Source organism: Anser anser (assembly GCF_964211835.1).
Source record: "Anser anser genome assembly, chromosome: 19".
Taxonomy (NCBI): Eukaryota; Metazoa; Chordata; class Aves; order Anseriformes; family Anatidae; genus Anser; species Anser anser.
This window is the reverse complement of record NC_139740.1, coordinates 13,004,692-13,148,870: the sequence shown is the minus strand read 5'-3', so window position 1 is coordinate 13,148,870 and position 144,179 is coordinate 13,004,692. Positions and strand designations below refer to the sequence as shown.

The window sequence follows — 144,179 nt, the reverse complement described above, 5'->3', positions numbered from 1 at the left end:
TTCCCAGGTCATTGTTAGTTCGGTTCAGCTAAGGAAAACTTCCATCTCAGAGGTCTGTCTGATAACTGCTTTATTACATCTCTGTAAAACAATAAAAAAAACAGAGCATATTCCCCAGTCTCAGGTGAAAGTGGGCAGAGCTGAAGAAAGCCACAGGTCTTAATGTCCCTATCTCCATTAAATTCTCAATGTCCTCCCAGGTGGAGGAGTGTGAAGTGCCCTCGGTTCCTGACAGCCGCAGCTCTACGTGCTCGAACACTCAGGCACTTTCTAATAAAGGGCTTTGGGAAACTGGATGCGGACTTGGCCTACCTATACCCACTCTTTTTTTTTTTTTTTTTTTTTTAATGTTCCATTTACTGCGAAGGAAGGAAGTGGTGAGAAAGTCGAGTTACGTGCCCAGCCACAGAGTCCCAGAAGTTTACAGTATTCCCATATTCCCAAGGACGCTCATATTCTTGGCAGGCTGACGTTAGTGGCAGGCTCACCTAAATGTGCTTATGGCTGCTGTCAAAGCCTTCATAACATGGCAGAGTACATCTTGTTTGTGGATATCCTAGCCTTTTCTTATTCAATTTCCGACTGCTAAATTACCCTGTGCACTCTTGTAACTATATAATCACAGTCAATTCCTGCATTGTTTGGGGTGATTGAATCCAAAGCTTTTGGGCTTTTTCGGGTCATGTGTGCCAGACCTCAAAGTGACCTTAACTAACAATCCCTTGTTTCTCTTCCTCTTTCATGTACTTACTTTCCAGGATCAATCTCTTTCCAAAAATAATATTAATTTTGGCCTCGTACCCTACTCCATTTCTCTCCGGTATATGTCTGAAGCAGTAAGGATAAGAACAAAGCTCTCTGTCTTTAAAACACTTCTCTTTCAGCCACAGATGGGTCCTTTATATCCACTGTACTTCTAGGGGGGAAGATGGAGTTTTTTGCAGTAACAGAACTCCTTGCCCAGTGCTAGAGACTCATGCAGCATTCGTCAGGACTGTCTGCTGGACGTGTTCCCATCACATTTTAATACCCTTCAGGCATGAAGGGCAATTCACAACCAGCCAAAGCAATCGAGGGTCACTAACGCACAATCGCTTTCTTCCAACTTAGAACATTTGTCCAACACATTCTGCATTAAAAAAGTCACAGAACAAGTGAAGTGCAGAATAATGTACATTTATTGCAGTGTAAAGGGACAAAAAGGGCAGGAGAGGCTGAACCTGGAATACCAGGCTCCGCTCCGATGGCTGCAGCGAGAACCAGTAGCTGGTTGCCACTGATTGTAAGATTACAAGAGTTAGATCAATGTGTTTAACAGAAGAGCACTATAATCCTTGGAAAGAAATTCCTGCCAGAGTCAGTGGATCTTTATCTCTTCAGAGCAAGGCTGGATGCCTTTCTGGAAGATACACCAGGCGAAAAGCCCAGACTCCAGTGGGCTGTGAACTGGGGGAAGGAGACTAAGGCAGAGACAAAGTGAGACTTCACCCCGTGTCTTCAACTTTCATGAAGCTGTGAAAAACAGACTTACTCCTTTTGAATGCACAAGCTTTTGGCCATGACAATATTTCATAGGCCACGTACCCATGAAGACTGCAGAGCAGGCGTGTTGAGGTCACGGTATTTGCTCCTGGTGAATGGATGCAAGAGCTCCCTTGGGAAAACAGCCCTGTAATATTCCTGCAAAGCACAAGGTGCTGCTTTGTACTTCATTTAGCAGCTATTAGAAAACCATGTCTTCTTCCCTGTGCAAATTAATTAGGAAGGAGGTGGACTACAAACCCACTGGTTACTGCAGTCAGCCCCTTTCCCCTCACTTTCAGAGCTCACAGAGCTCTGGGCAGGGTCCCTGCTCCCCGGGGAGGGCAGGTCACTGTCACAACAGCAGCAGTCCGGGATGGAGAAAGCTGCTGTCATTTGTCAACATCCCCATTTTTGTTGATTTAATAACAGGAACAGATGCATGCACTGTGCTGTGATCCCAGCAGATAAATGTGGGATAGGATGGGCAGCTGAGCAAGAGCAAAAGGATGCAGAGGCTTCTGTTCCATTTGCAAATTGCAGGGCAGGGCAGGAAGGGTGAAATGGAGAAGTGCTAATGCTCCATTAGCTTATCTGATGGGTGCAATCAGGACTGTTGGGTTTGAGGGTTGTTTATGTGTGTGTGTGGTTATTTTTTCATGTTTCCTATTGACAAACACTGCTTCTCTTGCTCTTCCTCTCATGGGGCAGAGTTAATTACATTCCCTCCTTCCTTTCCCTCTCCACCCAAGCAGGGCTCTGGCTGCTGATGCTTTGCAGGGCTTGGTGTGGGCACCTGCCCCAGTGCTTCCCACATCATCACACATCATCTTTGCTTTGCATCCCAAGCTTTGGGGAGAAATCAGACTGTTTTCCCATCTCTCCCGATTACCTCAGCAGGCCTGACCTATTTTCACTGCCTGTGGTTCTCTTCTTTCTGGGAGCAATGACACTGGTATACAGTAAAGAAAGGGCCCTATCTGAGCCAAGTACTATTTATTTAGAAGAAAGATTTTTATTTAGAAGAAAGACTGTTAAGAGAAAACAGATTTTAAGGACAGTAAATCACTCCGTATCTCTCTACCTAGAGTTTACTTATCCCCCAATGTAAGATCAACGCTTTTGAGTTTTTTTAGACTTTTGTAGAGATTGTCCTTCTTGGACAGCCCTTGACTGCTGACTGCCCCTGCGATCCAAGGAGGACCCGTCCTGTGATTCCTCACACCCAGCTGTAGCTCAGCAGCTGTTTCAGTGTGGCTGGGACCTTGAAATTAAGCCATACTCTTGTAATTGAGTCCTCAGCATTTGTTGAGAGATGGTTTATTGTGTTGTCCTGCCCATTGCCTTCCCATTCAGACAGGAAAGTCTTATACAATAACTTCACCTCGTGGAAAAGGTCATGCTCAGAGTTCACAAAACACTGTCTCTGTAGTCCTTTGTTTATTGCTTAGTATCCCTATGCCCATCCCATAAGCCACAAAACAGGGGAAGATATTTAAAAATAATCTCCATTTTGGCACATTCCCCATAATTTGGCAGTATTTGGGTTGAGGCTTTTGGTTTACATTTATCCGAGTGTCAGAAAAATCAGGACAAAGCTCAGCTGGAGTTTCACAGTTTTGCTGAGCTCCACAGCGAACCCCCATGCAGAATTGCCGCAGGTTTTATAGGTCTCCATCCAGCCCATAAATCAGTTGAGGTCGACTTGAAACTCAGCCCATGTATGCCATGACACCCCAGCAGCCCCGGGACTGATCCAGACAGCTGCACAAAGGCTTGCACAGCCCTCGCCTGCGCTCGGTTCCTGCTCTGCCACTGGCTTTCTGCGTGTCCCATCGCTTGGCCTCAAATAATCCATTGCCACCAGGCTTGCCCAGCATGCCATCAGGCAGCCCACGTGCGTTTACACCAGCATCCTCACGTCAGCGGCGTCCCGTGGTAGCACCAGGCAGAGCTGTTATCACTCACTGCAAACCATTCTTTCCTCTCCGCATATATATATATATATATTTTTGAGCGTCAGATGTGGAAAACCGGACAGGATGATCGCTCAGCATGTACCTTGTCTCTGCTGCCTGCTGGAAAGTCATGGCAAAAAAATGAAAAATGAGCGAGGGAAGAATTTAGAAAGCACTGAAAGGCAGTGGGGCAAATTAAATCCAACTCCACTGTGGTTTTGCTGGTCTTGATAGAGTTGCACCAAGAGACGACTACTCAGATGTTCCACTGATTTGTCAGCAGGCAATTGGTAATAATCTTTTAGCACTTTTACTTAACGAGTGATCATTTTTTCTTACCACAGAACTCCTGTGGGTAGGATGAGGCATTCCCCAAAGAGCACGAATGATCTCATCCTAGCTGACCCTACGCAGAAACCTTCAGCCCAAGCATGAGCACTGATCACTTACACAGCACAATTACTAACTGATGCTATTTCGTCTTGTATCAGTTTACCCACAAGAGTTTCCACGGAAATTAATATACAGTATCATACCTGCTATATCATGCCCCGATATTCTGGTTTTCCATGGGGTGTACCACATGCCAGCCTGATAAAACCTTAAAAAGCCGTGGATCAATGGGGTAGTAATTACCCGGTGTCTGTGGAGTAAATCCAGAACATCTCCAGCCCTGTGGAGCCGTAATTACGCTACAGACAGCACAACCAGCTGACTGCAACCGGACATCTTCCCTGTCCCAAGGTATAACCACCCTTGCACCCTTGCACCACCCAGGAGAAAACAGAGATGTGAAAGACAGAGAGAAAGTGTAATGTTAAAGGGAAAATCCTGGGTTCAGTTTGGAATATTTATGGTCCAGCTGTGGGATAAATGGGAGTAACCACACAGTCGCATCCAATGCCTTAGTTTAATTTTCACCGTGTCTCATTAAAACAGCCTCTGGTTTCAGCCACCACCCCTCAGAAATTCTATTGAATTACCTACAGAGGAAAACTCAGTTGTGCTGAGAGCAGGCTATTTTCAGTAGCAGAAGCTCTTTCCTGCGAAATGAAGTCCTCCGAGAACTGCTTTGGACAGCAAGCCTGGTCACATTCAGAGCAAGACTCACAATGTATTCGTCTGTCCACCCCTATCAGTCAGATCTGCAGGTCCTGCCATTATGCCAATTAATTATGTCTTCCAGTGTTTACCCACATTGATGCCGCAGGGACTTGAAGGTTATTCAATGCATGCTTGGGGCAATATAATTTCATATCCTTCTGAAACCTCAGAAGGTACAGCGAGATCCCTGGAGCACAGAGAGCTCTGTGAAGTCCTTGTAAGAATACTGATAATTCATTTGCTTTGCCCAGAAGTTTTAGTTTTTATTCCAGGCACGATTTCATGTGAGACTCTGGAATTTCTTGTAACTTTGGTACAATCATTTCTGAGAGTTACTGAGACATTTTACACATGTTTACAGCTGGGGTGTGTAGCAAAAAAAAAAAAAAGGGGTCGAAGGTAGATATAATTGAAATAAAGTTTGCCAACTACCACTAATTCCTCAAAGGATAATTGTGCTGGTTAAAACTTCACCTGTTTGAAGTGTCTGTACCACACATGTAGGCAGTGAGTGCTGAGCTGACAGCTCTTAAAAAAATCTGCAGTCGCAGCTGTGATTTTTTGAAGGGACCTCAAGCAGTCAGAGGGAGTCACGGGCATCTGGACTGCCCCCAGCAGTAACGATCATTAGCAGGGGTCATCACCCAGACAGAGCCCCGTGACCACAGCAGGCACGAGGGAGGGGAACAGCCTGTTCTCCACAGGGATCTCACCAGTGCCATATAGCAAGGCACCTGCACAAAGTGCTGCTCTCTGACCGACTCAACTGCATTTACCATGGACAGGAGCTTTGTTGGATGCATCGCCAAGACAAGGGAAGCAACACCAGCAAGACGATCAAACTGCATAGAATATTTGCCTTTTTCCTGTGATCCCCTCCTGAAAAATGTCTGTGTTCTCACCCTCTTGCTCTCGATGTGGTGGACGCAGAAACAACCCAATTCTGCAAGTGCTCCAAAAGGTTTTGCGTGTCACTTTGTGGAAGGCTGTGTCCACATTAAGACTACGTATTTGAAACAGCTACTCTTCCTATTCTGTTCTTCAGCTTCTGAGTGGTGAACTGGAACAAATTTTACCGAAAACCCATTTCCATCCTTTAATTTATAAGGACAGCTATTGGAGCTTCCAGGACTTTAATGGCAAGTAAAGTTGTTTTCTCCTTAAGAGACTGATGAAGTGAAACTTATATCTTGCAGCTGCCTTAGTCATTCTCTTGAAAGCATGCTCACCTCGCTCCTCTGGGCAGCAGGAGAGAACCAGTGCTCCCCTCCTGGCAATGCCCGCTCCTGCGCTTGGATGGGGCTCATCAGGAACGGGAGCGAACGGGGCTTCTGCTAGAAAGGGGGTGGATGCCTTAGCTGCAAAGAAAATAAACTGAATCACAATAGAGGTTGCTGGAGAGAGGACTTTTTAAAACATTTTCTGTTTCTAATTTTGGTAAGGAAATAGGCAATTACTGTCTTAAAAAATTAAATGTCATGAAATTTCAAACTCCATTTGTTTCTGATAAATATCTTGCAACTTGTGACAGAGCTTGCTGGAAATCTCCCCTAATAGCAGTGCCATGTTGGCCAAGAAACGTTTGATCTGTGCTCTAGCCTTTTCTTCATGTGGGCTGGACTGGCCTATAGTCAGATAAAACATCATCTGGTTAGTTAAGGTTTTAAAAATAAATGTGAGCCAGTCAGTTTTCACTTTATAGTAGCAATGCCCAACCTATCTGGAAGAAACTAGAAATGGGCCAGTATTAAAACAGCATTTGCCAACTTACATGAACTTCATAGAGGGAGTCTGAAATCTTGATCTATGCATCTTCAAGCCTTGGCCGAGGTCCAGCTCTACCTACTACCCAAGAAGGCTTGGTTGGACAGCGTGTACCCTGCTGCAGAGTGCGCGAGGCAGACCAGCAGTGTTTGTACACGCTGGCATCTGAGTTACCTCCACACTTCACGAGGTCATAATTTCCAGTATAAAACATGTGCAGTAGGTGAGGTCTACATGGACACAAAGATATGTGGGCGTCAGCCTGTCTTTAGACTTTGTCTTAGAAGGTTTATTTGACACTAATCTAGTTTTATATGAACGTAATGCCAAATAATGTGGTCTGCACATACAATATTCATTTGAGTTAGGGTAATACCCTCATGCTTGTTGAACTGATGAGGGCGCATCAAAGCCCACAGGCCAGTTTTTTAGCTGCAGAACCTAACAATGCACCAGTCACCTCATGGAATTTTCAAAAGGACTTTTACATCTCAATCCCATTCATTTAAATGAACTCAGTGGCTTTAAAGCAAGCAGTTACTTTCAGAAATTCCACCACATCTAACAGCACAGTTGGCCCAAAGCTTGTAAACAATCTCTTCTTTAGATGTTGAAGTCTCATCAGATGAACTCTTTCGTGCTTGCCCTGAAAGTTGTGAACTAGTCTTCACACTTTAGTGTTCAACTTCAGAGAGTGACACGAGATGCTTTTTTCCTAGAAATGTGTAAGGCTTGAAGACCGGGCAAGGAAAGGTAAATAGGTCTCTTCTGACGTGCCATGCTACTATGAACTGGAATTTCATTAGGTTTTAATACTCTTTGTTGAAAGTCTCACTGTGTGTTGCTTTTACATTGCCCTGGTTGGATCAGAAGCAGCAGAAGCAGAGGCAAAGCCACTGTACGTGGTGGGTAAAACGCCAAGTCTAACGCGGCAGCTTGGGCTTTGGCTTACGTTTGTGATGGAGCACGGCTCATCTGTCACCGCTACTACAGCCCGCCTGAGGCACTGGGAATTAATTACAGAGCCTGAGAAGAAAATTCAATAACAGAATTGAAATATTCCCATCACTTTCCCTTGAATTAGATCACCCAGATAATGTCTGCAGATCATAAAATACGATGCAAGATGAGACAATACTGCTAATTAGAGGGACACTGCACCCAGTCTTCAGTCAACTCTTGTGAAGCTCCATGAAGTCATGCATGAACAGGCTCCAAGGAAGAAGGCAAAGTATCGATAAGGATGACTTTCTTTCATAGATTCACCTGTGATAAGCACATTCCAGTGAGTCAGTGCAGGATGAGTTGGTGCGAGAATTCACATCCATGTAGATATAATGTAGTATAGAGAGATTCAGTAAAGGCCTTTATTTATTTATTTATTAACATTCTATTTAAAAGTAGAGATAAGCAATAGTAAAAAAAAAAAAAAACAAAACAACAACAAAAAAAAAAAAACCAAAAAAAAAAACATATTCAGTGTCTGCAGATCTTTACTGTCATCCCAGGATGCTGTGCTCATGAGGTAGTACTTTGGAGTACAGTGGAAAAAAAAAATGCACAAAATTACTTCCAGTTGGTTCTGAGGTAGGCCCTGGGTGACCAAAATCCCTGTCCCCTGAAACAAATCCAGGTCATATTAGCTGTGCCGGCTGGGTTCTGATTCAGCATGGAATTTGTTTTTCCCATCATGTGAGAGAGAAAACTTCCAGTCCAAAGAGGGAGATGTCAGCTCGTACGCAAATTCGTTCATCAGAGAGAAACGACGCCACAAACACGCAAAGCAGAGAAATGGGCTCAGCAACATGATAACTTGCTGTATTGCCTTGTGGACAGAACTGTCTTTGAAGGATTAGTAACGAACTGAAAGCTCACTGGAAATATCTCGCTTGTTTGTTTTGGCTTCCAGAGCATTTCTAAGAGTAATTACTAGCAGTTGAGAAATGGAGAGGACGAAAAATGTGGTTAGTGCACAGGGCGGTGGCTCAGGAGACCTAGGTTGATTTCTAACCCCTGCCATGGGCCAGTGTGACATGGAAAGGAGCCTTTCATCCGTCTGCAGCTCAGATCCCCCCCTCTCCGTGGTGGGGCTGAAGCTGCCCCTTGCTAACGCGGTGCCCAGGCAGCAGCCTCTTGCAGGATTCAGCCCTTCCCAGCCTGCAGATGCGAGCATAGCTCAGCCACAACCACGTCGCTGCCATAAGGGCCAGCGCTCGTACGTAAGCCTCTCTTCACGGCGAAGCACTGCTTCAGAGGGGGGGAAATCCCAAGTCCCCCTGCACAGATGCACATCCGTTTAAGCCAGTGGATATGAATGGATTTGTGCTCCGCGGGAATGAATGTGTTTATTAAGATACATGTTTGCTGGGCAGTGACAAATCTATCCTCCCGAACCCAGTGATTAAGGTTTAAGTTTATTCCGGATTACAGCCAGCTCCTTTTGCTAACCAGCCCTCATCCAAGTTTGCGCACATATTGCCTGGAAATGAACGTTACTCCCCAACTGCTTAAGCAGCTTTGGATAAGAAATGATGGTTTCAGGGAGATTAGGAGCATAAGAAAGATCTCCAGGCTCAGAAGTTAAGGGAAAGTGTCATCGCGAGTTCAGGAAGAAATTCTGCCACCTGTGAGGGTTTGAATCCTCCAGATCTCTTGGGAGAGTCCAAGGAAGCTGATGGAAGACTGATGGATTAGTGAAGGTGATGAGCTTGCAGGTGGTGAGCATGAAGCCAGCCTATATATACATATACATATATATACACATATATATCTAAACTGTCAGAAGGAAAATGTATAGGCTTCAGAAACATCCTCTAGAAACAGCCTCTGGGCTGAAGAGAGCTGGGGTGCAAAGGTTTGTCTCCTTCTCCAGCACCCTGCTCCTGCAGAGCACATCTCCGCTGCTGTTTTCTTCATAGGCACATGCATATCCTGCCAGATAAAGGTCTTTAAATAACTCTTATTTCTTGTTCTCAAACATATGTTATGCTTCTAATGAAAAGCTCCATCAAGAAAGAAGCTATGCGTTGCATGGCTGCAGGAAGGGAATAGACACAGCCTGGGCAAAATTGCCTCCTGTGCCTGTGCTTCTCCTTGCGGCTTCACCTTCCCTCCTTTCAGTGTTTTCTGGGCAGAAAGCAGAGCTCCAGCAAGTCCCTGTGATGAATTTGATGGTAGGAGGAGGCCAGTAAGCAGAGCCGGTGAATATTTCACCCTCGCTGTAGCAACAGCTTTGATTTGTGAAACAGCTTGGAATAAAATTCTGGTAGTTTTTCATGGGAAAAAAGTGGACGTAATTTCTGTGTTTCGCAAAAGGAACGGCAGCAAATTCAAATTCCTGGGCCTGTCATTATCTGCGTGCCAAAGTTCTGGGTGGACATAAAAGTTAACCCAGAGAAATAACATCGCAATCTTCCCTAATTAAGTAGATTCTGCTTGTTTATTGTTTTCAAGTATCTGCAGCTCTGCTCATCAATTTTTCACAATATTCCTTGGCTGTTTTCTCATGTTCAGTGTCTGCCAGTTTGATGTTTTGTTCTCTGGAGATTTCTTTCATAAATTTTTACTATTTCCTTGGAGACTTTTTATTATGATTTTTTTTTTTTCAAATGACTGTATTCACTGCAGTACCGTGCAGTGAGAGGAGAAAGCCAGGCAGTGGAAACTCCTTTAACTGAATGACATGGAAAATCCCCTCTGGCTCCCAGGCAGCTAAAGAAGGTCAAACGCAGTCAGAGCTGTAACTCTGTCAATGGATCCCAAATCCAGTATTTAACATTGATCGCCAGCTTCATAAATACCGTATTGACACCAGTGACATCAGTCCTGACATCAGCATGATGAAATACAACCAGGACATATAAAAAGGACTTCATGCTGCCAGATTTGCTCATAGCAACCACCGGAACAAAAAGGAAAAGGAGCTTTTGTAAGTTTAATTAACGACTGGTAATACTGCTTCGGTAGAGGAGCTGTGCAGGCCGGGTGAATATTGCCTGCTTGCTTGGCCAAGGGACCAAAAGTGAGCTTCATCTCAGAAGGAGATTTCTGGAGATCCGTCTCTCTGTGCCGTTATAGCCCAAAATGAAGCACAGGGCAATCCAAAGGCTCCCACGCAGGGGTGTTTGTAAGGCGGTGCTGCACACACCTGGAAAGTCAGATGTAAACCTGACTGTCCCCTGGTCAGCCTGGGGACATCCTTTCTGAATTCAGAAGCATCTAGAAGCAGCTCCATTACATCATGCAAAGACCACTGGAACATTTTGCAAAAGAATGAGTGCAAAGTGACCAAGGTGGTATTTAGGGAAATGGTTATGAGTTGACAAAAATTCAGATGGTAACTCTTTTTTAATAAAATGAAAGGGGAAGGAAGAGAACGATTCAGATTTTCCCTTGAAAATTTTACAAAATTACTTTTCACATACCTCAATTATCTCCACCTTCATTTTATGTATGAGAATCTGTGCCTACAGAATGAGTCAATAAAAGCCAATAAAATGAGAACAGTATGAGACAGATCTTTGGATTGTATAAATAAAGCATGAGTTAGGTGACATCATTGGGGCAACAGTGATTTATACCAGCTGAGGATCTGGCCCATAAACCAGGAACAACTCTTTCTGTGCGGTGATTTATGTTCTCCAGTTATTGACTGCTTAGGAATAAGCCCTCTGTTATAAACAATCTGGGAAGCGAAGAAGGCAATTGTATCTTAATGAGACCGTGGTTCAAAGCACTGCCCTGTTACACTGACCCTTCTATAGATCAGAAAGTCTCCTTGATTTAATTACAGATCCCAGACTAGACAGCTCCAAAATTCATTTATGCCCTGATTATTTTTTTTCTTTTTTCTTTTTTTTTTTTGGGTGCACTTTATGGTGATTTACAATTCAGCCAAGAGACACTTCAGGGAACCGATGAGAATTGTTTAGAGGGGGGTTACAGTTTGTATGCAATTATATTTTCTTTAAGAAAAAAAAAACAAAAAAACTCAATTTTGAGACTATAAAGGTCTTGACTCCTTTCCCAAGCGAAAAAGAATAAGCAGTTCTGCCTTTTAAAACTGAAGGAGCAAAAACTTCAAGGATGGATTTATGGGAATTTAAATTAGAGTCAACACACTGCACACGTGTGAAAGGTTCCCATTTGAAAGTTCACCATCCAGTCTCTCACACAGTTTTTAGCAGATATTACAGAATTGTTCCTCTAGGATTATTTCAGCTTCAAGGAGATCTATTTATTTATTTATTTTGGCTAATCTGTGGTATAAAGAAGTGGAAATAATACAGCATTCCCTGTCGCATGCCCTCTGTGCCCAGAGATGGCTGATGGCCACTGGACCAGCATGGAAGCTGTCTGTGTGCCATCAAAAGTCTTGATAAATATTCAATAAACAGCTACCTCCCCACCAAGCCTTTGAAAAAATCTCCTCCTTAAGCTTTTCCCTCATCTCTGTGGATTCGAAGACTTTCATGTTAGAGTTGCCAAAGGTCCCTGCATGATTTAGAAGCTGAAATCCCACTGCCTTTTCATGAGTTACACTCGGTTTCCAGAGGCTTTGACTGAGAGGCACAATTCCCACTCACCTGGCCGCACAACTCCCTTCTGCACCTCGTCTTCCCTGATCGAGGATCTGCTTTTTCCCTTTTTACTGAATCTTTCTCTCCCGGTCCCTACCCCTGGCATTTTCTGTGTCTTTCCTTTCTCTGACCAGTCCTTAATGTCACGGCCCGGCCTTGGCACACCTGCTGGTGCCTGTCTCAGCTTCAAGGGTCTCAAAAATAAGCTCCTGATGCAGAAGCAGGTCAGGGACATGAGTACAGGACCTGTGCTCAGCAAGGCACCGTGCCAGGTGTCGTATTTATATGCTGCCATTAATTAGCTCATGCCATTAATTATCATGAACAAAATTTTGGACAGAAAGAGCACTGTATATTGGCATTTTTATAAACTGTGATTATATTGTTCCTTTATCTTCAAGTCCCTTAAGCAGAAACTTATATTCCCTCAGGAATGAAGTCTCTTGAGCAAAGCTATAGTGTATATTAAGAGGGGAACTTTAACCCGTGCTGTTAACCACATATTAATATTTAATAAACCCTGCCTTCTTTCAACACAAATAAAATATTACAGCTCTCTGAGCTGAAATGTTTTTAAATGGAACAATGATTTATATTTTTCCAAAATAAACAGTCTTCAAGTGAAGTTCTGAAATTATTTTAGAAACATTTTTGTGAATGAAATGTGTGCCTAAGAATAATTTTGTAGATTTTAAGATCTGACAATACCAATAATTACACTGCTGTAATTCAGCTTAAGTGCCCTACCTTCCTCTCAGTATCAGGACTCGCTTTTTCTCCTTAAAATCTAGGGCACTTTAATGTATTCTAGTCGAACATTTAAATCTACAATCATAAGCTTCTCTGGAAAATAGTCTTGTATTTTTAGGACTGGAAAAGGACATGGGGAACTTGTTTCTCCCTATTAAAATAATAATCAGTGTCTCTACTAATAGGAGAGGGGAAAAAAAGAAACAGAATAATGTGACGATTGTAATGATCCCACTCTGTCATAAAACAAGTATGTTAATGGTGAAATGCAGCCGTCGGGCTGCGGAGCCGCGCCGACATCTGGACGGCATTACAGCGCTGCAGAGATGCGCCTGGGGACGGGGATGGGGACGGGGCTGACCGCTGCCATCATCCTCCAGGTCCACAGGACCGGTGCCACGTGTGGGGTACAGACCTTTACCCGTGGGGGTACTGCTGGAGGGGCACCCACAGCCCGGCCCGCAGCTAGCGGTGATGCTCTCCACGGTGAAACAGCCCTGGTGGAAGCGGGGATGTCTTTTAGGCTGCTGTAGTGTGCTGCCTGGGTTTCTGCGGGGCCCTTTGGGTTTGTCAGGAGCCACATCCCAGAAGGGTTTCCTGGCCTCGTGTGCTGCTTTGTCCCACCAGACCCGCGTCTGACCTCCAGCCCTGGAAGGGGGGACCTGTGGGGGGCTGAGGAACCAAACACCTGCAGGGTACCAGCCTCACCCAGCTCCTGCTCTTCTGTGGCACCACCGGGCAACGTGGCGCTTGCACACACCAAATTAACCTGCGCTGAAACTAATCGTGCAAATGAACGCCAGCAAAATCCCCTTTTTTGGTTATTCTGGTGCAAATGCTAATACTGTTCAGCAAACGGTGTACAAAGTATGGAAGGATAAGAAGAAGGACCCTTTTCTATCGGTACATGGGCTCTAACAAAAGGAGTTTTTGCTCCATAATTGAAGTTCTTTTTCTGTGTAGTAATAGTAGGAGGACCCAAACAAACAAGTACTACTGCCATGCTGTTCCAATTCCCTCCATCTGTACTGTTTGGGAAAATGTAAAGGCAGCAGGCTAATGATAGGACTCCACAAGACACAATTTCCAGTGCAAAACACTGCTTCTGGAAAAAAAAGAATTAACCCAAAATAAATAAGTGAACTATGGGGAACTATACTTTTAATGGACAAAACAGATAACCCTATGTAAGGATCATGTCAATTTTACAGTGTGGTTAGCGAGCTGAACAAAATGAATATATCTTAGTCATTTCAAACTAAAGGTAAAGATGAAGATTTGCACAGGAAAATCATTTGTCTATAAAAGAATTGCCAATAAAAGAGTAGAATGAGTAGTTCTTGGTGCGCTTATGCAGAAATCCGTGACATAGGGCAGCTAATTATCTTAATAAAAGGACCGAGATCCTTAGAAGGTGGTGACATTCAATCCAACACAAGGCAGCTGTGCTGCCTAACCCAGCAGAGGTCTGGCACCCAGAGAACCATTAGCAGCACAGCTCCTGGAGGATGAAATACAAAAGGTAAACAGCTCGATGTGAAAAGAAAAATGACACCAATAACAACACAATGAAGCCCTCCCACGTATCAAATGGCTGAAATGGCTGCAAGCAAATCCTCTGTATTATGTGGGAAAATATGATTAAAATTATGCCCGTAAGCTCCTTTAGGGGACAGATATGAAAGCTATATCTACTTCAGGGCTTCCCTGTCTCTTTGCAGTCAGATTTGCAATTTTCTGTCACAAGGCGGGGGGGGGGTCTGCGTATCAGACCTGTCTGGCTGCCTGCAGGCAGGGTGAGCAGCCCCCTGGTCCCACGCCAGCGGGGAGCTGTGCTGCTGCATTGGCACAGCTGGACAAGCCGATCCAGGCTGCTTTTTTGTGCCAAAAAGGGACAAGAATAGCGCTGATGCACGCTATTGACAACGCGTCCAGGCTTTTGACTAATTGTAAATCAACATCGCACAATGGGGTTTCAGACAGTAAGATTGGTTTCGGTGTTATTTCAGTAATCTGGAGTTTCTTTAAATATTAACCAAGACCTGCTCTGTAAAGCCAGAGGAAGTAAAGGGAGAAGGCAATTCTTGCAGGACATCCCTTCCCCTTGATTTTGTGCTCAATATTATTAAGTGCTTTCCTTAGCCTGGTTTTCAGTGCTCCCAAGTGATGGGGACTCCTATCCAGGCAGCAGCTGAGCGGCCCTGTTTATTTATAAAAATCAACCAGAGCCACACAAAAGGTTATGGCCACAGGCCAAATGTCTTTGACATCATAGCCTGTCATTAATGGCATAAATCCTCCGTGATTTCATTTCCCAGTCAGCTAACCAGCATCTATCACAGATTATTTTAAAGGAAAAAATGTCTAAACATTTACCTTCAAACCCCAAACAGATCATATCATTCTATTTTGCCTTCCCGATATTAAATATATTCTCTTGGATATGGCATTTTTATTACAGGTTGCGACCAGTCATGGAGCATGTCTCAGAAAGAGATATGTATAAAGAGAAGTTTTCTTATTGTTCCCTAAGGGGAAAAAACAAAAATGGCATTTCATTTAACAAAACCTTTGCTAACCACAGTACTTTGCTGTTTTAATGTATTTTTGTTCTCCTGCTTGTGCACCAGATCTCTATCTGCTTATTCATTTTAAGGGAGAGAAAAATTAAAAAGGTTGCTCTCTGCACTCCAGCTTCCTAAAGCTGAGAACAGTTCATGTGGACAGGCCAGAACAGTTTTACTTCAGACTGTGCCTGTCCCTTCTTTTGCATAAAATCATTGTGGTTACGTGCAAACTTTGGCAAACGGCTCAGAGCATAAAAGGACCTACTACACATGTAACGCCTTAGTATTTTAATTTAAAACACCTTGGTACTTTAAGTCTTACTGACTTGGTATACTTGCTGATGGAAAATACGCTACTTAATAACAAGCCTTGATATTTGACCGTCCTGTGCTGGTTACATGAGATTGGGCCCCAAAAGTACAAGTCTTCCAAACCAGGGCTGGTGCTAGACCGCCAGGGGTGACCAGGGAATTCTGCTAAGCTTATACACAAACCTAGAGTTTAAGTCTCACTTTTTTGCATATAAACCTGGAAACGCTGAAATTCACCCAGATTGTACCATTTTAGAGCAAAAGAGCCCGTCAGGGCTGCCTCCAGGGGAAAACGTCTGCAACAAGAGCAATGTGCAGCACTCGCTTATCAGCTCCCATCTCCAGAGCGCCCTGCAAGGAGAGGTTAATTATAGGCAATTACAGATGAAGTCTGAGATCCAAATGAATTCAAAGGAGGAAGACTCAGGCTCAGACCGAGTGCAGCCCAGCGGTGCTGCACAAAGGGCAAGTTACGCTGGGCAGGTCGTGGGTTCCCCCACACCAGTGCACGCTCCTGGGGCTGCGCTTTTCAGCCCCTTGTGCCTGCAGGTTGCAGGGAAGGAGCCTCACGAGGAGGGCCAGGCAGTGCCAAAGGGCCAGGGCACGCAGCAGGGCAGCTGCCGCAGCCTGGAAGGTACATGTGGACTCTCCCAGCACGTTACAATGCAGAAAATAACAGACAAGGGCACGCAAGCAAGGCCGTCCAAGCAAATGCAGTCTCCCCACTCCCTCTGGCCACCCTGCAGTGTTCAGAAGAGAAAGGACAGATCTGGAGCTGGACATCACAGCGCGAACACCACGTTCCCATTTGAGCCATCCCTCTTGCCTTCGTGCCACGTTAACCCTGCACCCAAAGCCCTCACCACCGGCAAAGAGGAACAAAAGGACCTCACGCATACCTTAGCAAATATAAATTAGATGTTTCCTTTTTTTGAGCTGACTGGAATCTCAGGAGACACCCGCAAGCAAACGCTACCCAGACGTGCAGACAGCACGGATGTGTCAGAGCACTCATGTGAGAGCCAAAGCTAAAATACGCCTGCAAAGCACCAGTAGCTCCATTCTTATGAGTAACGCATCCCAAAGGTGCCATAACATGCACTGATGCAATGAATTCTGGGGCGCTGGAAGGAGTACAGTGAGAGGAGGAGCTGGAGTTTCTTAGGAAAGCCAGCAAGTTATTTTTCCACAATTTATCATGCTACTTTTACACTGCAAGTTAGCCTTTTCCTCCAACTGCAGAGATGAAAAGTCACATAATTCCAGCGTGGATTAAGCCAGCCAAGAAAAAGAAAAGCAGCTTTCTCTGCTCCCCAGGGCATATATTATGCCTATTTGTTAACATTTTTGATATGTGGAGGAGACGAACTTCAAGGAAGGAATGTGGACATCTCCTATCTGAAACCAAATCTACCATGTTGGAACGGGCTGAGCGTGTTTCGTTAGGAAGATGTGTTAGGGGCAGCAATATATCTGAGTGGTAACGCTTACATGTTTCAGCCCAAATAATACGGTGTGGTAAATAACCATCACACGAGGGACTCTCGCAGCCCTGCCGGGAATAGCAAACGGCACATCTGCCCGCTGGCAGCACAACACAACGTGTGCCCGAGCAGGGCACGAGGGAGGTCGGCAGTGCTGGATCGAAGGCAGACCCCAGCCACCAGTGGCTGCAGAAGCTCCCAAGGTTTACTTGCTCCCGTGGATGGAAAGCCGAGCCCCTGTGAAACTTCATGAGCCTTTAGAGCACATAAAGGTACCTGAAAGCAGGTTGAGAAGCTCCCTCTGGACAGTCATCAGCACCAGCCATCTTCTGAATCTTTCCAGGGATGTGGAAATATCCATGGAAGGAGACCTGCAAGATGGGAAGTGTGTGGCATGAGGCTTTCAAGCAATACATAACTAATGATATCTCAAATGCATGCAAATAATTTACACATGGAACAAAATCTCCAAGTCTGAAAACCCGGAACGTGAAAGACTGCGACTGTTTAATCATTTACTGTAATAGCAGTATTGTCACTAAAAAGGCGCCACAATGCGGCTCTTGCAGCAGATGAAAAGGAGGGACAATGCATGCAAATGCTACTCACATTTTCTTCTCCTGCTCTCCCAGTGGTTTAATTTATATCTGATGAGACTACAGTTTTAAGAAGGAGAATGGCACATTAGTCTCACTGGTAATACCGCTTAGGATGAAAGCACTCTCATTATTTGCACTGAAAGATCCAGATTTGCTTAAACAAGAACTGTCACAACATGCTGAGGTCCAGGGATTCCTAGGGGAGTGAGTCTGACATATCTGAAGCCGATTTGCATTAATGTATGAATATTACATAGTCTGTTTGTCCAACAGTTCTGAAGATGTTTAGTCAATGCATACCTTGAGTTAATTCAATAGAAAAACTGTCAGATAATACACCGAGGGACGGGCACAGCGATTCTGGCAACCCCTCCTCGTTAGGCACCACGCATAAAGAACTGCAGAAGGCTCTCATTGTAGGAGTTAATGAGCTATAAATATGGAAAATACTGAGACGTGCCAGCTACATGAAAATGTTGCAACTCTAAAGGTAAACGCACAACCCATGAGGGTCCTTGAGATGAAAGCCTGTCGAGGGGTGTCGCTGGGAGACACTTCTCCCAGGGTGAAAGGAGGGAGAAAAAGAAGGGGGAAAGAAAGCAAAGGGTGGAAATAAACTCCCGGGCCTGCTGGGAGAGGGCTTTGGAAAACTTGAGATAACGACTCTAATGCAGTTCCAGTGTTGGCTCTAATTAGGCTAAGTCAGGGCTTTTCATTGCTTTTAAAATGCAGCCCTGCTCCGGAGCATGTGGAGGTGAGCGCGGAGGGTCGGACGCCTGCAGCCTCCACTCCTGCTGCTGCTCATGGGACAATGGTACCCACGGGATCGGGTCCGTGGGCTGCCCAGGTACCAAGGGGAGGAGGGAGGCCAAGGATGCTGTGATCTGCAAGAGCACCCGTCTCCACCAGCATGGCCTCTGCGACGAAAGATGCAGCCGACTCAGTGCCATTTAACGAATGGCTTGCCTTTCTCCAGAGGTTTCTGTTACCATCACCCCAAAAACCTGCAGATAGGCGTCCTTTGGGTGGAGCTGCCGAGCTTACGAGAACGAACAGACAACATTTTTGCACTCGCTCTCTCACTTATACTCAATTACCTTTGAAATGCAGTGTGAGCATTTGAGCTGCTCCATAGCTTTGCTGGCTTTATTTTCCTTAAAAGCTTCCCTTTCTTCAGTTAGCTCCTGGGCTTCTTATTAGAGGGTGGACACCTCTTGCAAAACGCCCTTGCAGAAGGAAGAAAGGAATTCCCTCCTTTTCCATCTGCAGATCACAGAGCTATCCCGAGTCGACTGCAGACAGCCCAAGCTCTCTTGCCTAGGGTGTAAACAGAGAAAATACCGACTTTTGATCTACTGCTACCTTTCCAGCAACATGGAGTCACTGCAAGTATCAACATGGGAAAAAGGGGAAAAAAAAAAAAGAGATTTGCTGGTCTGTCTTGAATTCTCTGTGTGTGTGAATGGGTTTTCATGCAAAAGGCTCACACAAATACAGAGATAGAGATGGAAATGTTCTGGCTAAAGGCAGAAGTTCATCCTTCCTGGGAGCTAACAGCCACTGCACCATTCAAGAACCTCAAAAGACTTCAAACATAGAGCTAAAGCAGTATTATTTCCCTGGGTAATCTCTCTGCCCCAGGGTAAGATTCATCCCTGTTCATAAAGATCCCATGCTATTTAACTATAGAAATGCACCCTTTCCTGTTTTCAGCCTATTATATATCAATTAAACTAAGCTCTGATAACGATTTGGGTGGCAGCAGTATCTTGGAGATTATTTGTCTCAAGCACCACCAGCAATCAGATTTTTTTTTTTTTTTGAAAGCCAAGGAATTTCTCAGGCAGCAAACTCAAAGCACCCTGCTTTAGTTTGTACTTTATTTTCCACTACGGTCAAGGTTTGCAGGCTGGGGCCAGCAGCAGCCATGTCCCTGCTCCCACGGACTCCAACCCAGGTTTAAATACGGGCAGAGCCATGAGGCACCTTGTGTGCCACGCAATGCAATAATTAATGAGTTAATTTGCATATCAAATACAAGTTACGCACAGCAAGACATTCTGCCTTGCCTCCTCAAGGAGACGACGTGCTTCATGTGTAGGAGGGAGCAGGGCTTTCCTGGGGCTCCTCAACCCAACTGCCTGGTGGTGAGGATCAATCACAGCAAGGCCAAGCCCAGGTGAACGAGACCTCATACCTGCTTTTGGCCTCGGTTCCCAATTTACCCTGAAATCTGCAGCATCTGGGAGGTGCAAACAGGTGGGAATCCAACCAGGACAGGAGACCTGTTCCATAGCCCATGATTCCCTTTTGCACAGCTTCCCAACCCAGGTGATTCGGCAGCTATTGCACATTTTAATGTATGTCATTTGTAGGAGGCTCAATGTGGATGCTTTTTAAAAAAAAATCTGTTTCCGTAGTGTATAGGTTGAAATCCAAGTCAGAAAGGAAGGAAGAGGCAAGAGCAGTAATTTTTAAAAGGAATAATATAAAATGTAAATATTGCTGAAATAGGTGTTTCTGGCCCCTTCCTGTCCTGACCACACAAACCTATAAAAGGCATCAGCTTACATATAACAACTTGCACGTGCACCCTCTATAATGCTCTAAGTGGTGGTACTGGATTAAAGACTGCTTCGGAGAAGACTTCAGAAGGAGGAGGAGAAGAAGAAGAACAATATGTGCAAGACCAATCTTTCTTTTTTATGTTCTTGAACTTTCCATAATTTTCACAGCTTGCACTTGTCCGTCCTGTCCCTAGACACCGGCAAACCAGCGGAAACATTGCAGCATTCCCAGGAGAGGACAAAGCGAAGGCGGTGCGTTAGGGTAAGGTGAAATAGAGGGAACGATGTTCCCAGCTTCAGGTAGCCGTGAAGGTTACAAAATGCTGTAAACCCTTTACAAAACGAGCTCTACCCAACGCGCAGGATAAATGGAAGGATTTAGCCGTGGATTTCAGCTCCATCTGGAGAACTGCCAAGAGCACAGAGCAAAATGCTGCGGGTCTTCGTGCGGCGTGGCAGCCCGTGTTAATGTGTCTGCTCATGCTGGATGCGATATGAATAGGTCGTGCAATGCCACTGGTGTTCCCCTGGCAGCGTGTGCGCCTGGTACGGCATTCCTTCCCTTTCCCCTAATAGAAAAACTACAGAACTGCTGTCAGCGGTGGCATCCTGCCGTCGCTCCCCACCTCTCGGTGGCTGTCGTTCCCGTGTGGGTGCTCAGCTGAACAAAAAAGCACCAGGGAGGAGTTCACCGAAACCTGCTCCTGCTCCCTCACCCTCAACCTGGGGATTTAAATCTCAGACTCCTCAAAGTGACCCCACAACCATTCGGTTGGTTTTGCTCATCCTCTAATTTCAGCGGAATGCCACTGCCGTGACGCTGGGGGGTGATCGGAGCCTGGCTGTGCAGCTGCGGATGTTTGGAGGATTACAGAGTGCTGGAGGGCTCCTGCTAGGGTTTGGCTTCCCCGCAAGGATGCGTGGCTTCTGTGTTTGCGGCATTAACAGTCTTTTTCTGATTTCCACCCTGACATCTGAGCTGCAAACAGGTCTAAAGATCACCAACTGGCTGAATTTAGACTGAAGTTTGCAGGTGCAGAACCTCCGTATCTGGAAGCCAGTGGGAGCCGCGCTGTCCGAGGACGGGGGAAACGGCCAAATCTTGCACACAAAGGAGCAGATGGAGAGAGAAGCAAAAATCAGTCTGAAAAAAAAATATGCTGATTTGTAAAATTTTCTCCCTTTTTCTATCTTATACAGATTTACAATCACAGATCGTGGGTCAGCACTGCAAGAGGGTGAGGAAGGATCGCGCTGGTGTAGCTAAAGAAACGAAAACTCTTAATGTGAATGCACTTCATGCAAAGGGCCTGGACTTACACGTTGCATGCTGAGCACGGCTCCCTGAGCAGTGCAGGAAGCCTTGGAGACCCTGTACGGGTGCTGAGACCCTGCAGCACTGACAGCCCCTTCCCAAAAAGCTGGTGCATGCGTTAAACCGGGACAAAGGAGCTAATCCAGACCAGGTGTGTGTTGAACCCTAGCGAGCACATCTTGTCCAAAACCTTCCTGGAACAGCAAACTCCACCTGCCTGGAGTCCAAACCCATGCAACAGGCTCTCCTGAAATCATGAATTTTCCTTAAACATTTTTGAAAGAATGGACATTTCTTTAAGCATTTTTGCCCACCTTTTATAGATAGGAAACCTGCAGCCTACAGCATGAGCTTGGCACGTCAAAGGAATCAGCAAGCACTACTTGTTTGACAAGAAGGTTGGGAAAAGAAGGAGCAAGTGGTTCATGCATCTGCCTCTAATGCACCTTTCTGTGCTGCATCTAGCTGGTATGGGAGGGGGGAGAGTTCAGCTCTTACCCTGCTAGCTACCAAAACACGCAGTCTGTGTTTTGCTGCTATATTTATGCTCACTCCACCTGACCACCCGAGCAGCCAGCAATAGGAGAGGGTGCTAATGGTGTAGGCAGCGGGAAAGGCAGACCCAGCAGCGCCCCGAGCAGCGAGGGCTCAGAGCAGCCAGCGGCTCCCGTGGGGGTGGATTTCTGCAGGGACAGTGAGCAGATCCAGGCTGTGACGGCCAGGCACTGTCCCTACATCCAGCCCTGCAATTATCATTATAAGCTTTTCAAGAGACCATTAGTTTTTGAAATGGGAATTTGAATTTCTAAATGGAGTCCTTCTTGATAAGGTCAGGGCTCCATCAGCTTTCATTTCAGAGCTGTACGTGAAGGGCTTTACAGACTGACGAAAAGTCGGACAGTTCAGCAGAAGGGTCAAAACCGTGCTGCGATGTTGCACGGCCGTCCTCAGCCTTTGTAGTGCATTTTATTCCAGTTAGATCAGCGTTTTCTAGCTGAGTCACAGTCGCGCAGCTTCAATGTCTGCCCCGGAGGCCACACACAGCAGCGGGAAAGGAGCTGCCCAGCCTGACAAATATGGGCACCGAGTCCCCGTTCGGATACTCCCGGCCCCTTTCCAGCTACATTTCCCCATCAAATTACACAAGAATCCAGCCCCAAAGGCTTAGGGCTCCAGATAAAGGAGGCATGTGTTAAGATTACAGCAAATGTGTTTGGACTTCAGGTCAGATGAAGAGCATCGTTTCCAAATGGGGATGATCCAGGGAGATATGAAACATGGGGATTCATGGGGATTTGAGGATGTTTCCTGCCTGATTTTTTAATCCCTTCCCAAATCTTTCAGTGTGCTTGCTTATGCTCTGCATTTTCATTTCCCCTCACTCCCTGCCTTGTGGTTTACATAGACTTTGAGCTTGCTTTCTATTTATTTCAGACAACTTGTAGCTAATGATCTGGAGCTCTGCAGCTTCAGGTATGACCTTAAGAAAGTCAATCGGTCTCTCTGGGATAGATTTTCCTTTGGTGCAAGTTGCCTTACACCGCAGACTCCGATGAGAATCATGTTTGTGTTCCCATCTGGCAAATAATGATAGTATCACCTTTCCTCCTGCCTTTTGTCGAGGGAGGGAACGATCTGTCTCTTCCTAAAGTGCTTCAGACAATGGCTGTGCTCAGAGACAGGCATAAACACAGCTCTGTAATAACGCCCTGACCCCTCTCCCCACTTCTTTCACATACATGCTGCATACGCCAGTTCATTCTCAATTTTTTTTATTTATTTAGAAATAATAAAATAAGACATAATATATAAAAATCTGTACAATCCACAATTTGTGCAGTACATTAGGAAGACTTTGATACAAAAAGGCTGCAAACAGGAAAATAGTAATGGACAACTGTCAGATGCCTAGATTGTTCACCTTACAATAGCTGCAGGCCAAAAGTCATTACAAAATCAGTTTCTCGTTGGCTGTGGGATGGCAACTACGCAGCACCCTTCTACTTTACAATGGTCGTGAGCAGCCATAATTTAAAGACATTACAGTACTTCTCAGTTTTACCTTGTAATCCATTATGAAAAAAGAAGACCTAAGGAGAACAAATCAAACATCTGGACCCTTTGTCTTTCCCAAGAAGAGCGAGTGCTAAACTAACAACACAGAAGTTTGTCGTGTCTGGGAGAGGGTATCGTTAAACACAGCCAATAATTAAGGAGTTCTACCCTTGCTACCTAAGAACAGACAGCTCGCACAGAAGAGACAGAGGAAAGAAGAGATCCCAACCTGCCTCGGAAATGTTCTTCGTCACTGTACGCAGTATGTTTCAGACAACAAGTGTCTCATTCAAGTATTTTCAGGGAAGGGCAGAAATAACATATTCCCCCCAGACCCTAGGCAAAATACAGTATAAACGTTCTGTGTGAGCCAGGTGAGCCGACTTTATCCTTGATAAAGAGGCCAACCCAAAGCCTGCAGGAGCCTGTGGGTAGAGCTCAGTCAGTTTAAAGGGCTCCTAATTAAACATCAGTGTGGCCCAGGATCATCAAGAACAGACCAAACGCTGTCAGTCACTCTGTACTCCTTAAAAATAACATTTGAAAAATGACCAACTCAATTTGCTGCTGGACAAGTGTGCTAAACTGCCTGTCCTATACTGGGCTTACCAAGGCATGTTTGGAAATACAGAAATGATGGATGAGGGGAAGGGTACCATGGCGTGCACATTGCAGGTCTCTTTCTAGCAGCTTCCCAGAGCCAGAGGCTGAGTGCAATTCTGCAATGTCAGAGTCCATCGGCAAAGACAAAGGGTTATTTAAAAAAAAAAAAAAAGAAAAGAAAAGAATGCGGCAGAGAGTGTAATGGATTACCTTGATGCGCACCCTCGACAAGACTAGCACTCGGAAAGCTGGTAAGTTTTGAAAATGCTAGTAACTAGAACATGTTTTCAAATTAAAAGTCCATGCGTAAAAATAAATAAAGAGAAGTTCATAGCATTAGGAATCCTATAAGGCTTGCAAGTATTTGCTAAAAATCATGCTAACCGGTAGCATCTAGGTACTAGCTAGCCGAGACTGCTGAGCAGATTTTATACTTTTTGTGGCCTTTTCTGTTTTTCTTCTCCTTGTCCTCCTTTACAGACTTCTATTTACATTTGGCTTTAAATATGAAAATACTTGATAAACTTTATAAAATGTACATTTTAAAAATATTTCTGAAAAACTGACTTGAAAAACAAAACAAAACAAAAACAACAGCAAAAAAAAACAAAACCCCAAACCTCTGCACCAGAAACATTAAGGGAAGGGGATCTTTCTTTCTTTTTTTTTTTTTTTTTAATTTTCTCTGAATTCCTTTTACTTTAAAGAAACAAGCTGAAGTCCTGCATTCCCCTTTCCCCCCATCTCTTATCCCTCCCTCGAACATCTCAAGTATCATCACCTAGTGGGAGCTCTGTGCACCTGGGGCACACCGACCCGGAGAAGGGGTCCCCTTTCTCCCAGCCGGCATCCCATTTCCCTTCCTCTTTGCATTTTCATGCGCTCTCTGTTTCACTGAATACTCTTTGGTTTAGGTATTTTCCTTGTACAAGTATATCACAATAGCAGCACTAGCAGCACTCAGTTGTCTTCACTACTGTTGACCCAGAAACTGCAATCGAGTTGCTTTGCGCGTTCAGCTTTCCTCTCATTTACTTCCCCCCACCCCAGTAATAGCCTTGTACTTGCACTTAATCATCTGCCCTCTCTAGTAGCCAAATCTACATTTACAATGTCAAATTTCCACAGTTTCGAACCCACCCACTGCAGATACCATCTTATCAGACACCATTTCATTGCAGGCATTTCTTTCAGGCAGGGCTGGAAGGGGCCAGCGGCCTTCACAGATATCTGTTTGCAGAAGACGTTAGACCTAGAACAAGCTGTTTTTTAATGGCATACAGTGATCCAATACTGTAAGAGTGGACTAGGGTTGCTGTCCCCACCGCCTCCCCTCTCCACCTGCTCCGCGGGGGAGCCACCAGCGAGCAGGCATGACGTGCAGTTTGGTTGCATCCTTGATCTTAGAGGCACAGAGAATTTAAAGCCTTCTGGGCGAAGGAGCCAGGGCCAGAGCATCGCAGGAGGTCACAAAACCTGCTCAGAGCTCGGCCACGTCTCTCATCCACCGATCGCTGATGTTGATGTTTGCGGGGACAAGGAGGCAGGAGATGGAGCTTGCCTTACAGCCTCATCCTCCCAAATAAACCCTCTCCAAATGAGCTGGAAAATACACTTTTTCTGACACCCTTGCCCTGCTGAAGAGCAGCATTTTTGCAAAAACGCTACCATCCCTGTGCCCTTCCCAAGAGCTGTGTTACAAAAGCCTTTTTTCCTCTCCGTTACCCTCTCCCAAACCTCTTCCTGGGGATTTATACATGGCTCAGCTCATCTGTGCCCAAACGCCCGCGCCAGCAGCGCTTTGCCCTGGCACAGCTCAGCAGCTTCCCTGTCCCTGGCAGAGCCTGCCTGGTAACTTGGGGGGTCCCACGCCTGCAGCACGGCGGATGGCTCAGTTTTCAGGGCGCTGAGGTCTAGCGCCGGTTTGGGAATGTGTGCACTAACACTCGACCTTCTGCTGCAGCCCGGCTCGGCGAGCGACCTGGAAGGACAGATGTTTGCTCGTTTGCCTTCCCCCAGCTGTGCTTCTCCTTACCAGCAAGGAAGGGAATTTATTTCCCCATAGAAGGGAAGAGGGGGGGCAGGGAAGATCCCTACCTCACTTTAGATCCGAGTCTTAAGCTTTTAGAATAAGGTGCAAAAAAAAAGAAAAACAAAAATCAAAAGAAAAAAAAAAGTGTCTGAGGTTTGAATTTTTTGTTTGTTTAAAGCAGCCTGTTTCTTTTTTTTTTTCCTTTTTTTTTTTTTCTTAAATAAACTCCACTGTGCAAAACTGTGCATTTTCTTTGGTATCCACTTAGGTAGTTTTAACTTAGTACTTTTTCTATGTATATATATATTTCATTTTTCCTTTAGACAGAGAATTAAATTCTCCCCCCAAAAATCTTAATTTTGCTGGAGGCTACTGATTGGCCTGATATTACATAATGCCCCTTATGTAATTGGAAAGAGAGAAATTGATTCTAGCTATCAAACTACTGGCCTCAAAAGGAGTTTAGACTTTCTGGCAACGTTGGCCTCTCTGTAGTGATCACAAGCTTTTCAACCCCAAAAGTTCAACACTGACTTTTTTTTTTTTAAATTACACAAGAGAAAATAAAAACTACACTGCAACAAAAATAACCATTTGTGTTCATGTAGTTAGCAGCAGCTTTTTTAAAAAATAATTATAATAATAATAATAAGGCAGATTCTTGCCTTTGTTATGCCATTAAAAACATTCTTGTTCCCTAGAGAGAAGCATTCTGGAAAAAGTTGAAAAAAAATAATAATAACCCAACCAAAGCTTGCCTGCAAGTTCAAGTTTTGTAAAAAAATATATACATAATTTATTCTACAACATATGTGCCTTCTGTTCATACTTAGACATGTTTAGTGCTTTGTGTTTAGAGTTCATTTTCTGTTGTCCCTCCTACGAGGACAGCCCTAAAACCAGCCGGGGTTTCTCAGGTCTGCTTGCCTTCACACCACTCTTCAACAGTACCGTTGTCTGAAGACTGTTCTGGGCCAACTTCTCAGGTCAACGTGCCTTTGACCGATAGATTTTTTTTATTTTTCCTTTCAACCAAAAGAGAGAGGAAGAGTTTGTCAGTCATATTTCCGACTCCCGCCGTAGCGGCCGTGGCTCTAGAGGCACCCCTGCTTGGTTGTGGTGGTCCATGTCGGGGTGGGTGTCTGTGCTCATGCTCTCAGGCACCCCAGTGTCAATCTCCTCCTCCTCTTTGCTGGTGAGGGCCACTTCGTTCTCGTAGCAAAAGGAGTTTGCGTTCGAGAGAATGTATTTCTTTTCTGCTAAGTCTCTGGCACTGCAGATGGGTGTGTTGGGCACTTCGTATGTTTTGTGGAACCTTGAGTAATCCACTTTGTAGTAGTTTTTCTCTTCAAAGAGTACGGGCTCATAGCGGTGGCCCCAGAGGATTTCGTTTGCCAGATATGAGCTACGGCACTGGGTCGTCATGGCAGTAGCTTCCACCATGCCCTCTAAAATTACTACAATTTCAAAGTCAGCATTGTCCATGTCTTGTTTGCTCAAGTCATACAAAGGACTGTCTTCATCTATTTCGTGTACTATTGTAATTGGGGAGACCAGGAATATGCGGTCTATCCCACTGTCAAACCCTACGTTGATGTCTATTTGATCCAAAGGGATGTACTCCCCTTCCGACGTGATCCTGGATTTGAGGAGCTGCGCTCTCACATGTGCCTCCACCAAGTGGCTTTTCCTCAGGTTCCCGACGCGCCACATCAGGCACAGTTTCCCGTCTCTCATGGCCACCACGGCATTGTGGCTGAAGACTAGAGTTTCGTTTCTCTTTTTTGGCTTAGCCATCTTTGCCATGACAGCACCAATGATGAAGGCGTCAATGATGCAGCCTACTATAGACTGGAAAACCACCATGAAAACTGCAATGGGGCACTCATCTGTGACGCACCTGAAGCCATAGCCGATCGTGGTCTGGGTCTCAATGGAAAACAGAAAGGCTGCAGTGAAGCTGCTCACTTGAGAGACACAAGGTTTGTTATTTTCTTGATTCTCCAGATCCCCATGCAACAGCGCGATCAACCAAAACACACAGCCAAAAAAAAGCCAGGAGAGGATGAAAGTCAGGCAGAAGATAACTAGCATCCACCTCCAGCGGATGTCCACGCAGGTGGTGAAGATGTCTGCCAGGTATCGCTGTCCCTTCTCGCCCACGTTAATAAACTGGACGTTGCAGTGGCCGTCTTTTTTGACAAAGCGGCTCCTGCATTGCTGTCTGGTGTGTACCTTACTTTTTCCATTCCCAAAGCCGTTGGCAACGGCCATGGTTGCCAGCTTCATGCCGTCCTCCTCCGAAGACACGATGCTGTAGCGGTTGGTTCGCACGCTGCCCATCACTACTGCTGTGGACTGAGGTGCTTCCGCTTTAGAAAACAGTCTAAGTTTCTGCAAAACCCTTTGGAGAAACAGTTTTGAAAGTTCTAGAGGAACACACACACACAGAAAAACTGGGGAGAGGCCGGAGTCCCCAAAAGCCCTTGGATCAACCAAGGACAGTCTTCTGGCATGCAGGGTTAGCTTAACAAGTAACCGTCATAGAGAGGGCATGGTCTGCAAGAGAAAGAGAAATGTCGTATTAGATCTTGGAGGAAAAGGACAACGAATCAAGCCTGCAAGAATCAAGTAAAACGACTCCTCTGGATCTGCAGGAAGTTTCCTTATTCTTAACGACAGCATTTTCTGGAATGCACGGTTCTCCGAGTGCAGTTATATATTGACAGATGACATCGTTACTACAGAGAAGCCACCGCTCTTCTCAGCGAAAACCCTGTGATCATGTCGCACAAGTCTCTAAGCAATATTCACTTTAAAGTCGGGCATGCAAAGAATCTATCTGCTGCTTACAACCGTGCTTTCTGTTTATTTGAAACAAAGACTTAGCTTTAGCCTCCATCTGTTCAAATAAAAATACTGAAGCAGCTTTTAACGATGTACAAGGTCTGTCTCCTGGACTGTTTTACCTATGGCAAACAAGGGAGTGTGCTAAAGGGAGGACAACATGTGCTGAGAAAATAATAGAGTTGGAAAAGGCAAGCAGAAGTATCGGTGATTTCCATTAAATTAGCATGGAACGGTTTGTGGAAGGGACCATTAAAGCTCATCCAGTGCCACCCCCTGCCATGGGCAGGGACCCCCCCACCAGCCCAGGCTGCCCAAAGCCCCCTCCAGCCTGGCCCTGGGCACCTCCAGGGATGGGGCACCCACAGCTTCTGCCTGGGCCTGGGCCTCACCACCCTCAGTGGGAAAAACAACTTCCCTATATCCAGTCTAAATCTACACTCTTGTAGTTTAAAACTATTGCCCCTTGTCCTGCCACTACAGACCCTCTCTTTCTTATAAGCCCCCTTTATGCGTTGAAGTTACATTGCATAGAACTTACGGGGTTTTCTTTTTTTAACTCCCACTTAATAAAAAGGCATTGCGAGCTCTCTGCAAATGGGAGAAATAAAGGCTGCATTAGTACCTGTAACGCCATCAACTCGTTGGGTTCTGGATGGCTTTTACATTTATATTAGGCTTAAGCCATACGAAGCAAACTAAACCTGGTAACAGCCAACATCTGCCCCTGTGAATGCAACCAGCAGAAGGCTACGGTGGAGTAGGGCTGGCCGAGAGCCTTCGTAACACCTTTGGTGACAAGTACCAGCACCTTCCCCTCGAGAGCAGGAGGCAACCACTTCCAGCTCCAAAGGGTAGCGGTTCTGAGTGTCCTCTGGGTCTTAGATGCCAGCAATTAAGACTCAGCAGAGAGGCTACAAAACCTTCTTCCGGAGGGTAGAAGCTACCAGACTTGTTTCAGGGAGGTCTGGCTTAGACCCAGGCTTAGCTTTTAACAAGTGCGTCATCCATTAAGTCATGTACTGTACATCAGGAAATGTAATTGAAATGCTGCAGAGGAGAAGAGATGCATTATTGCAACTGCTCCATCCATGCATGCACCCCACGGAGGAAATAAAACCAAAACCAAGCGACGAGGAGCGTCTGCTATCCATTGTCATGGGAGAGGAGACTTAAGTACTGTTTATGTTAGTGGGGGATTAAATCACGATACTCTCCACAAGGGTCTACCTCCTTTCCCAACAGCAGCGCCCAAAGCCCGGCCGAGGTGTTCCAACAACTTGAGGGATTTCAAACAGTTTCTGGGCCCTCCCACATCCTTCCACTACATCACGAGGGCTTTAGGTCAGCAAACACTTGTTGGGAAAAAGGAGCAGGTGACAAACAGAGAACAACAGCACGCTTGCAGTTGCGTGCAGGATGTTTTTCCCTGGAGGACGTCTTCAGGGTTTTCTTTTACCTTCTCTTTTTTCTCACTTCTGTTTGTTGTGCAAGAATGGGTCCTACCGCCTACTTGCCGACATTAGTCATCTGTGACTTCAGCAGCGAACAAGACATTTTGGCAACTTTTGATGGGTTCATTATTGTCCCGTTTGAGCGAAATGTAGATTTATGGGATGGTTTAACTGCCCTTATACTTATCTGACTATCTGGCCTATACTATGTTGGGAGTCACTTTTTCCCTTGCACCTTTTTAATCATGGGGTTTCTCAAAAACCACAAAGGAATTCTTTAAATGTTCACTTAAAAAAAAAATAAGTAAAAGCTTAAAAATACTTTTAGAAACCTGAGTAGGGGGGGAAAGTGAAATTGTTTATGCATTCCACACACAAAACTCCCTGAAAAAGCATTGCATTGGTTCACAGATTGATCACTTTTCTAAACCACATCCTATAATCATAGTTGTGTTCAACTTCCACACTCAGAGTCTGCTTTGTTGCAAGCTGATGGAAATACACAACCTAGGGAACAGATTATTTTGAAGTCTTATTTTTTTCCCCCCATCTCTGTATAATCTCTTGGATTTTAGAGGAAAACTTGCGGTGGAGGGAAAGATAAGCTGCAAAGTCTCAAGTGCCAGAATATGCAGCTCCCCCCACAGAAGGCTTGACCCCAGGACATTTGTTTGAATTCCACAAATCACTGAAATCCTAACGGCAACTTCCTGCGGTGAGCTGACTGAATTTAGAAGTTTGGGACCCGAATGAGGTATCGCACACCGCCATATCCCCGCTCGGACCGGCTGAGCACGTTCTACCTCCTGTACATCTGCACAGCATTTCTGCGTCCATCAGAAAAGCCGTAGCTTTATGGCTGTATGCTGTCGGTGCTCTGCCCCAGGGAGCAAACCTGCACCTCCTGGGCTCCGAGGATCCTAAAACTCCGAGGTGCGCCCGGGGGCACGCTTTGCTAAGTTTACAGGCTGCTCCTTGAAGTTTATACAACAAAGCTCTGGCATGCTCTGCCGCTGCTTGCGGGGTGGCTGTCTTCTTTCTCCTACGCAAATTGCCTCTCTTCCTCGTGAGTGCTCGGCGTGGGGAGGATACGGGGAAGGGAACGCGGCCAGCACCATGCTCGGGCCCCACCAGGTCCGTGTTCACCCTGACCTGCACAGCGAGTTTCACCCAAAAGAAATCCCACAAACCATCAAGCGAGCATGAAAATTTAATGGTACTTCTTATTTTGCTAATCCACCTGCTGCTGAAAGGCAAAACGAGCCTGCTCCCCCCACACACCCCAGCGGCGATGCGTTGGAGGCTGGAGGTGCTCAGCTAGCACGGGACCAGCCCCACAAACCTCACCAGACAAAAGAAGCCAACCCAGAACCCGCAAACCAACCCAACCCTGTGCGTAACTGGGCTCAACACACTGCAACCAGGCTCACACACACGGAGCTGTAAAGTCAATCATCGCTAGGTGTGTTATTATTATTATTAATTGACGCTACCACTCCTGCTGGAAGAGAACAGGAGACCAGAGCGACGCAGCTTGTAATTACCAGCACTGGCACCGACGCAGCGTTACCAGGATGGGATGGGATGGGATGGGATGGGAGAGCCACAGACTTGCTCTGCTTCAAGGGGATGCTTGGAAGAGCAGAGGGAAGCAGGGCTGCGTTGCTTCTGCAGCATTTCTGAGCCAACATCGGTGCGAATCCCACAGCCAGAAACCCAAACCCCCACTTTCCCCTTAGCAAGCATCCCCCTCAAGATTTCCCCAGAGGAGAGACATTTACATCAAATGTCTAAGCACCACGACCAACACGTCAAAGGGAATTTGTGCAGAAGGCTTAATACCCAGCAAAAACTGTGAAGTGCAAAAAGAGCGGGGGAGAGAGAGGAGCACTAATGAGCGCTCGGAGCAGTTATTCCCAGGCTGACGCCACGCAGCCCCGCAGTGTGAGCCGGGCACATGTTGCTAAGAGAGCACCGGCGCTACCTTAGCGAAGCGCCTTCCCCTGCTGTCCTCAGTAAACAGAACAAAGGAGCTGCTCGCATGAGCGAAGCCCGTTCCCACAGTCCCTGCTCGCTCGCTTCTGTGCGCAGCCACCCCGAGCACCTTCCCCCCAGAGCCCTGTGGCACTTGGACATCGCTGCCCAGCACCACGCCGCTTGGCAGGGCTCACGTTACACGGGGTTTGAAGCAGTGAGGTGCCTTCAGAAGGAGGATCTGTCCTTAGCCATCAGGCAGCGGGGGAAAAAAATAAAATAAAATAAAATGAACAGATGATGCAAGGAAACGGGTATGAAGAAACAGGAGAAAGGAAAGCACAAGTGGCGTTTGCATCTGCTATCCCGCAAAGGAGCCGGGTTCAGGATATTTCTAGCTGATGACAAAATAGCTACAAGTGAAATAGTCATCACCAGGGGGTGTACTTGATGCACCGGCTGTGAGGATGGAAAAGCAAACAAGTGTAAAGGTAAGGCTGAAGCACCGAACAAGTGCCACTGCCTGCGGGCCGGACGGGGCTGCGTGGCCCCAGCACCGGACACCGGAGCCAGCGAGCACCTGCGGCAGCCCCAGCCCGGGAAGATGACAAAGCAGTCGCTCAAGCCCGTAAATAAATCTGCCATTTCTTATCAGTATTTTTTCCTCTAGCTGTCATGAACTATGTTGAAACAATGCAGCCTCTTCACTGGCTCCCCAGCTGCAATGCTTTTTTTTTTTTTTTTTCCTTTCTTCCTATTTCTGGCAGGATGATTGAAAATACAGAAAATCCCCCGTTTCCATACGGGCAATGAATGAAGTTATGGGTCGGTTTCACACCCCTCTGAAACATTTCGGACACTCCTTTCAAAACCACGCATCTGATCGCTAAGGCTTGATACTTTTGACCTTTCTCTCGTACAGGAAACAACAGGCGAGAAGAATGGGAAGGGATGGAGCGGTGGTGCTCCTTCAAGACGGAGTTGTCATGCAAACTTCCAGCCCTTCCCCCGAATAAAATATCTCGGGGGGAGCAGCTGGTGCATGGAAAGTTATGAACATAAACAGATGCTGCAAGCAGATGCTCGAGTGTTCCCAGCATACCTATCTAATTATTTTAGGCACTGAGAATAGCTCGGGTCTGGTACATGACAAACGCAGGAGTTCCCCCTCCAAGGGGTTATGCCGATCCGTGCAACAAACTCCCCAGCAAGGAAAGCTTCGGCTCGGGAATTTCGGGGCACCCTGCATGCCCCGGGCCAGCTCCCGGCGCCTCGCCCCTGCTCCCGGAAAGCAGGCTGGCACCTCGGGGTTGGGGACCCGTTTGCAAGAGATGCAATAAGAAGGCTCTCCTTACCTGCCGGTGGCCTTAACGGAGGTGCTTAGAGAGTTAAAAGGGCGTAAGATCCAGCAGCTGGGGGGGACGCAGCAAGCCAATCCCAAGGTGCCCGCCGGCCGCCGCCGCACCGCTTTGCAACTGAGCCACTCAATGAGCCGCTGCCCCTTTTTGCGGGCTGCCATGGGATGTTTAATAGCGGCCCGGCCGTCCCCGCCCTCGGCGCTATCCCGGACCAATGGGAGGCGGGAGGCCGGGCCGTGCCGAGCCGAGCCGAGCCGCGCGGGGCTGCGGGGAGAGCGGCGGAGCGGCCCCGGCCGGGGGGGAGCCGCGGGGCTGGGAGCGGGGCCGGGCGCGGGGCTGCCCCGCCGGGGGGCGCCGCGGGGCACGGAGAGCGCGGGGGCGGCTCGGAGGGGAGGAGGAGGTGGGAGAGCAAAAGCTCCGGAGCGCCCATCCCCGGGGCGCCCATCCCCGGGGCGCCCAGCCTCGGAGCGTCCATCCCCGGAGCGTCCATCCCCGGAGCGCCCAGCCCCGGAGCGCCCAGCCCCGGGGCGCCCAGCCCCGGAGCTCCCAAGCCCCGGGGCACCCAAACCCCGGAACGCCCCGGAGCGCCCATCCCCGGAGCAGCCATCCCCAGAGCGCCCAAGCCCCGGAGCACCCCGAAGCACCCAAGCCCCAGAGCACCCATCCCCGAAGCGCCCATCCCCAGGGCACCCATCCCCGGGACACCCAAGCCCCGGAGCGCCCAGCCCAGCCTTCCCCAAGCCCCAGGGCACCCACTCTGCCCCACATCCACCGGTTGAGCCCGCGGGCACCGAGCACCTGCCCACGGGTGTTTTCCCCACCCCGTGTTGGGAAGGGTTTTATGGGGAGCTTGTGAAGGTGCCGGGGGATCTGCGTGCCTGCTCGCTCCGGTTTTCTCATCTCAGGCTCGTGTCGGAGGGCCAGTGTAGGAAGAAACAATAGCGGGGAGAAAACAGTTTTGTTCCTTTCTGTAGTCACATTCCATCTTTATTTCAGGGAAGAGAAATGCAGGGTATCTAATCACAAACATCCAATCCTCTTGTGCACTAGACACAAGTCAGGCGTACCACACTACCACTATTTTAAATTAACATCCTTCTCTTTGAAATCAAACGTCCCTTCCAAAACAAGAGCTTTGATCCCTGAACTAAGGTATTTTATAGCAAAGCTGGAAGCAAGAAAGTGCCTGCAGTACGTGGGACCCGTCTCTTCGCTTCAGAGATCACCTGTGGCAGTGCGATCAGCAGGCTGTCCGGCCACTGTTGAAATTTGCAGAAATCAAAAAGATATTTAATAGCTTGTCCTCCCCACAGTGGACGTGGCCTAAGACATCTGACAAAGAAAACAAAGATGAAATGTCTGGCCGGGAGCCTTGCAGGAACAAAAACAGCCTTGTAAGCATGCTCTGAAGTTTGCCAAACTCCAGCTCTGATGGACAGTGCAGGGGTGTTAGTTTCCGAGGCAGGTGTCCTCTGCTGCAGCGCTCTCCTGCTGCACGCGGAAAGCCGAGTTCCTGAACGCTAACAGCTGAACTGCATCAGAGAGCCCTGTGTGCTGTGCTGGAAAAATAAGAGCGAAGGTGCCTGCTGGACGCAAGGCTCGCAGACCACACAAGGCGTTAGAAGTTGGCGCGAGCACCTTGAACTGCAACGATAGCTGCTGCAACGCCCGGCAAGCGGGCGCTGGGTGGCTTTGGGGACAAGGTGGCATGAAGCAGCAGTCAGCCCTTCTGCCCAGGGGACAGCCCGGTCCCCTCTGCCAGGGAGCTTCTTGCTGTGCCCACAACAGGCTCTAAGGATGATGCCCTGCTTCCCACAGCAATGCCAGTGCCTGCGGTCACCAGCAGGCCGCTTAAGCTCTTCTCCTCCTCACCGGTTTTGGGAGATTATAACTGACATTAGCAGTCTCTAAATACTCAGTAAAAATGCTGTGCCCAAATGCTTTCTCATGGAGTAAAGGCTTGAAGAAAAAACGCTCTCAGGTTGTTGCTGAACAATTGTTGCTATCACTGCTGTCATTTACAGTATTTGTCGAGTTCCCTATATTCTGAATGAGGAAGCTCAGCGCTGGTGCAGCAACAAACACAATGACCAAATGCAGCTGCTCTTATAAGTCCCCAGTGTTGTGTGTGCAGGATATGCAAACTTTGCACGATGGCAAGAGGGGAAGAAAAGACATTTCTTTTGTATATTGAGCAATCTGCCATGTTGGGCAATCATATTGTTTATGAATTATTCGTGGGTGGTTCTGTTCATTTTTAATTGAAAAAAAAAAAATTAAAAGTCCTATAGCTCAGGTAAGTTTCTCCTGATTGATGAAACTGGAGAAAAAATCCGCAAGAGGAAAAGACAATTATTTTTTATGTTCAGTAAGACCAAGGTCACCCATCCACAGGATTTGAAAGTCATAGGGACAAATACTACACAGTCCATGTAACTATACCGGAGGAAAAAAAATCCCTAATTTCTCTCAGCATATGTGTGTATCCTCTGAACAGCTAAAATAGCAACGACTTGACCCACCTTGAGGTGTGTGCTCATCTGAGTGTAGCTGAAATCAAGGTGCTGTGATACACTATAGCTAAGAAATGCTCTGCTGAAAATACATGCAACGTGCTGGAGGGTGGGCTCAACAAATCTCTGCACAATACCCGTAAGATGTTGCCAATTAAAGCCTGACCTTACAGACTCTTACTCAGCCTTTACTCACGCAAACTGACTGATAAAGGCTACTGACCTACGAGACCCAGAGAGCCCGGATCTGCCGATATGAGTAAGTCTTATTCACGGCAGTATGGACTTGCAGGCCAAACCATTTAGCATTTCACGGTGAGGAAGGCTAGAACATAAACATCACGGCTATTTTATAGCTTTCTTAAAGTCGAAGCAACTCTGCCCAGAAAAGCTCTTCTTAGAATGAAATATCGATTCTAATCTATTACACAGATTATAAGAACTGTAACAAAGCTGTCTCTTGTCTGCGTGAGCTTCAGCAAGAGAAGTACTCCCAAACTCCCCAAACAGGGAAGTTGAAGTTACAAGAAAGGTTTCTAAAAAACCCTTTCCTGTTGCAACAAGCCAGGACAAAGAGGGTGAGAGACAGCTGAAAACTTAACCCTCAAGAGTGAGTGAGGGTTTGTTTTTCTTCTCTCAATGTTTTCCCATTTGATGTAGTCTAGCTAGGGAAGTACCTTTCTGCCACCACATAGAACCTCCTTACTGGAATATTAGAAGAGCTACAGGAGATAGTCATGGTCTGTGGAGTTTTTCAAGGCAAGATCCACTACCTGCAGAAGAAACGGCATCAAGGGATTAAAAAGGACTCTGGCAAAGCAGAATATTTGTGTTTCATACTAGTGTAGGAAGTGTAAGAAAAGGAGCCAGCAACATAGTAGGATGCTTTTTCTTATACGTCTTTCAGCCTGGCCACATCAGTGAAAGGAAGGGCTTTTCTCTTCACATTTTCTGTTTTCCAGCATCATTCTCACTTTTGCCCATCACAGCCACCCTCTCCCTCAGTCTTGCAGAGATCTGCAGATGACCTGCAGAAGCAAATTGGAGAGTGGTATTGCAGGCACAGATCTTGCCAGCTGGGACCCAGAGGCTCTCGGCCCTGTCCTACTGCATGTTATTAAATTGGTTTTTCTGTCTTGGCGGTGAAATGACCTAATTATCAGATTGCATTAGTCTCCATCTCTTAAAGTGGCCAAATCTGCTTTGGTTCTCAAGGATTTTATTGCCAGCTGAAAATAGCTTGATTGTATTGTACTTGCAAGGAAAACACGGTCTGGTAGAATCAAAGCAGTCGGTTTCCACAAGATGAGAAGAAATGCTGTAAATAACGTGTTGTGCTTTTTGTTGGTCTCACCATTTCCATGCATGTAAACTGGCATAAGTTAGCCTTTCTTCCCTAACCATTAAGTCAACTGGAAAAAATTCACCAGGAAAAGGTGGTTTCCCCATTCATATCAACCCCCTGGGGTTTAGAGATTAACTGGATCTTTATAGATCTAATGCTGGGATCTCCAAGGAAAAATGAAGCCACATTTGCAATAGAAGGAATGGGCAAATCCAATGAAAATTCCAGAGGGAGGCGGTTACATGTTCGATAAGACTTGAGAGAGCAAATAAATATATTTTGTACTTTGCAAGCAAATAGGATATACAGATGTGCAGCCAGTGACACGGTTATACTGGATAATACTGTGCTTGTTCATAGAAGGAGTGAAATATGGCATAGGAAATTGAATTGTTTTATATCACCGAGAATAGCGGAATTCACACACCATTCACTTTTTTTTCTCTCTTTCTTTCCCAGATACTGCGTGTCCAAAATCTTTGCTGAAGATTTTGGTCTGTCTTATTCAGTCTGACTGTAAAGTCAAACCACCAGCTGGTGGCTATATTTTGAAATATTAAAGTAAATGCTTTCAGTCATTGCTACTGCAGATGGTGGATGTGGGAAGCAAGGTGAAGAAATCTCAAAATAATGAATTACAAACAGTAATCCATAGCTAACAGTAACTGTATATAACCAGAAATCCAAAAGCAACCCAAGAAGTTCTGCCAAAGAAAACTTATTTCCAGCACCATATTCCATGTGGTTTGATTTGCACTGAATTAAGATGTTTAATTTAAAGGATCTTTAATTTCCAGCTAAACTTTCAGACACAATAAGATACGGTTAAAAAAAGGGGGGGGGGGGGGGGGGGATGGACAACACGAGGTGGGGGGGAGATCTCCCAGCTTTCAAAAGACGCTTACCACTACAGAGTCAAAAAATACCCTAAAAATGATTAGGAAATGTAAATCTGCTATTTAATGTATACCTTGCACGTTCTTCACTTTCTGGAAGACTTGCTTTAGAAAGACATTTGTATAACCATTTAGTTATCTATTTTCACAGTTTAGGATTATGGATAATTTTTTTGGAAATGCAGTAAACTTGAGGGACATCTAGAATCATTCGTGACATGGCAACGTTGTTTATTATAACTCCTCCAGTCCTCAGTCGGCTGTGGCAATTTGTCCTCAAAGGCAATGAAGAACATATGTTCAGATTAATGAGAATGACCTTAGAATAAGTGGTAAAACTGCCCAAGGATTTGCATATTAATACAGCTAATATTTTCCTATTAATCTCTGTAATCATTTTCCATAGTTCCCATTCTTTGGATATCTCAAGGGAAAGGGAGTTAATGGTTAATAAAACTAGCCAGAGTGGTGAGAACATGCCCATGGAGCTGACATAGGGAACCTGACAATTCCTGGAAGGAAAAGGGTTAAGAGCCAGCAACTTACACATACAACACTGTGTGACTACACTTTCATTCTCTTCCTTACAGCTTCAGTTGTTTAGTGTTACTGGCCTGCCAGATTTTCTAAAATCAGGATAGGCTCACGCTCAGCTGAACAGAACAGGGTAAGAATATCTTTGTTTTTCTCTGGCTTGCAAATTTTTAGTTATGTGAATATTGTATGGAAGCAGGTGGGCTATCAAGGGAGCAGGTATTCACAGGGTTTTCAACGCATACCCTGCTGTGGGCTGGCACCAGTCAAGCCACCTACTCGCTTGGGAGCCCACATTGTGCTCAGCCACCTTCGAAACGTTCACCTGTGGAGCCCTCTGAGCTCAGAGACGCAGCCGGGTCCCTTCCCTGAGGGCAGAAACAAAACATAAATCTCTCTCCCTGGAGGCTCTGAGTCTGATGAGCTGATCCTTGCAAATGGTTGTTAGCCAAGGTGTGAGGGTGGGGAGAGAGCTGCAGGTGAAGATGTGTTTCTGGTCCGCTTCTCCACCCCTGCAGCGTCTTGCCCACCGACCCTTCTGGCACAGCAGCGGAGCACTTTGCAAGCACAGAGGGAGCTTACTTTTAGGTGTTCTGTGCAAGACGAGCAAGGGGCAACGCTACTGGCCCGTGTTTTTCCTAATTCCAGCACTGCTGTAAGAGAAGGGATGAAGTGGAGATCTGCTTTGGCCTTTGTCACTGCATGTGTGCCACCGTAGGTGGAAATGGGGAAAATTTCCAATGGGATAGGGAGTGGTAAGAAAGAATAAAAAGTAAAATGTAATGGAAAGAGATGGAAATTTTTCATCTTTTCTAAGCAAAATTAACACAAAGTATTTCTGTAACTGTCCTGCCAATCTATTTATATTACACAACTCGGTTCACCTAAGTGATTCAACCTTCACTTTCTCAGGTGATGCCTGGCAGTTCCTGCGGGAAAGATGATGTGAAGTAGCAGGATTCTAGATCCAGAAGTGACTGAGATTACCTCTGTTAAAATCCTACATGGCTTCCCTGCATTGCAACATGCATATTGTGTTTCTGTTGATGGTCATTTTTATTATGTATCACTGTATTTTACTGCCAATCAGTGTAGCCACCATAGTTAAAATTGTGCATTCATAAAATCAGAAGCACCTGGTTTGTGTTAACATTGCCCTGTGCATATATTACTGCTCTCCTTACTTTCTTAGATTTTTTAGTCTATTATATTAGCTTAGATGCAAAAGTCCTCAGTGTTTTCTACCAGTTTGTACCAGAACCTCAGAACTGGCCTGGAGTGCGTGGCCACACGGTAAATGACAACATCAGAGTTTATTTTCTCTCCCGGAAAGCAAATAAACTTTGCTGAAAACAGAGAGTTAGATCATTGGCCATTGTGGAAGGAAAAATACAGAATATAGTAGAAAACAAGCTTGAATTTCCTGAGGAGCCAGTACTGTGCCTATTTACATCACATGCGGAACTCCATCTTGATGGCCGTGGTGCAGACCACTCCCTGATAGGAGACTGGGCGACTGGGCCAGCTGTTCCACAGCATGTCACCTCCAACTGGGCACAGCAATTCCCTCTTCGACTCCACAGCGGCACCCACGAGGGCCCCAGAACCTCTCACAGCCATGGTCTCGGCGTCTTTTCTCCCTGCTGGGGAGCCTGGCCGGGAGCTGCGCAGCCAGGGCAATCAGGGGAGTGGATCGCTGGCACAAAATGGCTGCCCAGCCCCGCTCGTAACTCCCGCATGGCTGGGAAGGAGGTAGACGAATTAAATTAGCTGGCACCTTCCTAAATTTCCCTCAAAACTAAAATTGAACAGATGAGTAAAGCCATACCAAGCTCAGATTGTTGGTTGAGCTTCCTGATATTGTTTTTGACTGATTATTTGGACCGGGCCTTCAAGGCCCACCCACTAAAACACCTCTGTCATTTGAAAAATCTGTCGTCAGAGAGGAAATAATCTTCGGCAAGAAAATGCCACAGCTTCCTTTCTTTTCCTATCGTAATCTTGCGCTGCTTATTTGCTTTTCTGATGTCATTTTGTGCCTCCAGGCTAAATTTTGCCTTTTGCTTGTGCAGACGCAGAGGGGAGGGAGGATTCCCCACCCACTCCTGGGCATCCTGCATTAAATTTTGGGCCGAACTGCATGTCCTGTGCTGTTTTGGCCTTCGGAATGGATGGCCCCAGAAGGAGGCTCCCCCCAGTTTTGTGCTAGTAGATGTTGTGCCTCAGAAGGAATGAGCCATGCACTTCTTTGTAATCTCTCTAATACTTCAAAAGTTGGCTTTGATCCTCTAATATTATTTGAGCTAATGCCCAAACCTTATTAAGCAACCTTGTGACAGAGACTGGAGGGAAAAGGATTGTGCCATTTCTCATCAAGTATTAAAAAATCAGTACAAAAATTCATGAAACGTCGAAGTTGGTGCAGCCCACGGTGACGATGAGACCCGGTGACACCATGGCCTGCCGCTGGCGTTGCAGGCCCTGGGACTCCAGAGGTTTCCTGTGCCTGTGCTTGCTCTTCCCGTGGGAATGGGTGCTGCAGAGAGTAAGGGGTATAGGGGGGCCAGGCTGGCACAAGTCAGCTTGTTGGTGGCATAAAGCAATCCACAGAAACACCCTGTTGTCAGACCTCGGCTCACAAAAAGATGGTCTGATTACAAGAAGGCCACGTTCCTTTGCTGAGTCCTGAGACAGAAGCCCGCCTTTATTCACAGCAGCACTTAGATCCGTGTTTCGCTTTGACCTAATCACATGCTTAACTTCAGAGCCGGCTGCCTACCGAGGCCACCGGTAAGGGCTCGGGCAGAGGGAACGCTCCGCACTCGGGTTCTGACTATCTTGGTTTGACAAAGGCCAGAGATCACATGTAGAGGCAATCAGTGGCAAAGAGTAAAGAGTGAGAGAGGCAGCCAGAGAGACAAAGAGATAAAGAGAATGAACAGAGGCTCGTCACATCGCTTGTTACAGTACTGGAAGGTGCTTGTGCTCTCTGACAGAAAAGGTGACATAAAAACCTTTGCAAAATAGAGCAGAGCTGGGCACAACGGGATGGCTTTGTTCATCCTTGCTAATGGGATGGCTCCGGTGCTTAGGATCGAGTGCCAACAGCGCCAATCATTCCTGTGTGTTTTGTTTAAAAAAAAAAAAAAAATCCTCCAAATTTTCAGAAGTTAGAAATCACCCACCAGGTCAGCTTTCTTTATTCACCATCCCTGGTTCTGGCCACTAGCACCGCCAGGTAAAGCCAGGGTGGGTGCACAATAAAGGTGAGCAGGTCTGGAAACATAAGTGAACACCGCAGAGAGCTGTTTGCTTTGCATTATTCACACTCTTCAAGCTCTGGCAAATTGCTTTTCCTCTGACCGTACTCCACTGTAATTTTTTCAAGCTGAACTGGTTTGGATAGAGTAAATATCTGTTCTGAATCCTCATTAGAAATTTCAATTGACTTTGAATCTTTTTGGAAGGTCCAGAGAGAAATAGAAGACTTTCAAGCATCTTTGTGCTTTTGGTGTCTGGAAGTGGCTTCTCTCACAGGAGAGAAAAGAAAAGAAGCAGATCTATTTGAGTAATTTAATCTGTATAAGGTAATTTACTACAAGGCAACACTTCAGTGCTCAGTGCTTTTTATTTCCAGCACACAAGTATCCCTGACCTTGCTCTTTTCTAACCTCAGTTGGGTTTCGGCTAGCTCTGTAAGAAGAAGCCTCCCTAAGGAACAAATCTACAAGTCAAAGTCATGACTTCCTTTGCTCAAAAAAGGATCCAGAAGACTGGATCAGCTGTATGTATCTCCTCCCTTTATATGGTTAGGCTGTTCCAGCGCTTTCATCATCTCTGGTAAAATTAGCACTATAGTAATTACCCTGGGCCAAATACACAGCTGGTGAAAGTGCACATATTTCAGAGGGACGAAACTTGAGATGGAATTGGCAGGCACATTCCCACTTATTAAGGCAAATGTAAGGAAAGTGATGGGAGTTGTTTCAGTCCCACATCCACATGTGTAGACATATGCACTCAACATGCAATTCTGCTTTTACCTGCTAGAGCTTTGCACCCAATTTCCTGGAGACTGTACCAAGGGAAGTCTGTGGGGTTTGGTCTTCTGCACCATCAGCCATAGGTTTGCTGGAGGGTGCTGGGAGACAGCTTGTGGTGTGTAAAGGTGTGCAGGGCTTACGCCTCATGGGGGATTCAGCTAAAACGGGATGGTGAAGGACTACATTTGATGGTTTTACCTGGTTCTTCTCCAAAAAGAAGGATAAAATGGGAGGAAAGGGAAACAGGACCCAGTGAGGCATGGGTATTGGGCCCTCCAAAAGGAGTGGCTGCCAGTTCAGGAATGACGCTGTGCCATACCCTCTTAAATGAAAGAAATGACAAGGGAAAGGTGAATTTTTTGCCTATGGAAAAATGAGATCACTGAATAGAAGAGGTTTTAATCAGTATATGCAATGAGTAATGCAACAACTGCAATAAGGTTACCAGATTTTTTTTTCCCTACTCACATCCCACCACGGGTCCCTCTGGAAACTGTGGAAACTGTGCTGTTGAAATTGGTGGGGTCAGCTTTACTTAACATGAGTAAGGCCCTTGAAGTGCATGGGCAGGAAGCTTCCCCCTAGAGTACACTCACCAGGGTCTTTTCTGATTTTATTATTTGAAGAACTGAAATGGGACCTACCCATTTATCTGTAAGCCTTATTTTTCACACCCCACTTAGGGCATGCCTATCACAATGAAACACGTATCGGTCAAAATTTGGAAAATTAACAACACGCCCAAAAGGCAACTCCACCTACACAGTGTGCTGGACACCCAGTACGGACATTGCCCTGAGGCACAGCACGCAGCGGCGGTACTGGGGAGGCTTCGGGACTGTCTCCTCTCTACTGCTGTTTCGTGTGATGGTCACATATAGGCTGTCAGCTCATTTTGGCACCTGGGCTAAGCAGGAATCGTGCCGAATGAACGTCAGACCAAAAATAGTTCCTGTCCTGTCAGGCGAGCCTGAGAGACACCCTGTGATCAAAGATGGGGAAACACAAGGAACAAATACAATGCCCAGTAGTCGCAGCGGACCAGCTGCCTGACAGTTGTGGAGCTTCCTACACACGCTGCTGCGAAGGAGGGTTTGAAGAAAGGATGTGAAGGAGAATGATGATATAGATGGTTCAGCAGATGTTTAATTGGAGCTACTCCCATGCGTGAGAGAACGCACGAAGCTGTTCAATGGAAAATGTGCGTTCAGAAGTGGACATGGCACTGAATATGAGATAATTATTAAGGCATTTCTATTTTGGAGTCCTTCTGTGTGTAGCTTTGCATAATAAACGTAGCGTTGCCTTTCTACACGCACACACGTTCCCTGGTCCAAACAAACAAGCAGCTCTTTGCTTCTTGTCACTGATACCTCCTGAAGTAAGTATCTTTGGCCACAAATAGATCATTGCCCTATTTGAAAAGTTCCTAGTGGAGCGTGGCCAGTTTTGACTGGCTATATATACCTAAGCTGGCAAATCAAACAACCTCTCAGCTTTTGCTTCTATATATAAAGAGGAATGATATAGAATAAATCAGCCGGACGGAGCACATGTCGTATCAGTTTTTGTACCAAAACCATTTACTTTCTGAGTTGGATTTACTCTACTGAGCCTCAGAGGGCAGCTTCGGGAAGCCCGAAAGTCTGGTCCCAGGTTTCCCTAGGATGGTCGGGCAATATCAGGGGCTGGCTGACAACAGGGTAACGCCACCTTTCCTCGCACCCTTTAGGAACAGCCGGGACCCCACTGGGGACAGCACACCCGAACCGTTTCCACTCCGGCTGCCGAGACAGCACCGAAAAGCGGCCCCCTGAGACGGATCCCCAGGGCCAGGCCGCGGCTGAGCACCCGGACCCCGCCGAGTTTCTGCCCCCCGGCCCCAGGCGCTGAGGCGAGGCCCCGGCGGGGGCCGGGCCGGGACCGGGGGGGCCCTGGCGGCCGCTCCGCGGGCCCCCAGCAGGTGGCGCCTGAGGGCCCCGGCCGGAGCCGCGGAGGGAGCGGGGCCGGGCGGCGCCGGGCGCAGGTGGGCGCCGGGCCCTGGGCCCTGGGTGCTGGGCCGGGGGCAGCGAGCCCGGAGCCGGCCGAGAGGGGCGCAGAACCCCCAGAACCTCGGCCCAGCACCTGGGCCCTGCAGCTCCTGGGCCCTTCTGGAACCCCGTTTGTGTACCGAGGGAAGCAGAGCGTGAAGCTTGTGCTGGCTGATGGGAGGCGATATGACAGCTGCCAACAAAGCCTAGCTTTCTAGGGAGCAACAGGAGGTCAAAAAGGAGTTATCCAACTTGCTACAGTTTTCGTTTCTCCCCCATGATGTCTGTCTGGTTCCCCCTTAGTCATCTCCTCAGGCCTTTGGACTGACCCCAAGAAACAGTTTAAATTCCCAAAGTTGCCCCGGTGTTGTGGTTTTAGGCCCCACGAAAACGTGGACACACATTTTTCAGCCCAGCCTAACCCCCCGAATGCTCCTTGTTTCATTTGTGTTCGCTTCTGCCGTGCTCCCTCTCGCCCGCCTGGAAGCGAAGGTGCTGTCAGTCGCCTCCCCGTACAGGCCTCTGAGGCCAGCCGCAGACACCAACTCTTCCTGTTTGCAGGTTTCCAGCTCAAAACCAGCAAAGATTTAAGAGCTAAAAAAAGCTTACAAACAAATTTTTCTTCCCACACAGGCACTGGTACCTGTTATTTCCTGAGCTACGAGTAACCGTGTAAATGTGACACTTCTTTTTAGATGGGCAGCTGGAGTCAGACCTCCTGCACAGTGTTTGAGAAACAAGGGATAAACAAAGGGATATGTATTATGTCCCACATCTGAAAATCGGCCTCACATAAAATATGCACTAAATGATACATGATAATGATACATGATAATGGGGAAGGAAATGCCAGCTGCCTTAATGAATGGTGGTAGGCAAATCTGGAAAAATAAATTATATAATAATCTCTTATTATATTCCCTTTGACATAAACTAATCTTGACCCAGAACAATACTGTTACTCTCCAAGAGAAAATAACTGAGATGCAGCTATAATCACGATACAGGAGTCCAATGCAAACTGGTTTGCGTTTTCTCTTTGTTGTTACAATTTTGCTTCATCTGGTAAATTTTGTGGAGAAAACAAGAACAGAGTGAACTACTTCCAGCTACGGAAAGAAAAGCCAATTGCTGCCCTGGGTGGCTGGGAAGCAGTCGCTGAGCTTCCACCCAACGCGTTGCCTTGCTGCTGAAGACATCGAGTGCACGTGCAGAGCTCTGGGCACGCAGGAGGGTGCTCATGCCTCACCTCAGCACCCAGCTCACCCAGCACGCTGCTTTGGGGTGGGTCGGCAGTTTCACCCCTTGCAATGGGAATGGGTCAGGGGTAAGGTTGTTTCTCTGCCGTGATGACGCATGTGTTACTGCTTTCGATGGGTTTCCGAGAGGCTTGCGTGCCTTTTTTTTTTTTTTAACCTTTTTACCATGCTCAGCTCTGCAACGGGAATGAATAAAAGAAAGCCAAACAAAAATCCTTGGAAAACATCCTCATCTAGAAATAGCAGATGGATGAGGAAGATTCTCCCTCCTGCTTGCTCAAAACTGCTGTTCACCGGCATACACTAAGTGTATGGCTTGTGCCTTCATCAGAGCTCATGTTAAGAAGCTGCAACAGAACGTACTTATAACTTTGTGAGTTTGCTCATGATTTGGCATCTTTTAAAGTCAAAAGACTACTCTGTGACTTATAAATTTTTCCATGACCTCTTAGTGCATAAGATACGGAAACTTAAAACAGTGACTGAATGGAAGATAAGTAAAATGTGCTCTCACAAGGTGTGTGGTAGAGGCATGTTCTTTATTTCTGTGTCTTTATTCATAAAAATGCAATGAATGCTTTACTATATATTATAACACATAGTTTTTATACTCTGATAAATGAAATTAAAATATCAAACAGAGAAACCCAGAAAAAGCCAGACGGGTTGAGACCAGTGGTTCAAATAGTATCCTGTCTCCAGCACGGGCTGGTATCAGATGCTGCAGATAAAAGTAGAAGAAACTGTATCGTAGCCTGTTATGAATTAACATGCCCAGGAGAAAAGTTTCTTCCTGACCCTCATCAGTTAGTGGTTGACTTATATGCCAAAGCATACATTACTATACATACTCACGTATTTCTATCTATCTATACCAAGAAGCATGTGACCAAATGCTAAATCAGACTCCTGGTACTTTCACTTACAGGAAAGTCATTCCAAGGAAAGAATTTTCTTCCCCGCAAGAGGCTCACACGGTACATAACTGGGAGAGGGAAAGGCAGCTGAAATTCACAGCTTAATAAGGGAAACTACCTTTACGAGCAGCACCTGAAATGTGTACCTTTTGAAGATACTTTGGGAATTCTGATTACATATCTCAGTAATATCTCAGATCTCTGAGTAGCTTTACCTATGTAATTAAGCAAATACTCACACATGTGTAAGTACTTGTAAAGTGACCTAGTTATGCAGACTTCATATGAAACATTCCCTTTTTCTGAAAATCATAGGATCATACAAAAATGGGGTTTGAAAGTTCAAGGCAAACCTGACCATTCTGTATCACTCCTGACAGCCTTCTAACAAACTCCTGAGAGGTACCAGCACCAAGATTATACACCCCACAGATCCGTCCTCTACTTCGCCTTCTTTAAGATAGTTCTGCTAATGTCTAACTTCAACCTCTTTGGCTTCAGTTTAAGCCCATGTCCTCCTGTCCTACCCACCAGCTACAGAGAACAGATCATCCCTCTCTTGATTTGCAATGTTTGAAAAGTCTTTCTCTTTTTCCTAACTCACTTCTGTCTTCTTTGGACTGAAAGCCCTTCAGTTTTTTCCCTACTTCCTTACTTACATGTTTTCAGTATCCCTGGATTCAGTTCTTCCATGTCTTTCCCAAAGTGCGGTGCCCAACATTGAATCAAGTAACCCAGCCAAGAGCTTTCAAAGACAAGAGTGTGGAAGGATGACTTCCAACATCTCAATGGCTATATTCTATTTTATACAACCTGGATGGTATTTTTGCAATACCGTATAAATACTGAGAGCCTTACACATTTTCCCACTAAATTTCTTCCCATTGTTTAGACTATTCCCCAATGCTTGCCAGTGCTCAAATCTAGGATACAATGAGATGTTTTCTACTGCAGTTATAGACTGATGGTGATGATGATTCAGCATATAAAATAGGCTAATTAATGATCTTAGGAATAACTACCTCCCCTCAGGCTTGTTAATATATTTGGTTTTATCTAAAGGGATCACATAGGATCCAGAACACAAGTGCTAGCAAAAAAAGAAATGCAAGATACATTAAAATAATGCAGTGCTACTACTATATGCAGTAAGTTTCACAAAAGAAAAATAAAACAATCAGCATGCTGGCTTTCTTTTCATTAAATGTGATTAGCTCATAAAAAACTTTGAATTAGTCAGCATGATGTGAATGACTCGTCAGACCTAATTTTAGCAGCTTAATGTTAGCCAGCATTTCAGAAACAGTCATCTCATCCCCTTCAACAATAAGCAGAGAGGGATGAGCAGTTCCAGGATAAGACCATCCTATTGCCTTCAGCTCCCTAAACACCCAGATTAGGGTGGGATGAACTCCCCTGTGAAAACAGAGAAAAAGTTGCAACTACAGAGAGCCTTGACCAGCCTTGACACTTCTTGCTGGCTGAGGTCAGGTGAGATAAAATCCATTTAAGGCAACGACAAATTCAGAGATAATTATTTTTAGGTTAGCATGATAATTAAACATGATGCAAATTAACCGTAATCATCAAGGGGGGAAAAAAAGCGTGATGAGATAATGACAGCGATGTGCAGAGCATGGAACTTCCATGATGCAGGCAACTTCAAAACATTGACATTTTCCCTGTTTTTCCAAATTGAGCTGACAGCTGAGTATGTTGAATTTCTCTGTAAAGGATCGTTTTTACAGTCATTTCAGATGAATAAAAATATTTCATTTTGACAAAATTATGCTGTTTGGACTACAGATTGATCCTTTTTTTTTAAAAGAAGCATAATATACTAAAAAGAAAAGCAAAGCTGACATTCTGAAATGAAAAGACTTTTTGATTAAAAAAAAAAATGCTAAGCTCACTCTAAAAACAGGGTGATCTTTTCTCCAAGGCTTAATATGATTTTGGTAATTTTGGTTTCAAACTTGAGGTCCCATTTTGGTTTCTGAATGGTGTAGATGAGCCAGTTTGGCCAACCCTCCTAGCCATCAGAGCCACATAACAAAATCTCCACGCAGCACCAAGCCAGCTGACGCACTGCATACCTCAAACTGCTGAGGGAGTGGCATTTCTGGGAATGGCTCATGACAAGGAAATGAGAAAAGCTCGCCGGGATCCCACTCACAGCCCTGGGCAGGGTGTCTGCAGCTTTCCAAAACTACCCAGTAGCTCTGGGTTCAGTTATTCTTGCCAGTTTGCTCCCTCCCACAAAGAACAGCCCCGCAGACTCACCAGTGTAACCTCAAGACGGGGGCTTCATTTGAACTGCTAGAGAGGTGCAGCTGGCACACCAGAGCAATCATTTGCTGTGATGGTGGGGGCATTTCAGAGCCTTCTGGAGGGATTGGGAACTGGGCTTCCGAATAAATCAGGCAGAATTGAAAAACACGACCTAGAGAGCATGCTTCCTTGTTCTTGTTCTCTGCCTAGATCATTTTCTACCTCTGGGTATCTCCAGCATTGGTCCCTGCAGGGTAATAAAGTTTAGAATAAGTTTACTCAAGTACAGTAGCTGTCTAGTCAACCCAAATATAAGCTGCTTCCTTGTGCCAGTACTAATCTGTTACTGATACCCACACTAACCATTGTGAAGCCCAGCACTGTGTTGTAATGTAGGCATGCTGTCAGTACGAGGTTTATAATGTAAATAGTTGTGCATATGAGTTCATTGTTTATATTCTAAAAGCTGTGCTGGTAGAAGTTGTTGGAAGTGTTTTTAATTGCAGGGAAAATCTAGATTTGTGATTCCAGTGACAGTCTACTTAAGGTCACAGCTGCTTTCTGATAAGAAACTTCTCCAGAAGGCTGACAGAGAGTTGTCACTGGGTCTTCTGGATCTTCACAGCTAGTGATGAGGGCAACTGCACTAAATGACTTCTGGTTTGTACTAAGTGACTTGATCTCCAGTGCTGACGTCTCTGCTTCTTTTTCCAATGTCTTCTCTGTTCGGTTCCATTCTTGCTCTTTCCGATCCAGTTGCATGGCACTGCAGTGAGGAGCGTAAACTTCTGTGGTTTCTTCAAACTGTAGGCAATCCACTTTATAGTATTTTTTCTTTACATGTAAGACATCATTAAACCTATAGCCCCAAAGAATCTCTCTGGGCACATATGAGCTTCTGGACTGATGGGAAGTTCCTGTTGAATCACCCGTGTAGACAAATGTGACCAAGATTTCAAAGTTGTCCTTGGCCAAAGCTTTCCGGTCCAGACCATACAGGGGGCTCTCACTATCGATTTCATGTACTACCGTCACTGGTGTAACAAGTATGATCTGGTCATTCAACAGCTTCAAGTCCTTGTACTCCATCGTCATTCTCCCTTCCTTATCTTCCTTGTAGCGCAGCAGCTGAGCTCGTACCGAGCCCTCGACCATGTGGTTTGGCCGGAAATCACCAATGCGCCACATCAGGCAAAATTTGTCATCCCGTAAGCCTACGACAGCGTAGTAGCTGAAACGAATGGTTTGAGCTCTTTTTCGAGCTGTGGCCATTTTAGCCAAAGCTGCTCCAATTATGAAGGTGTCGATAATGCAGCTCAGTACTGACTGCAGGATAACCATAAGGATCGCCACAGAGCACTCTTCTGTAACACAGCGGTAACCATACCCAATGGTCGTCTGGGTTTCCAGGGAGAACAGGAATGCTCCTGTGAAGCTACGGACATTTGCAACACAGGGCGTTATTTCTTCGTCACTGAATAAATCTCCGTGTTGGATTGCTATCAGCCAGAAGGCCAGTCCAAAGAACAGCCATGAAAGAACATAGGACAGCGAGAATATCACAAACATATGGCGCCACTTGATGTCCACCAGTGTAGTAAATATGTCCACTACGTAGCTCTCCCATTCCCCAAAGATGTGTTTGAAGTACACATTGCAGCTGCCGTCTTTGTGAAGAAATCGCTTCTGCAGTCTTTTCGTCCCCGTTTCAGGGCTGTCTTTACAAGAGCCTTTGTAACTGATCTTATTTCCCTGTATGCTTACAGGCCTATAGCAACCACTCTGTTCAGTCATCTTTCTCATGTCTGCCTCGTGGCATCAGTTTACAGAACACACTTGTGGTCCCAGGGGCTATTTGTTTTCTTTGTTCATTGGAAATCTATGGAATAAAAGAAAAAGTTTATTTTTGTTTTTAATTTCGTATGCCAGAACTCTGTAAAACCAAAACTAAATATACACACTCTGTGGCCATCATGAGCAATTTTCTGAGAGTACAGACCCTGACATTCATTACACAACATAGCTCAAAAACTTAGAAATTCAGCTAGAAAATCAACAAGCTAGAAACGTCCATATCAATCCTAAAATTTGTTACCCAGATGAAAACAGAAACCAAAACCCTTTTGGGGGACCCCACTGTGAGTATCTCTTCTAATGTTCTAGTGAAGTAGGGTTCAAATCAGGATGGGCTTTCATGAACGCTCACAAGAATGGCATGAACCCTCTTAAAGTTAGCCAAATATTTGAGGTAGTCAATTGTTCCTGTCTGTTGCATATTTGTTTGTTTTTCTCCATTTGAAGAAGTGCCTAGGAAAACACCCTCATTTATCCATGAGACTTCAGTGGCATGGACAGACGAGTTCAGTGCTAATGTGTTTTCACCAGAAAATGTATCGATCACGCACTCATTCATCATTATTTGCATTTGAGTATTGCCCAGAAAAACCTGGTCATGGAATTGAATTTTACTGAGCTAGTGCTTCACAGACATATTTGTTCAATTTGTAGAAAAGTATTTACATTTCAAATGAAAAAGAAACCTCTCTGAGGTCCTGGAAACCCTCACAAATAATTCCTTAAAACAAAACAAAACAAAAAAATCAATCTGGCAGAAAGTATTTACATTTTTATTAATTAATTTTAAATAAACATGCAGTATGCTAATAAAATTTGTGGATAACACAAATTTAGGAAGCAATGTGAATTAGGAGATTCCTCTGTCAGATCAGAGAAAATAATGGGTGTATTTGCAGATTGCAACCATATGAACTTCAGCAGTATGAAGTGCTAAGCTATACGTTTAGTGACTAATAACAAGAACTTATGTTAGAAACTGAGACCTCATCAATTGAAATCCAATACAAAAGCAAAGACTTAGCTGAAGTAACCAGATACAGGATGCTTACGAATTATTCGTAGGATACAGCACAGAGAAAAGTAAATGCCTTTTCCTACAGGTCTCCAACTCAGTCTACTGTATCCCAACCCCTAACACACAAAACACTGAAAAATCAGAAGTGATATAGCTAGAGCAATTCAAAATTTTTGCCAAAGGTCTTGCTTTTAACTAATCTTTTTGAAGAAAAAAAAAAAAAGCATTTTTTTGAGGAAAAGCTGTCATTATTCTCCAAAATTGTAAGCTTTCAATGGAAAAATGACAAGTAGTTTTCCCATTTTTAAGCTGGTTTCATCTGACAGAAGTTCAGATGTAGGTTTACAGTGAAGCCAACATATTCATGGAAAATGAATTTACAAAAATGTTTCCCAGTGGTAGTCTTTTTTCTCAGCTCTTCATTCACTTTGCCTCAGTATAAATGAGTGCACACGGTTTAAGGCAGAAGAGAGACAGGCCCATGGAGTGTAATATATATTGGATGGACTAGATTAACAGACCTAGAACTCTTCTCCCATCCAAGGAACAATGACAAGCATGCAAAGACACTATTCCAAAAACACTTAAAAGCCAAACACAGTTTCCATTTCTTTTTTCTTTTCTTTTTTCTTTTTTTTTTCAGCACAGAAATGAATGTGACATATGGTGTCGTAGCCTCAGAATGTGGCCTTCATTAAAAAACACAACATTAATGTTTCCAAAAATACTTCTTGGAATACAGTCTTTGGAAACATTCATATGACTTGCTTTACTCATAGCTTTAAACAAACACTGTAGCCTAGTCCATTGACGACTCTTGACCTAACATTTTATAAGTCATATTTAACAACAAACAAAAACTGGAAACTGTTGATTTATTTTTTTAAGAACCTCATAATGTGAGGTGTGAAAATGAAGCAAATTGTAATCAGGAGCCAATATAATCTTAAACAAAAAACATACTTAGGGTTATGCTGTTTTTCTTATTAACTGATTCAAAATAGAGTTCCTTGAAAATACTCACAGACACCTTGGGACTCTAAAACAGACTAACCAGTTCACAGAAAAAAGGCTACTGAGTTGATTTCACCATCTGCTGTTGCCATCAGCAAATAATCATATTTTAAAAGTGCTGTTTTGCTGGCACCATCTTCAAATTTTGTCGGTGCTGGCAACAATGATAGACTGTCACACATACAGCTATGTGGAAAAGTCCATTCTGATTTTATGGCAGTCTGTGACACACTGGAGAGCACTTTTGCATCGGGAACTCTGACCCCACTTAGGGTGTCTGCTAAGTACAGGTCGTAGTAACATATAATCTTGTGAGTGTCTGTGATGGGGACTTGACTGGTGCAAATGAAGCTGTGCAGTTAGATGCTGGACTGGATTTTGCAAAACAGTTAAGAACGTATCTATATAACAAAAGGAATGTGATGCTGAGCCTTTTAAAACAGGACCAAATAAGCTAGCCCTGGAGCTGGATGGAGTAGAACAGAATCGGTGCAGAGGAAAACTACCACATATATTGCTCTCAGGATCTGAGTTAATCTTTCTCCGTCGCGTCGAAAATTGGCTTGCTCAGAGCCATTTGGCATTGCACAGTGGAGACGTGCCCCAAATGACCTAAAATCCCAAATGTGCTTGAAAGTCTTAGGAAATAGCCTCCTCAGTCACTCAAAAACATCTACAAATGTTGCCCAGTATTTTGGGTGTGCTTAAAGGTGAGCCAAAGCTGAACTTTTCCAGGCTACCTCTTAAAGTCTCCCGAGTGCAATAATAATCATGCATCATAATTAATAACTCTTTTATATTGTCTAATGTTGCTCAGAACATTTAAGTCTAACAAAACATCCTTCAATGTTTCTGAATTATGTAAGCTTGTATTACGATCAGTACTTCATTCATGGGGACACTTTTTAAAAGGCACGTGATTTTCCTACTTCAAATGAGAAGCAGTGAGGCTGTGGAGCCAGATGTTCATTGCTCACTCTACTGAGACATGCTGCCTTTCACAGAGCCGTCTGAAGACTATTATTATTACCAAATTTTAAAGGGGAGAAGACCACAGACTTGTAACCAGACTTATGAACCTAAATCTTGGAGCCATTTCAAAAATCTTATTTTTTCAAAATGGACAAAACATTTTACACATCCCAAGAAACCCGTACGAAGCACATTAAAGGTCCTACTACCTGGTAAAGATTAACAAAGGCTATGGGGGAGGATTTAAAAACATTCTCTGTTCACTAACGCTCATGGATCAGTTGCTGCAAATGATTCTCAGATGTTGCCAGGAAGTGTTTTCACCTTCCTCTTAAAATCACAAACCCTTGCCCTTTTTTTGTCTTGCTTTTACTTTCTGTTTTTGTGTGTGTGTGTGTGGTTTTTTTTATTTTTTTTTTCTTTTGTTTCTGGGCATGTTTATACACATCATAAGCCTCCTCTTGCATACTATTCTGTTGTTCAGAGCAGGAAGCATGTTGAAATTTAAAGCAGTTTTAGTAACCATCTTTATAAGCATATTTTCCCAGAAGTACAAACCTATCAGAGATAAAAACAGAGCAGTGAAGCTGCGTAGGATAGAAGGAAGACAGAAATAGAGAAATCTCAAAAATTTCATTACAGTAAATGCCAGAGAAGGTTCAGAAGTTCTTCTATACATACCGGTCTCAGAGTTCAGAAAATCAGCATGTATTCTTGATTACCTGAGCCAAGGGTAGGACCGACTGTGTTGGATACTGAAATACACAACTGCTTTAGAGCCCTGTGTTCATACATACGGATGCCCCAAACTGGTATTATCACAAATATCTCACCCCAGTGAGATATGGGAGAAAAGTAAGTAAATTGCTATATTTAAAAGGCCACAAAGTAGTACAGTGGCAGAACTAGGAACAAACTCAATACCCGATTACACAGTGGAGAGCTACGACAAAGCAAACACCAGCAGAAGCAAGCCTTTTTCATATTTATCGTCTTAGTCTAGTTCCTCTTGAATAGAGCAGCTGTACCACAAGAACTTGAACTCGATTTTCATCAACTGTCAGAACAGCAGTAACTTAAAAGCTTTAAGCATCCAGTTTAGACTTAGAGATTTTTAAAGGCTTTCAGTAAATGTAATTCTCAATTTTGTCGTGAGTTCAGGGTTTAGTGTTTTATGAGAATAATCCCTATATTGCACCTTAACCTAATACCTAACGAGTTGTTGTTACACCCGGTTTATGACTGTATTTTCCCATTATGTAAACAAGTAGGGGCAAATTTTTGTTCGGTGACAACTTCAGTCAACAGCCTGTTTGTAAAACATTAAGCAAAACAATGTGAAGATCTTGGTTCCAGAATAATTCTGTTCTGAGAATGAGATCAAATCAAAAAGAAAACAACTTGAAACCTCCAAATGAAATCGGGTACTCTCACTCCACACACATGGACGTGGATGTCTCTCTAGCGTTGGTTTAGCAATCACCTCAGTTTCCTGCTTCATTTTGGAAGCGGCCTGAAAGGTTTCCAGTTTTAGTCATTGTTGTGTAACCCTGGAAGGCTTTCAGCTCAGAGATCAGAAATGCGACAAGTAGAAACCTTTGGAGCTACCTTGGAACTGAGTCAAGTACTTGTTCCTTTAAAACAAACAAACAAACAAACAAACAAAACCAAACAGAAACAAACAAACCCCCCAAAATCTAAATAAGTCCATTGTAGGACGGCATGTAGGCCCTTCTTTCCTTCCTTCTTTCCTTCCTCCTTCTCTCCCTCTCTCCCTTTCCTTCCCTCCTTCCTTTCTTCTTTCTCTCTTCGTCTTTGGAAAGGGACCTAACTTCTAATATGTGAGCCAGTTTTTCTTCAGAAACGTAATCCTCAGAGCAGGCTTTGAATGCCGTGATTCACCAGGTGTGCATCTCACGCCTACCACCGGCCTCCGCCACATCCCTGCGAGCGGTCTCCACCAGGTGTGCTTCAGGACACACCAGCATGTGCTTGTAGATCTGCTGCCTGCATGGCTTGTGAGCCTGATTATCGTTAGCCCACAAGATAGATTTATCTCTTTGGTGCAAGCTCTTTCACTCGCCTCCTCTGGGAGAGCAAAAAATCTCGCTGACACCCACAGTTTCAGAGTGTCCGACACCCATGTTCTCTAACAGCTCAGGCCCAAAGCCTGACAAGCTTCAGGCTTGTAACTTCGTTACAAGTCTCTTCTATATTTAATGTTCTCGAGTCAGATCCCCCCAGATGACAGAACGGTAACTCAGTGAGAAGAGGGGAAATGCAAAGTCCCCTGCATGGACATGGCACAATCCCAGACCCAGAGCCCTGGGGGGCAGAGCTGCAGGAGGGGGGCTCCCACCGCAGCTCCCGCGGTGCCAGATCAGTTCAGGCTCCTGTGCTGGCTTGACAGGAGGGGAGCACACCCCAGCTGGGGGCTTCAGGCACAAAACTTCCTTATATCCACAGTGGTGTCTATGAAGCCATTGGAGCAATGCTTCTAAGTGGCTCAACTTTCCCTTTAAAATTACAGTTTCCTTGTTCTGATCACTTTAGATCAGATGACTGAACGCAGCAGAGGTTGTAGGGCCGCAGTTCGACCAGCAATGGGACTCTGCCACATTTCCAATATGCAGTTCTGAGAGCATCATCGTGTAAGTAACACCCTTCCTCTCCGTCATTTGTGAATATGGGTCTTTCAACAGCAAAGATTCCACACGCAGAAAGAAAACCAAACTTTAAATAGGCTAGGCTCGGTGCTTGAGAAAAAGGATATTTCTTGGACTTCATATTCAAAACCTCAGTGCAGAGAGAAGACCTAAAGTATCAATACAAAAGTGTTTATTAAAAATCTTAAAAGACAGACATAAATAGCACAAAGCAGCAGACACTTGCACACATTTTAAAGTCATGCAATAGTGCTGTAATCTACACTGGAACAACTCACAGTAACAGATATATTGACATTTAATTCATCTAAGTGAAACCAGATCTACTAAAAAAAAAAAAAGCAAAAGAAAGAAAGAAATTTGGCCCCTTACATTTGAGAAGACAGACTCTGACAGTTGCTTCTTGATGAAGGCTGGTTACCAGTTTCAGAGCCACAGAACAGGTTTAAAGTGAATGAGCCCCCTGATTACCACTCAGAGCAGCTCCCAAAATCTGTAGAAAGCTGAAAACGTCTATTTTAATTTATTCGCACTGTATGCACTGCTTGGTTTTAGCCAAGAACAAGCAGTGGAAACACTGAAATACCAGGAGAAATGGAAAGTGCTGGCAACTTGAAACTCTTGATTTCAGGCCTCACTGCCATTCTTTGTCTCAGACAATTTGGCAGGGGCGAAACCTAAAACTGCTCCCTCTCAGGACTCTCTTCCTCTCTTTAACCCTGCGCTCCCAGCAGCTCCTGCACCAGGATGGTTGGACACGGAGCTCCTGCCAGCAAGACACCCACGGTGGCCTCCGCTATTTTAGCTGTGGGTAGGTGCATGCTGCATGCAGTGTCCCCGTGGGCACAGCATGGGCCAGGGCTGCCCTGAGAAGCCAAGACCCCGACCACAGCAGGGAAACAGCGGCTCCCGAGGCCGACCCTCGAAGGTGACCCTGGTGTGTGTCCAGGGCAGCCCACACCTGCAGCGGAGCGGCAGGATCCACCCAGGGCCACTGTCATCTGCCTGAAAATGCCTCCGGCCAGTTCGTATCCCATCATGTACGAGCCACATGCGCTTCAGTACTGGGCTGACAGGAACAGCCTCTATCTGGGGTCAGGCCCCTGCAGCCTCAGTTCTAAAAAACAGGGCAGCTGGGGCACATCCTAGACCTGAAAATCTACCAGGTATGCAGACATGGAACAGCTGAAAAGATGTATTTTAGGTCCAGTCTTTTTCCGGCGGAATTCAGTAGCCAACCTCTCCGTAACTTCAGCATGCAGAATCCCCTGGGCTTTAATACAAGTTAGCTGCGAGGCAATTGAATACAAGTATTAGCACTAATTACGATTTCCTCCTGCCTCCTCCCCTGACACACTGAGCCGACACACGGTGAAGGTTAATTTCAATAGCTCTGCAGCTGTCTGCGGTGGGATTTCTCCACACATTGAGCCTTACGGGTTACGTTCAGCACAGAAAAAACCTTCAAGGAACTTTTCCACCGTATCTGGTTGGCAGGGAACAACAGAATGGTTTGTTGCAGCTCTTAATAGACGTGATGTAATGTGTTCAGCAATAGGTAAGTGGCAGGTCATGAACAATGACAGAATCAGATTAGATAATGCCGACCACTTTCAGCTAACGGGGCCAACACACTCAGCTTTGATATTTGCCACAGCTCAGTGCTGCTATATCTCTTCTCGAAACACAGCAGGCTATTAATTAGATATGAGTCCAGGGGCAGGCCAGAGCTGTATTCTGAAGGGGTTCTCCCACCTGCAGGGGCTGCTTCCTTGGCATGGTGCTGCACAGCACTGCTCCCTGAGACAAAAAGCTTGCTCCTTGTTTTCTGTTTTCTGGGTATGTTGTAAATCAGATACCCAGGGAAGGGGGTGACACAGGTTCAGTGTCTTTCCAGTTGCGCTCTTTACTCAAATATGTCTCTAGCAGAAAGGTGAGGAGGTACAGGGCTGTACCTCTTGTGGCACTACAGTTAGATCCTGCAGCCATATGTACTTCAGTGCTCCCTGCTCCTCTGTACACTTATCAAAATCAACTGAGAAAAGAAAAAGCTATGTGGCTTTAACCAAAGAGTTACTCAAAGATCAGAGAACCCCTTATACTGCCTGTGCAAGTTTTAATCCTGCCAATTTAAAAGGTGGCAGCTTTGTCAATGGAAAGCCTTGTGCTGGTGTCAGTGGAGTCTAGATCAGATGCCTTGCCATTGTGTTTCATATACGGAACAGAATAAAAGAGAATCCCAAGTTAGCATCATGAGTGAGCTCTGCTCAATAGATGAGAGAAGACGTGAGTAGGAAGCATGAGGATCTCCAATTTTTTAAAGTCTTTTAAATGCTAGTAGGAAGTTCCCAAAGACATCTTTTGACGCCAGTTATTAACTTCTAATAGCTATCAGGTGCAGAGGGGAACACCTGCAGGTTTCTACTGAAACCAGCTCTGGTCTTCTCAGAAGCTGTCTCATCCCACCTAATAAAATATCTCAAATGCCAATGAAATCACCAAAGCCTATAACATTTTGAAGCTAAAGTATGATCTAATATTTGATATTTTTTTTGATTTGATTCTAACATTTTACATTAATTCAGTGAGCAAATTGTGGGGACAAGGTAAAAAAAAAAAATAAATCAAAAGCAAGTCAATAAAATGAATCCTATCCACACCAACTTTTTAGGAAATATCACCAAAAAAATCCGTCACCTCTGTCTGTCTAGTCTTTTCCCAAATCGAAGAGGTTGAGATATATACTGGCTAAGGATCAAGTCAAACAATATATCAGATTCTTTTTAAGATAAGCACCAGAAAATTCTGTAACGGACATTAACACGTGTAGTCATATAAACCAGACAATCAAATACTGTGCCTCAACAAGTCAATTTATCAATCATTTCTAGGGCCAAGAATAACTATTTGCCTTTCTGAGCAGCTTTGTATGAATTTCCTTTCATGTGTGACTATAGATACAGCTGACGCACACCTCTGCTGTGTCTCAGTACGATTTTTCTCAAGTCTGGTAGAGGCTATCATGTCGCTCAGTTCACAGCCTGTGACTGGAGCTGCTCAGCCAAGGCCCATAGTCCAACGTGGCATCCCACGTTTTAGGTACTTCATCCAAACCAAGACACGCTTCCACATTTTTCAGACTGTATTTGTCACCACTTCTTAAAAGCTTGTGAAATATACTAAATGGTTTCAGAGATCAGAGACCTGATCCAAACTCTACTGAAGTCAGCAGAGTGGTTCTCTTCGATGTCTCATTTTGGATCGGATCTAGCTCTTGGGTTTCTCAGTATCACCACAGGCAGTATTCATCGTTGCTCTTCAGAATTGGCTCAGTTTGCTGGAATTACAGCAATATTTTCTAAGGAACCAGGGCGTTCTTTCGATCTTCATTTTCTTTGGTTCACAGTCTTTGGCAGAACGTTGACTTTCCATATTGCTACTTAACTCCACTGGGATCTACATGAAATTTGGGAATGGGAAGCTTCTTCCAGAGATGACTTTCAACACCTTGTAGAGCAGATGGATGAACCTTTGTGTATGCATCCTCATGAGCCCCAATCTCAGCATGGAAGCAAGTGATCTGGAAAGGCAGGTTACTCTGAATTTCAATAGTCTTTTTTTTTTGTTTAACATAAACTCAGCATGGTGTTGGCCACTCTTTTTCTCAACTGGCTTTCTCTTCCAGAGTTCAGTACCCTAATTTACAGTATGTTGGTGTTTTGCAAGGCAGATAATTAAAATAATGTGGAAGTGGAAAACCACGTGTTTGAGTATGTGGGTGCATTTGGACCGTACATTTAAGAATTTGATTTTTACCTCAGTGTGTGGGTTGCAAAACTTCCTCCTAGGTCTCTTAAGCTATCCCACAGCTTATTCCTGACCACCTGACTGAGGCTCTGAACACGGCAAGTAGTATTTTAAGAAATACGGAGAAAGGCAGAATCTCCTTTTAAATCTTGTCTCATCTCCCCCACCTTTAAAACACTGTTAGATAAGTTACTTATTCCTCTGAAGATGTGAACATCCATCCTGAATAAGAGCTGTGCTTCATTTATGCCAGTGTCTACTCTTTAAAGGCAGCCCACATCAAATATTTAATATTTAAGATAAATAATTTTATTTTATTCATCATTTATGATTCCTTATACAAAGCTTCTCCTCTCCACTCCATCCAAAACCTTGTGTAGTTGATAGATTTAATGCCTAATTCTAAAGTTCCTTTTCGATATATGCACTGATTAGCTGTGACACCCTGAGGAGTGTCATATCACTCATCGATATCAAATTTTTTTGGATTAATCTATCACCTCTGTATCAGTGTTTCTTAGTTCTCGTCTTTTCCATGTCTTCTCACTGTCCTGCTTCTCAAAGCTGTCTTCTGGGCATCCTATTCAGTGTTTACGAGTGGTCAAGTGAAGACAGCTTTCTTCTTTCTCAGCTCTTGGCTTTGACACTGTGCATGTCCCATGCATTCCATCAGACACTGAAAGTGGCTTTCAAAACCTGCCTAGCACAGTTTAAAAAGATACTTTCCAGAATGGAGAAAACCTTAAATCTTCACACTTTGCCATAATTTAACCAGCTTGACCTTATTGTATTCTTTATTTGATCTATAAGGACTACCAAGAGTATTTTTTATGTTATTTCCTAAATATCTTCTTTCATTTTGTACACATTTTAACCACTGTATGTCAAACCTTCACTTGACAGTCTGGTTTGTCAATAAATTCCCAGCAATTTTGACCATTTTCTGTCCAAACAATCGGCCCTTAAATCATAGGCAGTTTCTTCAGCTCCTGAGGGGCTTGAGAGGAATCCCAGACCAAGCACATGGGATAAGGGCAATCTAAGAGCTATGGCACTGGGTTTAAACCTAAGAAAAGCGTTCACACCTATGCTTAACTACAAGCAATAAAGAAGATGGACTTCTGCCTGCTTTAAATCTTTGTGAGACTGGAGCCAGCGATGTGAGCCACTCACTGAAGGCTTTATGATGAAAAACTGGAGGAAAGCAACAAACTGATTTCTCAGTCCCATTATAATGAATTTATTCAATCAGCAAATCTGTCATCTGTGTCAGCAGAAGTTAATACATTATTTTCTGTTCAAAAAATCAAACTGTTTCCAAAGGTGTCAGTGCTTATTTAAATATATAGATATTACATATAGACACACACAAATGTTGCCTTATCAATAAATGAATAAATGTGAGTTTAGGTTTTTTTTCATCAGATTTATGTCTCTCAGTGATTTGTATAGAGGCTGACTATGTCTTCCTCATTGCCGAAGATCTGTGCCTCTGTGGTTGATCTTTGCATGGAAGGTTTTCACTCAGCAGTACTATTGACTGAATGAGCTACTTACAGAAGGTTCAGTTCATTTCAAGATGTTTGTAATGAACCTGTTCAGTCAGCCGTGTTTTTCCTGTTTTACTTCTCAACTGCAAACACTGTGAACAAGTGAGCAGATCTTATCAAGACGATGTTAACAAAAATACATCAAATAAAAATCTGTTACATTACAAATGTCAACACTCACACAAACACACACACACACAAAAAGATATCTAAGCTGAAATTGTGTTGGTTTTATTGCCAAAGCAATCCCCAAGGATTGTTTTGAAAACAACTTTTCTGTTTTACCTCATAGGTGTTATGCCCCCATGACAATCATCTCTCTCTCATTTCCTACGCATTAACTTTATAGGGCTGCAGACACGAGAGGCACCAGCATGCTGCTGAACAATTACTGCAAAAAAACTCCCAAATTAGTTGGGAATTAGCTGAATAATTACTCAACAAAATTCAATTCAAAAGTGATACACCCAGCATAAGTGACAGATGTTTTGGCCTATATTTTCCCTGGATCTTATTTTTTTTTCCTCCTGTTTTCACTGATTAAGAGCATCGTTTGCTCCCGCCACAAAGCCAGAGTCGCTCAAAAGATCCACAGATCCGTAGGCTATTAAGCAAACCTCAAAAACACTATCAGGGCCTGACAAGCTGTGAATCATGTGAGCTTGGATTGGTGGCATTCTTCCTTAGGAACATTTTGTATAGTGCTAAGCTGTATTCACTTCATACTGAAAAGATCTTCGGGGAATTAGGTCTGTGAAAAACATAAAGTGGTGTTTCCCACAGAAAAAAGCAAGTCACACCACTTGGGTGTCTTAGACTGGGAGCAACTGCAGTGCTTATTATGCTCAGGAGAGAAAGTACAGATTAAGGAGAGTAAAAAGTAACCTGAAAGGTCCTGGAAAGGAGCCAGCAGAACTGTAACAAAGGCAAAGCAACCTGAAAACAATAATGTCGCAAAACATCCCGCAGGAAGAAACGAGGATGGATCTTCAGGCCATACGAATGCTAGATAGATGAAGTTATCTCCCAGCTAACTGCCAGCACAAACATCATTTACAAAGCTTGACAGCTGCAGAGCAGTTAGGAGAGGAGCTTGTGTTTAAAGGCAAAAGTAGCAAGTGGGTTCCAGCAACGTTGTGACGCGTGTTGGTAATTATGACATTATGACATTGATTTGGTCTTCGACTGTTTTTCAAATCAGGACTTGAGATCTCTTTGTTCTCCTGTGTAAAACCCAGCTTTGAGGTCATTCTTCTCCTTACACACCCTTGGCTGTTTATGAACATCCTTACAAAACTCAAAGCCCATTTCCCATTGAGGAAGACAAGAAACAGGTTTTGTCATTGTCTGGCTCAATTGTTCTTTGTAACTACATAGTAATTCCAAAAAGAGGAATACTTACTAGCCTTAGGTTTTATTGTTGTAAAAGCTTCATGTCAACAATGAAAGGATATGCATGGTACAGGCGTATGATTGAGGAGAATCTGCTTTTCATATTAAAGGAAAGTGAATGAGAATGACATTCATCTATTTGAAAGGGAAATTGGCAGAAGGTTCAGCGGGGTACCCATCTATAATGAATATTAAGGACCATTTCAGCTATTTGGCATCAAAATCTAGATAGCTCTAGATCTCTCTGTGTGATAGAGGTTCCATACTGACATCCCAAAGGATGCCAAGACAAGCCGTATGCTTTTGGCTTCGGGGTAGAGGGACAGACTTTGGCACCCTAATCTGATGTTTCCTTAAAGCTGCAGCAATGTATTCTCCTTATGCATTGTTGCTCTTAGCAGTGGCTGCATTTTGTTAGTTTAAGAAAGCGCTCTGGGATCTTTCAGAATAAAAGGATCATTACTGCGGAAGTTGGAAAAATGTCAGCAGAAGGAATGAAATATTGCCCCATGCCCTTGCTTTACAGAACAGGGAATCTTTTCTTCCAGTGTTGGTTTAGGACTTAATCCCGCAAGGTCCTGTCTGTCAGCAAACACAATCAGGTTTAAGAGCATGAATAACCATCCTAGAAATCACTAGAAACTATTTTGTTAGTGTGAAATTAAGGAAGTGCTGAAGTTCTCCGATAGACTGGGACCAGAGTACTCAGCACCCTGCAGAAATGAGCCTTTAGCTCTTAGAACCATTTATTGTGTCCAGAACAGCCATTCATTAGGGCTTTGTGCAGAGAGGTTGAATTTCACTCACTTGGAAGATATTCTTTCTAACCCCCCGAGACACACAGACTCTTCAGTTGATTTGGAAAACAAAATGATTAATAGCATTTTACAAGTTTTTCCACTAAACAGTTTTCAGTTAAAGGCTGTCACAAGCTGAAGAATTTGTAGGAATAGTGTCAATCTGATGACATAGTGGCAATAAATCCTATTGTACTGGATTACGTTTTTACCCATTAAAATGCTCTGACCTATTGTCATCCAAGTAGAACCACATTCCACTGGCTGTTCAAAAGGTTCTGATTTCACTCCCGATTGTTACCAGGGCAACTGCACCTCCATCCAAAACTCTGCTGCACCAACCATCTAACTTGATCTGAACAGGCTCAAGGAGATAAAACAACGCGCTAATTATCTGTTCCCATTGAAAAAGTCAAAATCAATTTTTTTCTGAGATCTGAACAGAAACTCATAGAGGTCATTTCGGGGATATTTGTTGGGGTTTTTTGTTTGCTTTCTTGTTTCGTGAGGCACTAATTGTCTCATTTCTTTGGGGAATAGCTATCTGTGTGAAAAAATGCCATGAAAAGATTAATATTCTTAGTCTGTCCAAAGCAAGAGTGCACTAGAAGCCTCACCACAGACCACTCCTGGAAAGAGTTCTCACTCAGCTGTGGAAAACGAAAAGGATTTTCAGTAATGGTCAAACAGCTGGTTAACGCTCGTGAGTGGAAATAGAAATGTTTGAATTTTCCCACTGAGATTTCTGGTGGAAAGCAGGCTGTGTTTTATGGCATCTACTTTTATATGCATTAAGTTAATATATCAGTTGTCTTGCTTTGAGTTATCATTGAGTGGGAAAATGCCAGTTAGAAGACACACATGCTCTGCTATAGCTGCTAAGGATCAGCACTTACTGGGGAATAAAATGGAGCACCTGGCCGTGTCAGAAATCAGCTCTGTAAAGTTAGTTCAGCTCTGATCCCAGCCAGGCTACAGCCCTGCAAAGAAACAACAAGATTGTGCTGGTACTGCAAGACAGAATCAAAGCTGTTAAACTGCTGTACACAATATTAGTTTCCATTTTGAAAACAATTTGAGAATTTTAAAAAGAACAGGAGATCCTTTGTGTTCAAAGTTGCCTCACAAATGGAGATACCTTTAGTTCTTACACATGGAAAACTTCCAGCTAGTTTTACTCTGTTATCCAGATGAGTCTTCATTTCACATTCTACAGTCAAGCCCTGCCTTGGTTTTCCTTTGGAGTGCAGGAAACCTTGTCTGAAAAATCACTGTTCACTGAAACTGCCTCTACTCAATTTGTTTCCCAGACTCTTGATTTTTATCAAATGTCATTTCTTAGATCTTCCCAGGTTAGTAGTGACCTTCCATCCCCTACCATGTGGACAGCAAAGAGAAACCAAAAATGTAATGCTTCCTCAGCAGAATCCTTCCACAGGAAATTAAGGGCTGAATCTCTCTTTGCTGTTCCAATTCTCCAGTCCAGCATGTCACCACAAATAATATTTGAGTAGCTGAACCATATTCTCCCCTGTCTGCACTCGCAAAACAGGACTTTTAACTGCTTTAGAAACAGGAACTAGTGTTACTATCATGACTGCAAACTACAAAAAATGAAGTATCTTGTGAAAAGCAGCACAATGAGTTTTTGGGTTACAGCATTCCTTCCTGCCAGACAGAATAGACAAATAGTCTGCCTTCCCAATATGACATGAAAAGTTAAGAATCAGATCACAGTCCTGTCCTAATTTAAAAAGCAAATAGAAAGAAATCTGAGGTTGTTTTCTGTTTGTTTATTTGTTTGGCTTGTTTGTATTTATCATCTGGCATTTTAATTGCACAGCAAGTTACTGTAAATGGATGTTCTGTTACCAAGAATGGTTTCATGCTCATAGCGAGAATTTTGGGCAAGAAAGATACCTAATAAAATAAAGAAGGACATGGAATCAGCCAATCTAGAGAACCACACTCCTGCCAGAGAGTACAGAATGAGGTGAATTAGCAGTGTCCTGTTGAAAGGCAGAAACTTTCTCAGCGTGAAGTGTTTTCCAACTGATCTTTCCAAGGACTATTCAGAATGCCTTCTGCCAAAAGGGTGTCTCAAAGATTTCAACCCTCTTGTCTGGTAACACCTCCTTTGCAAAAGTTTGTTTCTTTATAAACAGAGCTTCCTGAACAAATGACTGATACATCAGTCCCAGTTCTTTCTGCCTCCAGAAAGAAAGGATATAGAAATCTTGGTAAGAGCTTGACTTGTATTTCTGATATTAGTTCCCTTCTGTTGTGGCGCTGAGTCATTATTGCTACACTAATGAAATACAGCTAATCTGTGGATTGCTTGGATATTGCCTGAATTTAGCAAGTTTGCTGCCAGTTAACTCTGACTGATCAACCGGCATTTGCTAAGCCATGCTAAACCATTTATCAGGATGTACTGGAATTTTTGCTTTTGGCAGTGCATATCTCTAGGGAGCTTGCATGACTTAGTGGCACCAAGCTTGTTGCATCAGTCCATTCACACCCTTTCAAAAGTAATAGGAAACAAGTGCACCAGAATGTTTGCCTGCTCCTATTTCAAAAATGTCCATCAGTATTATAGAATGACTGTGTCACGTAAATGATGCAAGCCTTCTTTGCATTGATTTAAATCACCTAAACAAAAGGAGACAAAAGAAGAGAAAGCAAAAGGAAGATGCAAAAGTGCTGGGAGGCCAATTAGTAAAGTCTCTGCAGATGAAAGCTAAAGAACTTTCTCCCTTTCCTTCTTTCAGTGACTAATCTCTGTTACTGTAACAGAATGTTAGGAATGTTTATCCTCACCAAAACTGAAGCATTCACTTCCTCTTCTCCATCTCCTTAAGTCTCTTGAAAAAGCACTTCCCTCTCCATTATGGCTGTGGCAGGAAAGCTTATGATAATACTACAGAAAACACTGTCTGCAAAAGAATTTCTTTTGTGCCCAAGTAAAAGCTTGTAGTCTCATTCTGTATCACCACGAGTGAATGAGTCAGGGGTAAAAAGAAACAACAGCTTGAATGTTCCCAGGAGACCAGAAGAAAGGAAAAGTGATGCAATGCAAGGACGCTGCATTTTTTACAGTAATGCCATGAGGACAGACCACATCGCAGACCACCCCTCTCTAAGCTGGACCACCTCTGTCTTCTGTCCAGGTTCAGAGCACCGTGGTGGCTGCTTTCACAGGAGGAGAGCTTTGTTCCAAAACTACTGCACAGGAGCGAGTATTTGAGGAAGTTTAACAGCAAGGGGAACATGCAGAAGCTAGTATTGTGTAATCAACCCCCTGGCAAGTGCATTGCAAATGATGCAGTGAGTAACGTAAGGATTGCATTGTCTTTCTCTGCCATCTTTCAATCATGTTCTATCCATTGGGTTAGTACTGTGAGGCAGCTTATCTTCCTCAGGCACACCGTGGCTGACTCTAAGTATAGAGTATATATATACTTAGAGAGAGAGATATATATATACATATACTTATACTTAGTATAGAGTATATATATACTTAGAGTATAACTCTAAGTATACAGCAAGGAAAGGAAATCCTATCCACTTGTTTGCCTTCTATGTGACCTTCCCAGATCCTCAACCTAGTTAGAAAAGCATCTCCATTTTCACTGCAGTTTGAATCGTCTGTCCAGGACTTTTAAATACAGAAAGCAGGGTATCTCTAAGGTGGATGACATAATTATTCCTTTCTTACTTTTGTCTGTGGGATCTTATAACAAACCAGGGGTCAGTATCTCCCATCACTCATTACACATACACATTTGTGCACAAGTTCACATTCACACAGCCACTCACACCTAAGAAAACTGAGTCCAATCCTGCAGTTCAGGCCTTTGCTGCTAGGCCCCTCTCTGCTCCAACAGTTCCGACAAACTGGTTGCCCAGACCAGCCTCAGAAGGCAGGCTTTGGGGCAGAACGCTTCTTCTGACTCACTCTCAGTTCAGCCAACATTTCTCACAGTCTGTAACCTTCAGTTTCCTCTGGTATGAGCTGAAAGTGCCTCTGCTGCTCTGCCCTCCTAACTCAAGAATTCATGCGGTCAGTTTTGCTGCACCTTAGCTTTGTTCCTCTGGTAATGACAAGTTGGAAAAACCCACCGTACGTGGACAGGCAGGAACAGAGGAATGTAGGAATTGCCAAACTGGATCAGACCCACAGTCTGTCTGGTTCTGTATCCTGTCTCTACCAGTGGCTAATACCAAATACTCCAGAAGAAGGTGTAAGAGCCCTGCAACAGGCAGCTTTGGAAGAATTTCCCTCCTCAAACAAGTTCTTATCCTGATCTTCAGTAATTAGAGGCTGGACTCAGCCCTGCAATTACACAGCTTCCCGAGCATGTATTCGTACCAGCATTATAGGTCTGCCTATTTTTAATATTCAAATGAACACAAAGTCCCTTTCTGAATTTCTGTGCTATAGAGAACTGTGTTGCCAAACAACAACTAACAAGCTGCCAGGTTACAATGCAAAACACACTTCTCGTTGAGCAAGATGCACAATTTATTCCCATACAGGTTGTTTAGTTAGTTTAAAACTCTCTAAGGTAACAGGATTTCTATTTAAATGCACACACACAAACGCGCATAAGTCAGGAAACAGAAATGGGCTTTACCTTAATATCTGCTGAGATCTGAATCTCTGCTTCACTCCCTCCTTTCTTTTTCTCTCTCTCCCTCTCTTGCATGGCTGGACTGACAGGTTGGCAGGGCTGAGAACGACAGGTTGGGTTTGTTTTTTTAGGCGCAACTCCTCCCCCTCTCAAAGAGAGAAAAAAATTGCAAGACTGCTTGGGAAAAGTTCACAGAAAATCCCATCCTTTCAGCACATTAGAACTGACGACACATATGCTACATTTGGGAGTCCAGCACTTTTCCTATTTTTTTCTCAAAAAGGCTCAAAGTCTACTTCGCAGTAAGTAAGAAGCAAGCAGAGGATTTACACCGGGATCTGATCTGACCCCCAACCCTGTCCCCAATAACTGATCCGACAGATAACTCTAGCCCCTTTCGGGCAGCCTTGACAGAGATTTTTGTAAAAGTGGAAAGTGCTTTTACACACAGCACAAATGCCTTTGGGCCTTGGACTTTACCCATACATCCCACGGCCTCCGTGTATAACAAAAGCCACCAGCAGATGTCTGAAGTCCTCGTTTCTCTCCCAGAGTCCTCCGCCGCTGCCAACCTGCCCGCACTTGCAGCACCAACGGGTTATTTTCAGCTCCAGCTTTACTCCGTCCTATGACTCGGCTGCACGGAGACCGGCTGGCCTTCTGTCACTGTCACCTGCAACGTGACAGTGATGCTGCCAGGTCTCTCTGCAAGTGCTGGGAGAAATGTTTACCAGGCCACACGGACACGTGGGTACAGCCGTGGGCAATACGGGGCAACGCTGCGTGCCCCCGCGGGCCTTCCCCGCTGTCCTGGCTCACCTAGACACGATACGTCCCTGAAAGCTCCTGCCACTGCAGGGGTTTTAAGCCAGCCCTTTAGTGTCACCCCCAAGATGCAGACGGTGATCCTGCGGTGATCCTGCCCCTCTCAGCAGGGCCTTCAGATTAGGGCCATGTCAAATGAACTCAGCCTGCTCCTGCTCCTGCCGTGCCATTGCTGCTTGTGCCTCTGCCCGCCTGGACAAGGAGCTTTGCTTCGGGAGACATGTGCGTCAAGTCAAGTGACAAGTGACAAGAAAAGTGACAAGAAAAAGGAGCCAAGAAGTCGGTGGCAGGTGATGAAATGGTCTCTACGCTGCTGCTCTCCTGTAATCTATCAAAAGAACTGCGACACAAGTCTCTTTTGTCCTCTAATGTTTTCCTTAAGATGGCAGTTTGGGCACAAATCTGCAATTTCCACAGCCTCTTCTCTGCAGAGTTGCTGTCTATTCCTTACCCCGCTGTCTCAAGCAAACATACAGTAGACTAATGACAGTCATCTGCATAAATTTGCATCATAGACTCCTTGAATAGAATCCATATCTCCTCTGGGTCAGATTTGCAGCTGGTTTATAACAATGAAGTCTCATAGACTTCATTTACCTGCGTCACTACGGCTGGCATCACAGTACTCAGTATGCTGATAAGCAACAGCTCCACAAAGCCAGAAGCGTTCTAAAACTTTTGGGAAAAAAAAAAAAAAAAGACGGTTTAACTAACATTACAGTGCACTAGCTTATGGGTGAATTCGATGAGTGTCACACAAAGTCAGCATAGCATCATATACAAAAATGCCCAGTTCCACATCTCACCAGCTAACGCTGCTGCAGTGTTTCCTATGCCAGGGGAGCGCTGTGCCCGTCTGTCCCAGGGCCAGCTTCCATTCCTCCCCTCAGTCTCCTGCAGAATGCATTTGCTTTCTGCCTCTTCTATCAGGCAAGCGTTTTCAATTGTGTTCAGATCCCTGCTTAAGATTTCCAGGGAGATAACACAAATGCTAAGAAATCTTTCCGGACACTGGAACAGGCTAACTGAATCCAGACAGCACTGGTCACGGCCAGCACCAAAGTTCAGCAATAATGAATCAGAGCTGAACGCACCGGTGCCTGCTGAGTGCCTCTATGAGGTGAGAAACTGTTCTTAAGGTTACAGCATGGTAATGGGCTTCGTGTTTCTGCCTTAATTTCTAATACAGATGGGATGGGGATAAGAATGCACTAGTATTAGGTGCATACCAGGCTCAGCATTACGGTATCAAAGGCAGATTTACCAGCAGAGATATCAAGCTGTAGCTTGCTGTGGCACTGGTGCATGACGGTCTTCTCCCTCCTCAGCATTATGAGGCTGGAGATCCAGCTCCTTCTAAAGATTCGCAGCTTGAGGAATCCTTAAGGAAGCAGGGTAGATCCAAGGGGGGTTATTTTGACTGACCATTTCCTGCCCCAACACCGTGTGCCAGGAACTTGAACGTGGCCATCACAGAACTCCTGCTTATCTCTGACCTATCAACTCCACGCGGCCCGTGGGCTTCTGGAGGAGGACAAGAGAAGCAGAGCAGCAATGAAACAAGAAAGTGTGCCAACGTCCAGCTACATCCTCCTGCTCAGATCCAGTCCAACCCTGTGATGCAAGCCTGGAGGGTGGTGGGTTTATGTGGAGCATTTACACAGCTCCTCTACCTCTTTTTTTATGAAGCTATGTCTACCCCAGGAGCTAAGGGTCCACACAAGCCAAGAGCTGGTCGTTCTCAGCAAGCAGAGTTGCCATTAGAGCTTCAAATCTGTCAATAAATGCACTTCAGTTAACTACTGAAGTGAAGTTAGATTTCTTGTTTTTCCTGTTTAATTACCCAGTTTCAGGACAGTCTAATAATGAACCCTTAGAACACAGCTTATTACGGCAACAGAAAGGCTGCAAAATTGCATACAACACTGGATCATTATAGTCAATTAGTTACACTCCCTTTAAAAAATAAAAGAGGAAGGAACATGTTTCATAATACAGGAATCTAATCCAAAATCTCTTGATGCCAATGACAAGATTCCCATGGCTTTCAATTGACAATGATCAATACAACCAACATAGTAAATCTGGAATTTTCATATATTGCTATTGATGTTAGAGTAGTGTTTCCCGCTGATTTTCAATTGGGTTCTATACGCCCTGCTGCTCTGTGATGCTTTCAAAACATCTTCCTCGATGCATGCAAATAGCCCTTTGTTTTTGCAAACTCTTTGGGTATGGCTGAGCAGATACCAATCACACTGGAGCCATCTAAGTTTTGCCAAGGCAGAAAGGGAAAAAAATAATAATAATTCCAGTTCCCAGCTTTTAGCCTTGGGGAAAGTGGATCACACAGGCAACAGTGCAGGGGACACAGATCCATGTCCATTACCTCAAACCCCAGTAAGAACATTCATAATCCAGGCTGCTTTTTTTAGACTTTGTGAATCTGTTGCTCCAAATTTCTACCCATTCGAAGATCAAACTCTCTTTCTACTACCTATAAACTGCGGGTGCTTAAAGTTTGATAGGAAGATGAGAAGTTTCCAGCAAAGAAGAGCAGCAAACGGGACCAGGTATGCTATCTTTAGTGCTTGCTGACTGGTGGTCTTAGGAAAAATCATTACAAAAGTTCCTGTCAATGTAGAGGGCATAGATGAGCTGTGTGAATGTCACAGCCCCTCTAGCAACTCTGTATGTCAATGGACATACATGGACCATAATGGACATACAGACCACTGGGAGCTAGAGAAGCGCTTTAGCCCTTTCTCATGTGTTATTGCACAGGGAGAATATTTCAGTCTAGGGACTGAATAATTCACCAAGAAATCAGCTGGCCAGTGTGGAAATAATTTTAAATGAACTGAGCCCTTAGGTATTAAATTAACTGGATCTCTAGGGAAGGATGTGGATTATTGCAGCTGAATGGAGCCCTTATTTATCAGATGGAAAAGGTTAATGTCATTTCCTTTCCTTTCCTCCATGGTTTTTCTTACCACATCACCATTTATGGATAGCATGAGGTGCAGACAGTGTAAGAACATGTGCTTGATTGTTTAAATGACCAAAGCTGTTACTTTAATGGGGGGAGGGGGACAAGAAATTAAGAGTTCTTCTGGTTTCCTGGGAGGAATTACAGGGCTGGGAAACATAAAACACTGAAGAAAGGAAATGGGCTTGTGGAGCACCTGGTCTTTGATTTGACATCCAAGAGTACCTAACTGAATGAGGGAATTTTTGCATTCTCATCTACTGTGTGCACATAATAACAACCAGGATCAAACTAATCTAATATCCTTATTTCATACTTTATAAAGAAAGAGTACATTAAGAAATGTCATTTTTTTTCCTCCTTAATTAAGTTTAAATACAGTTAAATTAAGTTCTACTAATAAAGAGTCTATGTTTTTTTTCTAATTTGCCTCTGGAATCTCAATAGCCGTTGACCTAAAGATAAATATCAGAGCTGCTCAGCTATCTATTATATGCTTTACTAATGATGTCAACAAGGTAATTCTAATACCAGCTATGGAGACAATTTCCATGGCAGTAAGACTGAGAGAAGTGAAAGCCAAGATTAAGAGAAGAAAAATCTTTTTGTGGTAAAAGACTCAAGAGACACGGGTTGATTTCCTCGTCTCTAGCATTGTATAAACTCAGGCAAGCCACTTAAGGGTATCCTCCAACCTGTTAGCATAGTAACAGAAGGGACCTACAACACCCCTTCTGGTGTTAAGGATGAGCATATCCGACCTCTTGGGAATTCAGGGATGCTAGTTCCTGGTTCCCTGTTCAAGCTCACAGAGACAGGTATGGCATTTGAGTCAGGCTTCTAAGTACAGCCCTTCCTTCTTCTCAGTGTTTAGAGGGGCTGTATACATAGATGTCATGCATATTTCTCTGCCATGCCGTGGATAATAAATGGTTTGAGTTCCTCACCACCCTCTTGTTTCCAGAGCCATCAGCAGAACATAACTCATGCTAATTCCATAAGAAGACGTCTGAATACAGCTCTTGGTCTCTCTGACTACACAGAACTACAAGACGTGAAACTGGTTCCTAGCTCCCAGATCCAGCCACTTCCCTACCCTAGATTCAACTCCATGTTGGATCAAAAGTCAGGCATACACCTTTCCTCTCTTCACAACCCATTATCCATCAAAGGAAATCCAGACTGAGGGTCAGAACATCTCTGTATTTGCTGGATGATTCAGAGGAAAACTTTCTGGCCCTGCTTCACATCTGTGAAACTGAATCAGTAGCATTACCCTACCTTTAGAGGTGTCTTAAGGACAAAAAATTAATATTTGGTGGCACTGCAATGGGGATAGCTAATTCCAGCTCTGAATGAAATGAGGAGAAAGATGCCCATTGACTTATATGGGATTTAGAATGAACTCTTATTCATTTTACATTAGCCACCAAACAGCCATTTGAGGATAACAGTGAATAACTATTAATACTTGTGCAGTTAAACAATCAGCATCTAAGTTATAATGGAGTAAATTAATGTATGTATCTAAGGCAACCACAATGTGACTATTGAGTTGGCCTCATAAGGTGAGTATTTGCAGAATAAGAAAAGAAGCACATGTAAAAGCTGAGTGCATCTGGTCTGATTTTTGTCCTGCCCACAAAGGAACAGCTTTTCTGGACAACCAAGCAGCAAGATATTACAGCAAATAGTCTTTCACATAAAGCCAGACTTGACTTTGTAATAATTGCTATGTAAATATAATCCCACTCATCAATTAAAAGCTGCTCTCCTGGGCTGGAACATTATACATGTTCATTGAGATGGAATCCCTGTCAATTCAGTTTGCTAACTCAGTATTCATGTGCATTAGCCTTGGAAAAGAGAATGTGATTGCTTGAATAAATTCAGCCACTACCTTCTGCATCCCTGTATCAGTTGACACGCGTCAGTCTGACTGTAATAGGGGTTCAGAAATATGTTGCCATGGAAATCCTAAATATTCAGTTCTTGGCAGGGGAATTCAAATGGGATACCTGATAAATAGAAATAGCCCAGACCTTTGCCGACCGCATAGCTAATGCCTAAGGTCTTAAGATGTTACTGAGGATCATTATGCAATTTTTTTCCAAAGTAGTTGAGGAAGCAAAAATCTTGATTTTCGCTAACATTTGTAGATTTTCAGATCCCAGATTCCTTAGTGAGTCAGGAAATCTCTCCCAGAGCTTCCCTTTGCACAAGCACAGTCTCTCCAGTGGGGCTACATTATTTCTGAGCTGTCTGGATCCAGCCAGTTCCTCAGGCCAGAGGGTAATTGTTAATGGTCTCTGACCACTTAGGTATTGCTGCTCAGCAGTAGCCCTTGCCCTCCGGACAACCTGTGCTTTCCGTCCCCGTACACCACCCACATGGGGCCAGCCAGTGTCTGACCCCTTTTTTACGGTTATTGTTCTGTGTGACTGAACACTCTTAATAATTCAGCATGGTTCTTCGGCATTGCTTTTTCCTAAGCATGGCTGCAAACTTTACAACCCAAAACACAACCCATAAATAGATTTCCCTCTCGGGCAGCATCCAGCAGCTGTTTAACAACACACAGCATCCCCCTGCAGCAGTTTAGCACAAGAAGTAATGTGTGTCATACCTAATTAAGCTGTAGGCAATTCAGGCTGGAGACCAATTCGTTGCTCTGTGTCGGTAAAGCCGCACAACAGGCTATTACCGAGGGCATCAACTACTACCATAACATTTAAAAACGTCCATAGTTCTTACTAGGTAGGAGAAAACAAGTTCCACAGAGCATGCTAAACCAAGCTTTGGGCCATGAGTAGCGCTTTTAGCAACTTTCCTTCCAGAAAGTGCTGGGGAAGGCCTGTCAAAGCATCACAGAATCATTAGGGGCAGGAATGGTGCCTGTGGCAGCCTTTGTGCCAGGAGGTGCTGGGGCAGGCCTTTGGGGTAGGAGCAGTGCTTTTAGCTAAAAACTTTCATTCTAGAAAGCGCTGGGGAAAGCCTTTGTGGCAGGAGCAGTGTTTTTAGCTAACAACTTTTATTCTGGGAAGAGCTGGGGCAGGCCTTTGGGGCAGGAGCGGTGCCCGTGGCAGCCCTCCAGCCGGGAGGCACCGGGGGAAGGCCTTTGCCCCCGGCGGCGGCCCGAGGGCCGGGCGGGCGGGTGGGCGCTATCCCTTCAGCACCACGCGCCGCCCGCCGCCAGCGCCCCGGCACCGCTTGGGGCCTCCTGCCCCCGCGGAGGAGGAGGAGGAGGAGGAGGAAGGGGAACCGCCGGCATGGGCCGCCCAGCGGGCGTCCCTGCTCCCCCGTGGTGCCGGGGGCCGGCCCGAGAAGCCACCCTGTGCTGGAGGCCTTGACGCAGATCTCTGTCCTAGAGACACAGATCTCTGTCCTGAGGCGCAGATCTCGGTCCTGAGGCGCAGATCTCCGTCCTGAGGCGCAGATCTCTGTCCTGAGGTTTGGATCTCTGTCCTGAGGCCCGGATCTCCGTCCTGAGGCACAGATCTCCGTCCTGAGGCACGGATCTCTGTCCTGAGGCCCAGATCTCCGTCCTGAGGCACAGATCTCTGTCCTGAGGTTTGGATCTCCGTTCTGAGGTTTGGATCTCCGTCCTGAGGCACAGATCTCTGTCCTGAGGCCCAGATCTCCGTCCTGAGGCACAGATCTCTGTCCTGAGGTGCTGATCTGTCTCCTGAGGCGCAGATCTCCGTCCTGAGGCACAGGTCTCTGTCCTGAGGCACAGATCGCTGTCCTGAGGTTTGGATCTCCGTCCTGAGGCACAGATCTCCGTCCTGAGGCACAGATCTCTGTCCTGAGGTGCTGATCTCTCTCCTGAGGCACAGATCTCTGTCCTGAGGTTTGGATCTCTGTCCTGAGGCGCAGATCTCCGTTCTGAGGTTTGGATCTCTGTCCTGAGGTTTGGATCTCCGTCCTGAGGCACAGATCTCTGCCCTGAGGCCTGCAGCTGAGGTCGGGTCTGCCCCAGGCTGCCTGCTCACCCGGAGTGGGGTTATCTCATACTTCTGAGGTGGAGAGGAGACGAGAAGAGTGCCTTTCTCTCCGCTTAAGTTTCACATGATTCCATGCTGGGAACAAAATTAAACTAAGAGGATTTTGTGAATTTGAGCTGGGAGCAAAAGACAAGGTGAAAGTGTCTGAATTTTGGAAATAAGCCACAGTCCCAAACCAGCAAATTCTTTTTCCAAATGTTGTTTGACTAAGGCCTTTTATCAGCGTTAAAAGAATACAGAGAAAAATTTTTCTCGTTTTGTTCTTTTTTTTCTTTTTTTTCTTTTTGAGTTAAATATTGTCTACAAACTATTTTCAGTAAAATATTGATTGTGCTTTCTCCTCTTATCAAAAAAATGTTTCCATACATAGAATTATCCCTGAAGAAAACCAAGCAACCATCCAATCTCTGGACCTCATCTGGTAATTTAGATAAAACCGCCATTTGGGTTAATGAAAGTTAGAACTTGATATGTCAATGACAAATGTCTGCCTTTCTCTTGAACATTAGTAATTTCATTTTTGGCTGACTCTGTTTCAAACTCCACTACTACAAAATAATCTGCCTACCAAATAAATAAGCTTAGCTCATCACATGCTCAATTCACTGCTTAAAGTTGGTTTTGGAGGGAGGAAACAGAGCTGTCCTTAGAACTGAACAAATATCTGGGAATCAAGTAGCCTTCTATGACTCCAAAAATATTGGATACACATTTTCAGGTGAGAAATTTTCCATCAAAGATGGAGAATTTTAAGCTTCCATTCAAAATCAGAACCTCGCAGTACCCAGTTTTCTGTGTTATATATTTAAAACATATTCATAGCTGGTCAGAAGAACCACTGAAAAGAAATGCTTCTGCTTCTATTGAGAGAAAATTTCTAAACACTGGTGGAAAAGTTTACTTAAACAACTGGATTTCTCTTCCTCCAATATAGTTTGTGAATTATATTTGGCAACTTCCATGCCTTTGTGCTGAACAAAGCAGAGAATTGCGCAGAGCAGATTATTATTAATAATAACAACAGTAATAAATCTGCATCAAGAAGGACTGTGAAACATAAGTAGAAAAATTTTCTTGTCAGTCAAACCACTCACATCATGTAAACATACGAGCTAAACATTTTGTACGAAACCATCCAATCTTCCTGCACATTATGAAGTATAATTTTGAAGATCTATCATGTATGATACTGCAGAACATGGACTGTGACAGGGTGTAATACTCAGTAAAGTGGAGTGGCTTTCAAAAGCGTGTGAAATAACCTTATCTGCAGCTCACTGTTTTGAAAGTTATTTGTGCTTCTTAATATAAGGATAATATCACGCTTTGTTGGCTTAGTGGTGGAAATTGATTTGGGTTATCAAATGAGGTATCATAAAACTCCAAGGTGCAGTTACTGACTGCTCCGTATGTTTGAACCAGAAATACTATCTTCTTGACCATGTGTTGTCAAGCACACTCCGTATGCTTGGCTGTGATTGCTATAAAATGTAAACAGATACCATTCAGACTGCAGAATCTACTTGTCATTCCCTGTCAGCTATTCAGTTTTCCTGCTTCCCACTGCCCCAGAGTTTTCTTAGGTGTTTCATGTTTTGTCTCAAATACAGAATGCTCCTGTATGACTTCTTAAAAGATTTTTCTGAAAAGCTCAGAGATCCTATGCAGCTCTGACAGCACAGCAAGAACTGAATTGCCAGCAGAGGGGGAGAGTTAGAGAGACATTGTGATTTGATCCAACATCCACTGAAGTCAGTGGAGGTATTCTCACTGACCGGGTCAATAAAAAGAAGGAAAAACCTTGCACTAGAGAAGTTTGTGTAATATTTTCTCCAATTCACATTTTCTAGATGCTATCCTACTGTCTATCTATAGCATCAGTTTTCCTTGCTGTTTATACTGAAGAGTGTTCATCACTTTTTCTGTGCAATAATAAAAAAAACTCTGGAAAATGCAAGACCACATATGGTCTCAGGAATAATAATTAAGGTGAAAAAAACTCAGTTTACCAGAACGAAAAGGCACTGAGCAGCTTTAAGCAGAGAATGCCGTATGCCAACCCCTCATGCCCCTAATAAATCTGCATTTGATTGTGTGCTGTAAGTCTTTAAGCACATTGTAGAAATGGGGCAAATCCTCTTTTAGAATTTACTGACTTAAAAAAATGAAAAGCAATGTAATTCCATTTATTTTAACATCATTAGTTTCTGAAAAGGGAACCCTGATCATATCTTAGAATAGCATTATTGTTATTTCTATGATTATCACTATTTTTAACACATGATACTGTACTTTGCTTCTAGCCAATTGATTCTTTTGCTCTGGAGTTATACAGGAGGTGAGAAGCATGTTAAGAGCTGGAACAAAGCACAGAAATGAGTTATGGCTTTGCCCTTTTTTCCCAAGAATTTGTAATCTATTTATTGTCAGAATAATGCCACTGAGCCTGGATGGGGCAGTGGTGCCAGTGAAGGGTGTTTTTCTGTTCATATGTGTTTTAAACAAGATAAGGTATCCCATCTTATCGTTTAATATCACCAGAATGGTTTTGGAATTGTTAGCATTACATTAAAAAACAAACAAACAAAAAAAAGCAACCAAAACAACCAAACAAAAAAACACAAACAAAAACAACCAAACAAAAAACCACTAAACAACATTCCCCTCCTTCCCCCTTTCCCAATAAAAAAAATAAAAATAAACAATAATAATAAATATAGAAATAAATAAATAAGTAAAAACCCTGTTGGGCTGGGATTCTTGCTGCTTGTTCTGTCACAACAGCAGAGTGAAAAGTTAACTCAGGCACAGTGAGCTTGTCCGCTTTTAATACAGGTAATATAGAATTTAGCCATTTTTAATTTCCCACCTTCTTCTCTGGAACAGCCCTCAAATAAGTTGCCTTTCACTAAAAGTCCACCTTTTTTTTGTATAACTGAAGCCGGGCTGAGATGGTTCTATTGGCCTAAGCAATTAATCAGGAGAAAGCACCGAGGAGCTCCCCCAGTTCCTTTCTTGTGTGCGTTTGCTTTCACCAACACGTAGTGTCCTCCTGGTCCTATGAGAATTCCAGTTCTCAGGGGTCCATTGGCTCCTTGGCTCCCTGTCAAGCCCTTCATCTTCAAAGCGCTCCATCCCCTTTTGATGCCAGCATCTTTATTTGCATTTCGTAGCACCCAGAACAGGCTAGGCAAATACGTTTAAAGTTCAACATATGCTTTGTAGAATTGCCAGGTTGAAAAAAAAAATAATAATAACAACAACATTCAGGAAATAGAGAAATTCATGGACCCTTAACAAACATTGAACTCCTGACAAAGAAGGCATACTCGTCCTCTGCTGACCTAGGTCACCTTTGAACAGACGCAAGGTTCTTTATCAACTTGCCAATTCTCCCATTCTTTTAGAGAACAGGTTTGTGTTTTGTTGTGTTTTCTTTGCTTGTTTATCTCTTGATCTTTGAGTAAATTACAAAATCTGAATTCAGCCATTGTGGAAACAGGTTCAGAGCTTCACAACTGACTTCCTGCTTATTTTATAACCAAGGTGCCAGTCTCTTGAAATTAATGCAACTCTTCATTTACATTTTCTGTCTTATGATTCAGGTTTTCATAGTCACTTGGGCCTACATTCCAACATCCTTTCAATACATACTGATTTTTCCACTTTTTTTTTTTTTTTGTACTTTCATTCATTTTGATATACTTCAGTGGGAGTAAAGTGACTAGATTCTGTCATTCTGTGATTAACATCCCTGCATTATCCCTCGTGTATGGTGCCAAAGATCTTTAGGGATAAATGACCAGCTGTATTTGGTCAAAACAGAGAATAGTAGAGTCTTACTACTTAGTCTAATAGGCTTACAAGAATCATAGATGTGTGAACTACTTCCAAACAGCTATATGTACTTTTTTTTTTTTTTTGAGGAAGTGTGAAGACAGCATGTCTTCACATTGCTTACTGATCACGCACTTTCATATTTTATAATGTGTCTGCAAGCTTTTCCTCACAGATTCCTAAGTATTTACAGGCCAAATGCTTTAATTGCCCACATTCCCAAAACAGCTCAGAGATAATGTGTAGGAACTGTTTTACTCTGAGGGCAGCATATACCATGTTGCAAATGTTACTGAATATAAACCAAAATGCAAACAGCGTAGCTGCAGGGTCTGTAGAAATCTCTTCTCCAGTGGCAGTCGGTAGTTTGGGACATGCTTATCTTCACAAGGCTTCACCTGGATCTTAAAGAATATATCGGGGCTGAGATATTGTCTGCTCAGATGGAGCTTACACTTCACTTGCAGGATTTATTCATGAACTAAAATGGTATTCTGAGCTCTTGGAAATAGGAACAAATTAGGTTTTTCTTTTACTTAAATTTTTAAAATCCATTTGTATTAAAATATTGTTTCTAAAAATATTATATTTATCTGATTATATATATAATATATAGGTATCTAATACAACACAAGAAACAGCAACTGTTAGAATGTCTTCAACTACTTGTTTTAATTGCCACTTGCTTGATCTTCAATCTAATTTCCTTTGATACATTACTGCAGATAAAGCTCACTTGCATCATTTCCATGTAAATTTATGTCACAGCAAATAAAAGAAGAGTTGGGCAAGGAAATACTTCTCACTGCAAACCAATTTTGAGCCACCACAAAGCATACATAGATATTTAACATTATTTTAAAGCAAGTGTTCATTCTATTTACACAGTAAACAGAACAATTGTGGGACTAGTGTCCTAGTCATTTCTGAACAGTCGAGAGAAGAGAAAAAAATCAACAAGGGTGCCAAATGCACGCAAAACAAATGGAACATCTGGTTTGTGTGAGCTTAGTGAAAGGACTGATGTAAATTCAGATCTTGATAGTGCAGGCATGCCTCTCCATGGGGAGAAGAGGCAGACCTTTTCGGACTTGAGCAGTACAGAAAACAATTAAGAGGAAAACAATAGTTACAAAGATAAAGCTAGTAGCATGAAGAGCAAAGCAATGGAAAGGAGTGTGCATGTGTTTGTGAAAACATGAATGTCTGAATGAATTCACTGTGTATACTTTTACACTATGTGTACAGATACATTTTCATTTTCTGTCAAAATAGGATGAAATCAGCTCGATCTATCCAGTAATTTAGTTTTAAAATAGGCACAATAAAGCAATGCTTGTCATTGTCTGGTTGTTTTGCCCTAAAAAAAAAGGCAAACACAGAAATGTGCAGCCGCTCTCCAGTGTATAGGTATGGAAACAATATAAAAGGTACTTTACCTTTGCTCATGCCTCCGTGAGGAAGTTATGTCAAGGGTCCTTTGTTTCTTGTGTGCCAGCAGCCGTGCGACTGTAAAGAAAAACAGGGCTTGGGTTAATAATAAAGAAAGGTACAAGCCATAGACTCCAAAGACTCAAGTTAAACATTTACCCCAGCTTGTTCCTGTGAGCAAACTCAGAGGGTCTGCTTTGATAACTGCTGGCATCTTGAGAAAAGGCTGAAAGCCAATCTGCTGCTTGCCCCGCTACTTCCCGGTCCGCAGCTCAGACGTGCACAGCAGAAAGCTAAAGTCACCTGTGCACATCTCAGTTAGGATTTCAAAAACAAGAAGCAGGAAATTCACCCATGTCAGAAAAGCTCTTCACAATTCAAATGCTACTTCAAATATTTACACATAGGATTGGATTCTGAATTACCCACTGAAATACCACTTAGGATAAACAGATTCAAGTTCATACTTACATTCTGTTTTATTTAGTCAGACTTTTTCATCAGAAAGTCTTTTGTTTCTATATTAGCGTGAGGCTAAGGTAAAGACTTCCAGTCTATACAAGTGCAATCTCCTTTTCTGCCCGAGACGCGGGGCAGGGAGCGTTGCATGTCAGTTCCTGCTAGGCAGATACCTGGAAACAGGTGAGAGCCAGGGTGGAGCGCAGCCCTTGTTCCTCAGAAGCCCTGCTGCTTCAGGACCTTTCGGAAGATGGACCTGCTACTGCTTTCCACTTTTCACAACATCATGTTCCTGCTATTAATTTAGGCACTCAAAGATGAATTTAGGCACTTAAAGATGAATTTAGGTCATCTGAATTTCTAGATATGGTTCTGGACCATGCAAGGTCAGGAGCAGACTAGACTGCAGTCCCCCCACAGAGACCCTGTGCACTTCCGAAACTTATATATGAAATGAACCTGGAATAGAAATCCAAAACCACAGCAAACTGTAAGGACTAAATCAAGGGATGAGTTGCTGCATGGTGGTATGAGCTCTCTCCAGCTCAACAGGGCAGTTAGGCTAACTGATGTTAACCTTGCACTTGCTGTAGCTGAGAGCACAGACTCAAATGCCCAGTATATATTACAGAATGGATGGTAATTTTTTGTCACTGAGATACTTTTTCATGGGCCAAGGTGACTTTTAGCAACATTACAGGATCTTCAAAAGGTTCAGCATAATTTCAGTTCTCTCTCCCTCGCTTTCAGCCTCTTTAGTATTTATTTTTATTCAGAGCCCTGAGGACAGGATCTACAAAAGCACCTATGTAGGGTAGGCTCCTAAAGCTCTTTAAACACTCTTTTTTCAGAGGAGCTGGCCTAGACAAGAGTTTACCAGAGGCTGAGGCCAGCTTGGAAAAAAATAAAAAAAATCCAACACCACTGTACTGATTTTTTACCTCTAACTTTTTCCTCTGAAATCCCAGAGATATGACACAGGGAAGTATACTTCTCCAGCCTAAAGTAGCTGCACAAACCTTTGCCTGCATGACCACAAAGATGCTTAAAGGAACTCATGAACCACTCTCCCCCTACCTTGTGTTTGGATACAAGAAGGCAGGCTCATTTCTTTTAATGACAGTTCTGTTCCCCAGAACTGTACTCCGGTAGCTGAGGTACTAGGTTATGACTCAGAGGAGATAAGTATAATTTCCAGCTCAACGGCTAAACAGCCATACAACTTAGGGCAAAATGCCCTTTGTCTGTCTGGTCCATTCAGACTACGGGCTCTTTGAGGTAAGACCAGCCTCTGACGGGATATTTGTACAGCAGCTAATACAATGGAAAGCCAGTCTCAGTTTGGTAGTTCTGTGATACAAATTAATAACAATAACTAGACTTGACTGCTTGACAAAAAGCAAATAGTTTGGAAAAAGCTGTCTTAAATCTTTCTATCCCACTTCCCCAGACCAAAAAAAATCTACAAATGTTATTTCTTTTGGCAGCTGAAACCTAATCCTACCTTGGTTAGCATAACAGAGAGAACAGGAAGCACTGTGAAGGAATTTTTCATTCCCTGGGACGTCTTTGATCCCCTTCCCCTCCCTTTTCCTATCAGGTAATTTTCAAATCTTGATGTTTCCAGTTAGTCTACGTATCTTCTTGTTTTGTCTACTTCAGTCAAGTGTTATTTAACCTCCATTTCATGGATGAAAAACTGGTCTGCGTTTAGAGTTTGCTGTTGTGTAAGCCGGAACCTGAGAACTTCAGAATCCCAAATGGGAATACAGCTAAAATTCACAGCCTTTGCTGGTGGAAAACCTATCATTACTTTACTTTAACATAGACAAGGTGCATTCATACATTACATAAATGCTAAACAAATCATTTAATCACTTTCTGTTGCAGCCACCACTTTTTGTCACTTAGCGTTAGTGTCTCAGTTCAACTTTCCAACATATGGAGGAAATTTTTTCTCCATTATACATCTTGATTTATGCTCATCTAAAATGTGCAAAGCTCAAAACAAATTAATGTCTGTTTAATATTTGGGGTTCTGAAGGAATGTGTTGACCCTTATTTCAGTCCCACATGGAATGCAAGACTGCATCTCATGTGGGCAAGCTTTCGACAATAAAACAAGTAATAATTAAAATATGCATGACCCTCAAAGGGCTTAATTACCACACACTGCTGAGTGCAGCCTCATGCTTGTAGCATAGACAAGTCTGTAGCACTACAAAGCAGGAGATGACAACACACGCAAGATAAAAATGAAAACAAGATCATCTTAGAGTAGATAATATAACACCCCCTTTGCCTGCAGATGACTGTTTCTGTCACACAAGCTGGAGCTTCAGTAGCATGTGCAAAGCACACCACTTGGAACTGAAGCAGCTGCATATGTACTCTTTTTGTGTCTCGTCTCCTGCTTTGAACCAATCACCGTTTGCCCTGCCTGATGACTGTAGGATGCTGTATTTTTTTTTAGCTTTGATTTGGTCAGACGGTCCTTCTTTTTCTACTTAGTATCTTCTTTATTTCAGTTGCCACCAATGTCCTCTGCACCTTCAGGCCACCAGTCAGAAGTTCCTTAGAAGTCAATAGGAGTGAAGGCAATAGCCTGCTGTAGAAATTACTCTGTTCAAACAGTGCCACGACCATCTTAGTGCTTCTCCTGGTCAAAGTGGCAGTGGCGGGGTTACCTGCAGCAATGACAGAGCATCTGTCCCCCATCAAACTGAAGATGTCATCTGCCATTTACTTCAAAGTAGGCTCAAAAAATATCTGTGCCCTAAGAGGGATTTAGCTCTTGACTAGCAGAGTATCTTACAGTCCCACAATCTTATGTATTCTACCCTGCAGTAAGAGCAGTTAGTCCCATTTTATGCTGAGTAAACTGGGCTGCAAAGATCACAAATGACTTCAATAATATAGTTCTACTTGACTCAAAAAAATCAAGCAAAATAGAGTCCAACAGGGAAAAATCAATGTTTTATTCACACATATACAAATACTTGTTTCAGGAGACTACTATTGTGATAGTCCTCAATGGAACAGAATAACATATATCCATAAATCCTTGTACCCAGTCCCATACTAAATATGGCTCCATTATATCTTCCCCACCCTGGCCTTATTATATTGAACTACTAACTATTATACATGGTTCAGATTTTCTGATAGAATGACTCACTGTAATTCTGCTTAGTAGTAATGAAGAAACATGGCTTGCTCTGGCGAATAATGCATGATAATCAACAGTGGTTTTGTCACTGATTCCTTTATTTGCAATACTGTCTATAATTGGAAGCCACTGAAAAAGATACTGACTTGCTTAAATGATTATTACTGTTGACTGCAGCACTGTTAAACCTGAAAGATGACAACAGAACTGAAGTTAGACTCAAGTCTTTTGTGTCTTTTTTTTTTCTCTTCTCTCCTTTTTCTTCTTTATCCAGAGATGACAAACATCGCTTCTTCCTTCTCTTCTCAGAGAAAAGTTCCAATAAAAGCTACAAAAAGTGACTGGAAGGCAGAGTAAATATATAATTTCCCTCCTCTTTATGACTTGAACTTGTGAAAATCCAGAAACACTTTTATTATTATTCCATGTTATAATAACCTGCACATGGAGGTAGATTCTAGGCCATTATTGACTTCACTGGTCCTGAAACCAGGACATTGCTCAGAGCTCCGTTTACAAAATGTATATAGCACTGTTCCGCACTCTTGCTCCCAGCTATTTATAACTCTCCAGTGCCTGGAGCAAACAGCTGGGGAATGAGTTAGGGACTCAATGGCACTCTGTGGACTCAATGGCACTATGCTTTTCTTTTCCATTTTTTCCCTTTTAAAATTGAAATCTTTTCAGCATTAGCAGCATAAAACAGGCACAGAATGAGACGGTACAAAGGCAGTCGATACCACCAGCCTGATGGAACTTATTTGTCACTGCCTGCAAGTACAGATGCTGTGGAGATGCATGGCCTAAATAGGAGCTCATGCCTCAAGGATCAATGTGCACTGACTATACACCAACCTTTAAGTGTGTGTAATGGGCTATGCCTGGCCACGACCCACGTTTTTTTCAGGCCCCTCTGGGGTAGTGTTTGCTAAAGGGACTTACACAGGTTGGAACGGCTCTTAGCTTCATGAGGGTATCTCCCTCATCCACCTGTGCAAGAGCCAAGGACGTGTTAGCTTCATTCATACTTATCTAGCAGGATGGCAAAGGAAATCACAGACTGCGACTTCCATGGATGTAATAGGAGAAGGATGGACTTATCTTGTTGCAAACAGAGGAAATTAAATGGAGATTGTCTCTATCTCTTTTTTTCATATTAAAGAGTTCATTTGCAACCATCTCAGAAACATTTGCTCCCATTCTCAGAGACCTCTCCTTGCGCTTTCCAGGTTGTGAGAGAAAGGGAGGACATCAGAAAAATGAGGTAGAAGTTTCTTAATATATTTAAGTGAAGTAACAAGTCTGTCAAATATAATCACTCAGTTCCTTTACTCTGAAGTATTTCTTGGATAAAATGGCAGACCCTTTTTATGTACGGTACCGCAGTCCTGCCGATCCCACTGTTTCATGGGAGCTTGCACATACCTGCCTGTGTTTCTGGGCTAGTATTGCCCTTAACTAAGAGATACAAATTGAAATCAGGGTGATCTGGAAGAGGCAGCTCTGGAACCTGCTGTGTTGGGAACCCAGGTAGACTAAAATGTTAAAAAATAACAATAAAACACCACAAGAAGAAATGTAATTGTTCTCTGCGAATGCTTTCTGAAGGGGACACAGCCCCCCAGGGGCTTGGTAAGCCCTAGAGCAGGTTGCTGGTGGGCACAGCCTTTATGACGGGATATTTTCCACACAGGTTACCACGCGCCCTTCAGGAATTCCTCACACCAGGCCCATTCTGACACAGAAGGGATTCGTTTATTTTGTGTTTTACACCTTGTTATTCTCTAGCTTGACGACAGACAGCCTGCGCTTGCCCTTGAGTCTCACCTCCCTCACCAAGATAGCTCCCCATCCCCTCCTGAGCTCCCCAAAACCCCTCGGGCCTGCCTGCAGCCCCTCAGCCCCAAGGGCCCGGCCTGGGCAACGCTGCCCAGGGCGGCTGGGGAAAGGCGGGCGGGAAGGGCCTGCTGCCGAGGGAGCAATGGCGGCACAGGCAGCATATAGGGGAAAGACAGCGGAACAGTGAAGGCAAAGAGTGTGTGAGAGAGGCAAAGCAGCCCTCAGACAGCCTGACAGGGCTTCAAAGGGAGGCCTGAGGTAGCAGCTGGGAGCCATCTGGGTGCCTTCCGTTAGTGACAGCGCCGCACGGTTGCCTCCAGCCTGTGTTCGGGGTTCTGTAGAGTTCAGTCAGGGGCCAAAAGTGACTGACTGAGTTATGCAGAGTTCAACTTTCCTGTGGCAGGGCCTACTTGGTAGAAAAATATAAAAATGAAGGATGGGGAAAGGCTTGTGTTGGTAGGTGGCCAGGAAAGAGCCAAACGTCTGCACCGAGACTTAGGGCACCACTGTTAGGTCACTGAGTCTCTTCAGAAACCACTTTGCTTCCATAACCTGAGATAGAAGCCGTTGTGGGGAGCTCTGGCATCCAAAGGCAAAGCAAATTCCTGCCCAGATTCTGACAGATTTTCTTTGGAGTTTTTGGAAGTCAAGAAGTGAGGGGGCTCAGTGCAAACACCGTGCTGCTGGTGATTGTTTCCAGCAGCTGAACCTGTGTAGGAGTGACTGACAATGCTGAAAATGGTCAGCTTCCTGTTATTGCAACACCACAGAGTATGGTGGCTTGACCACTTCCTTTTATCTTTTTTCCCTCTTTTCCCGCAGAATTTAAGAGAGCACAACTGACATAGAAACATAGAAAATTGAAACTGAGAAGGTCATTGGAAAAAAAAAATGTTGGTGTGGCTGTACAGATAATAAGACTTAATGATTTTATTTCCAATTTCATCTTTGTGCTTTCTTATGGAAAGAGTCTATTTTGGGGTGATAGTTCTTCATTTAAAAAAAAAAAAAGAAAAGAACAATTAGTGGAATGAAACTGGAATGACAAACTGCACTGCATTGTCAGATCCGTTTATGCAACTATTTTCGTAGCCTTAATGAGTTGTAGGCATGTTTTTTCTTGCCTGTGTGCCTTCCTGGCTTTCAAAGTGCTAGTATAGGAATTGTTATTTTGAAAAGCAATGCAATAAAATTTTATTAGACAGAACAGGCTGGTTCTGTCCTGGTTTGGACCAATTGCTGTGTAGGACGGAGGAAACGACATGCCAAGCACAATAAGGACTGAAGCACTGGAATGTGACATTGGTATTTTTCTCCAATTGATTCTTCACCTTGGAGGAAAGATTTTACTCCACAGGAAACACTTTCCTCATATTCATTGACAGCTGGGAAATAATAGAGTCGTTCATCAAACAGTTGTCTTAAAAGACAAAAATAGCTCTGAACCCCTACAGCAGCCCCTCTGCAACCCTAGGAAAGACCTCTGCTAATCCTGTCCGCTACCCTGCCAAGCCAGGATTGTTCTCTGTGCTGCAGTTTCTGGTGCTTTGGCTAAGCTAGTTTCAACTGTTCCAAGAGATGTGGCCTCAATCACTTCTCCTTGCAGGCTGTTGCAGCCTAAGAGACAGCAGTGTCAGAAAGTTTTCCCTCCTATCTAGGGCACTTGTTCCCTTGACTTCATCCCAATAATTCTAGCTATGTTTCATATACCCCACTAAACCATCCCTTTCCAATGCTGTTGTTATGTTTGGTAAAACAAGAAGAACAAACTAACACTGTTATTTTACTTTTATGAATCAGTTCTTCCAACTCAAAATCATTGTTGGTCACTTTCGAAAGCTGTCTAATATCTGTTGATACCATTTTGGTATGACATTACCCAGAACTAAATACTCTCACGTCTTTACAAATAGTTGTGAGATACTATTTCTTTCATGAGTGTTCTTTTAACTTTTTTTTCTAATTGTTTGGCACATATATTTGATAGAAAATGCTATATATTAGCAAATTCCTTTTCTTCATGGAGTAAATGTTACACGGAGAAAGCCTGGGGTCAGTTCCAGTCACATGTCTGTGGTTAATTCTCTTGTTCACCTGTATATAAAATTCACATTTTATTTACCTGCTGTGAAGAAGTAACTTTGAGTAACTAAATTCATTTTTATAAGTACTCATAAATGCTGTTTACATAATACACTGTGATCATCAGATTTTTAGCTGTGATTGTAATACAACCCTATAAATTGACAGTTATCTCAAATTTGTTGTGGTTGTTTTTGTGTTTAAACAAGGATACAACCCAGCCCAGTAACTGCTCTGGCTGGCAGGTGGCTGGAGAACAGCACAGCACTGCGGCAGCGCTACCACCCCTTCACAAGCTGGCTTTCTGCAGCAGTCCCTCTCTTGGTGCCTTTCTCTGCAGTGAATTCTGACTTCTCTGTGCAAAGAGTTCAGGCACCACTCTCAGGCCAGAAAATTTCAGTAGGTGAGGGTCACATTTGTCAGAGATACCACGTGGAAGTATTTCTACAAGCCCAGCTTGATTCCATCGTGTTTCACATAAAGGGTACTGTGACTCTTCAGACCTTTAAGTGGCGGCTACAAAATGCAAAAACTGCATTGATGAATGAACGTGCAAGAATTTCTTGCAGAAACTTGAAGAAGCTGTTTTCTAAATTTAACATGACTTTAGTCATTGTGTTTATAATGAAAGTAATTGAAAACAACCCAAAACAAGATGCTGATGTCCAAAAGAGCATAGCCGTAGCATATCATATATAGTACCCACCACTTCCATAGAAGTCATGGTTGACAAACAAGAATAAGTCCTCATTTATTTTTTTCATATGGCCTTGAGGAGATTATTCAGCTGTATTGTGGGAATAAACATGACCTGAGTTTCCTCATCAAGACTGAAATAGCTTCTGTATGTCTGAATGCGTATTTCAGAGAGGTATGAGAGAGCTGAAGACTTTCTTGCCCAGGGATGTCGTTTTTGATTAAAGAGTGGGTTAGGCCAAAACCACAGATCCCAAAACCTCTTAAACTTTCCCAAAATGTAACTCCTAATCTGAATTTAACATCTGTGTCTGTAATGAGCTGAACTAAAGCTTGACCTCTAACACCAATGAACTTTGGAAAAGTTCAGTTTCCCATTTGAAGTTGAACTTTCTCCCTCTTAATGACCTATTCCAGGAAATCAAGAATTTGGTACATTGATAAATCTACAAGTAATACGTCTATGTATTCTACATAGAAGATATTTGATGCCAAAATGTTATATTCAGGTACCTCCAGATGATATCTATTTAGTGAACAGACATGTGGGAGACCTCATACACCTAAAAGAATTAATAGCAGTGGAAACTATTTGAAGAATCGCAGGTGAGGCATTTCATTGTGCCCAGGGGTATTTATGACCTGGTTCTAATAATGAACACAGTGTTTTGAGAAGGTCACTAACAGCATTCAAGTCTGTCCCAAGAAAGGCAGCTAGCAAATAGCTGAGATGAAAGAAAAATCAATTGGAGCAATATTGTGTTACTCACACCGTGGTTAAAGTATTCTGGCTGTCCAAACGGAAAAATTGAAGGGATGATTAAGGATCACAGGAGTGCTGTATCCCCGGTAGACACAAAATCTTTCTCTCGGGACAATGAGGTGTTAAGCAGTCATGGTGGGAAGGTTCTCCAGAAAGATTCAGGTCTTTCATACATTAAAGATGTTCAAGATGTCTCTCAGGGCACCTGTGCCTGGAGCTGGCATTCGGAGGATGGATGCAGGGAGAAACCCCAGCCTGCTAAGTATCGCTTGTCTACCTTCAGCAACCCACAGAACACACTGCTACACAGCCAAGGAAAATATTTGTTTTAGCAACTGAATATAAGTGAATAGATAAAGTAAGTATTATGAAACAAGCCAGTATGTTCTGTGTTGGCAAGTCATTTGATAAGTACAGAGATTTAAGTCTACCATATGTCAGACACCACTGAATAGAAAAACAATGCACAGTGTAACCTCTTTGAGCTGTGAAATAACAATTCTTTGTCCCACTAATGAACTGTATAAATATCCTGAGGTAGGCAAAATGACAAACTCATTATCCGTGAATCAGGGGATCACCTTACCCTCTACATCATTTGCTACTCTATATATAAATCGTTGTTAAACTGAAGAAGAGGTACTGCATCCTAGTGAAGCCGGGAAAATGAGAGAGGAGATTTTTCTGCAGGTAGCTCTGGATGCGGCTGGTGCTGCCTGACCATCGTCTCATACCTGTGTTAATGGCACGCAGTGACTAATCCACAGCTCAGAAAAGCCTTACAATTTCCATGCCATAATTGCACAATAAGACACACCGGGCCGTGCATTTCTAGGGGATCATTACACTCCACTGAAATCTGAAGTCACTTGGCCTTTGGCCTCCCAGAACCACCCAGAGCTTTCAGTAATCTCCAGGGCTCTGCTCCCTGTTGTGTCTGTCTCTGACAAATGGAAAACACGTTTTCACTTCAAACTAATCCCCATTAAACATCACTGAAATCGTGCAAACTCTTGTTCTGATTCTAATAAAAAAAAAAGAACGTACTTAGAAGCAAATTAGTCTTGTAGCTCAAGCACTTAGTATCGTTCTGTGAAAACCACCGCCGGGTAGCTGGGAGCAGCAGCTTTCTCAGGGCTTTCCTGGGCCTCAGTGACAACTGGCACAGCGCACTCAAACAGAAATAAATGATCCAGGCACTCTGCAAGCAGTTTAAGTCTTAACCTATGTGGAATCAAGCTTTCCAGCCCTATGAAATTACACAGCATTATGCTTTTTTGTGAAAGAGAGAGCCAATTTGGTGTAAATAACCTAATCCAAAGAAGGCCAATCCTACATTGCTCCCCCATATGCTGCTAGCTTTATATTAAACATCTTAAATGCAAAATACATTGTGATTTACTTTAGATAGTGAGCTAAGTGTTGCAAATTACTCTCAGCTAGCTTGCTAACAAAGCCTCAGTAAGCTATTCCTACAGAATCACATGGAAAGCCCTTTCAGCTAAACAGCATTTTTCCTGGGCGACCTTCAATATTGTATTGATATTGCCTCAACAGATGATGCCTAATGGTCTGTCAAGGCTGCTATCCAGCCACGAACAACACTCACTAGTGGAAAAAGGTGAAGCGTTTCTGTGGTACACCTTGCCAATAGGTTATTGTTCTTCGGGGAAATAAATTTCTTCCTCACCCTTGCAGTGATCAGCTCACGCAGTGAACATTTTCAGATTAGTGTCTCCAGCTGTGGAGTTTGCTCACATTTGGTACATGGTGTAAAACTCATCTTTCTAGCCAAGCATTGTTTTGAACATCACTTGTGAGGGCTGAGTTTTGTTTTGGATTTTTTTTTTCGTTGTTGTTTTTTGTGTGTTAGGGCTTTGCATGGAAAATTGCTTTGTGAGCTCTCTGTTATGCTCCCATTTCAGCTAATGTGTTGCTTATTTTTAATTCTTCATTCTGCACTCTGGTCTCAGTGCACTGGTTGCATCCAGCAATCATTTAAGATGTGCAAATGTCTTAACAGCCTATTCCAAAGCCCACTAAGGCTTTCTGTTTTCTTCAGTTGACTTTGGGCCGTAAGTAAATAACCAGGAAAATTTAATTATTATAACCTTTGTCCTACCTTTCTCCTTTCATGCACTAAGTACTTTACTTGCATTTGTTACCTCACATCTATATTTAAAGATACAAATTCTTCATATTAACCATCATGCCTTTAACTTTTCTCTCTTTAGCTTTTACAGATTTTGATTTATTAGTTCTAACCACTTTAAATGGCTCAGAATCAGATTTGTTGTGTAGGTGAAAATGCTGCCAGCGTTCCTTTTGGTCCCCAGGTCTTTGCAGAAAACCCATTCAGAAAGTGGAAGGTAAATCTCTTGAGGGGTTGTGTTATCTTTTCCCTTCTTTTGCGATGTAATGCTTCCACTCAGATGCGGTCTCGGGAGGCGGACAGCACGTCCCCCTTCTTATCCAGCCTCCTCGCTCAGGTTACAGCAGGACAAGGCTGTGCTTGAGGAGGGTCTGCGTTCTCCTAGCTGAGATTAGAGGCTGTAGCCCTCTCCTTTGACCCACGGCAGATGTTCTGGGAACTTTTTGTGGTGTGTTCTTTGATGTTACACAATCAGGGCTCCATCTGCCCAATGCATTGCCTATCACTTCTGTCTGCTCTGTCCGCAGCTCCTCTTTTCACACCCTGCTCTTTCTCTGGGCAGTGCTTCCCAGAGTCCTGCTTTCTGTGCCACCAGGGCTTTTGGTGCTCAGGGAGTAGCAATCAGAGGCAAAGGACAGAAGAATATGGAGTTGGCTTGGACTCGCCTGCCCTGTTCATCCGGGCATGCTGGCAGCTCCCTCGCTCTTCAGTGGGGCACCAATTCAAACACCAGCTTGCATTGTCCCATATTTTGCAGCAAATCAGTGCCAAGTATTTTACAGTGTCTTCATTCATCCTGTAAATAGGAAAAAGGCTTACGATCTGTCACGGTACCTTCAGACTATGCTTGATCTTCCCCGGGGCAAAGAAGAGTACTTTCATTCTTGTAGGCAGTCTTCTTTGGGGAAAAAAAAAAAAAAAAAAAAGAAAAAAAAAAAAGGTTTCCATTTCCGGAAGCTCTCTAAGGGTCAAAGTCTTTGCTTTGCAAAGGGTAAATTCAGATCATACACAGTGTAGTACCCTGCAGCTACACTGAGTCCAGTTACTTGGTATTTAATGGCTTTTATTATGGACTTAGTTGGCATGAGCAGGAACAGCTAGCAAATAATAGTTAAAATTCAAACAGCCATTAAAGTCTGGTCCTGACAAGATGCAAGTACACTGTTACTAATGGACTTTCACCCACAAGGACACGTTTCTTAAAGGAAAATGTTTGAAATATTTGGCCAGTTAACAGTGGAACGAAGGAGGGATCAAATTCTAAAGTTCTTGTGAAGCTGTAGGGGCAGTATCCAGTCTGCACACATCAGCAAAACTTATCGAGAGAGGCAGCATTTTCCTTCTGAAAGTTTACTATAAATTATCTTTATTTAAACACATTTGGGCTCAAATGTACTCATTAGCTTTGCGGAGAACACTCAGAGGAAAAGCTATCTGAAGATTCAGAAATAACAGTTGACCAGCCAATTAACAAAATAAAGCTTCTAGCTTTTATTGAAGCCTGGAGGAATTCACCACTGCTTTATTACAGCTATAATATTTTGGATTGCCTACGTCAAGAACAGGAATCTGACTCAGAAAGATTTGGGCCTAAAAGCCCAGATCTTCCAAGATAACACGCAGAGCTTTGTGTGATGTGGCGAACACCATACTGTGGATTTAGGACAAGAACTCTCAGGTTTTGCATCGATTTTAAGGAGGCTGAAGCACCAGCACTGACTATGGGTCAAGACAATCTGGTTTCAGTGCTTTATTTAGGAGCACTGAAGTTTTGAGCAAGCAGATATTTTGCATCACAACAGATTCTTGGTTTGGCCCCGGATTTGCTCCGTGTTGTTCTGGGTGTATAAACTTTGGGTGCAAAATCTAACCAGGGTGGATTGGCATGTGATCTTCTCCCACTCCAGTGCAGAAGGGCTTCATTCAGAAGAATACCTCACCTAAAATGCTGATATAAAAAACATATCCCAGAGGTGATAATATGCAGAAATTTCCATTCGACCCCCCAACCTTGCAGAAGATCTTTCCAGCTGTCGGAAAGCTTCATTGTGTTAAGTGCACAAAGTGCTGGAGGCAGTTGGACTGAAGCACGTGTTATGTACTACATCATCGCACTTTGTTCAGCTCAGATGCAAGTGGAAATAATATAAGCAACTTCTTTTAAAATCACAGTTACAAAAGAGAAAGGAAAAAAAAAGCTAACTAAAAATAATTACACTTTATTTTGTTTCTAATTAGATGCATGTGCTAGAAACCTCTCCAGAGCTACTCTTTACATGGTATTTGCAGGCTCCCTCTACCAAACGGGCTCTTGGAGTGGCGAGTAGGAAGCTGCGAAACCTTCCGGCTCTCCCCTGCCTCTGCAGTAAATGTGCTCTCAGTGCCTGTGATTTGTGGACTGCATTTCTTTATACATTTTGTTTTGCTCTACACTGATTAATCCAAAGACACTGTGCATACACTTAACTGTTTAACAAGATGTTTGTCGAGATAGATCTAGTCCCATGGTCCAAGGCCACTTTTTTCTTCTGTACCGTGCTTGCCCATATTGCATTCATATAAGTAATGAATGATAATAAAAACATCTGGTGTGGCTTTATGCATTTTGTTTAACGTCAGCTGAAGGAATACAGATAAAATTCAACCATGAAAGACCACACTCAGGCTTTGTTTCTCCTCCCAAGATCACTTTTAACTTCCCCATGACGAAATGTATGTTAAGAGGAGGGAGAAACATTCATTCTCACCTATAAAAGTTGCAGCTGTTTTCCTGTTTTTATAGAAAGCAGCAGGGAGATTTACTATAAAAGAGTAAATACTCTACAGCAAAGTACTGTTCACCTTGAGGGATGATGTCAGAACCATAAATAACACTCCGGGAATACAGATATGTCCTTAAAGGCCCATTAAGAATGATGTGAAAAGGAAGTGAAGAATAGTCAAGCAAGTGTGCTGTGCACAGCATGTACATGCTAAATATCACTTTAATTTTGATTTACTCTCAAATGCAGGAACGGATGGAAACATCAACAGCATAAGGAAACATAAGAATCCTGATAAAGTAAGCTTTCAGAGATAATTAAGAAACAGAATAACCAGCGCTGAATGCGTGCCTAGGTGGGGAGGGATGAAGGAAGGAGGCTAGTGGTCCTGTTGTGTATGTTCTCTGATCTCCTGTCCGCAAGTGTTTGACTTCAAAGTGTTTTAGAAGCTCAAGCACAACATTCAAAGACCATTGTTGTGGGGTTTTTTTTGTTTGTTTGTTTTTTAGTAGGCGAATAAGAAATTTATAGAATGATATCTAAAGAGGTACACTAGAAAAAGCTATCAGGGAGCATGTGAGGTGCAGTTTTTATGAGAGTAAACAGATGAATAGTAGTTCTGGAAAAGAATCAGACCATTCTAGTGAATTGTTCTTCCCTTTTTGTCTTTGAAACCTGCTATTTTTTGAACAAACTTTATAAACTTCTAAAATTAACAGTTTAATTACAGGGAATTCTTATAGAAAAAAAGCACAAGTATTTGGAGACAAAAATCAAGAAAGCTAAGATACCAAATGAGTTTCAGCAACCTGCTGATATAAAAGTCAAACATAAAATATTCTAGAAATACCAGGGAAAGAAAAGAAAGGAAAAAAAAAAAAAAAGAATTAAATAACATTGGTTCTTCTTTGGCAGTCAGTTATGCATTCTTACACTTCCCAATGAAGCATTTGAAAGGTTTCAGTAGCTGGTTAAAGAACTAACTGCACCCCTTTTTTAGTGCCAATTTCTTGTTTGATTCTCCATATAACCAAGTAAAGAGGAATGTGCAGAGTATCAAAAAATTATTACAGTAAAAAAAAAAAAAAAAGACAAAAAAAAAAAGGCATCGTCTTCCAGTTAAAAATATTACTACAGTAGGAGTAATACTTTCCTGTCTGTGAATATCTCCCCTGATATATTTTAGGACTGGATTCATCATTTTCCTCTGTTCGTAACCACATCTTCCTCTTCTCTCTTTTTTTTCTAGCCAATATGTTATGAGTACGTAGCAAAAGTTCTTGCTATGACCAATTGTGTTTTTACGTTGTGTGTTACTAAATTTCCACCCCACTCCCATTACTCAGTCCCCTGGAGCTGCTTAGTTCTTCCCTTTCGGTATTCCCCTCTTCCAACATCCACATTTCAACCCCAACTTTTTAACCTCCCCAAGATCAGTGATGAAAATTTTTAAATCAGATTAGTTCAAAGGCTGATCCCGAGGAACCTCATAGTGGACTCGAGTCTCATCTATGTAGACCCTTTGACTGAAACCCCTCTCTTTCCATCGCTTACACTGGCCTTGATCTTCTTTAGTTTAATGGGGTTTAATGAATATCATTATTTGTGGCAGTTCAGATGGATTTGCATCCACTGTCAGAAGGAGTAAACAGGTTACCAGTTAACAAAATCAACCATGGGAAGATGTTCACTGATTTTTATCCCCTTCTGTTGGACAATTCTCTCCGAAGCCCGTGCCTACAGTGTAACATGCCAACAAAGCACGTTGCATGCTGCATGTGTGTTAGCTAGGGAAGAAATAAAAAAGGTCCTTTTTAACTGCTTCCAGGAACAGATTCTCCAAGGAGGAATAAGGAGGTGCTCACAGAACGAGACCCCTTTTTCCCCCATCTGGCAGCATCCAACGTGGCTGAAGCTCCCCTGCTCCCCTCAGAGCCAGCCTGCATTGCCCGGTACCGGCTGCTCTGCGAGGGAAAGCAGCAGGGAAGGGAGGGGTAAAAAGCTGTGTTGTGCTCCTAAAAACCAGCAACGTAGTCAGAGGAGGTAAATTCTCTGAACATGGCTTCCAAGTGGCCTCATCAGTTCATTCTTGTGGTTTTACTTGAAAACGCTTGCCATTGCACTCTGAGCGGAACAGCTGTATACCAAATGCTCCAAATGCCTCAAATTAGCAACCCAAGAGCACCCATCAGGAGAGGACGGTTCTGCTGGCACTCAGGAACGTCAGGCTTTTATGACATCTCATTCTTTGCTCTGTCCTCATTCAACCTCGCATTGTTTCCCAGGCAGGGCATATCTTCTGAATTAGAGCGAGATTCGTTATTGGGAAAATATGGAGACTCTAGTAATTGCGCTAGCTTGTGTAACCTTTGCTTAAGTTGGATCCCTCTCCTTTAACACTAGCTAAGACATAGTTTTCCTCCACGGCAATGGAAAGAGAAAAGCATCAGGGCAGAAAGAAAAGGAATTTTCAGTGCTGATTGGACACTTTTTGTTATATAGGTGGTACAAACTTCTCGATGAAGGAAAGGACAGGAAAATTACATCCAAAAGTTGTCTGCAATGTTAGCTCCATTGATTTTAGTGCACAATTTGGCTCTCAAGTTTCTCATGACAGCAAAGCTTCTGGTTAATGACAAGGCTGTTAGGATATGGATCTTTCCTTCCTTATCGTGGCCCCGCGGTAGCATTTGTGAGCCACAAGGATGCAATGCTCAGGTAATTGCAATGCATTCAGTGACCTGCGTTATCCAGGTGGTCAGCCAAAAACACCAAGGCACTGCTACTTCCCAGCAGCGTGTTTCCATGGAAATAATGTCCTTTGCATGCTGGGCAGCATCTTACTCACAGGAGTAAGGCAAAGGGAGACGCTCCCCTGTGTAGTTACTGGCATCAGAAACGCAGTCAGGATGGGATGCAAACGTTCACTTTGGCTTGGAGTCAGTTCTTGTACTCTGGTTTAGTATCTGCTGGCCTTTAAGGGTTTGGGATTTTTGGTTTTTGTTTTCTGCTAAACACAAATGGAAAAATGGCCTCTTCCTTTGGGAGAGGGAGCCAAATTCTCTACCGGTAAAATCTGTGTTTTGTTAATTTAAATCTCATGTTGTTCAAAATGACAGAATGAGCTTATATTTGTAATTGACACATTCCTTATAGAAAGTCTTACATAAAAAAAAAAAGGAAAAAAAAAAAAGAAAAACAAGAAACAGCACTATTTTCTTGTAAGCATGCTCCTTTCCAACAGATATCCCACAAGCTGACAGTCTTTGCTCTTCTCTCACCTTCTGATGTACCCCAATGTAGTTCCCACCGTAGCACAGGGCTCAGCAGGGAGTTCTCCTCCTGCAGAACAATTCCTGTTTCTCAAAGAGAACCCTACCAGCTTCTTAAAATAATAAATAAATAAATAAATAAATAAATAATAAAAAAGAAGTCATGTTAGGGAGATTTCAGTTGTGTCAGGGAGATTTTTTTTTCAATTGTAAATGAATTAGTGGTCAGCTCAAGCTGTGTATGATATGATGATTTCTCGCTAGCTTAAGAAAAAGTGCCTATATTATTACATTTAAAGAGACTCATTATGCACATATCATTTTCTTAATCCACTCAATTTGTGATCACAATGATCTCTCATCCTTTGTTTGTATGAGACATAAGTGTCCTTATTCATCACAGCGGCTCATAGGCACTAGATAATAATAGTAGCAATGGTAATTCCTGTCTCAGAGGACTGAGTTTTGTGAATTGCTTTGTTTTCTAAAAGCTTCCTTTTCTCAGTTCTGAATTTTGCTGCCATAAAGGTTCTGGAACACTTATTTTATGCTTCACTTTGGGTGAGTAGGAGCTAACTTTTGTATATTCAACACTTCCAGTCTCTCTGTCTTCACTGCCAAAGGTTTTGCATCGATTCACAATAGACAAAGGCTCTGTATTAGAAAGCTCTGTAATTCAAATTTATTTTTCTGTGGGTTAACTGCAAAATCTTTGTTTGAAAAAGCAGCTCCCAAGCCCAGCTTGCTGTTCACAACTTCTCCAGAACACAAAGCCATTGTGACCAGCTGATCTGATCATCTTCAAAATAAAGACAAGTGAATTTTGACCAGTAATTTGTGTTTTAAGTTACTGACTTATGCCTTAACAGCACGTCTTCAGAAGTACAAGGAACGTGGATCTAAAGATACATTCATTTGTAATTTACTTCACTCTATGCACAAATATTTGTACAGGCAGTTGTTCCTTGTACATGTGCTAAAAAGTCTTTCTTAAAGTCCTTACTTGCACCAAATATTTCCAGCTCTTCACTCATCTGATCAGAGCTGTAGTAACCCAGTAGATAAGCTGGTGATTTAACCAAATGATCTAATGCCTTTTAAACTTGAGCTGGCTGCACCTGAATATAAAAACCTGTTAGCAAGGTGAAGCATTTGTAGAATAAAGGTGATTTATTTTTATTTTTTTTTAAGTGCAGAATACAGGCAGCACTTCAGCCTTTCATCAGAGAGCTTTCTAAACAAGGTGGCTTGTCATTACATGTCTCTAACCACAGAAACGATAGTAAAAAACAAGGGGGAAACTGCCTCAGTTAAAACCACGAGCCTACTGGCCAAAAAAAAAGCCAGGTCTCATGGCGTTCAAGTGCAGTGCACTACCTATTCAGCAGCGCCGTTTCCCCCTCACCATGTCACGGTGCCTACACAGACAGGTCTCCTCTTTCCTCCACTGTACAGCCTGCAAGGAGGTGATGGGATTTCAGCTGTTTAAAAATAGAAATCAGACACCCAAATGCCTTCATTCATTGCCTTAGCATTCAAACTTAAATAAGTAACAGTCTGGGCTGTTCATACTTCGGCTTTTTGGGTTTTTGCCCTTTGCACTCCAAGTAGGGAATCTTTCCCCTGCAGACCTGGTGATTGCAAATTGCTTTTTTATATTTCGTCTTTGCAGCTCTTTAGATGCAACCTCAGTGTGAGCAATTGTAAGTGAGGTTCACCACGTGTTTGCTTGGTGCAAGGAACAGGAGTTTCAAGGAAAGCTCTCGATGATGTGAGCTGGGTAATAAAACCAGAGGAGCTTTCACGGCTTGACAGGGCATGCAAATCGTGTAAAGAGGGGTGGAAGGAAACTTGAAGGTTGTCCAGGCTGTTCCCCGAAACCCCAAACTGGTTCATCCTCACCGGAGTCCTCTCTGAAGGTGGGAGGCAAGGCTGTTCTCAAGTGTTGGCTGTGATTGGCATTCCGCAGCCCCACAGCCGAATAAATACTTTCCAGGACTTTATGGCTATTGGAAAGTTTTCCCCGTGCCTTGAGGTGCAACAGGGAGCCTTCTCGTTTTGTTTCCTTGTTCTGAGAATGGCTGTAACAGTACGAGCTTCGTTCCAGCCTGCTTAGAGTGCTAATAAGGGACAAGTCAGCAAAGCAAAGGAGGACAAATACTGCTGGGGAAAAAAAAAAAAAAACAAAAAAAAACTCTGCTGTTGAGTGCTAAAGGCTGTTATCAGTGCACCAGGGGTGGAACATTGGTTTAGTAGCTGAGTTCCCACAAGTAATCTCTGGTAGAAATAAATGCACCCACGTTTCAATGCCGGTAAGTAAACGGGGCTTCCTGGTAATCACCAGGTTTGTGTGTGAGTTTCCTCCTGCTCTTGGCTCTTTCCTCAAGGTGAGGAGGGCAGATATGTATCATTTATTTGCACCCTCAGAAGCCAATACCTTGGCTGCCCTTGGGCGTTCACGCATCTTCCAGCCCCGTGCCATCCCCGTGGGTGAGATTTGCCCCCAGCCAGCTTCCATCCCCCTTCTGCCCTCAGCACGACCCGACAGGATTTGGGGGTAAGGTGACTGCGGGAAGCGTCATTGCGAAGGGCGGCTGGGGATTACCGTGGCTGCCTGCGGGATTTCACATCCTGTGCCACCTTCCTGGCCCCAGTGGAAGTACGTGCTGCTCTTCCCCTCCCTTTGCCCAAATCGTGCTTTTGGAGCTCCGTTCTCAAAGGATGGGTTTCCACTTATCCAGATCAGTGTTGACTAAGCAGGATTATAAAACCAGATTTATCCAGGCCATAGTACTGCATTTCCAAGGAGCACTTCCCAGTGGCTGTGAGGTGCTTAATCTGTTAGATTAACTAGAAAGATCTATGGCTTTAAACCGCCGGTTTGCGTCACATCCCAAAAGCCGCTTTATGAATGGGTTGGGAAACATTAAAACAGCCAGTGATTAAAAAATTGCTTCTGATCGTGGATTCTGCCCAAAAACTAGAGGGTGAAAAGGTTCCTGTCAGTTTACGCTGTGTTTAATCCACCTTCATCCTTCCTAGTAGCCAGATGTGAGCGAGATGCGGACAGCTGTGATTTCCGTGACCGAGTATTTCCTGGAGAGGTGGAAAGAGAAAAGGAAGCACCAGGACATGTCCCAGTAACTCAGGGGCACGCTCTTCCCTCGACGCTGCTCAGCTGGCTCTTTGGAGCAGCCTAGCACTCCTGCTGTGCTGTGCTGAGACATGCTCTTTAGAGCCAAGTATTGGGCAGAACAAATATTTGAGATGAGGCGTGTGCCTGATCAGTGAGAGCATCACCGCAGGCTCGCTGCAGAACATCTCTTTATTTCTGCTTCTGCTAACCTGGAGGGTCCAGATCCTCCCACCCATCCCTTTTCCCATCTTGCCCCTTTTGCAGTGATTGCTGTCTGCTGCAAATGAGGTGGGTGCAAATTGTGCTGCACGACGAAGGCTGTGTGCAGCTGAAGGGAAAGGGCTAACAGCATCTCTTCTGCCACCAGCTGCCTGCACAGGACTCCTGATTTCCCTGGATTAATCAGGTTGCTCACAAGTGCACAGGACTGCTTATTGCTTAGTGCCTGAGCAGCAGCTGGGATCGTCGGGACAGCTCTGAAATCTCCGTCCAGGTAGAAATAGTCTGCAAGTGCTTTTCCTGGTGATAATTCTCTAAAAAAGGAAACAACTGAGAGAAACACAGTTCAATAAACTTGTTTGGAGAACATTCAGTGACCGTGAATCATGCTATAAATATACCAGGCTATAGGTTGCAGGGTTTCTTTACTGGATCGGTACAGTCGCTGGTAACAGACCTTGGTGTCTGTGGCTTCACGATGGCTGTGATAAACTGTTTTTGTTCCTTATCTCCCTTTGCTCCTTCCTTCCAACTGTGCTAGGCTTTTACCCATAATGTTTATTCCTCACCTCATGGAAAATTTTTGACCGAGAAAAAGATCACTTCTGTTGAAAAGCCAAAAATGTCCAGCCAAAACCAACATTTTCATTGTTTGGCTGAAAATGAGAGGTTTGCCATTTTAAGCTTAAAGTTTTGGGTTTGGGGCCAAAAAATTTCTGCTTTTTGCCCAAAAAGTCTCCAGTAAAAATTCTCAGTTTTTCAGAGAGACAGACACTTGTTTTTACATCAACAAGAAAAAAAAAAAAATTAGAAAACCTGATTGCTCACCAAAAAGAGCTTAGACAAACCAGTTCTACAGAAAAGTCTTTTTAAAGTGGATATTAAATATTAAATGAAACATGTTTCAGTTTGCCTTCCTGTTACATGAACATGGCAGAGTTTAAGGCGAATGCTTGCCAAAAGGATTCATGATTGGAACAGAAATAACGCCACGTGATTCCAGTGTCTGACTACAACCAAGGAAATCCCTGTTCAGTCTTTGTCCTCTGAGTGGCAAATCAGTTGGGATCCATGGGGAACGGCATTGGGGAAGAAGTCTGGAGCTGTTCTGGTTGTTGAACACCTGAGCTTTTAAATCAAGCATATCAGCCCTGATTTTTACAAACGGTGGCATGAGCTTCCCTGAGGAAGTTGTGTGCAGAATTTTCAGGACCCTGCTTACAGACAGGGATTTACTTTGCACTAGGGAGTGGGATGTTGCTCATTGCCATTCCTGAAGGGACTTCTTAGCCACAACAAAGAATTAAATCGGTTAAAGCTGTTTTATTTCTGACATCATATCAAGAATGTATATAAAAAGTGAGGAGAGGAAGTCATTTGCAACTTACAACGCCATGTATTAGTGGGCCCACAGGAAGTTTAGCTGTATATCCAGGTGCACCGTTTGCTATTGACTTCCTGCGTGCAGCCACTATGCACTTTCATTTCCAAAGCTTTGCCATTCTGTGGTAGGGCTGAATAACATCTGAAGTACAGTAGGAATGTTTTAAATCAGGGAGGTGAAGACAGGGGCCACAAAGAAGCTTATTACTACTCTTGTCACCTTGAGGATACATTGGTGGAGGCTCAACAAATGTCAACAGCAGTGGTTTGAGTAGTACTGACCTGAGAAGGAATGGCAAGAAGCATGCTCCGTGACTATAAAGAAATGGTAGGAGCTGGGCAGCCAGTTAAGTGGTGATCAATAAATGCTTTGATAAACCACGCTATTATTTGATAGCAGGGGTAATCTTTCTTAATGGCTTCAAAATGGCCTTCTTGCTCCCCTGTGTTTGCAAGTGCTTTTCTTGCTTACCTGCTGGTAAAGATGACCAGTCACTGTGACTTCCATGGGACTGCTTTTTATGCAGTTTTTACCTGGTAGAAGGCCACAGGAGTAAGTAGGATGGAAAGGACAACGAGATGCCAAATGAAGAAGCTGAGCATCCCATTTCTGCATTTCTGCAACAGGGGGAACGCACTGATACTTGTTTAATCCCTGTTGATGAGATGTAAAAATTAAGGATCAAGCCACAGAGCAAGTACCCACCATGGGAGAGCTCCAGAAGAAGCACAACCCCAGTTCTACCTAGAAACCCCAATTCCTTGATGGGAATTGGGTAGACCACAGCAAGAGCCTGAAAGTGGCATTTTTGGATGCCAAGAGATGGCCCAGGAACTGGCTAGTTTTGGACTAGATATCTTTTTTTGCTACCCATGGTTGTCGTCTTGAACTTCAGATATACTTCAGGGAAACTTCTATCAGGAAATTATAACATGGAAAGTTGGCATCTTCTAATGATTCTCATAGAGCAGTTTCCAACTAGATAGACATCCTGTGCAACAGCAAACCAAAAAATGACAAAGCATTGATTTTCTTAAGAAGAGAGACCTATATTTGTTACCCTCCACAGAAATATGGCCAGCATCGTGGTTGATGGGTTGTAATTTGTGCATATTTCCACAGTATCAAACACCATGCTATTATGCTTGGCTAATACTGGAGGTGAACAGTTCATCAGAGAAGGGAATCGGTGCACATCAGCAACAGCGATACATCACCACCTTAGTGGTACATGAGTAAGCTTGAGTCACTCTCAGGTAACACTATAAAATATACTGACATCAGCATTACGGGAAATTTAAAGCTTTTATGTAGGTCTTCAGGCATTTCTAGCTCCTGAGTAGAACTTATTATGAATAATACTGATTTCATTTGAAGTTCAAGTGTTTTGGTTGGGGTTTTTAAAGATCAGCTCAATGATTCCTTTGCTTATCATATGGGTATTTTTTCCAAGTCACTTGTGTATGCATATTTTCACTTTGAAGAAATGTAATTACCTGGACCATATAGAAGAGTGGAAAGTAATGATAAGTGCACTGGTATGAGCAGTGGTTTCAGTACATCTGTTTCAAGTGCCTTTGCTAGGCATCATGGCATAGGAGAACTTCAACATGAGATTCTTTCCCACCCACCACCCCAAAAAAACGTGGTTTAGACATTGGTACATTTGGGGTGTTTTTTTTTCTTTTATCCCTCTGTTTTTTCTCATGCCATGTATTTCTCAATGAAGTAATTTTATCCTTGCATTCACATATTAAGAAAAGTAGGGAAAAAAAAATTCTGTGGGTTCTGATTTGTAACAAGTTATGGTTTCCTACATAAGTTTTCCATGGAATTTGTTTAGGAAAAAATGTAGAGTGCACCAAAATGAGATAATGATGGGGTTTTGTGTTTATCAAAGCCCTTTTTCCCCCGTCATCAAACTGCTAACGTCCCACTGTCTACTGGACGAGAGGGTGCTGCTCAAGCCAAGATGTGAAACACAGCTGATCCCTTGTGAAGGTTCGCCTGCGTAGAAAACAGTGCAGAAATGGGACATCGAGAGGATTTTGGTCCGGTCCTAGGAGTGATTTCAAATGAAGAAGCTAGGTTCATGATCACACAGTCCTGAAATCTCAGTAATTGATCAGATGTTGTATAGATCCCACAGCACACTGGAAAAGAGCCACATTTCGGCTACCTGAACGCCTGTGGTGCAGACACCTCTAGGTCAGAAGGCATTCTGGCTTAGTGTCACTACATTGCCCAAGTGAACGGCCCCTTCATACTGACCGCACCGAAATATTGGGCATCTCCTTCAACCACAGGTCTTCCTGGGACTCAGTGAAAAACACTCTTCCAATCAGTTTTGATCACCTTAAATCACCTTAAATGTAGCACCTCACATATTGTCAGTTTAACCAGGTTTTTGTGTTTGTTTTTTTGTCTTGAAAAATTCCTTGAAAACTCTGTGTATCTCTTGGTGTGCTTCAGGGTAGTTTGTTCATGAGTATAATCATAAAGGTAACCAAATTTCTCTGTCCCCATGTTGGATTATTTCCATTCTTTTCTCTTTTGCCTTTTTGTCATTTTTCAAGCCCTAGACCTTTGAGCAACTATGTTCTTCACACGTTTTCTCCTTCAAAACCTAGTGGGTTCCAGAGTCAGGAAGGACTTAACTTTTTCTTTTTCTTTTTTTTTTTTCAAGGAAAAAATTGAGTGTTTTTTGCTTTTTCCTTTTTAATGTGAGTGAAATCCTTAAGTGATATAAAACAGCATAGTTCTCTGAGATGGAAAGGCTCTACTACTTGCAACAGCAGAGAAAATCACCTATTGAATTTAATCTTTTTCACCAATTATTATAACTTATAAGCATTTCCGATTCTCTTTTCTTTCATGGATAAAAACTGGTTTTATGTGTATAACTCCTAGGGTGATAATAGCAGGGAGTAGTTTTACTGCACACATATAACTTCTCCTTAGGCCAAGAAAAGCAGCCACAGTGTTTCATCTACTCCCAGCAAAAATTAAACAGGATTAAAAAAAATAATCTAATTGATGGGAACAGAAAATGCTGGGAGAAGAGAAGCTGTAGTATGCAAATTACCGACGTGAAGCATGGAGAAATCACTCTGCCTTGTTTGTCCTCTATTTTAAATATTTTTGAACTCTCTCAAATTAAACATTCAATTAAATCATCAGATTTTCAGCCTTTTTCCCCTCTCCCTGCAGCTACATGGGACTAAAATCAAAGGGTGAAAACTAGAAGCGTGAACGTTTAATCCACACGTTACTCTTGCTGACTTTTCAAAGTACAGCTTCCGAGCTGCCTGGCTGCTGGGTAGAGCAGCACCAAAGTCATTCTTGAGAATATCCTTAACCAGGAAATCTCATAATCTTTACATTAATAATCTGCACCTGGGATATATGCATGTATTAAGTCTTTGCAGAGGAACTGTCCTGAAAATGGGTCTTAATCTAGAACAGAGAGAACGGAGGGAAGGTTTGGGTGAAAGAAAGACAAGAAATATTCCCCCTTGAAATATCATGCCCAGATATCTGAAGTATTTTTCAGTCTTCAAGCTGTGAAAGAAATACACTTTTAAGTTTATATATCTCCCATAAAGATTGCATTAAGGAAAATGGGTTTTCAACAGCATTGCCCGTTTCCATATAACAAGAAGGAGTATCATATTATACCTTATATCCTCTCCCCACCCTTTTCCGCAGAGCTAATCATTTCATAGCAGAAAGCAATCAGGTTTTTCAGGTGTAATTTGCTGTTTCAGGGGAAGTTGCCCCACAATCTTTCTAGGGACTGTGGTGAGGCTCGGTGTCCTGTCACACCCCTCCTGGCTGGTCCCTAACCCTAACCCCACATCTCCTTTACCCTGAGTGCAGCATCATCGTGGGTGTCAGCAGGCACAGGCAAACACAACGAAGGCAAGGCTGTTTCCAGCAAGATGCTGTGTTCTGAGACTGAGCCGTTTTACTGGCATTTCCAATGAATGCCAACAGTGTTAAGAACTAAGATCATCTGAATGCAATTACCCTCTTACTGGTTTCCTTACACTTCTCCCCATTACAGCCAAGGCAGTTATTAAAGAGCATTATGGAAAATTGCGATGAGTTCCCAGTAAAGCGTCATCCAGCTTCAAGCTGACATTGAAGAGAGGGGGTTGTGCATTGACTTTGGAAGATCCTGAGGCTGGGAAGGGGAAATAGTCTGCAGGAGGGAATTAAACTGCACCATAATGTCCACAGGGGATCAGGAGCTGCTTTCCAGCAGCATCTGCATTTGTGTTCTTGGGTGTGTGTAAAGCAATGTCGACTGCGTGATGGTACTGAAGAAATATAGGGAATAGAGGAAAGGCAAAAAAGGTCACAAAAAACAGGTGGAAACAATGCAAAATAAATTTGTTATTGAGGTGAATGTATGCAAGGCTATCTGTAATCCCTTTAAAGAGCCCAGGAAGCAGAAAATCTCGATATAAACACCCACAATATTAGGCTCTTCAGTGTCAGGTGTGTTGGATTTTGTGGTGGAACTTGAGCCAGTTAGGTGTTAGTCAAAGAAACCATGTTTGCGAGTTGAAAACATAGCATGGATACTTTGATCCTTTCCGATGGGCGCACCGTTCCTGGCAGGTGCCTCTGAAGTCTGGTAGAGGATGGGGGGTGATGGCGCAGCTCTTACTGTGCCATTTTTAGTATTTCATGAAAAATGTGAAGAACCTGCAAGGTGCGGAAGTTTAGTAGCTCCTGCAAAAGCACTGGGATTTGTTGATTTTAAGGGCATCAGGAAGTTGCTGTGGCTTACAGCATTGCCTTTCCTGTGGTCTCTCACACATGCTGTAGGAGTCTATTGAAGACTGTGAGTAATCCTGTGGACATGTACAACTCCATGTACATACATAAGAGGAAGATACCACGTGTACACACAGACAGGTTTTTTTTTTTTTGGTTCTCTGTTCAGAAGAACGTAAACTAGATGGTTTACATAAGCATACTTCTTCCTAAAAGGCTGAGCTATTTTAACAGTGCATTCCACCAAAATGAATAATATTTGGCTTTTGGATGAAGATTTTTCTGTGGTTACAACCTCTTTTGCACATCATAAAAGTCCAACCCCATCCTCTTGCTTTTCTTTCATTTAAAAAACAAAACTAAACAAAACAGAAACAACTAACCTTTAAGAACACCAAATCTGTCATATGCTTGTTTAGGTTTCAGATAGTGGGATTTATGTGCCTATCTTCCTAGTCAATGTGCTGCTGAGGGATGTAAAGAAGCACCTTACCCCACGGAAGCGGGGTGATGGCAGGTGTGCTGCAGGGGGCTGGGTGCCTTACAGCTGCCTTTGCAAAGGTGCCAGTGCTGCGGCGGGGCTGGAAGTCAAGGGGCGTTACGAGGCCAAGCTCTGAACTGGAAAACCTCCAAAGCATGCAGGTGGTCCGTGCGTGCAACAGCGAGCTGAAAGGAGAGCGGAGCTCTCCTGCCTTCACATGGGAGTGTCACGGTTGTGTTCTGCTTCCAGAAGGGGTAAAACCAGACTCCTAAGTCCCGAATCCTCCCACGTTTTACTGCATGGATCACATCAGCAGTTTGTGGCTCCGGCTCACCTCCAGTCGTCGGCTGGCTGGTCATTAGCGCCTTCGCTCAGTTGACCAGACTCTGTTCTCAGTCGCGCCAGCATGACTCAGAAGTTGATCCTGCAAAATTAAAAAGCAAACAAACAAGCAGTGCTGACAGAATCTGGCCCAGCATAAATAGAGTTGTCCCTTGAGTTAGCAGTGACATTTTTCAGCTGGTGCAGATCTCTCCAGCTCTGTTTGCAAACCTGTTGCGAACCCTCTCTACTCAAGCAAATGATCGGATCCAAATTGAGCAGAATTTCTTGGTAGAAGGGGAAAACCATTTATAAAAGAAGTAAATGGCACTGTATCGCTCCAACTGTTCAAAATATTTTTTGCCAGAGCGACAGGAGAAAGCTGTTAAAAAAAGATTTTAATTGTAAGTCATTTCAGCTTTCCCTGGAAGAAAACAAGGAAGAAGCAAACACAATGGCTAAAGAACATGAAAAGATCCCAGAGGTTAAGCATGCTCCAAGAAAAATATGATCTCAATGTAAAATAGTGAGCAATGGAAATATTATTTGCACTACTTTCAGTGCTGTTGTTGGTTGCAAAAGTCAGCAAAGCCTCTGTGATTTCCAAGGTCGGTTTTTCCTTGGGAAGGGGAGAGGAGAAGAGAAACATCAGGCGCTGAGCCCTTCAGCTCTGTTTCAGAAGAGCTCAGACAGCACATATAGCCCTGCCCTTCTGCCACAAAGGATACATTTGCATAGCTCATTTGCAGGGTGAACGAGAAGACTTCAGTGGCAAATTAGATGTTGATAACATCCAGGAGACTTTCTGGGACTGCCGTGTTGTTCCACTTGTCTGAAAAAAAAAAAAAAAAAGAAGAAAAAAATCAACATCATTTGCAGAAAAAAAAAGTTCCTTTTTTTGGCAAAAAAGTATGGCTCCAAATGAATTAACTTTCAAAACTGATCATTAAGTATGCTTTAATAGTCTGTTGGATGGCTCTCCAAGTCTTTCCAGAGCCATCATGTTGAAAGGCTGAAGACCTGGTTATAACAAAGAGACATTATTTATCATTATTTATCAGTGCTTCCTCTTGGCATTGTCAAGAAAGGGTGAAGGCAAGTGGAACAGCATTTTCCAGTGCTCTGGTCCATCTCCTTCCTGCTCTCAGTCCATGCTGTGAGCTCCCAAGGATGGAGTGAGCAAGAGGAATCTGGGTGCTGTGGCAGAGCTTGGTTTTATTAATTAAGGGTGGATAGGATATAAAAATATATATAAATTTATTTATTTATTTATTTGTTTGTTTTGTTTGAAAAGGAGGCAAGAGTCCAAGCTTTGACTGTTCACATAACTATTGGCAGGACAGCTTATATGGAAGAAGGGAAACAAAGGTTATCGTGGTTAGCACAGAGTTTTACTTAGTCAATGTGTCAGTTCAATTAGTCTTGGAGTTATAATGTTTCAGCTGCTGGTATTTTATGTATTAAAAATAAGATCTGATTTTCCAATTTTGCTGAAACAAATGTTCCAGCTGTCTGTTGACTGCCACCACCCCACCAAGGGAGAAGAAAAAGAAAAAAAAAATACAGCCCAATTCCACTAAAATAAATTTCCACAAAGACCATTTCTATTTCAGACATGTCAGTGCAGAAATTTCGGCCACCCGAAGTGCCCGTACCATGTGGCATCTGCCAGGTTGCTGCAGCCACATCAGTGCTCAGTATCCCATTTAGCATGTGGCGAATCTGGCCTAAATCTTCCAAACTAACTCTGATTTTTCTGTGGGCTTACAGCTGTACAACCCAGACGAGAATTTAGCACAGATGCACAGATGCTCCTTGTGCCTTCCAAGTCCCTGCCCGGGAACCAAGGTTTTGCTGAGCAGAGTCAGCGCGCGGCCCAAGTGCCATTTCTGACAGCGTGTGGCGAGCTCTTTCAATGCTTGGTTTACTTCCATTCAGGCTACAAACCAGAGAACCAAACCAGAAACAGAGGAGAAAAAGAAGGAAAAAATCCTTTCTGATTTTCAACATAAAGCTAGTATTACCACCAAAGAACAATAAAAATTCTTTTATTACCAACAACAGGAAGAGCAAAGGAAAAGAAAACCACAGAAAATCTTTGTTATAATTTTTCCATAACAAATAAGGTCTTTTCTGGTCATGTTTGGCCTTTTTTTTCCCTTAAAATTGTATCTGTGTAGGAAAAAAAATCTAGTTCAGAATAAAAACAAAACTGCAGAGGAAAAAGCATAGCACTTATTAAAGAGTTTGACATCATAACCCATCTATTAAATAACAGTATTCTTAAAGGAAAGTAATTTACAAATAAAAGGACGGAAATGAAAGGTTGTATGAGTTCCCAAGCCCATTGTTGAGGCAGTAAAGCACAGAAAACTTCCACTATCTATAGTCGCTGAAGTCATGTATTAGCAGGAACCAGTGCTGGAGGTTCCCACAGGGAGAAGATCCTCGCTCAGAGAACGGCTGCGGCTCGACGGTTGCTTTCTTTGATGCCCACGGGTTTTAGTGTGGGCACACTCCTCTAGCGTGGCCAAGCACCAAGCTAAAGGAGGTTCCTGGGATTTTGAGGGGGATGTGAAATCATGTCCTAGGGCTTTTTTATGTTCTCCCTGGATCTGGGGGCTGTTGTGTTTTGTTTTCCCTGGGCTTCTGATCTCCTTCCCCTTACAAAGCCTGGCACGCTTTCCTCCCTCTCGGTGTTTGTGTGCGGCCCCGCAGTGCTGCTCTGTCCGAGACGGATTAGGGTTGATAACGTGTGGCAGTGACTTATTACCGCCTGAGACAGCAAAGCCAAAATGGACAGATTCGACATAAAACAGTTAGAGAAATGGCCTTTTTTCCCCCGTATCTGACTCGGGTCTTGATATCAAAGGCAGCCTGGTAACAAAAGATTTTGTTCCCCATTAGTCGGCAGTGAGAAGTGTCAGGCGATTCGCCCTTCTACCAGAGAGGAACAACACGTGGGTCGAGGATGAAACAAAAAAGGCAGCAAAGCTTTCATCCAGTTTTAACGGGATTGAACCATGAACAGGTCCCAGGTTCCTTAATCAAATTCCTAAAATTATAAATAAATATTAAAATGCTGAAAAGAGCCTCCTTGTCATGGTATACCTCTCTCATGTTCCTTCATTACTACCCTTCAGCTCCCTCCCACATCCACGTAACTCTTGCTCACCCTGGTTGCAGCTTATTTGAATTAAGTCCTGAACTGAGCCAAGACTTGGGAAGAGCTTTATCTTTAGGCAGCTTTGGTCATGGCAGTTCCTTGTTGCCCCCCAGGAGATAATTTGGTGTTGTGTGTACACAAAGTCCCAAAAGCCCTGAGTTATTCTGCACGGGGTCCGAAGCTCCAAGCTCTTCCAAACAGAGTTTTGAAGTAGATGTGTTTGTGCAGCATCCAAAAGATAGCTTGAGATCAAATCCTCTTGACCACCTACATTGCCCATTACACTCCCTACTCCAGTTAATTTGATAACCAAAAGGATCAGAGATTTTCATTTTGAATTAAACACTGATGTCTTAACCCAGAAAACATAATCAAATAAATCTAGGATAAATATAAAGACTCTGTTTCCATGTACATATTTCCAAATGTAAATACTCCTTTAATTTAGTAGAAAATGGTAATCTGTAAATTCTTTCATAGCATTCCTAGGCTTCATTTTTTGTTGTTGTTTTTCATTTTCTTATGTATTTTGTGGATTTGGAGTCCAAACATATCAGAGGGTACTAGCAATGACTTGAACTAGCTTTTAGAATAAGTCTTTTTTTTAACTTCTTGCAAGCGCTGTGTCCTCTCTGACTTCTTCATTGCGGGCTTTCTAAGGAGAGCAACATGTTTTGCCATAGTGTGTGATGAGATTAAAATTCCCATGGTGAAACTCTTCCCTGAGATACATTTGTATAAAGATTAAAGGATTTCCTGAGATGAATTCTGCAATATATTTTGGGAAGATCATGTTGATGGAATGATGATACATCTCATTTAGGCTCTGTCAAGTACTAAGCAGTTATTCCGAGCCCAATGTTCACATCTACAATCAAAAAATTAAAACAAACAAGATTGAATAGCATTGGGTATTTTCCCATAAAAGTATGGCTGAGTAAAAAAATCTGGATCTCGGGACCCTACAGAAATAGGATGCAAAATCAAGACAAAAAGCAATTTTGGTGCTGCATGGAACAGAGCTGAAGTCAGGCAGGGCTGGGAAGAGGCAGGCCATCCGGGAGCACAGCCGAGGACCTGAGCTGCATTAATTACCGTGATTTAGGTAAGGTGCAGAACAACTCCATGGTTGGGCATAGCACATAAGGATATTATTTACCTGTTCTCCTGTACAGCGTGATGTAGTGTATTAAACCTACACGTAATAACATCATTCAACTATTTTGCAGAAAGTGCTATAGTACAAGATACTTCCAAAACATGGAAGACCTTGATGTCAGGTCTATGCAACCATGACCTTCCTACTGTCCCTCCCTAGGTACATGAAATACAATACAAAGTCCTATAGACAGGGACAGAGATCCATTCTGAATCATTCATTCCCCAAAGACACTTTCTTTTGAGAACAGTGGAAAATGCTTTTTTTTTTTTCCATGACCATAATATAATTCTATATTTTAACCAAGTTGCTACGTTCTTTCTCCTTGATAACTCACGAGTTCGAATGTAAAAAATGTATTATTACAAGAGACAATTATGGGGTTCAAAGCATTCTGAAGCATTCCATGCTTTCAGCTTCTGGTACTGATATAAGTAGAGGAATATTTGTGGGTTTTTTACTTGCATGAAGTGGAAGAGTTCCAAGAGCTGGTGGTAAAAGGCCTAATGAAAGTCTGCCTTCATCAGACACAACAAAGATCCTGCATCCTGGGAGGTTAACTGTTTATATGGACACAATGCCCAAGCACCATAACACAACTCCCTTTCACAAACAAACCCTGACCATGTAAACTCAATCATTCCATGCTTAGTCAAAAATAACAATAGCAAAATAATAAGAAAAAAAAACTGGTTTTGTTTGGCTTTATTTATTTATTTAGAAAAATGAATAAAACATTACTTTGGAAGTTCAAGGTATGCAGCTGTCTCATTCCCAAAGCTTGTTTGGACTGAAGATGTGTCTAGCACCTTTAGTGGTATATTTGGATGCTGACATGCTATAGAAATAACATCTATTTTGAAATATGCACAGTTGTTGCACAAACATCTGACTGCTATAGTGCAGGAGGTTCTTTTCTACTGAACCTTCTGTTTGTCATTTATTTTTCCATTTTATAAATACTGATTGGAAACTTCTTCTTGGAAGGAAGAAGGAAATCTTGTGGATTGTAAACACTGAGAAGATGACGAATTGTTTAGGATGGTGAAAGGGGTATAAGGACTGAAAGCATAATGTTAAGTAAAGGAAAGTTTAGGCTGCATAACAGAATAAACTTCCAAGTGCTGAAATCTTATTAGACTGTGGAAAATTCTTCCAAAGGATGTGGGAGAAGCTCCATTATTGGAGCAGTTTGCCATTAGATTGGACAAAGGACTAAAAATATATCTTAAACCATCTCGTACTAGCAGAGCGAGTGAGCTGACAAGGCCAAGCCAACGTTCCCAATGCCACCTCCTTTGATTTCATCAATCATAATTCAGTCCATGCCCAAAGAGTGAGAAAATCAGTAAGCCGGCTATGTCTAAAGATGAATTCACTTACCATGTTCAACTCATTTGGAAGGACTTTGACACCGTTACCTGCTGAAAAGGAAGCTTATGCAATGCAAGAAAGTAGAAGCTGCCAGCAGCCTCCCATCTCAGTAAGAAATACAGTGATTTAATACCAGGAAAATGGAAAGTAAATATTTATACATTTGAATTGCTCTCCTGTCTAGAGGGCTAAGAGTACCCTGGAGCTCAGCATCTTCATATCCACATGGAGTGGCCTGGAAGACAACGTGAATAAAATTGGAAAGATGCATTATGTCTTCAGACCATCAGAAAGAGCATGGAAATCAGTTTGACGCAGCTGAGGCCAAATGGAAAGGTTACGCACGAAGCCTTGCAATCTGTCCTGAAAGGACTTGTTCGCCACCAGCGGTGATGCCCGGGAGAGAAAGAGCAGCCAGCAGCACCGTGATGCACCACTCATTTACACCTCTTCATCAGCCAGTGTGAGCAGCTCTGTCCCTCCCACCTGCCATCTGCACTGAGGAAGACAAAGAAAAACCACGATGAGTTCAAAACAGAGAAGACATCCATAAATGCCGCTTGTTGATGAACAGAAGTATTGACATCGATGTGAGCAAAGCACTGCATTGGGAGTGCAATTGCAGATTTGCTACATTACTGTGGCAAACTAATCTGAGTGCCTCAATTGAGATGGTCTAACATTCAGGAGAGAATTTAAGTTTTAAATATACTTGTGTTTAGGTAACAGGCTAGTAAAGTCATTGTCCGTGTAGACAACTTGCTGTCTGATGATCTAAGTTGTGAACTTGTTCTATATAGTAATGTCAGAGGACATGGGTCAAGGCAGAAACTTCAGGATTTACAACCATTATATTCCTCGGCAAGATTAGTCATGTTTCACATATTAATCCACTTGCTGCTTGCTTCTCTTCTCTTTATGGTTTATCTAAAAGCAAATTCAAATTTTTTAAAATCCATTCATGATGGTATTGATCTGAAGTTCCTGAAGAGATGAGAAATCTGACGACTGACTTTGCTGGGTCTTTGGATTTTATCAGGCGGTCTAAATTTATTACATAAACCCCATATTTTTGAACTGTTTTGCTCTGGGGACTCATTATGAGTCTTCAAAATTTGATCTGAGTTGCTTAGCTGTGACTGGTCAGATGAATCACATGGTGGTGTTTCCAGTCCTGAGTGGATGCATGTGTAAGCACATCTGGTGCAAATATTTCCTGGTAGAAACCGAAATGTCAGTTTCTGTAAATACTTCTGTGTGTGATTCTGAAATTTTCTCTCCGCTATGTTTTTGGCCAGTAGAACTTGATAACTCAAAAGTTCTTAGAAAGCAGAGACAAAGAGATGTGAACATGGCCAAAGTGACTTTATTGCAAATTCGAATTAAACTAATATCGCTTAAAGTGCATGTTAAAACTGCAGGAGAATGGAATCATCTGGAAAGACTTGGGAAGGTACAGAGTTTGTGAGCTAGTGCTAGAGCAGAAGGAAACCTCAGGTTTTGGGAAGTTAGGAGATCAACTTGGATCATGTCACTGCTACATAAATACGCAGAAATATATAATACATATTTAATACATGGGGACAAAACACGCAGTTTGTGATTACGTGTGTCTTTGGTATTTTCTGCTAGACATTTTCTGCTGATTTCTTCTCATTAGTTGAGAAGAAATCCTACCTCAGGCATACATGAACTAAGCTGGTCTCCTATTCATGCCTGTGAATATCAACAAAAATTCCGACAATCAGGACTGGAAAGAGCTCCTTAGTTGTTTCCTGTCTAAACTAAATCTTGTCTTTCTCCCAAGGAATTGACTGATATCAGAATTAATTTGAATCCCTGCTATTTTAGTATTATTATTTAAAAGTCGTTCCAGAACCTGAGTGCTTTTAGAGCCAGAAATGTGATTTCTAGGCTACTTGTGATTACTTGTAAATGATGTATTTGGCTGCCAACAGCCAGACACAGCAGTCTGGATGGGGCGTCACCAGTGCAGGGAACAGCGGCCACCTCTATTTGCCCAGAAATACTTTGCTTTCTGACTTTGCCTGTTGCCTGGCCACTTCCCGGTGGTTTGGGGTGACCCTCCTCTATCCCCACTGTCCTGAATATTTGGCTCTAGCACCCAAAGATACAGGGACTCCTTGCTTCTTTTCAAAGGGTTGTGTTCTTAGTCATTGCATTTGGCAAGAGATTTCTCTCCTTTACTCGTCTTTCTTCAAACCCAACTCTATGTTGTCTCGTTTCTTTCTGTTTTTCATTTTTCCTTCAACTTCTTTGCTTCCTCCCTAACTTCACCCTACACCTTTCCTTAACTCTATCCCAGATCTTTTTCCTTCTCCCACTGTTATGAATCCTCAAGGGCCACAAGAATTTTCCATTTTCCTGCCCTAAACTCTTCGTATATCTCTCCCCACCTCATTACAATAAAATAATTCTTCCATTTCGCTGTCACCTCAATTTAGCTCTCTCACCCTCCACTCCCTCTTTTTCCCCTGGTTTAAAGACCGACCAGCATTTCCTGAATTGGAAAAGCCACAATAATATTTTTTCCATCGAAAATACCACAAGTACAGTATTTCCATTGAACATACCACAAGAACAGTGTTTCCATTGAACATACCACAAGGACGGTGCTTTTGAGGTATCTAAATGCTAAGATGAACTCATAATGTTCATCTTGGACTCATTAAACCAGAGCCCCTTCTCTTCTCAAAAAGAAAAAAAATCCTCAGACAGAGAAAGAATTTTTATTCACGGTTTCAAAAAAGAAAAAAAATACAATAAAAACAAGACCTAGACAGAGCCAGGACAATTTTGCACTTGCTTTGTGAGTAAAATATAAATAGGTTTTAGCAAGTTAAAAAAAAATCCATTAAAAATGCTCAGAGTGGTTGAACAGCTGGAAAAGCAACTTTTTTTGATAACATTTAAAGCTGCTTAGCAGCTGGGGAAAAAATCGCCTGTAAAAACATTTAACATTTACAGCCACTCAGTGGCTGGAAAAGCAACTTGTTATAAAATTGATTTAACATTTCAGTGGCTGGAAAAGGCATACACACACACGTATATAACTGCAGTGTTTTACATAGCTATTTATGGGTATTTAGACACAGATAACATTATAAATAGATAAGCTTGGCATTTCTGCTGATGCTGTGGTGGCAGAGGGTAATTTCCACTCAGAGCATTTGCGACTTTATTTTATTTTCAAGGAGTTTAGAGCCATTTAAATTCCCATCCCTCTGAAGCCTGGCATGCTCGGACACTCAGCCATCCCACCCAGCCCCCAGGAACAGCTTAAGTCATTTCGGTTACGAAGCACTTTATAAAATAATAACTGAGCAAGGAGTCCTGCATCTGATCAGCTCAGTTGAAAGACTGATTGGAGAAGAAGAGCCCAAGCTGTTTTACAAATAATTTTTGGAATCAACAGCGTTAGACAGGGTTGTCTTCCTCAGCTCACCTGGATGGACAGGAGCTCTGTGCTGCTTCGTACCACAGCCCTGAGAACGCTTGCACCCTCATGGGTAGCGAGAGTAGTATCTGCTTATGAAAAAGGGATGTGGAAAGAACTGTTTTAGTAAAATTAAGCATACTTGTTTACCTGTGCCATTTTGATGGCGGGGCCTTGTTTCACCCTTCCACAGACTTCACCTTCTGGTTACATTTCCATTTCGTTTTAATTTTTGTGACAAAATTAGCCAGGTGCAGCTGTCATGCTGGAGAGATGCGAGACCACCAGGGTAGTTACTGCTCTCTTAAAGCAAGTTTCAGCAATACAACAGTTTACGTGATGCACGTTTTGCTGGCAGGGTCGGTCCAGGCAACCCAAGGACCCGTAAAACCCAGCAATGCAGCTGTGCAGCGGTGTCTGCAGGAGCACGTGCGCCTAATTGCGTCTGATTTCCAAACGAGGGCGTGCTGCTGGGCTGGACTGACACTCAGGCTGTGTAACCGATTGCTCCTACCCTGTATGGGAAGAGTAAATGTTGCCATGATTGGGTGTCATTTCCCAAAAACAGTCAGTCCAAAGCTTCCTATACCATCAAGAGTTGAGCCCAAAGCGCCACTTGGCTGGGTTTGGCGCCAGCTTTCGGGGCTGAGATGAGGAGCTGGATGTGTTACCCCTGCCGCTTACTCCGCAGGTAATGAGGCAATGTTCTCGAAGCATCTGAGACAGAGATCTTTGAAAAGTAATTACTTTGCGGCCAGCTACTTGGGAAAGTGGAAAAATAATAATTACCTATGAATATGTGAAGACATATATTCCTCAAGGACAGATGGGAATTGTTTAGTGTAGTCCAGGTGAAGGGAGGAGGTGCAAAAAGAAGATTTTAAGAAGAGGTTTCCTGCCAGGGAGAGCTATTAGGCACTGGAATTATTTCCTCAATGAAAGCAGAGGAAGGCAATTCCTTCAGACATTTAATAATAGATTGGGCAATGAATTAGGAAATATAAAGAAGAAGCCTGTACTGGCAGGTAATTGAGCTAATCAGAACAAGCAGGACTTAAGCTTTTTGTTGCTGTTGTTGTTTTAAGGCTAATTTGAAGTCAGCTGCAATAGATACTTCATTAATTTACAGCCTTTCTCATTGTAGTCCAATGCCCAGGAGTAAGGCAGAACAGCTTTATATTAAAAAATAAAAAAAAATAAAACCTCCAAACCAGGAACTGCGGAGAACACTAGGACGACACAGTGCCAGTGAGGCGGGATTTCATGGGCATGCACGAAATACACCAGCAAGTTCGCAAGCAGGCCACAAAAGCCAGTGTGGAAGAGAAGGGGTAGAAGGAGCCAAGGTTTGATCTGGAAAATAAAAAGTGAAAAGCAAGGATGAAGAACCAGGGGATTGGACGAGATGGGATGGGATGGGAGGGGGTCCTGGAGAGGACTCTGTCTTGGCAACAGCCATGGAAAATAAAAGTGCAGAATAAAAAACTGCTTTCAGAACAGCCCGTGATCAAATACCAGACTAGCTAATTTGTACTTCGGGGGCTAGAGGAGAGGATGCTAGCTGCAGTCTGTGCCTCTGTACCTTGCAACACATTTTGTGTTCCTGGACACACAACAAGTACTAAATCACGGGCATCCGGCTCAGACTTGAACTGGGGTGTAAAGGCTGAACGGCATCAGACTGAGTAACCAAATTTGGGGAAAGGCAGACGCTTCAGAGCACTGTGGTGTCTGGATTACCCAGAGGATGACTAAGCCAGGTACTTTTTTCTCTCGCTGTTCATCCTGAACAGCATGGTGGGTGCCAGGTTTTATTCTTTTATCCTTTCTCCCCGCTCTTCATTTTTAAAATACAATTGAGAACAGGCCTTAATTATTCCGTATGGGGTTATTAACCAGCTAGGTTCATTGCTGGGCATGTTACCATGGTGTCAGGATGCTGAGGTCAGGAGGGGACATAGTCCAGGGCAGCTGATGGGCTCCTTTAGTGGCAAATGGGTGATGCTGAGGGCACCAGTAACGGTGCTGAGCAGAGCCCCATCTCCCCCTTCCCCAGCTGAAGGCATGTGGTCTCCCCTGTGTGAAGTTTTCTCCTAAACAGGGTCGAAAAGAAAGAAATAAAGAAACAGAAGATCCTCAGATGAGGCCCTTGCCATAAATTCTGACAGAGCTGTGTAAATGCGAACGAAGTTTATTGCCTTTTCAGGAACCTATTGGCATTTCAGATTATCTCTAGGTCCGATTCAGCAATCCATACACATTATGAATAATAATTACTCCCAGCTGTAATTCCACAGGGGTTGTAAGTGCTTATCAGTATATGTAAGAGTTGCGGTATGTGTCCCAGAGGTGTCAGGGCCAGATTTTTATGTACTTGCTGACTGCAGTGGGTGGAGAGGCACAGTCTAGCACGCTTGCTCTGGTTTAATAGCCCTTTACTCCTGATTGATGCTATTATCATTAAGCCTGAACAATGATATCAGAATCTGGCCCTGTATTCTATAGCCTGCGTAGAGAAAAATACCTTATCCTCAGTACACATCTAACCCTACTTGTTTTAAAGCTGCTCAGAAGCCCAGGTCATTGGCTATGTGTTTGAACAGTGACCAGAGCAAGTAAGTTTTATTGCAACTGGAGCCTGGGATAGTCACAGAGCTGCAGCCCCCCTTGGAGAGCCTCCCTGGTCTCAGGACACGTTCCTCCTTGTCCTTTATCAGGACAGACACTAGAGGGGATGCAGTTAGAGAAGCTTTTGTCTTCTCGTCTCTTTGAGGGAAGAGGTATGAAATATGGAAGAAAGAGGGAGGAATATTACGTGGGTTAATGCTTCCTCTTGAGGTATCCGCACAGATCGCAGTAGAATTAGGCCCATGGAAAGAAATGAAAAAAAAAAAAAAAAAAGAGAGAGAGAGAAAGCACAAAGGAAAATAAAGCTAAATCTCTGAATTTGGATCTTTGTTCTAGGAAGAGAAAAGGGTTACTTTCTGGAAAAGTCACTAACTTCATGCTGTACTGTACAACTCACAGGTTCCCTAAAATCATATTTGTACCTTATTAGAAGCTGGTATCGCCATTAGCTTTAAAATATAGCCATACTACCATCCATCAGCAAGTTGACCTAGAAACTTATTTATTTAAGAACATAAGTGGTCTGAGTAAAAGACTGATTTCAGATGCCAAAAACAAAAACAAAAACAAGTACAATGGGTTTTGGATCTAGACAATGGTTGGGAACCGTACTGGCAGCCATCAAGTTAGAATATTTGATCTTCACAGCTTGACGTCAAGAATGGCTTTTAAATCTCCTGGCTGGTAAATATATTTGGCTGCTGCCTTGTTTAACATTTGAGGCGCTTATAGATATTGTGGTTACAAAGTTGATCAAACATGCAAGGCATTATTTGTAGGAAAAACATTTACCTTACTGGAGAGACTTGACATATACAGAAGGCTCAAATGATTTCCCGTCTGCTTTAATCCGTGAAGTAAAGTGGAATTTGCTTTGAGACTCAAAAAAAGGCAGTTCTTCAGATGTATATTACTGCGTCTGGTATGGCTTGTGAATGCCTACGTGTAAGTCCAGCACCATTTTCTTTTGTGAGATAAAACTTGCACAAGAGGTTAGAAAATTTTACATTGTAAAGAGCAAATTACAAAGCAAAGAGAAAATTATCTGAGATTTGAGCACTGAGTGTGAAAATTGTGATTGTCGTTTCAGTTCTCTCATTTCTCTGTGAATCTGTGAATGGAAAAATAAAAAGAGAGGAAGAAGGGTTGGAAAGGTAGGAAAAGAGGGATGAGAAGAGTTAAAAGAGAAATAAAACACAGATTTTGGACATCTTATCTGAAAAATCTATGCACATTTTTCCATTAAAATGTTTGGGGAAAAAAGAAGGGTCATATTCAGAGGAGGTGCTTTGGAGGTGAAAAAATGAAGGATGAGGAGGGTTACGTGTACCTAGATAAAATCGTGCCTTCCAGTGGGACACGATGCAGAAGTCTGTGTCACTAAAAGTATTGCTGTTTCCTCTAGACAACACTTCACCTAAAGAGGAACCAATATTTTAAAATGCTTGGTGTTAGCACAGCAGCATGGGACAGAGACTGAAAACTGCACTAGTAGTTAAGGGGGATTGCAGTGGATTAAAACAAATGAGGGAAGGGAAAAGGACTAATTCTCGTCCCAAAAGTCACTGAAGCAAAAAAGAGCAACATTATGACGGAGCAACATTCACGATGAAGCTGAGTCTACGTTTGTTGTCTCTCTGGACATAAGTATCCCTCACAAGTACGAACCACTCATGTTTCAAGAGGAAAAATTGACTTCCACCCCACCTACTCCACCCACCCACCCCCAACTACTCAATTTTCCAATTCCTCTGTTCTTCAAGAGAAAAGAAAGGTTTGACTGTACGGAGAGAGGGAGGCTGGCATGCGTGGGTTCAGCTCCGAGATGACGCTGCTGTACTGAATCATAGCTGAGATAAAGATTATCTTCCCTCCCAGCTTAAAATACACAAAAGCCCTTTCCTGGAAATAGTTTATTTTGAAGTGAACCAGTGCAATTTGTGCATGGCTGCCATTACGGCAAATACAAGCTTTTAGTAAGCCATTCGGAGAGTGTTTTCGCAAGAGATTTTGGAGATCGAAGTCCAGGCACAGGGCGAGATGCTATCGCTGCCACTGCCAAATGGCGATCTGCGCAGTGAGCTCTGCATCTGAAAAACCCAAAGAGCCAATGCCAAAGGGGAACGTTAGGAGAAGTCCCAGCTGCAGGAAAAGCATCAGCTGACACTCATGCTTGCATTAGACATCAAAGAACCCAGGCAGATAAAAATCCATCAAGAAAAAAAGGCTTCAAGAGCTCTACTTTTCCCAGTAAAACTTTCATTTCTGACTTCCGAAGTGTTGAAGTTGTGTGGGAACTGCAGCCTGCTTTATTTTGAAGGTTGCTTTCCAGCAGACTGCATACATGAACCCTACAGACTCAAAACCAAGAAAGCAAATTAAAAGCACCAGTTTTGATGTGTTTTTATTAAAAATGATAATGTTTTGAAGCCAAACGGGGAGTTTAGGGGATTGACTCATGCCTTTTGAAAACTTCAGAAAGGTAACACAGACTATCCAGTAAGGGACCAGAATATCACCACATGAACTGAATAAGTAATGAGTGGCACTGAAGTTGCAAAGGTCTTGCATACCAAGAGCTGCTGCCGAGAAAATTTATGAACAATTTTGAATAACAGATTAATTTGAGAATCTGACAATTTGTAGACAACTGTTCAACAAAAAAAGTTCCAAAAACCAAGTCCAAAGTCTCAGGATCAGCAAAGAATATGTACGAAATTCTCTTTCATGTTATTATTGGACTGGGCCAGACGTCCAGACACATCGAGCTAGTCAAGCTCGCTGTCAGCGACACCATAAATTCACAAGGAATTTCAGTGCTATCTCAGAGGGGCAATATTGGCTGAAGGTGTTTCCATTTCAGAACCTCGTCCCATGGCAGATTGGTATTTTTTTGCCCAGTTTTGCCTAGTGTTGAGCTTCCTGAATGGCTTTAGCCTCACAAATCTTTATTGGCTGCATATTCCCCTCCCAGCCACTCCAGCTCTGCATTATTGCAGCCCAGTTCCTGCCGGTCAGACTTAACACCAGCCTGCTGTCAGTGGATGCTACCGGGCTATTTATAAACCCTCTGCTACATACAGGTATTTATGGCACTGACTAGGGTCAGGAAGAACAAAAATAAAATTTAAAAAAAAGGAGGAAAAAAAAGTTTGCTCCCTTTTTATTAGTCAAGTTCACAGCCAACCATATGGCCACAAACTGGAAGCCGCCAGCTCAGACAAATGGAACAACATCACTCTCTGAATCCTGCAAAAGCCATTATATTATATTATATTATGTTATGCTATATTATAGTATAGTATAGTATATAATTGTATATGAATATATACGTGTATATATATATACATTTTAAGCAAGGGGTGCCAGATATTTAATAAACGATGTTTCCTCCCTGAGACCCCTGTGTCGCTCCTGTACCTGACCCCATAATAACAGCAGCCCCTTCATCTTACTGACACTCACGGCTCCCGGCCGCCACTTCACTCCTGTTGGACTCCTACCAGAAAGATAGGTTTCTTTGCTGAAATAAATCACCTTAATGAAGAAACAGACACAGTCTTGAGTGAAACAGGAAGAACTTACAGCTGTGCATGCAAGTGCTAACGAAGGCAATGGAGTCCCCAAAGTCCCCCACGGACCACACAATATGTTTTGGAGATTACTTCATGTGGTCTTTTGCTCTGTTTGTTGTTGTTGTTTGCTGGTTTGTTTGTTTTTCCTGCTGTGCGCAGTCCTTGCAGGCAATTTGGGGGGGAAAAAAAAAAAAAAAACAAACACGTTTTCTCTTAGATTTGCAATGACAACAGCTTTAGGCACCCTCACAAAAGGTATTGTGCAAGATCAACAGGAGCTCGGATGTTTCAAGCAGAATATCCTGCATCACATATCAAGCTGCCAGTCTCCTGAGGATACCTCCAAAGCTTTTACATTCTCCAATGGAGCGTAACACAGCGATGCCCAGCAAGCACTGATGAAGCGCGTTTAGCTTTGCAGACATCCTAGCTCAAGTCCCAAAGGGATGATAGCCGAATTGGTGTCATTTGAGCAAGCCAGTGCCTCTTAGCACATCTCACTAGCTCAGTTGTACCAGGATGCTGATACACACATACAGGTACCAGGGCTGCACTTGTCAGCCTTGCCCCTGGGTCTCTGTCGAGCCAAGAGGTCCCTGGGCAATCCTGCATTCACGGGCTGCCGCTGACTTTGCCTCTCGTGGAGGCTTTCACAAGGTCACTCCCATTCCTTTTGCATCAGTTTCCCTATCTGTAAGATAAGGGCTCCTACCACCTACCTACCTCAGCGGCTGGTGTGGAGGTTTAATTAATAATCCGCAGCCTCTGTGGGAGTAACAAAGAGGCGGAAGGACGGGGGGAGGGAGAAGCAGGGTAACAGTGGTAGGAAACACATGGTCACCGAGCAGAGCCGCGCGCAGAAATTCCCATAAGGGAACAATGCTGCACCAGCTGGGAGGCTGTGTAGGTGACCTCAGGGCTTCGCCTCTCCGATTTCTGCGAGTCTATTGTTCTATTGTATCCTTTGCAGAGAGTTCAAGGGGATAAACAGCGTTTTCCAACCAAGCTCAGTCTCCAGGATGGCTTTCTTCCTCTCTAGCTTTATTTGAGCAAAGAAATCAAGTGTCAATGCACTCCACACCTGTCAAGGCATAGATAAGGCTGGGAGAGCGTGTGGTTTTGTGGAGGTTTATAGAGTCTGCCCTGAGGTCCCGGGCATCCTCCAAGGCTAAAGGCACCTCTGGAGCTGCTCAGCTGGTGGGAAGGATCCAAGCAGCTGCTGCGGTCCTTTCCCGTGCAATCCTTCCCCGTGCAATCCTTCCCAATGCAATCCTTCCCCATGCAATCCTTCCCTGTGAAATCCTTCCCTATGCAATCCTTCCCCATGCAATTCTTCCCCATGCAATCCTTCCCTGTGAAATCCTTCCCCATGCAACCCTTCCCCGCAGAGCACAGCCCAAGGAAGTGATGATGCTCAGAGCACTGCCCAGTGCTGCACCAGAGGCTGGTGTTGCACCATGCAGGCTGGGCTGACTGCAAGTTCTAAAGCAGGCATAGAAATTAATATTAAATTAGAGATATGCGTTATGAGCCTCAACTCCTTAGGTTCCCTAAACTGTGCAGCAAAATAGGTGCCTCAAGAGGTGACTTAGAGCATGAGAATTAAAAGCCCGGCATGAGCAGGTGTAATGCAAGTGCCATAAGAAACCTTGGCCAGACGAAGCACAGCTCAGCCAGCACTTGCAGTGACACTATCCCTGCTACACCCAGGCTTTCTTGACACATAAAATAACCATTCTTCTCCTTTCTGATCATACATAATTAGCACACCTTTCTGTAAGTGCGACCCCAGGTCAGCTGTGCTGCGGGGACTCAGTCTTTCCGCCGGGATGCCCGAAGTCTCGACCCAGTCTGCAGCTGTGTGAAGTCCCTTTGCCTTCCCCACAGCCAGGGCTCGCAGAAACCCTCCCGTGAATATCTCCATGTTGCTGAAAAGAGGTGGCAGATTGGCAGATCTGAAATTTTGAGAAAGAAAGAAAAAAAAGAAACACAATGTAATAATTCCAGCTGTTACCATACGATCGGGCTGCCTTGGCACAAGGAGATGTGCCGCGCTCCCCCGGGCCTGTTTGATTTCAGCGTGAAAGTATGCCCCGCTTAAATTAGAAGACACACCTATTGTTATTCAAAGTTCCTTAAATATACTTAAGCCCTTAATCACCTTGCAGTCTGTTAGTTTAGTACCTCAATTTCTGCTGCCTTTTTGGAACTGTAGACATTTAAAGCACCACGGGAACATGGTGCAGAGGAGTCCTTCACACCCAGGGCAGGAGCACCCCAGCATCTCTCCGCTGGAAGCCCCCTGTGATGGGAGGTCTGAGCACAAGGCAGCAGAAGGAAGGAGATCTGCTGGGAAGAGGTCACGAGAGCCACTGGAAGATGAAATGGAAAGGGCTTGAACCCGGAGCCATCCTGCAGGCCTCAGTGGGCTTGTGTTAAATGTGGTCCTTATCCAGATGGGAGAAGAGGCAGTTTGGCAACTGAGAAAGATAATGTGGTGTGGGGTGAGAAAATACAGGTGTGGAAAGGATGGTGTCTCCAAAAAGAGAGGCAGCAGAGGAGACAGGAGCATGAAGGGATTGCATTTGGCAAAGCAGGAGAGCAGAAGGGGGGCCTGGGGCACGGATGCGAGTGGAAGGGGAAAATGGGAGCTCAGCAGCACGGCTTTAGTCAAGCCTTGCTAAGCAAGGGCTCTGCCAGCCAAAACAGCGGCAAGTCTGAAATTGGTTAGGGATTGTTTATTTATTCATACCACAGGGCGTAAACTAATATAGTTAAACTCTCCTGGGAAAATAAAGCTGACTTTTTTTTCTTTTTTTCTTTTTTCTTTTTTTTTGGGGGGTGGGGTAAGTTGAAGAATACATGCATCCTTTTTTCCTCTCTTTCATGAAGCTTAAAAGGTTTCATAGCACCCAGAAAGACTTCCTGCTGAATCCCTGCCTCTGCAGGCACGAGTAACCGGCAGCATATGGAAGAGCGAGTGGTTGGCGTGGTCGGCATCCAGACATCTCCCTACGACACCTCCCAGTTTGCATTCAGTAGCTATTCTTTGAGGCTGAACCATGGTGTTTAAAGATTTGCTGGGCCGTAGATGTGGCTGATATTCATATGAATTTAATCCCCCTGTGCAGGAGGCTCTACACTCTCGGGTCAATCACAATGTGTTTTCAGTAGGAGTTAATTGGGGAAGGAGTATTTACTTTTAGCTCGGGTTTTGTTTCCTTGGCTTCAGTTTGGAAGTGTTGAAGGTTTCACCTTCCCAATGTAAAAATAAAATGAAAACAACAAGATCCTAAATTGCTCACTTAGAATAGTCTGAATAGAGCTTTATATAATATACAAGGATTTCAGGAGAAAAAACAGAACCTGCAGCTGGAAAACAAGGTCTGCGGGGCTGCGGAGGATAACCGCCCCGCGGGGCCGGGCATTCCTCCGACACTGCATTCCCAAGGAAAAGAAAAAGTAAAAAAGAGTTTTAATTGACCGAAGGCCTGATTGTCTTTTCAGACACCCTTCTTGATGTGGTTGGAGATCGGAACCCTTTTGGAAAGCGACCTGACATTTCATAGCTTAGATATTTCCTCCATTGCTTTCGACTTTCAGGCCTCAATTATTTCCACCAGGAGAGTGTTTGCCAAGCTGATGAAATTGGAAACAGAGTGGATGTTATAAAATACAGGTAGCTCGGGCGGCTGTGCGTGAGGCTGCCTCGTGTGGTTTTTTCATCTGCCTTCTCCCAACGCCCTGCGAGGGCAGCAGCACGAGAGCCGGGCGTGCACGCGGGCGGGCGTCCGCCTGCACACGTGGGGCCAGGTATTGATTTCAGCTTGGTTTGTAATCTGGAAAATTTCTTATAGTTTTTGCAGGGATTAATTATTCTTCCCGGTTGTGGAAGGAAAGGAGGGAAACCATTCCTGTCCCTCAACAGGTTTTGATGGAAAGTGTATCCTTGTGCCAAATGATCACTGAAAACATTTTTAAAGAACATTTATGGGAAAAATGTTGCAATTCTCTGGCTTTTGTGCCCTGCTTAACTGTTTTGTGGGGATGGAAACCTGTAAACTTTCAATTTACTGCAGCCATCCTGTTTTACAGCTTAGAAAAACACCTCCAGAAGTGCTCTCTTTCAGGGGCTTTGCTATAATACCTGGGCAAGACGACTGCACTAATACAACCGGAGCTGCTGGTGCTCAGCACACCTGAAAATTCGGCCTGAATGGTGATGCTTGAATACAATGGCCTCTAAATCGATAGTGTCAGGGGCTCCTTTTAACAGGGCTGGCTGAGGGATCGTCTGGACACAAGGAAAACCGAACCCTTCGTGCTTGCCCTCCAAACAGGAGGCAATATAGGACTCACTTGGCAGGGCAGCAGCACATCCCTGCTGTCCCCATCCCACGGCCCCATGTCAGTGCCTTGCCAAACTGGCCCTACAAAGTGGTCTGAACCAAATTAAAGGCTTGGCTCTAAACACAATGGAGCTGATTTTCTAAAAGTCAGCTGCATTGCGCGGGTCCCACCAGGAGCCCATGGGCTGGAGGTGCCCAGGAGCTGAGGCTTCTGCTCCTACACAAGGCTGCATGCCCCATCCCAAATTGTCACCTGTGATGCTAAGATGCAGATGCCCTGAAGCACCAATGATTTGTTCAGACCTGGAGGAGCCAATTACAGGTCTGAAGGTGCTACAGAGGAGCAATTTCTGCCCTCTCTTCTGGCAGGCACCAAAGGAGTGAGAAGCAGTGTGTCTGCCAGCACTTGAAGCTTGAGGATGTTTCTGTAGGAAGTACCAGTGGTAAAACATCCTTTGTGGCATGTAAATAATTTTTCCCTGTTCAGTATGGTCGAAAATAAAAAAAGGGATCTGTGTAAACATCTCGGAGGTGCCCTTGCTTGTCTCTTACTCCCAAGCCATGGAACAGAAAGCTGCGTTCGGGAGCCAGCACGTACTGTAACTTCCTTCTGATCTGTGATCCAGCACAAATACAAAACCAAATCATATTTCCACGTAATCAATCCATGTTCTTAGAGAGGAAAAGAGTCCTTAACAGCTGACTGGGAGACCTTGGAGGATAACAGCGCTCTTGAAATGCACAGGTGTGCCAAAATACTTCACCAACAGCGTGTGAGAAAGTATTCACATTGTTCCCAAACCATGGGAAAAACATATCCTGTTCCCATCTCTGAAATGTGCCATTTATAAGTCTATATTCTGCTCAGTGCAGGAACGTGTGTTGTCTCCTTGTGGCCATCACTGCTTCAGGGGCTGGTGATAAACTTTCGCTAGCTTCCGTGCATTGTGCTTTGCTAAAACAAGCCACAGCAGCCGTGCTGGTGGCCTTGCCCGCACCTGCTCGGGCAGGGAATTAACCCAGCCAAACCGCGCCGACTTCAGCACCGTGCTCCTGCCTTTGGACTCCCTTCTATCAGGAAAAATGTTAGAGGAAGAGGATTTGGGGATGCAGTTGAATTCTTCTTGCTGTCTGCTTCCTACTTGCATGCTTTGCTGCATGGTGTTTCCTCTGGCGGCTCTGAGCGGCCAAAGAGTTACAAAATAAATGAAGATCGCTTGATGATGAGAGAGGGAAATGAGAAAGACCAGAATAAACTCTGATGATAGGAAACTTGGATGTTGTAGTCGCATTTAAATGAGCAACATAATAAGGGAAACAGAGAAGTGACTGCAGAGAAGAATGACAGATACTTATTGCTTAATCATAATGAAATGCTTTTAGATTTTTGGCTAACATGAGAGTGTATCTACAATTTCCACTTGAAGCATTTTGGAGATATAAGTAGCTTTCCTTTTAATCAAGGAAAGTTCCGTGCAATTTTTTCATTAAAATTACCTTTAAATATAACAACAACTGAGAAGCAAAACATGTTTTTGCTTTCAAATTTTTCTGTTGAAAATCTCTTAGTTTTGACATTTCAACCACACCATGGGTTCGGCAGCTGATGGCCACCTCTCCTTCCTCTGTGTCAGAGACAGAAGAAATGCAGTTCCACTTCTGAGTCATCCCCAAGTACCCAGAACTTTTCTGATACTCCGAGATGTGCCATTTTGAACAAGAATAACCTGCTTAGAGCAAAGAAATTTGAAGTGGCATTTGAATATGAATGTGCAGGTTACCCCCAACGTGTCCTCTTCCTCATTTAAAGGAGTTTTATGACTTCAGATCAATTCATTGACAGCTTCCAGCTCCCAAACTTTCCATAAAGAAAGCGAGGATGTACTAGAAAGGAAATATATATATATATATATATATAAGTTTTCAGGATCTAGCTCATGAATTGCTGATGTGGCATCCATGCACCAGCAGCCCACCCAGCGGCGGTGCAGACAGACCCAGCCCGGAATCGGAGCCAGCACAGAGGACGTTGCAGGCGCTGCGCAGTGTCACGGCCTCAGCAGGGTTTTGATCTACTGCTGCGAGTTTTCACAGCAGATTTATTGTAACTCGAGCCCCAGGTGAAGCCCTCAGAAAGTGGCTCTCGTTTCCTGGATGAGGAAAGGCATCTCTGAACACTTAGAAGCCCAGATTTAATCATTCAGATATTGCAGCCACAATGAGTTCCAGCCTATGCAGGGTTCATCGGAGGTTCAGGGCACTCAAGTCATGAATTAATCCCCACCAACACCCAAACTTCCTTAATTTTAAAGAGATTGGAAAAATATTGTAGTAAATAAAACCTGGGTATGAATAAGAGTCTATTTTGTGGTACCAGTGGGCGTGTTCAGCTGCCGGCGCGGTTAGTGGCACTGCCTGCAGCCGATGGAAGCTGTGTTTTTATATTACAGCAGTGTTTTCCAGACACCGGGTTTTCCATTCCAAAACAGCAATTATTTTACTATTGATCATTCATTTCCAGTGATCTAATTGGAAATGTATAATGATACAGCAGCCTATGCTTCCAGACAGAAATCACCAGTTCTGGTTGCCTGCTTTCGGACGATGGTAAAAGCCTGCAGAGGAGCCCCCCATTTCCAGGAGCCTACCTGTCTGCCCCTCAGGACGAGGTGATGCTGGCAGTCACCACCCTGAGGACAGTTTTACAATCCGGCCTAATGTGGTAGTATTTAGATGTTTAGATATGTGGTATCTTTAGATATTCCCTGGGGCACGTGGCAGGAGTGGCTAACTGGGGTCAAGGAGGTTGCACCAACCTCTCCTTGGTTTTCCAGCACCTTAGCCCCCAGATTATCCTCAAGCTTGGTTTAGCAAATGATTTTTTCTTGGAAGAACAACTGGTATAAAAGTTAGGGACAGACCCTGCAGAGCAGAGCTCTCATCCATCCCTCCCGCACCACCTGGAGCCCGCAGCCCGGGAGCCGGCTTTCACCGTCTGCGGGCTGCGGCGGGGGTGGCACAAGGAGTCTTTTAAAAATAATTTTTAAAATACTTTTTTTTTTTTTTAAACACGAGGGGAGGGTAAGTGAAAGCAGTGACTTTTGTGTTTTGTTTTGTTTTAAACCAATGAAAGTTAATGTTTATAGCAGTCTAGGAGCTGGAAACCCAACTTAAGAAACACTTAATGTTTAGATCTACTTAGTGGTTGGAAAAAACAACTTTTTTAATGCTCCGTCAAGTGGAAACAGCCACCCCTTGTAAACAAACCTTTAGCATTAAGATATTTCTTAACAGCGGAAAACCTTAACTGCATGGAGACATATTTCTGAGACATTTCGGAGTGATCATAGGCTGCCGGCATAACCACGCTCTGTCAGCAGATACGTCAATGATCAATGAAGATGAAAGAAGAAAGAATTTCCATACAGGATACTTGCTGAATGTTTGTTTCACAATAATTTACTGTATTACACACATAATTCATATCCATATCTGGATCCGGTTCAACACTGCGCTACTCTACTTCTGCGTTTTAGGGTCAGTGAAGTTAAACCAACACAAACAGCAAAGAGCCGGGCACCAGAATAAAAAATATTGGTTGTTTTCTGCAAGAACAGTAAAATTTCCCAGCCGGGGGATAAGCCTGCCAGATATTTTAGTGGTGACCTTGAAAAAATAATATATCAACCTGCTCAGTCGGTGTTTTGCCTCCAAAACCTCATCCCAACCCTGGCCACGTGCTCTGCAGCGGCTTGCCCTGACCATGGGGTGAAGCATCCCGGAGGCGAGCTGCGGATGGGAACTTTTTTCCCAAAGAAACAGTGGAAGTCCCATCACTTGAGACAATGAAATGCATCCGACTGGCTGTTGGCAGCGAAGTGGCAGGGATGAACTAATAGGTCTTTTCCATCCTTTGTGCTTCAAGTCCAGTGCTTGTAGCGGTCCTTACACATACCCTCTGCTGCCAGTTGCTGAGTCGTGTTGTATTACCCTTCCCTTAAATCTTAAATACATTGCTTTATCCATGCAGTTTCACTCACTGGGGGCGCTGGAGGCGGCTGATTTATCTGGAACCCCCCCAGTGACCTGCTGGGATGTGTGACCACAGCTGGGGCTGCCCTCCTGCTGTCCCCCCCGCCACCATGCCAAAGCCGCACATCCCCTCTTCCTGCTACGGAGAGAAAGGAAAGCATCCCAGGGAGCATCCCAGGGAAAGCATCCCGTTCTGCTCACAAAGGGGATGAGCAGTGGGGCCACCAGAGTGGGACACCCGTGCGCCCCTCGCCCGAATCCATCCCCCCCGGTGCTGCGGGGAGCGGCCACCTCGTGCTCGCGGAGGCTGGGAGCGAGCGGCAGCGCCCGCCATGCTCCTCCTGCTGTGTCATTTCCTTCGAAACAATTGGGAGCTTTGATCCCGTTATGTGAGCGAAAATCTGCCGCTGTTCTCACTGGGTGCCTTCGGTGGGACTAAAAAAAAAACCCAGTGCTGCAACCAACAATGCACATGGCAGAGCCGCGCTGCCTCTGACTAAGCCTCTGTCCTGAGGTTAGGTAATTTCCTCGCATAAATCTCTTTTCAAGAAGGATTTTAAACAGACTTTAACTAGTACCAGACTTCTCTCCTCTGGATTTGATCCTGAGGAAATACCTGATAATAAACAAATACCTTGCTGGGATCCTCAGCCTTGCCAGAAATGACAGTTGATTTAAAAATCACTTTTTTTCCCCCCCACCTCTGTTTTCTCACTTTACCCTTTTTTAGGTTAAAAAAACGCAAGCTAAATTATAACCATACAGGGCTCGGAAGGTGTCGCAGAACAAACAAGCCCAAGCAAGTTTAGCATCCGCGGAGGGATAGTGTTTCACTGACACATGTCCACACTTCCAAAACACCTAAGCCATATTCTCTCCCTAATTTAAGATTTCCAGTTGGGTTCAGACCAGAATCTATACATTTCCAGTGATCTTATTAAAGACAGTAAGGTTCATCCGGCTGCAGCATCACTGTGCTGTGGGAAGCTCAGGTACCCAAAAAGTGCAGTACAGGCCTTGGGCTATGCGCAATGTTTTCCCTTGTCCTCTTCAGCCTGATTTTTTAAGGAAATATGGCTGAAAACCACACTCAAGAAATGCAAAATTTTTAAGGCGTAACTTTTTTTTTCAAGAGATGTAAAATTTTTGCATCAGCTGGACATGACAGTGACATGGATAGAGTCTTCTGCACGTGATTACTGTTTGTCCCCCTAAATTCCCATGGAAGATGCTGAATTACCCTCTGCGATGCACAGTCCCATCTCACTCCCACACTGGCCCCATCTGAGAGATGGTTGAGTTGTTATCAGTGCTGTTGCTTGTGCTGCTGTTATGGATTATAAACTCCCAGAATATGACACTAAATAAATGTAGGATTATTAACATAGGAGCCCAATTCAAGGGAAGTCTGGTTATATCTGGCAGCCAGCAGGCAACAACCGAGGAAAAGAAAAATTCGACATGCAGCGGATTTGCCCCATGTTGCCACCCTTCTCCATCTCCCTGCAGTTGATGTCCCTCAAGCAGGCAACGAGGGACATTGCCATAGGTGGGAATCAGCCGTGTCCACCTGCTGGATGTGTGTCTCTGGTTCTTCTCATGTCCTCTTCCTTTCCCTTCAGTACTTTCTCTTTCCATGCTCAGCCTCAGGCTCTCACTATATGGGTTGCACAAACCATATTCCTACAAAAATGCCTGAGCTCAATGTCTTCTGGTTGCTGCTGGCTTCTGGGGACTTTTTTGGTCCCTTTGTTTGTGTTAAACAGAATTTCTTTTTTTCGATATCCCAGGCTTTTTCTCAGTGGAAGGAGATCGTTTCCAAAGCTCCTGTTAGTGTTGCCAAGGTTCATGACCAGGCACCCTCGTGGGGAAGCAGAGCCTGGCAAACCAGCCTCTGCTGGGGATTAACCAAATGCTCCGGGGTCATAAACTCTTTCTGGGCTACCTGAAATGTTTCATCTGCACTCGTGTCGATCAGCAAAGTAGGCCCTCCATCGCTTGCCAGTAACTCAGCCTTCATCTGCAGATCAGAAAAATGTCTAAATCTGTGATTTAACGGAGTCAAAGTTTTCGTCTGACTTCCTCTGCATAATCCAATATCACTTCGGGCATTTCATGTCAGGGACGTGTCTGTCGATGTCTAAAAGATAAAGTTTCATCCAACAAGTGATTTATTATTCTCCAGCAGGGATTAACAAAAGTGTTTAAAACATTATGGTTGTATTTACTTTAAGGATTAAGGGGATTTTGGAACAGTGATACTGATAGGTTTCAATGCGATTTATATAGTGTTAAAAATAGGGGAAGCTGACTGGAGGGTGTCAGCACGGCGGCTGTGACGAGCGGAGGCGTTGGGTCTGGCCGAGCTGCATCTAGAAGTGATCCCCTGTGCACGTGTGTGCAGCCCCAGTGTCCTTAATGCAGATGAGGAATTTGGACCCAATTTTGATTTAAATCAAGTTTCTGTTCCACATTTCTATGCCAATGCCTTTGTTTAAGTGGGAATGCCTTCTTTGCAGGTAAACGTTATTATGTTTCCTTCATAGACAAGGCCATTATCATTTGATTTGCCTCTGTTAGGAAAAAAAGAAAGGATTTTTTTTCATAACAAGTTAACCTCCAGCAGTATTTATTTATTCAAGAGGTTTTCCTGACAGTATGTAAAAGAAGGATCATTTAGAAAAAAAGGATCAGAAATGTAAGCCCTCATTTGGGACTGTGTCTCAAATTATATCTGTTTGATTCTGACTTTCTGCCCAGGTTCCAGTGGAAACTTTTTTTTTTTCCATTTAAAAAGCAAATTTCTTTCTTTGAAGGCAACCAAACTAGCAGTGTTTTTTTTCTCTCTCTCTCTCTTTTTATTCAGTTATGTCCACCATCTCCATTACTTAATTGCCTTTCTCTCTTACTCTAGTTTTATATATTTTTTCAAAACTCAGTTAATATACATGTAAAGCAGATAGTGGAGCTTTTGGAGAGAATACAGTAGCTCTGTATCAGCTGTACTTTCAGAGAAGTATTCTTTTGTCTTAAAGGATGTTTAGCTACTCACCAGTAATTCCTTCTGACTTCCTGGAAAATGTAGTTAAAACCAAACTCGCTGCAGAAATTACGGTGCGAGCTGCAGAGTGAAACCCTCATGGAAATGGGGCAGATGCCTGGAAGCGGATCTGTGATTCACCCTTTGGGGTGGAAGCAGAGATGCTTTGGCTGGGTGAAGGAGGGCTCGGTGGCATGGTGAGCTGCTCGAGGCAGATCCCAGCCGTGGGCTTTTTCCCCTTCTTTGTGCACTGAAGCTGCAGCCTCAAGCACGTCGTTCTGGGAGCTGTTTGCAGGCATTTCTGTATCTTTCCTCCTGAGTTAATGATGGGCTCATAAGGAAGCTGGTGCTTTTGAGCTGTGCTGCATAGATGTAAGCATGACTGAAACAACTGTTTTGGTCCACGGGTCGAAGCAAACACGGAGCTTCATGAGACTTACATTTACACTCCTTCCTTAACGCTTAAAAAAAAAAAAAAAAGTCACACTTAGACTGCTTACAGTGGGTGTCTCACATAATCATTAAAGTGGTTCCAAAAGCCAAGAGAGCACTAAGTAATTGCTGCAGGGCTGCCAGATCTCGTTGGCACTGAGCGGGAGGCGAGGAGCGCTCAGGGTGTCTGCGTTGGGCGATGTGAGCTGCGCTCAGAGGTGCTGCGAGGAAAGGCTTGGCGACTCCCAGCCGTCCCATCCAAGAAAAATAATAAAGAAGGAAGAAATGAATATCTTTGCTATTGCTTTTCATTGTGTCTTTTTGAAGATGTGATATACTAAGATTTCCTGTAATTACATGTAATAGCTAGAGGGGAAAGAAGGGATGACAGCAAACGAAAGCCATAGAAAAATTAATTCATTTAAATCTGTCACTAAGATTTTTACGAGCCAACCTGTAAATAACTCCATAGCTGAAGTATCTTTGTTTGCATAGCTCAGCTCAAACCCCTCGAAGATGAGGGACCCAGTGTTTTTCCCCTCACTTCTTGCACATGAAGTGCTATTTGAGACACTAATAGTCTGTAAATCTGGCTGTGTGGCAGTGCACCAGATTTGAGTGGATGAAACAAGCTCCCCGTGCCAGCATACATGCCTAAAATTAGCACCAAAGATATTGGATTCTCAAGTGCTTTATTCCTTTTTTCCTCTCACAACAGGGCTGGATTTTTGGCGTGCTGCTGAAGACCAGTTAATAATATTAGCCTGTGGTTACTGAGCCATTAAAACAAACCCGAGTCGAGCACCTTTCGCTCATGAGATGAATAACACCAGTGCTACCCCACCCTCCCCAGCACACACCGCATCGAATTAGCCTACTGGGATAACTGGACCGTGCTGTTCAGAAGCCAGTGGACTCTGAGCTTTGCAATAATCATCTGCAGATGGCAGGAGAATGCGAGCCTGAGAAATGTAAAGTGCCTGAGTGGCGCCCGTCCAGGAGTCATCACAGGCTCCGGGTCCCTGTTCACCACAGGTAGCCCTGGAGGTGGCTGTGCTGGCGGGGATGGGCTGTGAAGTCCTGGTGAGCTACGTCCCACCGGTGTTTCTCCTGGCCATGGGGGTCCCTCCCTGAGATGCTGCAGGGTGTGAGTGCTCCCTGAACCAGCCGAAGGTGGGACTGAGCAAATGGAGCTCGATGCTCAAAGGCTGGCTACTCTCTCTTTGAAGCCAAACTTCTATTTAAAACCTTTGCTGGGTGGAAGAAGAAGGTTGTACATGCCCATACCCAAGCCCCCAGCAATGCACGAGCATCACCCGATGGGGCATCGGTTAGAGCAAGGGGAGGCTGAGCAGAGAGGTAACTTTTCGGTCAAGGAAAATGGGATCCAGAGAATGGAATAAACTGAAGAGTGGCAAAGTGCCACTGATTTTTCATAACCCAGTTTGAAGGGCTCCAACAGCAAATGCTGTTTCATACCAAGATTTCAAAAAAATCATTGCCGGCAGCACAGGTATTGGAGGAACACCCAGAGCAAATTTTCTGTTGTACTTAGCCCATGGAAAATATTACTAACGCCTCGTGCCCTGGGAGACTGAACTGACCCTGACTGGCCCAGCTTGTCTGGAGGCATTTCTGCAAGCCTGACCTATTAAATATTCTCTTTTCGTTATTTCACAACAAATACTCCCTCCCCCCTTTCTAATGAGACATTTGGCTGGGCAGTGCTTAGGGAACAGAGAAATTCCATGACATCATTTGCAGGTGGGCCAGGCAGAGGTATCTTCACTGTCAGGTTTTCATTGTATTAGATATTACCAGAAAAAATAACTTTCAAAAAAAAAAATCTAACTGAACTCCAGCCCAACAGCAGCAAAATTTCACGTGGCCATCTACTCCGGTAGATTAGCAGCCTTTAGAAGAGGAAGCCAAAGGACCTGTTTTCTTTACAGAACATTTTTTAAATCTCTAAATCTCTTGGATTTTTTCAATCCTAGAATAACTTCTGAAGTACAAGGCTGCTTTTCTTTTTTAATGTTGTCAACAATTCCAAGTAGAGATTTGTTCTGGAGAAATCTGAGATGTTGCCTTAGGTTCCGATAAGTGTAGAAGAGTTGGCATCTTCATCCTGCTAAAATAACCCTCCAAACTCAGCTCAACCATGGACACCCCATAAACTTCAATCAGACTGAGAAACTGCACCTCGGGAGGAGGAGGCATTCTGACACCCATGTTTCCACTTCTGGTCAGACATAGCAACATCACAACACAAGAATAGTCTTAAATTTTTCCATCATTTATGCCACAATGCTTTTAAGAATTGTGCCAGTTCTGTTCAAAAGAGGGTAAATATTGTAAGGTTTTTCCTGTGTCCAGAGGAAGTCTAACTCCCCAGAAATATTTTAGTAATAGCAATGCATTACAAGGTGATTTCTGCTGATAAATTGTGATAAACTGTTTTTAGTATAAAACCTGATTCTGGGGGGTTGGCTTTCCATGGAAAGGAAATTAACGTATGCCTGAATTTATTAAGAGGTTCCTAAGACTCATACTGGCTCTCTGTAGGGTTAAAGGTTGATCAATATTTTAGAAAATTTAAAGTCCATTTCAGCTTACAAGTGTGTTTGGAATGGCGAGTTCCTGAGTTAATGTAGGGCAAGAATACAGACTAGAAAGCTTCTAGGCAGATTCAAGTTGTTATGAGAGGGCTGAAAATATATGGAGGGAAAATCTATCATCTTCATTTTCCACATGATTTCAAAGAAAAAAGAAACTACTTTGAGGTAAAGCTCTGAAAAAAAGATCACCTCTAATTCCGTAAGTTATGGCTCTATAAATCAGTCAAATAATATAGAGCTGGCCACAAGGCAAATATATCTTCTAGTACCAATAAGTATAAGGGAGATTCTCTTATTCAAGTTGTTCATAATTCACTGTAATTGGTGGGAAAGTGAGGGCTGAGACAATTTAATTCATTCACAATTGGCAAAGTTATTATTTCAGGACAAAAATATCAGGTTATATGAAAACCATCTGTTGTCAACAGAAACCATCACTGTGGTCAAGCAGCAGATTGGTACGAGTGGATGTTTTTTGAAAAGCCCCAGAACCGAAAGGTGGGCTGCTTCCAGCCCAGCCCTGCTGAAGCAGGCACAAAAGCTTCCCTCACAAAAAAAAATGTGCCACCCACGTGTGAAGGGCCCTGCTTGTCTAACGCTAAGATGACTTTACCCTTTTTTGTGTTTTCTGAGAGTTTGGAGAACTTGGTTGTTTGCAGACCCTGGAGGCTGGCAACCACAGGGACGGGAACAGGGTTCCTGAAGCTCTTAGGGTCAAAAGTCCTCCTGGTTTAAGTCGCTTTAGGTGAACAATTGTTAGAACAAGATTTCCAGCAGCACTGAGGAGTGCGGCACGCTGCTAACCACCAGGATGTTGCTAAGCACGGAGAGACAGCAAACCCCACAGCTGGAGCAGCCCCGAGCACCCGGTAAAGACGAAAGCAAGAGCTTTCTTCTCGGAGCTTTGAACGTCGCTGTAGATGACTGCAATATTTCCTGGGAGTGGCTGCAAGCCTGCTCAGGAGATCACAAGTTGGAAATCCTCTGCTGTCTCAGGCTGTGTTAAAGTCCCTGCATGCTCCTGGGCATTTTTGCTCACCTGAATTTCTACAAAGGTTCAAGTCAATTCCCTGGAAACCCAGCCTTTCCCCAGGCATCCACCGTGCCTCGGGGAGGGGCTCTGCATAGCTCCTCGACGCCGCGTGCTCTAATCTCCAGCCAGAACAGGAACCAGAAGGGAAAAAAAAAATGAGGAATTGCACAGGGGCTGCTGCTGCAGCGTCTCAGAGCAGGTGCCTGCGGGACCCTGCTCCTGCGAGGCCCCAGGCTCTGGGATTTGCAGACTCAGGCAATTCCGGGCGCTTGGACGCCCTTGCGGAGAAGTATGCGAACGTGGGAGTGTTTGTGTGAACTCAAACCCTCCCTCGGAGCCTTCCGAGGCCTGTCTGTCAGTAACGCTGGCATCAAATGTGCATCCCCACATCAAAGCCCTGCTGACTTCCTACCAAGGGAAACAAGGGAAAACAGATTCTCGGTGCGTGTTGTTTATTTTAACATGTTTTTAGCGTTTGATTGATTTTTTTTTTTTTCTAGCGGCAAGCCTGAGGGGGATGGTTTGCTTTATCAGGAAATGAGAATAAACTTAGCTAAGCAAGCTCGGGCTGTGCAGGCAGGTGCTGTCGCCGTGCTGCTGCACTCACGATGCTGCTGTGAGTGGCCCCGAGCAGAGGGTGAGACCGGGGCTGGGGTAAGGCTGCTGCTCTGCTCCACCCTGCAGGGATGGAGGGACTTGCAAAGGAGCTTTTGCTCCGAGAAGCTGGGTGTTGGGGGAGAACACGAAGGAAAGTCTCCCCAAACTGAGATGCCCAAATTCAAAGCCCAAACTTTAAAATTTACAGCCTATACACCTGCCTTTTTGGAGATGTAAGGCAGACCTGCTTGCCCTATGTGTTTGAAACTGGACTTTTCCCCAAGGGCTTGCAGACCACCTGGAGATCTCCATGCCGTTACAGCTCCTCTTTGCTCATGAACAAATTAAAAATCACTTCTGATTCCCATAGACATTAACAGCCATTAATTCCGATATAAAATAATCAGCTTCAGTGATCCCACAATGGAGCCATCCTATACAATACAGGCTGAAAACTGGAACGTGAGGGCGTTACAGCAATGCCAGCCCTTCCTGAGTATCAGGAGGAAAACCACCGTATTCCCTATCCCTGATTTCTCTTCTTTTGGGCTTGGGTTTGCAGATCCTCTGTGTCTCAGCACTGCAGCAATGTTACTGACTGCTCCTAATGATATCACACACAGTGGAAAACAGTGGCTCCTCCACCACTTGTCACTCAGCTGCCTCTGAGACTCACCGGTGCGGGTAGGCACAAAGCCTCCAATTAGTCATCGAAAGTGAAACAGCCTCTCAGAAAAATTAAGTTTGGTGTGAAGGGGTGAATCACAGCAGAGATAATATCCAGAGCAATTTTAGCTGGGAGAGACTTGGAAGAGCATGAATTGCTATCTGTGAGCACAGCCTGGCTGAAAGAGAGAGCGGTTTGCTGTACGTTGCAGGGATGGCAGTGAGAAATATTCCCCTGCATCCTCAGGCCCGTGCTTTGTGCCTGTCGAGTTTTTTTTTGCCTGTGCAGGAGACCAGCAAGGTGTCCTTCCACCCAGGGATGACCCCGCTTCTCGTATCTCCATTTTACAAGGGCCTCATTCACAGGGGACATTAGCCCTGGGACGTGGCAATCCTCCTCACCTGCACATTTGTTCTAGTAAGTACTGAGGAAAAAGGCTCTTCAGCCAGTGATAAAGCCGGAGGTGGTTTTTTGGGTGTGTACATCCATAAAACCCTGACGCTGGCATCAGTTATTTGACTTACAGCATAATGGTGCCTGGAATTCAAAAGAAGCCAACTCTGTCCCCACTTTTTCTTTTTTTCCTCGTGGACTGCAGTGATAAGGACTTCAGATGAAGAGCCTGACTTCTCAGTTTGGACAGAGCTTTTCCTGAATGAGTCAAAGGTGATAAAAAGAGAAAAAGCCAGAACTGGCTGGGGGATGAAGAGTTAAGGAACCTGCAGTTGAGCTGCTCTCGAGGGAGACAGGAAAGCCATGGAGATTTGGCATTACGTGCAGATCCCAAAAATTAGATCATAGCACATAATTATCCTCCAAACCGGTCCCAGTGCCAAAATCTTAATATCTGGGATTGTTATATTTTGAAGTCATGTAGGAAATCCAGAGCTCCAATCAATTAAATTCCCATGCCCAGTCGCTCCCTGTCCTTGCCCGTTCCACAATACAACATACCTGGCATTGTGTGCAGAATGAGTAACGATTCCTGTGCCGAAAGGGAAGAGGGAGAAACACGGAGAACTCTCTCAGGCGCTGAAGTCAGCGGCGCGGGCAGTGCTGGCACGGCGCAGGGCCATGACTCAGCCCTCCAGCTCCTCCGCCAGCAGCCCTCAGCCTCGTCCACCCCATCCCCGCTCCTTTCACACCACCGTTTGCTTCCAGCCAGCCTTGTGGGGCCGCTGGGATGGGAAGAAGAGGGTCTGTAACTGCATGGTGAAATGCATCCTGCTCCATCCCCACCTGATTCCCCAGCTCACTGCTTGAACCCATCCAATGGTGCCATTGGTGGCGATATTTGCAAAAAAAAAAAAGAGCAACGTGTGTGCAAAATCTGCTAGAAAACCTATTATCCTGGCTTTCGTCTTCCTGTCACGGTGCCCCCAACACTTCTAAAATCACAGCCCTTGCACAAGGCTGAATTCAATGCATTCATTCCTAAAAAAAAAATTACTGCACAAAATCTCTCAAAATCCCAGAAATCCAACCAAAAGAGAGTGTGAGCAGCCATTGCCTTGCACCACAGTGCCAGAGCCCAACAAAAAGCTTTCTTTGGGCACTAAATGGAAGGGGTCCGTCCCCCCGGGATGGCACAGGCAGCAAGCACCAGCCCGTTGGAGCACTAAGCATCCCACCTCCCTACATGCACACACGCAGCGGGATGTGCAACCACCACGGTGAGCAAACCTGAAGCGTGATGGCACAAAACCAACTTCTCTACAGCACCAAGCTGGAAACCAGAAATGCTCTGCAGGCAAAGACGCTGCTGCAGATGCAGGTACCTGAAAGCTTGCTTGCTACCAGGGGGCGAAGGCTCAGCCAAGGACAAGCCACCAAAACCTCCACTGCCTCCAATGGGGAAAGCACAGCGGCACGGGGGCAGCTGAGCGCGTGGTGATTAAGGGCAGGACATGCCTTGGGAGCTGGGCTTTTTTTTTTTTTTCTCTTCCTGTTTATGGGTTGACTGCATTTCCCCCGCGTTTGAACTTCTCTGTCACGCTGTTTCTCCGCTGCTACTGACACTGAGTGAGAATTAATAAGCTTCCTCTGAGCAAATATCTTTATTTAAACAAGCTGCTGCCCTGCCCCGCAGCC

The 144,179-nt window shown here is 43.9% G+C and overlaps 2 protein-coding genes across 10 annotated transcripts; both read right to left on the bottom strand.

Annotated features, from left to right (window-relative positions):
* Positions 1-23,279: 23,279 nt before the first annotated feature.
* KCNJ2 (potassium inwardly rectifying channel subfamily J member 2) lies at positions 23,280-34,099 on the bottom strand. The gene is made up of 2 exons (XM_083805790.1): positions 33,841-34,099; positions 23,280-28,769 (listed from the first exon to the last, which is right to left on the bottom strand). The coding sequence occupies exon 2, from the start codon at positions 28,551-28,553 to the stop codon at positions 27,270-27,272; it is 1,284 nt and encodes a 427-aa protein (XP_083661916.1). The 5' UTR covers positions 28,554-28,769; positions 33,841-34,099; the 3' UTR covers positions 23,280-27,269.
* Positions 34,100-46,983: 12,884 nt separating this feature from the next.
* KCNJ16 (potassium inwardly rectifying channel subfamily J member 16) lies at positions 46,984-82,615 on the bottom strand. 9 transcript variants are annotated; one of them, XM_083805792.1, is made up of 3 exons: positions 82,601-82,615; positions 82,450-82,519; positions 46,984-51,530 (listed from the first exon to the last, which is right to left on the bottom strand). In XM_083805792.1, the coding sequence occupies exon 3, from the start codon at positions 51,452-51,454 to the stop codon at positions 50,165-50,167; it is 1,290 nt and encodes a 429-aa protein (XP_083661918.1). In that variant the 5' UTR covers positions 51,455-51,530; positions 82,450-82,519; positions 82,601-82,615; the 3' UTR covers positions 46,984-50,164. The 9 variants fall into 9 exon arrangements, 8 of the variants coding, with proteins under 8 accessions (XP_083661918.1, XP_083661922.1, XP_083661924.1 ...); XM_083805796.1 differs by lacking the exon at positions 82,601-82,615 and adding an exon at positions 65,618-65,701 and having other exon boundaries at positions 82,450-82,514; XM_083805798.1 differs by lacking the exon at positions 82,601-82,615 and adding an exon at positions 69,359-69,454 and having other exon boundaries at positions 82,450-82,505.
* Positions 82,616-144,179: the final 61,564 nt, after the last annotated feature.

Bases quoted from the DNA above. Each gene is read 5' to 3' on its own strand.
- KCNJ2 (XM_083805790.1), bottom strand. From the start codon at position 28,553: ATGGGCAGCGTGCGAACCAACCGCTACAGCATCGTGTCTTCGGAGGAG.
- KCNJ16 (XM_083805792.1), bottom strand. From the start codon at position 51,454: ATGAGAAAGATGACTGAACAGAGTGGTTGCTATAGGCCTGTAAGCATA.